The 117,321-nt window shown below is 41.4% G+C and overlaps 4 protein-coding genes across 21 annotated transcripts; all 4 read left to right on the plus strand.

Annotated features, from left to right (window-relative positions):
• The first annotated feature begins 3,047 nt into the window (after window positions 1-3,047).
• On the plus strand, window positions 3,048-34,315 carry TPST1 (tyrosylprotein sulfotransferase 1). Of its 12 annotated transcripts, none has more exons than XM_074845246.1 (9): window positions 3,048-3,185; window positions 8,068-8,165; window positions 10,827-10,943; window positions 12,242-13,185; window positions 19,052-19,250; window positions 29,346-29,396; window positions 31,195-31,270; window positions 32,293-32,340; window positions 33,792-34,315. In XM_074845246.1, exons 4-7 carry the CDS (start codon window positions 12,341-12,343, stop codon window positions 31,237-31,239), a joined length of 1,140 nt encoding a protein of 379 aa, XP_074701347.1. In that variant the 5' UTR covers window positions 3,048-3,185; window positions 8,068-8,165; window positions 10,827-10,943; window positions 12,242-12,340; the 3' UTR covers window positions 31,240-31,270; window positions 32,293-32,340; window positions 33,792-34,315. The 12 variants fall into 12 exon arrangements, with proteins under 12 accessions (XP_074701347.1, XP_074701355.1, XP_074701356.1 ...); XM_074845254.1 differs by having other exon boundaries at window positions 31,195-31,265; XM_074845255.1 differs by having other exon boundaries at window positions 31,195-31,262.
• A 560-nt stretch (window positions 34,316-34,875) lies between these two features.
• On the plus strand, window positions 34,876-46,762 carry KCTD7 (potassium channel tetramerization domain containing 7). Its single transcript, XM_074845490.1, has 6 exons — window positions 34,876-35,688; window positions 37,463-37,582; window positions 39,947-40,139; window positions 41,018-41,187; window positions 42,846-43,024; window positions 43,539-46,762. The coding sequence occupies exons 3-6, from the start codon at window positions 39,996-39,998 to the stop codon at window positions 43,913-43,915; spliced, it is 870 nt and encodes a 289-aa protein (XP_074701591.1). The 5' UTR covers window positions 34,876-35,688; window positions 37,463-37,582; window positions 39,947-39,995; the 3' UTR covers window positions 43,916-46,762.
• Window positions 46,763-51,818: 5,056 nt separating this feature from the next.
• On the plus strand, window positions 51,819-77,811 carry RABGEF1 (RAB guanine nucleotide exchange factor 1). 7 transcript variants are annotated; one of them, XM_074845482.1, is made up of 11 exons: window positions 51,819-51,946; window positions 61,918-62,103; window positions 65,407-65,573; window positions 66,572-66,691; window positions 68,822-68,842; window positions 69,727-69,896; window positions 71,473-71,554; window positions 72,369-72,501; window positions 72,903-72,994; window positions 73,364-73,620; window positions 74,635-77,811. In XM_074845482.1, the coding sequence occupies exons 2-11, from the start codon at window positions 61,925-61,927 to the stop codon at window positions 75,031-75,033; spliced, it is 1,620 nt and encodes a 539-aa protein (XP_074701583.1). In that variant the 5' UTR covers window positions 51,819-51,946; window positions 61,918-61,924; the 3' UTR covers window positions 75,034-77,811. The 7 variants fall into 7 exon arrangements, with proteins under 7 accessions (XP_074701583.1, XP_074701584.1, XP_074701585.1 ...); XM_074845483.1 differs by having other exon boundaries at window positions 69,730-69,896; XM_074845484.1 differs by lacking the exon at window positions 68,822-68,842.
• Window positions 77,812-79,150: 1,339 nt separating this feature from the next.
• TMEM248 (transmembrane protein 248) lies at window positions 79,151-96,701 on the plus strand. The gene is made up of 7 exons (XM_074845061.1): window positions 79,151-79,405; window positions 89,005-89,179; window positions 89,850-90,135; window positions 91,392-91,542; window positions 92,332-92,515; window positions 92,985-93,128; window positions 93,939-96,701. The coding sequence occupies exons 2-7, from the start codon at window positions 89,021-89,023 to the stop codon at window positions 93,957-93,959; spliced, it is 945 nt and encodes a 314-aa protein (XP_074701162.1). The 5' UTR covers window positions 79,151-79,405; window positions 89,005-89,020; the 3' UTR covers window positions 93,960-96,701.
• The last annotated feature ends 20,620 nt before the right edge of the window (window positions 96,702-117,321 follow it).

Consider the following 117,321-nt stretch of genomic DNA (forward strand, 5'->3'; position numbering starts at 1 on the left):
CGGAAATAACATGAAAAAAAAAGTTTAATACAGGCTCCTAAGTAGCACAAGCTTTCAGGACTCAGGGCTGCTCTTCCTTCCTCCTCCTCCCACCAGCAGTCCCAGATGTGCAGTGTGGCACTGCTAGAAATTAAAGCATGGGAACAACCGTAAGCCATGCCACTGCCTAGGGAAAACCGGGCACAAAGCAGACACAGTCACCAGGACCTGCTTCTATTTGTCTTGGAGCTCAGCAAACCCTGAGCTGTGGCCCTGCAGCACCAGCCCTGCTCCCCCCTGAGCAGCAGCTTTGGTCCTGGGCTCATCCGTCATCCCGTGTGTGTGGCTGAGCGCCCGGCAAGGAGACATTATTTCCGAGCTTCAAGGAGTAAAGCAGGAACAAGCCAACAAGGAACAGCCAATGCAGCTGTCAAATAATGAGCAATTAAGTGCTATCGCTTCTTGTAGTGTTTATCCACCGGCAACAGCAACTTAACGGCTGAGAGTTAAGCTCTGCCTGTACCGAGACTTTGCGTGATGCAATATTTGATGGGTTATTTGATCCGTGGCTCCCGGACAAGCACTGATTAAAGAAGGGCCCAGCGTGGGGCACCTGCTACGTACGGTAGCTCTGTCTGCTTCGCACAGCAGTGTCCTGCTTTCCCCCTTTCCCTTGAAGAACAACATTTTTTCTGCCCTGGAGGCACTGTTTGATTGCCACAGATTGGAAGCCTTTAAAAGGGACTATCTGTGTGAGTCACAGTTAAAGCTGTAAAAGAAAAACCAATAAAGCAATCTGAAAAGTGCTGTTTAATGGATTGAGGCAAACTTACTGGAAACAGGATACACACTGTTTCATCTTTAAATCATTAGTTCAAATCCAGCTGCATTTGGGAGCAAATGACATTTATTCCCTGTCAATAGCTGTCAGAGAGAAGAAATTTGAAAATAATTTTACCACCCAAAAGGAGTTTCTGGTTTCTCTACTCTCCCAGCAGCTCCCTGAGCACATTTGAAAGCCCTACAGGCGTTAGGACTCTTAAAATCTCAGTCTTTACAGGGCAGAGCTCTTCCTGACCTGAAAATACTGAGCCTGCATGTAGATACATGCTCACATGGCTGCCTTCACTTAATTTTCGTAACAATTAAAACACGCATGAGCCACACTGCATTCAGCCCTCTCGGTAGCGACGCTTCTCTGTCACCTCGGTGAAGCAGCAGGCAGAACAAGCCACTCATCTGTACTGGCTCTCCGGGCAGCGCCGGCAGCGAGCGTTGGATCATCAGTATCAGTGGAAACCACGTCCTGACAGGCTTGTAAAAGTTTTATGATAGGCGCTTTGCAAGGGCTGTGAGACACAAGGTAATGGGCTGTGATTAATTCTTTCATCCTGACGGTACCGCTGTCAGCTCAGGCACCGTCGCTCCGCATCTCGTGAGGCTGGGATGACGGCAAAGCCCAGCTGGTTATCTCCACAGCCACGCAGGATTTGTACCGTCTCTCTGGGAGTGAGTCAGACCTGATTTTAGGGCTTTCAGGATTAAAAGGGGATGTTCTTCCACACGGTGGTTTCCATCCCTTTTATACCAAGGTCTCGCTGCAGGTGCTGTCTCCCTGCCTCGGTGTCCCCAGCCAGTCAAGCCCTCACCAAGTCCAGTCGCACCCAATCAGTGGTGGCTCTCGTTAGCTGCCAGCCCCGTGCTGTGCTGCCCCGTTGCAGTGGCGGCAGAGGGGACGCTCCAGCTGCAGGAGGGTTTGGGAGGCAGAGGGCAAAGGGCACAAACATCTGTTGGGGATGAGCAGGGATGAGTGTTGATTACCACTGCTCATTGCAGAGGCAGCTTTTCCCAGACTTTATTTTGGGCTGGCATCATGTTAAATCCCTTTAGCTGATTTTTTTTTTTTTCTTCCCCATTTGGCAAGCAACACAAATCTGGGGAGTGTCCTAGGGGATTGTTCCCTTTGATATGACCCTGCAGCAGCACTGACTTTTCCACGGGGTGATGGCAGCTGGGCCAGAGCTCCTGTATTTAAAGAAGAAATATGTTTTCAGTTTGATTCAGCCTTTACATATCACTATGTTAATGTTAACAAGTCGAGATCAACCTATTTTCCTGTTTTTTAGGGATAAAAGCTGTCTTTCTGCATAGAGCACTGAGAAGGAGGGGGTTAGGATGGCCTAAGGCCAGTCTTTGTTAGACGTGAGTTAATGTATAGATGTGAGTCTCCTCATACAGCTACACTTCCAGGGGCAAAGTGCTGGTGCAAATCACCCTCGCTCCTTGCCTGGCTGCTTCACCCAGCTGTGGGTCAGAGGAGTTGTGAGATGTGCTGGCAGCCAGCTCGGGCTCGAGCCTATGCTCCAGCCTGGTGCTATTCCAGATGTTTGCACAGCTGCACACCTGGTGAGCACATGGCTTGTGCTTCCCTGCTGCCGCAAAACAGGTGTGGGACACCCGAGGACACCTGAGCTCTGAGCCAGGTGGTGCTCGCTGCTGTCCTGTGCTGTCAGTGCCTCACGTCTATTAAAATGTTTAACTGTAGCTTTTATCAATTTATCTGACAGTTGCAGCGCTTAGAACCTGGACTGTCTGTTTTGGATGGTTTCAACTGCAAGACCGACCTCGGAAACCGAAGCCAGTGGGTGACATTCGGTCAAGAGTTTTCTTGTTGAAACGCTCAGTTCCAGCCTTTACCTTTCTTTTTTCGCCATGCTGGTGTGGTTTGGTGGAGTGAGCTGTGACAAAATCCAGCTGTTCCCAGCTACCAACATCTGTCTGGCACAGCTGTCCAGCCGTTGGTGCACATGGGCTCCTCCAGATGCTCACGTGGCGCCCGCCCCAGCTGTGCGCTCCAGATGTTTCCCGCCGCGCCAGCAGGGGTTAACGCCCCCCGGACCCGCCCCCTCGGTTGTCAATCTTCAGCGCCGGCCCAACCGCGTCCCGCGACACATCGAGGCCCGCGACCAATCAGGGCGTGGTTGTGATTTCCATGGCAGCCGCAGCCGCGCGGCTGAGGGGAGGCGGCGGTGGCGGCGGCGGCGCAGCCGGTCCCGGTCCCGGTCCCGGTCCCGGTCCCGGTCCCGACGCACTGCGATGGTGCCTGAGGGCAGCCGCGGCGGAGGAGGGGCAGCGGTGCTGCTGCTGCGCGGCTCTCGCCCGGCCCTGGCAGCGGCCGCCGCGGCGCGGGGGCGGCGGCAGCGCAGGTGAGGAGCCGCTGCCCGCCGCGCACCTGAGGCGGGAGGCTGCGGCGGGGCGGAGCGGGCCCCGGGCGCGGCCGTTCCCCCCCGCTCCCGCCTCACCGTTCGCGCAGCCCCGGCGGCAGCCGCTGCGCTCCGCCCTGCCCCGCCCGGCGCCGGGGCGGCTCCGGTGCTGCCAGAGCCGTCGCCTTTGTCGGCCGGGCTGGGGGGCGGCCGCGGCCTGAGGCGGCGGCGGTTGGGAGCAGCTCACGCGCCCCTCAGGCGGCCCCCGCGCCCCTCAGGCGCCGCTGCCGGCCGGGGGGGCCGGGCCGGGCCGGGCCGTGCCGTGCCGTGCCGGTCGGGGCACTCGGCTGTGCGGGCAGCGCCGCCGGTCCCGTCGCTGCAGCCGGGAGCGCCCGAGGATGCGCGGCGGGGCCCACTCGCTGCTTCCCGCCGGTGCCGTGGCGGGGTGTGCGGCGGATCCGAGCCGGGTAAATCGGAAAGTTTCCGTACGGGCGGGCTGACTTGCTTAAAGAGCTCCCAGCGCTTCTGATGTCTTTGTTCAGCAGCCGAGATGTGTCGGGGGAGGCTGGCCGCGGGTGCTGCGCCGCGACAGGGGAGGCACCCAGAAACAGATTTACAGCGCTGCGTTTACATCTGCAAACACAACGTTTTTCGTAGTATGTGTAAGCATTCTAGCGATAGTTGTATAGCAGTGGACCTAACACGTCTCGTAGCTGGAAGTAGTTTTGCTGGTGGTATTGCTGCAAGAAGTTATTTGCATGTGTTATTGTGAACGTGTTGTGCAAATTTTTGTAGGTCTATATCTTTTTAGTGTTATTAAGCAGTTTTTAAAGTACCTTATGGTATAATGGAGTGCAGAAATCCCTCTTGGGAGGCACAGTACACATAAAAGTGCACAGAACAGTAGCTCGTTTGCTGTTAGTGTGCCACTGACTTTTTCCTTCTCTTTTTTTAAGTAGAAATGTTGAGCTTAAACCTATGCGCGTTGCCAGTAAAATTCCTTTTGCTGTACTGTTCTCCAGCAGTAACTGTAGTAGTTAACAAATGCTGTGTAGTCTTGCATAACTGGGAGCATGTTGGTAACTGTTTTTTGATCATTCAATATGCAAATCCAAATAACTTGCTCTATGTATTATATAGGTAGGTAGAGCAGAATATATACAGTCCTTTGCTTTCATTCGAAGTAGAACATTTTAATTAAATGTACTTTAAACTTATCTTAGAGGTCTTAAATGTTGAAAAACCTAAATATACTGAATTCTGAGTGCTTTGGTAACCTTATTAGCTGGTTTGGATCTGGTATGTCTTTTTCTCTTGCTTGTTAAGAAAGCTTGTAAGTGTTAGATCTAGAGGAGGGACAAATGCTTCTGAATTTCTCTTTATACACACACATACATATATGTTTGTGTGTGTATATATCTGTTTAGTAGAGGATTATGAAGAAAGTGGGGTTTTGGGAGGGGTTAACTGGTAAAAGGAAAGGGTACAGCTTGCTTCATCTTTTACCTATTGATTATATGAGGGAAGTGCATAAATACGAGCACATCTTTTTTTAATCCTTGTAATGTGATTGTACTAGAAATTGTGGAATTATTACATAATTGTATGAAGTCTTCCCCAATATGGAAACTTTGGATTCAGAAGTGGTCTATGGCTGTGAAAGTTAATTGGGCATTTACAATTTTTCAGAGCTTTAGATTAAAAAAAAAACCAAAAAAAAACCCCACAACCCAAAAAAAACTAAAAAAAAAAAAGTCTAGGTTCAAAGGAATGCAGATGTGTGAACAACATTCCCTCATAGTTCACACTGTAGGAACTATAAGGGAATGTTGTTCACACATCTGCATTTCCTTATACTAATTTTGTCCAACTTTGTCCTATCATTCTTCTTGTCAAACCACTCTGCGTGAAGACTGGCTTCGCTAGGTCTAGTTGGCTGTCTTTCATCCCACATGCTTTCTGCCAGGTGACTTACTGCTTATTTCTTTGTAGAGATGAATAAAAATTTCTCATTTTATTCTTATCTTTTTTTGCTGTATAACTAATGGGGGGAGAAAGCTAGAGAAAACAGCTGCATGGCTTGAGAGCCACGAAGACTTAAAGCTAAAGATGGACTTGGTACTGAAGGCTTCTTGATTTTTTTATTTCTAGTTTTGCTGAGTATTTTTCTTGGAGTTTGATTGCTTGTGCTGTACTTTGCCATTCCTCTCACATTCTGTTATGTGACTGGTAGTAATACATGATACCTTGTCTTTGGGGAAATCATTAAGGTGATTGTGCAGACGTTGCTTTGAAGGCATAAAAATGCTTCCTGAATACTTAAATGATTTTTGAAACATTCTTTTAAATGATCTTACGGTGGTTTGGGTAGCTTCTTGAAGTGGTATACTCTGAATATTTCAGTCTTGTTCCTTGGTGTTGTGCTATACCATTATCGTGTATCTGTCAGCTTTCCTATGCAATCTTCTTTGTGGTGAACAGAGACGAACAACCAGAAACAAACCAGTTCACTGAAGGAAAGGGTTTATGGAATTCCTTTCTTTCAGCATTCCTAAATGAAAGTTAAAGACTAACATTGTATGCAAGGTCTTCTTACTTGGACTGTTTGATGAACTTAATATAGAACTTCCTCTAAGAAATATATTGTCACCAGTTTTCTGTATGTATATTGTTTTGAAGATGATTCTTGAGAATTTTCAGTATCTGCTGCCTTTCTGGTATTTATTTTTACAGAAGAAAAGTGAAGGTGCAAGAAGAGACAAGGAAGATACTGACGTGGTTGACACTTGCTTCTTTAAGTCCTAGCAACATTTTCCTTTCTCCTTCTGCAGTCAAGAGCAGAGAGTGGCAATGGATAACAATAGTGTAGGCTTTTTTTCCCTTCAATTTAGCTACTTTGCCACTGTAAAATGAATTTCCTCTTCAGATTTATACCACAAGCTTCGTGTGTAGTAGTCAGACTGCAGTTGTGCACCTGAACACATCTCTGAACTGTGAGAATCTTTTATTTCTGGCATCTGTATTTTGGAGTCTACTGCAGAAAGCCTAAGGGGGGTGTGTGTGTGTCATGGCCCCACAGACTAAAGGATTGAGTAGACCTCCTAAGTAGGAGAAGAAAATCATAGGAATATGGTAGGAGGTCATGAGGGTAAACTAAAAATGTGAGGGGAAAGACAACTTTCCAGCAGTATGAACTCTAGCATTCTTCCCCTCACCTCTGTCCTGAGTGTGATCTTTCCTCCCAGCAAAGTTCTCCAGAAGCGCTGAGGTCGAACACTGTGATGAACACTTGGACGGATGCAGGAACAAGATGTACTCACAAAAATCTTAAGTAGTGCTACTATACTTGCTCTTCCTAGAAAGAGATTTGGTAATCAGAATCTGAGCCACCAGTTCAGGAGATGGAAGCAGAGGACAAGCTAATCACTGAAAAATGCTTTATATATATGTGGGTTGGGGTTTTTTGAGATGAATAATGCCAGTGTTGCTCTCCTGTCAGCTTAGCCTTGGTAAAAGCTGCCTGGTTGAACATGAGAAGGGAGGTGGTCATCACTCGTTCCAGGCTCCAAAGTGAAAGTCTGAGCTCTGGAGCTTATGAGGATTTCTTATTATTGGGTGGTAATGGATCATCTTTTTTCCCCTGGCAGGGAGTGCTTTAAACAACAACAAAACCCAAACTGTTCTAACATAAAATACAAATGAATGACTTGCTTCTTGACTAAGCTAAAAATCTTCAACATTTTTTGGATGAACTTGAGGAAAAAGGCCTTGACCCGCTGCATGTAGTGGGAGGGGAGGAGGGAGAGAATTAGTGTGTGCAGAAGGAAGAAACAAAGCAGTCATTTTTGCTTTGCTAACATCATCTTGTGGCTGACTCGCAGGCCTGACTTTTCTGGGAATAAAATTCAGTTACATATACTTTTGCTTAGCTGCACATTCTCGTACTGAAACTTGTAGATCCTGACTCTGTCTTTTTTTTTTTGAGTTACACTTAAATCTTTCTAGGAATTAGTTTTAGTCTGTCATTTGAAACTGTTGCTGCTAAACGCCTTCTCTACCGTTCTAGTCATCTTCAACTTCCTCAACTTATGACTGTGTTGTGTGTGTGAGGGGGTTGTGTTTGTTTTAGGTGGGGTTTTTTATTTAGTGTTTTGTTTTGAAACATTTTTGTTAGGAGTTGTCTGTGCTTTTAGGTGGAGTGGCACTCTGCACTTCTCGGGTCATAGTGGGTAAAAATGCCACAGTTTTTCAAAGCTCTAATTAAAAGATGACAAGGGATTGCTGATTACCTTGTTGTGATTTTTTAAATGCTGTCAATTCAGTTACTGTTAACAGCAGAACATTAATGACTTGTAATGATCCTTCAGGTTGACAGATGTGATCCAGAGCACTTATTCATGTAGAGGAGGGAGAAGGTGGGGTTTATTTGCAAGCTGCTAGAAGGGCAGTGACTTACATATGTCATACTTGTCCCAGAGAGCTTTATATGTAACTTTAGGCACAGAAGGGGGGTTGCTGGCTTGTAGAATAGATTAGTTTACTGAGAAGTGCTGTCTCTAACTGCTCCTTGGCTGGTTTCCTGACGTACAAAGTCCAGGTCTGGCTGCACTTTATGGCAGTTGTGTGCTCCAGGTAAAAAAAAAAAAAAAAAAAAAACGGTAGCACAGAAGGTTGTAGGAGAGCTTAATACTAGCTCTTTACGGTCTTGCAGCCTTTGGCATCTTTCAATTAGCAAAATTACTGTATCAAATAAAAGCATCTGTCATTCCTTGGTGTGGGATTTTTAGTCACATGGATGAGTTTTTGGTTTTGTAGGTGAGTGGTCAATACTTGCAGCAGTTTAGGAAACCTACTCACAGACTGCAACCCTTATTTGCATTCACAGCTGAAACTGCGCAGAGAGGGCGGCGTCATTCTGCTTTACCCAACCTGTGAATTGAGGATTTCAGCCTTCAGTCAACGGGCTTTCCTCCCATACTGCTGGTATCTGGGTTTGTTTTGGTTTGATTTTCTTAAATTGTATTCTCTTTTAATTATATTCTAATATAAACAATCAGTGCAAAACAGTTAATGCACTTGGTCTTGAGATGTTTTTCTCTAGTGATCAGCTACCTAACTTCTGCATTTGGGGGATGTTAGTGTCTTCAAAGAGTAGTTTTTAGTTTGGAAGATTAAGATTTTTGGGGAGGGCTTTTTTTTTTTTTTCCGGAAATGAGTTTTGTGGAATTTGCTCAAACTGAATAATGTTAGGGATTGTATGAAGTGTAAATATTTGCAGGTCTTATGTGCTCTGTGGCAAAATACTGTTTCTGTTGCGTTAACTCTTCTCTTGAACGAGTGCTGATTTTTAACTAAATCTTTACTGTATCTAAAGCATTTAAAGAGATTCTATGTACTACTTGCTAGTTTTAAGCTGAACAGTGTCCTCTTTCCTAATTAAAAGTTAGGTCTGCATGCTGAATCTGTTCAGGAGAGAGACTTTCTTTGGTGCTATGGAAGTATAGACTGTGTGATTTTTTTTTTTTTCTTTCTTTTTGAGCACTGTTCAGACCACCTCCACTTAAATTTCTGCAACTTTGTTTCTTTTAATGGCCAGTTATTTAAAGTGCAGTTAAAGCCAGCTCTTCAGCAAGGAGGGATATGTAAGTAGAATGAAACTTGTTACAGAGAGTGGATTGGTTATGATAGTGGTGATCTGGCAAGAGAGTGTGAGAGAGCTCTTTGGCCATTTTATGTAAAAAAAAAAAAAGTGAATTAATCCTTAAGTTATGATTCCAGTTTAATTTTGGTAACAAAGACTAAAAGCTGAACTTTGAGTGTAGTATTGTGACAACTGTTGATTGGAATAAGCTTTGTTAGTGTGAAGGGGCAAGACCTGCTCACAGCTCAGCAACTGGCTCTACTGGATGCACGGCAAGAGAAAAATACTGCCATGACAGATGCCTGCATGAGGAATTCCCTTCCTCCGTTTTCTGCCCCTGCAGTGCCAGGGAGCTAAGTGGGAATTCTGCCCTCTGCCTGTCTGCTGCTGTCTGGTTGCACAGCTTCATAAAACAGGGACTGTGAAGTGCAGGGCGCTTGGCTGCTGAGAGTTGCAGCAGAATCAGCAGGGCAGCCTGACTCCTATGGCCAACCAGTTTGGGAAGGACAGTGTCTGGTGAGGGACAGGTTCCGGAGAGTCTCGCTCAGATGGTGACTTGAAAACTTCTGAGTCAATGACTGCATTTGTGTGAAGGAAAAGGTTAAGTGGATAATGTTTTGGAGAGAGGGTAGAGAGTAGGCATAAGCATGTTCTTCATTCAGGGGTGTGTTGTGCTTTGCTGACAAAGATGGAACAGCTTTGAAGAAGCCGGTCATTTAAAATGTTGGTGGTACCTCAGTACTTGGAGCTCCTCACAATTAGAAGCATCTGTGATTCATACTGTTCAGGGAGTTATTTCAGCCCTGAAAAGCAAGCTCTTATTTAAAATTTCAATTAGAGTACTAATTTCATTTGAATTTTGAGAGACAGAGTCAGTTTTTAGCCTACCTCATATGAAAATCCAAAGCTGTTGAACTAACTACAGAATACAGGTAGAACAACTGTCTATTCCATTTGTAACAGTTAATGTAAAAGTAAAGATACAGTGTGCAGGTTGGTGTGAAAAGATCAAGTCATCCAGGCCGCAGAGCAGAAGATTTATCTAAGCCAGTGTTGGGTACAGCCCACTGGTATTCACTGTAAGACATGGCATATTATTAGTCCCCCTTGTAAGTGTCTACATTGGAATTCAACAGACAGATTTTTAAACCTTTTGTTTTTATCTGAAGGTTTTGTTCAGACTCATATGTATGTCCAGAAATCATCAATACAGTCTTTGTTTTTCTTCTCATCTGTAAAAATGAAAATAGCTTTGAAATAATGTAATTTGCAGAATCCTAAATGAAAAAAAAATAATGAAAAACCTTGGTTTTATTTTGTGTATCTTGGTTTCAGACTTAATCTCCTTTTATTACAGCTTGGAGAAATAACTTTTAGAATTAAAAAAAAGGGTTATAGAAAATAATTGGTAATAGGCGTGTTAGCTGTGCGAACCCTTAATTCTAATACGTTTCTAATTTGTTTTTAAATACTGAGTTATTGTAGAAAATAGTATCATACTTATTTGAAAAAAACTTACAGGAGAAAAGCATTGGCTTTTGATGTGGTAAAATTCACTTTATTCAAATATTAGTCATATAGAAAAATTGTTCTGTCGCATAGTAATCACGACTGCTTAAATTGTAGATTAGAAAGCAGAATGAAAGCCATGTTATTGATACCTCACAAAATCGATGAGTGGTCTGATTTGCCTCTTTTTCTTTTTTGTAATAGTTGTAAGGGTTCAAAATTAAATGATTAATTTAAATGTGATATGGTACAACCAGGAAGAAGATTATACTATGACATAAGTGAAACTTTTTTATGGTATATTTTTCTATTCTATGCTATAAATATAACCATAAACTTCATTAATATGGGCTCCCATAATGCTTTATAAAGCATAGTTGTCTTACTGTTATTGTTACTTTAGATTTGCTACATGGGTTCTTGCCATAAACCTTTTGGTGTAGTAATCATATTTTCAATTTCTTAACTCTGAAGTGTTACCTTTTATCTTGGAGGGAGAAGACTCTTGCTGTCAGACCAGCACAAATAGTTATCTAGATGAAGTAGAAGAGACTATAAGAAAGAGCAAGCTTACTAGCACTACTTAAAAGGAATCCAAACCTTATTTGAAGGTAGAATGCAGTATATACTTTATTCTGACAGTACTTTATACATGACTTAAATTTTGCAGTGCTTTAACTCTTGGTTTTTTTCCCTGGGGTGCTGATTGAGAACAGGGTCTATTTTTCTTTCTTCCTAATTTATTCAGTTTTTCAGTATTTCAGCTAACATTTCGCTGGAGTTCAAAACACTGCGTAAAATGTGGGGGGGAGGGTTAGTGGTTTTTTGTGGTTTTTTTTTAATCAATGGAATAATTAATGATTATGGTTATGTTGGGTTTGGGGTTTTTTGAGAGAAATATCTCTAAGGGCCAAATTTTAGGTAAAGAAATAAAGAAAAGTTAGGGTAAAATAATTAGTTTTCTTTTGTGTATTGTGCTTTCTATTATCTGGATACTGGGATGGATGACAATTTTTAAGTCAGCATGGCTTGATTCTTTTGTTGTTGTTGCTCTTATTTAAATCAAGACTGATCTTAGTTTTGATCTTAGTCAACTTTAATCCTGGATTGTGTTTGTACTTTTTAATGACTATACACTTCTTTAATCAAAGCTTCCCTTGAAGTAAAAATTGAAGTTTCCCTTACTTGCAAACTATTTTTCTTCATTGCTTAAAGGCCTTGATCAAAAATTGGACACCGTCAGTGTTGATATGTAACTGTGAAACATCTTTTACTATGATTTTGTATCCTGTGAAGCAAAGAAAGCATTTCAAGCCAAGCAGGAAATAATGTAGTTATGTGAAAATGTGACAATGAGCAGGATACTGCTACCATCTATTCAGCAAGCCAGAGTCATTCTAATACTGAAATTCTTCCGTGATTTCTAACATGGTTTGTGTGGGGTGTCTTGTTCATTTGTTTTATCTGGGTGACTGGCTCAGAGAGGTCATTTTTTTTGATCTTTTTTTTTTCTGTAAAACCTCAAGTAAAGAAGAGTGGTTTTGTAATTACTTTTTTAATGTGTAGTCCCCCATATAAATGATGTCTTTGCTTGACCATAAAGTTTAACAGCAGCTATCCAGAATTCTTTCAGAGTTGTTCAAATTGAATTCTTTAAAATGTACCAGCAAACTTCTATGTAAGTAGTAATTGTAGTTATGAATCTTGTTCTGTTCTGTGTTGCTTCTGTGGGTAAACAAAGAGGCTTTTTATTATGGGATGATCATGTTTAGACTTTGCATTTACTGGTCTTAATGCAACACCAGGAGATAATTGTTCTACTGAACGCTGTCAGGTATTTCTCTTGATTTATCGTAGTAGTTCTTCACAAAGTTCTAATTTTTTTTTTTTTTTTCCCCTGCCTCTCCAGACCTTAATTTATTTTGGATTAGGCTTCCCATGGCATGTGAATTAGAAGATAATTTGAAATAGAAGGCCTCTTTATTTTGAAGTGACAGTCTTTATCAAAATGGTTGGAAAACTCAAACAGAACTTGCTATTAGCATGTCTGGTGATCAGTTCAGTGACAGTGTTTTATTTGGGCCAACACGCTATGGAGTGTCACCATCGAATAGAAGAACGCAGCCAGCCTGTGAGGATGGAAAGTGTGAGAAGCACAGTAAGAACTGCTTCCAATGTAAATGCGAACAGAACCTTTGCTTACAACAAGGACATGCCTTTAATATTTATTGGAGGAGTACCTCGAAGTGGCACTACCTTAATGCGTGCCATGCTTGATGCCCATCCGGATATTCGATGTGGAGAAGAGACAAGGGTAATCCCACGAATTCTAGCAGTTAAGCAGATGTGGGCTAGATCAAGCAAAGAGAAGATCCGACTGGATGAAGCTGGAGTCACAGATGAGGTTCTGGACTCAGCCATGCAAGCGTTTTTATTGGAAATCATTGTGAAACATGGGGAGCCTGCTCCATATTTGTGTAACAAAGATCCTTTTGCTTTAAAATCCTTAACTTATCTTGCTAGAATTTTCCCCAATGCCAGATTTCTTCTAATGGTACGGGATGGTCGTGCATCTGTGCATTCCATGATATCTAGAAAAGTCACAATAGCTGGATTTGACCTGAACAGCTACAGAGACTGCTTGACCAAGTGGAATCGTGCTATAGAAACTATGTATAACCAGTGTATGGAGGTTGGTTTTGAAAGGTGTATGCTGGTACATTACGAACAACTTGTATTGCATCCTGAAAGATGGATGAGAACTCTCTTAAAGTTTCTTCGCATCCCATGGAACCAAGCAGTGCTGCACCATGAAGAAATGATTGGAAAAGCAGGGGGTGTTTCTCTTTCAAAGTGAGTATGAGCCTTCCTCCTTTACCTTGTATTGTTCTAAGAGGTAAAATGGTACATTTTTGCATATAAAAGACTACTCATAACTTGGTTTCAGTTTCTAAGTAGCTAATGATGTCTCGGGAAGCTGATTTACGATGCATATTATCTGGAAAATAAGAATAATTTTAACTAACGATTTTCAATCTCAGATTGCTCCCACTAAGCAACTGTCCCGCTAACATATGTGTATGGAGCATATGAATGAATTTTTAATGGTCAATCAAGCTTGAATTTTGTTGTCTAGTATCAGCCTTACTTACAGTATAGCTTTGCTTTTCTTTGTGCCCCAAAATAAAGCTGGTCTGTTTTATCTAGACTGGTGTTATTCATCCTAGCAAGATCACCCATTTGATTCAGGCACTTAAGTATTGTTGTCAATGCAAGAATGGCCTTGGAGTTATATTTGCCAAGAACATCCTCTTCCAGGAAACTTGAGAAGCTGTTCCAACAAAATAGAAAGCAGAATTGGCATGCTTTTCTGTTGGCATGTGCTCCTAAAAGGACAAGCATTTCGAATAAAATTAACCTTGTTGTAAGCAAATCTCTCACTATCCTGTTGTGCCATCTGTGCACCTGATTTAGCTACGTTCAGAAACCAAAATCTGCTCTGCTTAGAAAGGCTAGATAGGTATTGTGAAAAGAATAAGTTAATTCTCCAGTTAAACTACTCTGGTTTCTTTGCCACTATTTGCAGCTGAAATACAGAAGCTGGCTAGTCTTTACTTGAGGGGAAAAAGTGTGAATGTTTGAACCTCTCTTCCCATTTTTGCTATGGCAGATAACATCCAGCAGATTGTCTTGTTTAAGTTTCTAAAATATTGATTAAAAAGCCCTATTCCAGCAGCAAGGCATGCCCAGTTAAATTTCTTGGCTTCTGTTTTTTGAATATTTGTCACTGGTCAAGGGCTTCTGAGTAACACAGGGACCTTGCACAGCAAGCCCTGTGGGCTGGGTAGAGACGTGTCAAACTGTTAAATATAGAGTGATTCCATTTTTTTAAAACTACAGTTTTAAGAAATTGTGAGATTTTGTTTATTTAATGCCTAGGGAAGTGACTGGATTTTCTAGTATAGTGAAGGGGAATATGAATTAAAGCAAATCATAGAATTGTTAGTCAGTGGGTACAAAGAGAACTTAAAACTCAGATAATGGTTATATGTTTACCATCTGGAGGTTTTGCATCACCATTCCCACTGAAGAAACGCAGCTGCTACCACTGTGTTCACAGAGCCATCAAGAAGGCATCTCAACCCTTTTTTTTTTCCAGTATTATTCGTTTGCAGATTGAAGCCTTCTGATAATGTTAACCTGAAGCAGTGTACTGTTTGATGTCTCTGCAAGCTGTACCTGCATGTGGACTTGTCTTTACTTACCTGTATCATGTTACTGCTTCTCAGTGGCAGCTGGGGGGGGGGGGAGTAAACTCACTTTTACTGATCTAAATAGGTGGTTGCCAAGTTCTGTTAAGCATCCTGTAAAAATAACAATGCATAATGCCATTTCCAATAAAATACTACTACCTTACAGCTTCCAGATTAGCATTTTTAAAAATTAATGGACGTCTATATTCTAAAAGTCAGTAGCCTTATTGAATTCATACAGTTTCAAGTAATATTTCTTGCTAAATCTGGTGGAATGGGATGTGAGGAGTTGAGAATACTTGTTCATGTTTCTAAAAATTAGGAAAATGGATTGTTGAAAGTAAAATGTGGCTTCATGTTTATTTTTGATTCAGAGTTTCAAATTTAAGACAAACGAGTATGAAAGTGTTCTTGTGACCTTCAATCTGTTCACAGAATTCTTTATGCTTTTATTATCTCTCATGAGATGATACATGAAACTAATTATTTCAGAAGGCTCTGGCAATAGTGGAAAAAGAATGGGTTATTAGTGTTATATCTGTGGTGGTTTTTATCTAATCAAATGCCCTTGAAATAGGTGGTGAGATTTGTTTTTCAGTGGCAAGAGACCTTTATAAATTTATAATGATTTTGGTGACTCAGTCTTTCAAGCGCTGCAGAAAAAACAGTGAATATGAAATTCTCTTAGATGTCCATTTTGTGTATTTATATGATACTAATTGAAATTGTGCAGGGGGAGCTTGAGATTTCCCAATTTGATTTCCTTGTACCAGTTAAAACCTCCCGCTTTTGGCATCCCCAGCTCCTCACTGCCCTCTCGTGTGCAAGCGTGCCGTGGACGAGGACAGCTGCCTGTCTAGGGGGTCCTTGTCCAGAGCAGGGGGTAACTGCCCAGAAAAATTACTCTTTGAAAAGGTGCTTGTGCCCAGTGGCTTGCAGAATTCTTCAGGCAGTGAGCTGATTCCATTTTTCTTTTTATTCCAGACTCAGAAACTCTTATGCAATAGTCTGTTAATAGCAATGTTAGATACTAGACCGTCTGTGTTTAAGATCCTGACTTTGTCTGTTCTCCTGGCCGCTTGATTTGAAGAAACTGTTGGCTGCCTTACTCTCTTCTGCATTTGCTTAGTAATCCCTGCTTTTTCTGTTGTTCATGGAGCCCTGGCCTTACTGTTGTTCTGTTTTACTTGGTGTTTTTGCCTCTTATTTTGGTTTTTATCCAGCTGCAAGGAGGAACACTGCAAGGGTTTTAAGGATGTGCACCACAGCATTTGTAGTAGCGGGAAACCTTCTGTGGTTTGAAGTAATTGCCAACGTGGCTGTTCAAGGAATGTATTATGGCTGGACTACATGCTATAACTAGTATTGTTAATATATCTCTGGCATTTGCCTCCTAACTGGAAACAGCTGCAGTGACCACTGATGCAAAGAAATGTCAACCCTTTTATAGCAATTTTTATTAGGCTTATTATGAAAATAGCTGTCTAGGCAGAATTGCTTCAGAATATGCTATTTTTAATACATACGTTTCATTTGATTCTAGTACAGATGTAGAAGTATTTGGGGTTAGTCCTGTGTTCCATGCTACCAGCTGCTTTCAAAGCTGAAACTGTTCCTGTGGTTTTGTAGTGGAGCCTGGAAGCACTGACCAGGCAGCATTTGCCATATGCATACATAACCAAATTTGCCAAGACTTGGTACATTTTCATGTTTTGCTCTGGTTTTTTGGTTGTTTCTTTCCTCCTGTCCCCAGTCTGCCTTCCCCCATATTCCTCAGATGTTCTTTGATCTGAAGAATCTTTCCCGCAAACTGTATTTTACTTCCCCCCTTAACTGAAAGGACAGAAAAAGATTTAAACAGAAGACCAAATGTGGTATAGCATATTTTTGAACTGGTGCCTAGGAGCAGCTAAATGTAGTTCCCTGCTTACCTCTTGCCAACTATTAATCACCAGGAAATGTTTCATGCTGAGCTTATTGTTACCAAAGACTAAAATGACAGTGGAGCAAAACATACACATTTTAAATGTGCTTTTACTTCAGGATGAGATATCCGTATGCGTACGAATTTAGGTCCTAATTGGTGTATAGCACCCGTTGTTTTGGGGTTCCAGTAAGTAATTAGCTAAGCCTATTACCTAGTTCTCACAGTATCACCCTTATTTTAAATGGTCAAATTAATCTGCAGTTTTGGTGAAGGGATTTTGGGCTTGACTGGCTCTGAGAGGGAGAGAACTGTAAATCTTACACTTCTGAAACACCTAGTGATAAATTTTTCTTGAGGGTCCCAGGCAGCGTGGTTCTGAGGATTCCTCCTGACTGTTCTAGTGCTGTGTCCTCTGCCTTGCCACTTTGAACTTCTGAAAGTCAACTCTTTAACAGTTATTTTCTTGTTAATTTGATGTGAAGTCAGATGCTTATCTTCTAATTAGAAGGATCAAAAAGGCAATGCCCAGACTTTTTAGTTTGCTGTACAGACTTAGGATCTCAGGCCAATAGCCTTCAGGAAGGCTGAAATTTGGTTGCAACTCCCTAGTCTCAAAATCCCACTCTGAGTTCCTGCCTTCAGTTTGAGCTACTGAAAATGGTTGAAGAGAGTAAGGATGAAAAACCTGGGGGTTGTTTTACAGTTTTTTGTTTGTTAGGTGCTTACTCATCAGCTTCCGTTAATCACCTTTTGCAGCAATCTGTGAAGGCCCCGCTTGCCAAGACAATTTCCCCATGGGTGACTCTTTCTCTTTCTGGTTTGTTCTTTGTTGATTGTGTTTAAAGTACTTAAATTACTGACCTTCCAGCGTTGTATGACTAACTTCCTTCCTCTGTCCTGGAAGAATCTGAGCTATGATGAGTAAAGAAGAGTAACAAGGTAAAGCCTGGTGTTAAGATCAAATTGAGTTAATGACTGGCAGACATGTATAGTTTGTAATTTAAGGCTTTCATTGCACAGTACAGCGTGCATCTGAGTGGGGTGCCTCTTGCTGTTGATTTAATGTTTGTCTGCTGTGCAACAATTCTTCAGCCTCTTCTCGAACTCATGAATTAGGTAATTGTAATCAAACATGTTCCTCTTGTAAGTTGACTGGTGTCAGTCTTGAGAGCAATTTGACTTCAGGCTTCTGGACTCAGAAAGGGAGTACTTCTGGAAACTTCTATTTATTTTCCTCAAGATGTTTTCTCATATTCTGCCTGCTGTATTACTGAAGAATTAGCCGCTTGAGAATTAACTTGTATCTCAGTGTTCTCATTCTTTACCTTGTGTAGATGAGGTATTGGTGTTATACTTTGTACCATTACTTTCAAGTATAACGATTTCATTTTCAGGGTGGTAGAGCTTTTTGAGATCAAAATTCTTCATGATGTAACGAAGGTCTGGGAAGGATGATAGCTGCAAGTGGATGTGGCAGTTGTGTGCTTAGCATCAGACTTGAGGCAGGTATAGTCAGCCAGCAGGAACCACTGATAGAGTGACATACCTTACAGTATTACTTGCAATGCAGATGTAAATACTCCTTTAGGCAACTTGTATATACAGACCTAATTTTCATCTGTTTTAAAAGAACGATAAACCTTGACATCCAAAATGCATGTGCATTCTTTCTGAGTTCAGAAAAAAAGTTTTAAATTACTCAGAGTAAAAACTCTTGAGTTATAAATTACTGAGCCTGATCTGAGCCCTGCTGGCCTGTTTCAGAAATAAACGCAGTAAAGAAGTTGTATGCCTTCTAATCCAGAAAGAAACAAGGAATGTGGGAAAACAAAGTGATGCCAAATTTCTTCCCTTTGAAAAAAAACCTCAACAAAAACACACAACAAAGCTGGGTGCAAGAATGAGAATTACTTTAGGACTGTTGATTAAATGAGCAACAAACCAACTATTTTGTAAACACAGTACATACCACACTGCTACGATTATGCACTTGCCCTTAAGAACTGTGTAATGACCAAACAATCAGTAAAAGGAATGGTTATGAAAAATATTATTGCAGTCTATAGCTTTCTGTCATTTCCATAGGTATCTATTATTAAAAAAAAAGTTTAGTCACAGTATGGAGGGGAATAAATGGCACATGAATTTTAACTTAGAGTACAACTTCCAAGAGCATTTAAGACAATGAAACAGCAAATGTGGGAATAGGCCTGTGGGAAAACAGCTTTATATGTAGGTGTGTGCATACTTTTCACTTAACAGCTCTTTGGCTTTCACTGCTGTCTTTACATAAAGAACTTGCTTCAATACATTCTGTGTGAAAGCCTAAACCAGAAAGCATGCATGAATGTTTTGCTAGTTATTTTCATTTTAGCCTTGTGTAGTAAAACTTCACTTCCCATCGGGTCTGTAGAAACATGAAATTTTGAGAAGAAAGAGGAAGGGGAAAAAACCCCAAACGAGCTAAAGGTCTTCATGCTAGTGAAAAAGCAAGTGTTGGTTGGAATGCAAAATAAAACCTTTCTTTCTCCCTCCACAGGGTTGAAAGATCTACTGACCAAGTAATCAAGCCAGTCAATGTGGAAGCACTGTCAAAGTGGGTTGGGAAGATACCTGCTGATGTTCTGCAGGATATGCCTGTGATTGCACCCATGCTAGCAAAACTGGGCTATGATCCGTATGCCAATCCACCAAATTATGGAAAGCCAGATCAAAAAGTTGTGGAAAACACAAGGAGGGTAAGGCATTTTTGTGTGTTTAATTATTGATCAAATGGATGTGGGCTATAGAGCAGAAGTCTATGTTTTGTTTGGATTTTTTAAAGTCTGTTTCTAATACCTGTTGATACTTAGCAATAAGTTTTCCTTGCCATGGGGGGGAAGAAGGAAGAATTCTGTAGGACCTTGAGCACTGAAAGTCTGGCTCCTGCTGTTTGTCTTCAATTTGTTCATCTTCCTTTATCCCAACCCCAGACTTGAACTGTGTTCTTTAGTGTGTGTAGCTGAACCTCTAGAGAATTGCCCAGATAGTTGGGGAACTAGTTAGTGGTAGAAAAAAGCTAGCTTTCTTCCCTGGGCATCAAACTGGATTGATGAGCTCAGCTTTTTATACATGAGAGTTGGCAGAAGCTCTGTCACAAAATTATACCCCAGATACTTGGTAGAATTTGAAAAGTGACCCATGGAAAGCGGCCCAAGATGATCAATATATCAGATTTTTCCAATTCTTTGCTGTCCTTTGTAGAACAAACAAGAGATGGAAGAAGGTCTGGTGCTGATTAACCTAAATTTAGGATTTTAATCTGAATTTAATGTTTTGGAATTTGAGTAGTTAGGCTATACAGCTGTTTATCCCTGGAGGTATCCATTGAAAAGCTCATTACCATTGTTTGAAATAAGAATAATAAACCCTTTACTTCCGTTCTTTTGATAATGTATACTTTATTAAAAGAAGCTGACTTTTGCTGCTGCAACAAAGTAATCATTGCAAAAATTGAATTAATCAATTTAAAAGAACTGTCTTTCGCTAGCCTTCCGATATTAAAAAAAAAAAAAAAAAACAAAAACAAAAAACCAAACCAAAAACAAACAAAAAACCCCAACAAACTGGTTGGTATGTTGATGGGCTAGATACTAACAAAAAAATCTTTTTGTGAAGTCTCTAAACATTTTTGCATTGTTTCTTTTTAGAAGCCCTTCCTTGGAAACTGTCATTAAACAATCAATGTATTAAAGGATGGCAGATTGACTATTTTAATAGTTGTTAGCTTGGCATGGAAAAGGTAACCCACCTTTTGTGGTAGGGGTAGTGGTTAGCATTTTATAGGTTTCCTGGTAATTACTGTTTTAAAAGGTTCACAAACAAACTTCTCTGCACTCAGTTCAACCCCTTTAAAAAAAAGGTGTTTGATGCCACTTCACAGAGCCTTGAAAACAAAATCCTCATGCACCTACCCATATATACTATAAAACAGTGACTTGGATCCAAATTTGTATTGTAGAGCAATAATTTAAGGTTGGTTATCTCTTACTCATACTGTAAAAATTTATTTAAATTGTATGGTGACCTTTCTGAGGCCTCTACCAGTGTATGGCAAGCTCAGTCCCAGTTGTAAAAATTGTATGGATTTCAGTTGCTTACTATTGTGTGGCTTCTTGAAATGTATTTCATTTCAAAATGCGAGAGAGATTCAGGTAGTAAACAAAGCCACAAGCATACCTTTAAAACAATTAAAGCCTAATTTTGAAGGCTTACGTGTATTGAGGCTTTTCCACAAGATTCCTTTGAAGCATAATTAGTTTGTTTACCAACGTTAAAAACAGCTGTGAAAAACTGGAGGTTACTGTTATAATACCCAATCCAAATATTGCAAGCATACGGAATGCTTGTTAATATTTTGACTGCTTTTTTAATTTAAGTTTTACTTACAGCCCAAGATATCATTTTAATTTTGTTATTTATTATAATACCCAGTATATATTTTCCTAGTCACTTATTCTTTAACAAAATTACTTCTACATACATGGTTTGTATAGATAAAATGAGGGAGGTGTCCTGAGAGACTAAAAGCCAAAAAAAGCAAAAGAAATAAAGATGGCTAATCTTCAAAACTTACAATATTCCTTTTGAAAATGGAGAAACATGAGGCTTTCAAAATGTCGCATACCCCAAGGAGCCATTTAGAACGATGGCTCACATCAGTGTTGGAGTTTGCATTTGGACACTTGAATTCCTCCCCAGTCACTTTGCTTTGTTTCCTCCCAGCTGGTTCCCAGCAAATCCCCGCTCAGACCACTGGGTCCTCTGTCCTCTGTGACTATGGAAACATTGATGTCCTGACTTCCTCGGATTTCACTATTTAAGGATTCCCAACTCCCAGACCAGTTTGCTGCTTAGTGACCTAATTCTCAGGACAGCAGGCTTGTCACCTTCTCTAGAAGTGCCAGGTGTCCTGGCCACCGTGCATCTTGCATATAGATTGCCAAAATGCTGGCCACTGAGCTTGGCCTTAAACCAAGTAAGCTTTGAAATCACTAATATTCTCGTTGGTGATCAGCAGGAGCTGACTCACTTCTGAAGAACGTTTTGTTTTGTTTTCCCCACAGCTTTATTTTGTTTTTGTTTGGGGATGGGGACAAATATTTCAAAATACTTTAAGGTGTTTGGGGAAAGGGAGGGGAGGACACGCAGCAAGGGGTGAGAGGGGGGGAACTGTGATGTGTTGGTTTTGCCCATCAGGGATAGCATATGCTGTCCTGTGGGTTTCCCCTTCTCTTCCATAAACCTATGCTAATTTTTTTGCTGCTGCAGCTTGGAGAAGAGGGAATTTATACTAAAAAAAAAAAAAAAAAAATTTTTTTTCTAGCCTTTAAGAGCTGGCACTTGGCAAGTTAAGTGTGTTATTGCATACCCTTAGCTGGTGAATTGTAAATTATTGTAGCACTACTTGCTCTCTTTTTAAATTTTTTCACCTGGGATAGTCTTTCACAGAGTTTTGTACTGGGTATATTGTTGGAGATGAAGCTGTCCAAATAAAATCTTTCCAAAGTGACTCTTCAGTACATAATAAGTATATAAATCTTGCATGTAACAGTTTATTGTGTCACTTTGTGCTTGAAAACTGTTCTATTATATTTGTGTTCTCTTGAGAACTTTAAACTGAATACAGAACTTGAATTTTATTCATTGAAAACAGATAAAGTTTAGACTTTTAAAGACGAACTGTCTTGTGTTAGCGTAGTAACCCCTTAGAGTGACTAACTTGAAATAATGATGAATTATCTGACACTTGCTACTCCTATACTGTCATAGTTTCTTAGTCCATTTAAAATGGTGTGAGCTGGCACTTCAGGTGAAGGAAGTTGCCCTTGTCTGGCAAACAGAAAGCAATAGTAAGTGGGGAGAACTGATTTTTTTTTTTTTTGTGGGATGGGGGTTGGTTTTGAGGGGAGGAGTTTTTCAGTTTTGTGGGGGTTATATAATGCTGGCTTAAATTGACTGTGGAAGTTGCAATAACAGGGTGGAAGCCCAACACCACTGAAATTGCTGGTAGGGGAGATTCTGGCTCCACCTAAAGATGGAACAACACTGTGCCATCTAGTTCATTGCTATCAGATATGTTAAAAAACAAACAAATCGATTCTTGTTACGGAGAGTTCTTGTTTTATGTGATTAAAAACATTTTTATACTGTACATAAGGAATCATAAAGATAAGTGGAGTGAAACATTAAAATTGGTCAGGATGCAAAACACACTCAGAGCTAGAAAGCCTCTTTTGAATGCAGACAGGTCAGTATTTTAACACTAAAGTCTGTGTTGCCCCTTTGTAGAAGATAACTTTAAAAGATTCCAAACTTTAAACTGCACGATGTCTGTGTTCTAAAACATGCTTAAATGCTGCTTGTAGAACTGCTTTTATGCTACACTGCACTAACTGCACTGAGCAAATTCTATCACTTCTTGGAAAAGGCTCCAAATTAGACTTAACAGTGAAAATACTGTTCAGCAATTTCAGAGCTGCTGCCGTTAGTCCCGAAGGTAAGAACCAACAGTGTAAGGGTGCCTTAAAACAAGGGCTTATACTGGAGAAAAATGGAAAGGAGTGGCTAATGCAGTGCAAAATATTCGCTTCCCCTAAGCTTTCTAAGTGGTTAAGTCCTGTTCTTGGTTTTGGTTTGTTTTTTTTTTTTTTCCCCCTCTTTTCTCCTTTTCTGTCCCCCTGCCGGTGACTTGCATATGTACAGGTTAAATATTTTTCTTCTTCAGTCTGGAAACAAAATGATGATTCTCACCAGCTAAAGTACAGTGCTTGAATTAGAATTTCTGTGTGCTTGTAGGTCATGCAAGGAAAACAGTGTTCTCTGCTAAATTTGGATTTTTCACTTTAATGTTACCTGCCTAGGACACCAAAATGGTTGGGTTGGTTTTCCATGCTCCTGTAGCACAGCACAAAAATGATAAGATGCAACCAGTACTTTGTTACCTTAGTTCTGGTTTTGTTTTAAGAAGTAACAACGTGAAGCTAACTTCACCTCTTACATTGGTCTTCAAGTGCTATTGGCGTTACGAAGAGAGACATCTCTGACAGTATCTGCACTAGTAGAGTACCAGTCTTACACAAGTATAACAGACTTTTCTGATGTTTTCAATAACAAAGCCATTAACTTTTTGCTTATCTGTTTTATGTTAGGCCTGATAATATTATCTTTATTTTGTGGGTTAAGGAACACAGAGCAGAGAGAACAAGGTCTGAGTAGGGTTGCGTTATTCAGCAGGTCTCTGCATGTGACCTCCTCAAGAGGCAACCTTTAGTTATTCAGTGACTGCAGAATTGTGCTATCTTGTGTTTTTCTTGTAAGTCTGTTGCTGGTCTGTTAATTTTATTATAATGGTTGCAGTGGTCCCTTCCTTACAGATACATAACTATTTTGCCCTGCCTAGAGTTTTAACAAATTCTAGATCCTAAACATAAAGGAAAATAACATCCTGTAACCGAAAGGAGTTTTAGTCTGCAAATGATGCAGAAAATGTAAATAATTAAGCTGTCTGAACTGGTAGTCCAGTCACTCTATGATGAATTACAGAAGTAGAATCACTCCTTGTTACAAGAGTATCTGATATGGACATACCAATACTGCGAGTTTGCCTGAAACTCTGTCAGCAGTTTAACAGACTATACCGCGAGTGGAGGACAGCTCTAAGTGCAGGACTCTGACTTATGCCCAGTAGAAACTGGCTTATTGTTATGTTATGATTGGCTAAGTGGGTTCCTCTCACATCTGTAACATATTACATCAGATTTTCTTTGGCACGTACTTCCCGCTAAATGAATTTGTATGCTTGGAATACATATTCCAGTCATTTCTTTTAACTTCTTCATGAAGTTCTATTCCTTGCCCTGGAGAGATCGAGAGATGGAAGTGTACAGAACTCTATAGAAAAAGCTATGGTTTTCATCATGACTGTTTAAATACGTGTGGCTTCTTCTAATCACATCTGAAAGCTGTTATCTGTCTCTGTTCTATGTTCTGTTGATGGTATTTTTTGCAGTAACATCTAGAGGAAAAAACAGTTCTATTAACTCCTGTTCCACGCCTGTTTTAAATTGTGAGGAAATGTCTCCTGCTGTTAAGAGTCAAGACATCCATGACAATCATGATTTCAAGACTTTTAAAACCTCAAATACAAAGGCAGAAACAATCTATGATAAAGGGTGCAAAGTATATTTATATACTAATACATGAGAATAATTATTTGACCTGTCAAAGATGTGTAATTGTGGAGGTATAGTGTAATGACAGGCAGCTCAAGGCTGTACATCTCTATTTACGCTGGCTAACTTAAGCATAAAGGCATCTGGCTTTGTGGCCATTTTTCTGATATTTAAAACAAAAATAGGAGTTTTTATTTCATCTGTATTGTGATCACCAACAGCACAGACTTTCTCAGTGTTCTTTAAATGTTTAATTGCCCTCTTTAGTGGGTGTTTCTTTCAGTATGTGGATTCCCAACTGCATCTGTTTCTCCAGAGGTGCTGATACCCTCTTTTCTTTTTTTTCAAACCAATTATGCATATATATGATTAGTAAGGTGTACAGAGCTATTAACAAACAAAATACAAAATTAGGCATGGTTGCAAGCTGCCTTTTGGCAGACATTCATATGCCTGTCTAAAATCTTGCTCTCTGTGTTGTTCCTACTGGGTAAATATTTACATCTCAGATGTCCCCTTTCTTGACAGTTCCAACAAAGAGGTGAAGAATTGTGTAGGCCTTGTAAGCTGCCTTAAAAGTTAAGGGAAGTCTAAAAGAGCAAGATGAGGGTGCCTCCATGTACTGTGCACTAAAGGATTGTTTCTAGAAAGGGGCTCTGTTCTGTTTTTGCCAGTGTTACTTTTTTTTTTTGACAATTAAACATCGAAAGCCTTGTACTCTGCAACTTTGATGTTTTGAAAATCTACCAAGCCCAAGTACACTTAGTCGCAGGCTAACTTTTAGGCAAAAAGACCCATTATATCTGTGTACTGGAACTGACCAAATATAATGTGACTCTTCCTAAACCAGACTTGAAAATGGGTGAAAGGAGTGCTTTAATCTTCTATAAAGATGAATTATAGGTTACACTTCTGTTCTTAAGTTTCTCTTGTGTATTTATAAGGGTTTTCTCAGACAACTGGATGCGAAACTTGTTTTCTGATCTCTTTTTGAGAATAATACGCATTTAGGCTGGCTATAAAAATGTGTTGGTTTTTTTTTTTTTAAATAGAACAGCTTGAATACTGCCAACACTGAACAGAAAACTGACACAGACTTCAGATTTCTCTTCCTCCCTCCTTTGGAAATCCAGTTGGACTTGCAAAATAATTCCCTTAGAAATTATAAACACCATTTCTGCTCAATTTTACTGAATTCTTGCTTAGACTGGAAATCATTCCAATGTCCTGCTTCTGCGCCTCTGCTGCCACTCTGAATAATGTGTTTTAGACTTAGAAATTGGTCAGAAATGGATTTTGAATCTGAAACTTCTTAATTTCTTTGGCTGCAGATGGAGTAATTGTTTTTAGGGTTTCTGGATTGCCATTGATCCCTGGGTTTTGACTCAAAAGGGACCACTTACTGGTTCTGGAACTACTTTAAACCAGTTTCTGTGCAGTCTCACTCTTGACAAAACCAGCATTCTAGATAATGTCAGTTCTGAGCCAAAATTAGGCATGCTTGTCTGTTAAACCTACTCTTCTTGGGCCTGTCATTGGTTAGATTTGCCTGTGTAAATTGTAGTGTGTAAATCATGATATTTCATGTGAATATAATATCAAATGCCCCTGAAACATTTTCTTATCTTTCCAGGCTATGACATTAGTGTCATTATTTTTCTTAATATTGCTGATGGATGAGTAGCCTTGACTATCCACTGTTGGATGCTTATTAGGAGTAAATGCTGTTCCTATAAAGGGCATTACAATGATAAAGTTTTTAGAGCAGACATATATATGTAGATACAAAATATAAAAATTAGACCAAGTCATAATTTCAGGAGAAGGAGAGAAGGAGGCTTCCAGAGACAGACATGGTTTTGATCACTGTGGTGATCAGTCACAATATACCATTGTCATCATCAGTATTAACTGGTTTTAAGAATTCCCAGATAATGACTGTAGTGGTTTGCCAGAAAAGGTGAAGAAGTTTGTTTCTTCCAACATCAGCACTAGTCTAGTAAAAGATACTGTTTTTTCTTGTTCCTGTGTTGTTCTGTAGCATTTTTTGATGTGATAATATTGTTGATTTGTAACTTCCATTTCTGCTCTCTAGAACACAGCCTGCATTTTAATGGCTTGGTTACAAGCTGAAAAAATGAAATATTCTCCTTCATTTATAAATATTTATAGTATATCTAGGCTCCAGTAAGCCACACGCTGAATTTTTGACCAGTGTGGCTTTCATTAAGGTTTCCATGGGAATGACAGTACCCCCTGGCTGAATATAAATGAGAGCTGTGCCTGTCATTTTGAATCGGCCTTTCTATTTTATCTAAACCATGGAATATCGGAAGGAACAGAGTTCCGCAATGTATGTGTATAGTAATTCCTACTCTCATGTTGGGACTTAGTGAAGCCTTGTTCTTTGGATATGTTTAGCCTAGCAATAAAGAGTGATAAGAACTGCCAGCCCCTAAGTCCGTTCCATATGAGTCATATGGTGTAATGCTGCAGGCCTGTTGTGGGCTGAGGCGTCTTACGGACAGGAAATTCTGAGCTGACTCAGCTGCAGTCCAGGCCACTGCAGCATATTGACAAAATGAGTATGTCTTTATAACTCTGGTCATCTATTCATAGGAAAGCAGAGAAAATGGATATTGTTAATAAGCATCCCTTGACTTCCTGAATCTTCTTCCTCTGATGCAATTTGCAAACCAGGGAATACAACTCTTGAGTGAGGCTTTAGACTAGCCCCATTTCCATTTTATGGCTTTATAGAATTCTTCTAAATAGGTTTGTGGCTTTTGATTTTTGTATGATTACAGCTACACAAGACTACAAAGAACTCATGACATCAGGGTGTTTGGTCTTTTTGGTTCAGTATAAAGGATGGTAAAACGCTTCCAGTATACTTCTGAAAAAAAACCCCAACAAACTAATACAGAATACCTTTTTCCCCCTTTGGAATGTATTCCAGCTTAATCTCAGAAGCAAACAGCTTTTAAGAAGTATCCTCTAGAGAGAAGACAATACGTTGCCAATTTATTTCCTAACTGGTCAGATAGTGGAAACACTTGTTTGGTGTGGCTCTTGGTATGTTTGAGGATATTTATTGCTTGCTCTTTCTCCAAACAGCGTTGTTTCAGAATTAATATTATGCTCTAAAAGATTGGAAATTGTGGTAAGGACAAACTCTCATGAAGTCAAGCTGGTAATGAGGCTACAGTTGTAGAAATTCATAATCGTAAGAGCTACTGACTGTGACAGCCCTACTAGTAAGTGGAGATCTTCTGTACTTATATAGATTTAATAGCTTCATATACGTCTATTAGTATAGAATAGACTATTCCAGTTGGAAGGGACCTATAATGATAATCTACTCTGAATAGGAAAGGATTATCCCACTGATTTTTAGGTTTTTTTCATTTCTGTAGATGAAAAGCAAATTAATGACTAAATGTTATGAAAATAATAAAGGCAAACTTAAGCTTTATCCAAGTCTGTGTTCGTCCTCCAGGAACTGGGGATTTTAGACATGTGGTTACAGCCTGTGGGGGAAGGAGTTAGGTGTCTGATCTCACACAGTATGTTTGCTGAGGTCTGACACAGAGTACTTGGGGAAAATTGCTAGTAATATATCTGTATCTGTGTATCTTTAAGGATTAAAGCAAATGTATAAACTTTCTGTTACCTGAAAATTACACCAGGTAGATATGTAGAATAAGGGGACAGATATGTGTAAAATAGGGTAGAAGGACATGCTGACACTCCTTGAGTGTTGGCCATTTTAATAGCATTGAAACTTAAGTTGTTGGCATTTTCAGACTTCGGCTGTAGTCGCATTGTCTCCGTGTATTCTATCAAAACTAACAGAACTTTCCTTTGACAGCATAGTAAGATGGGATTGGGTGTCCAAGTGTGATACTTACGTTTGTGTGAATGATACATATTTTGCACATAATGAATGCTGTGACACATCAGAAAATGGTGTGTTACATGACATTTGTTGAGCTTCTTAACTGTAAAATATAAATGTTTGAGAACTGAATGTTGTTTGTTGCCTGGCTGGTATATCTGTTCTGACACAGTCCATGAGATCGTGACAGGTAGCTCTTTCGAACAGAGAATCTTTCAATTGTGAATTGTATTTAAGCTCAAAGGGAACTTAAGTTGTTGAAGGTACTAAAATGTGAAGCAACAGATTTGATATATGTAAACTTTAAAAAAGTATGTATTGTAGCAACTCGCTCCTAGTGTAATCATCTTGTTAAAAAATAGTTTTCTAAAAGTGTAATGAATGGATTACACAGGATTTAATAATTTGAGCAAATTTGAAATATGAATCACGTAGTTTTGCCATTTTCATGCAAACAAGGTCAGTGTTGAGTACAGAGCAAGCCTGGGACTGAGCATACAGCTGTAGAACTGCTTTGGACGACCAAGCTTCATGAATAAAACTTGCTTTTACAAATAGATTGTGTTCAGTTTAGGTAGATCTGTTTTAGCATTATTGGATGCTAGTAACCCAGAAGAATCCCTCTTTTTTTTTTTTTTTTCCCCCCCCTTAACAAGCTCTTTAGCATTTCACACAGTAGTGAATGCTAGCTTTGAGTAGTATATTGTTTTTTGTTTTTCCAGGTCTATAAAGGTGAATTTCAGCTTCCTGACTTTCTTAAAGAAGTGCCACAGGTACAGTATTGGATTAATTTCCTTTTTGCCATTGTAGCAGCAAGTTAGTATGCAACAAGTCTTTAAAAACCACTTCACAAATTTGATTTTCTGTTTGATCATAAGAGAACAGGTGACTAGAGATTATAAGAGAATAGCTTGTCCATGAAATTTAATCTCCAGTGCTCTTGCACTCAGCAGTCCCAAGCCTCTTCTGAGTGTATGTGTAACTCCAGTGTTAATAGTATGGTGCTTGTAAACCTGAGCTGACTGAATGTTGCTTTGAAACTCAAGGAAAGTTTGAGGCTCTTTTGTGTAGACCAAACTGCAAAGTTTGTTATTTGTAGAGAAGCTTAATCTTTTGTTGCCTTGCATGGAGAGGTTTAAAGCAACTATAGTATGGAGAGCAGAGATAAGTAATGAGAGATTTTGAAAAAGAAATACTACTGTATCAGACAAACAAAACCACTTCAGCCATGGGTAGTGATGATGTGTTGATTTAATAATCAAGTGAGCTATTGAACTTCATATTTTACTGAGAATTCATAATCTGGTACCCTTCAAGTGCCTTTAATTGTCCTCAGCTACCTAAGGGACCTAACCTTTGCAATAGTGGTTGAAAAAGCAAAATCCTTATCATGGAGCTCTCTTAAACTGCAGGAGCTGTTGATGCCTTCCCCCCCAGCTATGTGAATGTGCAGGAGACATGCTACCCACCTCATGGCCTTTCCTCACGTAGATGTGATGGAAAGGTTTGGGGCTGTAACCACCAGCCCGTTTATGGACATAGGAGTTCAGTTTGGAAGATGGCACCCTTGCTGCTGGGCAGCTCTTCTGTGTCTCCTGAAGGTAACAGAGCAGACAAGATGGACATGTTCCATGGAGCTGCCTGCTGGAGTGCTCCTTTTCAATAGCTTGAAGGGATTCTCTGTGTGCATGTTTTTTCACTTTTTTTTTCCTCTCCAACGTGTAGTGAAATGAATTCTCCCTCCCATAACCTTGCAGATTTAAACTCTGCTAATCTAGCCATGAAAAATCAGAGCAGACAATCTAGACAAGGAGCAAATAATTTAATTCACCTTTATCACAGAAATAACAAAAATATTCTTATTGCTTAAATGAAATATTTTATATGAAACAAGTAGAACAGTAGCCATTGGTTTTGTTTTCTTGGGTAAGAGCTGCTAAACTAGGCTTATAAAAAAATCCATTTTTGTAGGCTGTATAATTGATAGTAAATGTCTAAATGCCATCTAAAGTGCTCTCTACACTGTGCTTTGATAGAAAAAACAGGAAGTGTCTCATCACTGTTACTGTCTCAGGGTGTGTTCAAGTAAAGCCTAAGTAGAAAAATACTTGGTGGGGTTTTTTTTTCCAATTCCTCCTGCATGTACAGGAGTATAGTGTTGCAGAATTGGGAGAGAAAGCATTTTTAGGGGCACTTTGCCTCCAGAATTGTGTATGTCTGCTTGCATTACTTTATATTTCTACTTGATTTCCCATCCTTAATGATACATACAGTACAGAAATTTATTTAGAATGTAAGTAGCCTATAAAAAGTAAAATAATTTGCAGTGTCATTAATTTTAAAGGAAAAAAAAAAAAAAAACAAACAACCAAACATAATGGGCACAAGTTTTTTTTGACTTTGGATCCCCAGTATTAGGAAAAGACACTTTGATTATAACTTCTGTTAGATGTAGAGATTGAAGAATACACAGGAGAATGTACCACCTGCAAACAAAGCATTTTGACTTACTCCGTTCATTCAAACGAAAACTAATTGATTAAAAAAGAAAATTGGTTTCTTTTGTTCCAGCCAAAGAAGACAGTAGAAAGGAAGTCTCGTGGCAAGATAAAATGAACATGGATCAGTAAAGTCGAATAGCTGTAGTGTCTGTTTCATGTTTTCAGAATATAACTTTTTGTTGTGGACACCAAATCTTTCTGATAAATCTTTGTGTGATCTCTAACGTGGGCTTTGCTCTTTTACTGGATGTTTGCCTGCTCTCACCCTTTGAACAGTTAGTGCTCATGCTTTGCAAGTTGTGCTCAGCTAATAGAAAACCATTAAGAACTTGGCACCACGCAGCTAAATGTGCTGTTGCTCACAGCGTTGTTCACTCTCAACTGCTGGCCAAAATGTCTATGCAGCTTAACGGCAAGACAACTATTTAAATGTGTGCTGCTTAAAAGTTATTGTCAGCAAATTGTGGTGAGAAGGTGTGCTGTAGTTATTTCTAATGCTTTCAAATGCAATTATTGTGGTTATTTCAAGATTATCTACAACCCTACAGATAAAGTTGCAGCGTACATGGCTGCAAGCATAGGCTCTGTCAGAACAGGAGAGAAAATATTGATGATAAGGATTTCTGGAAAATGCAGGGAGATGAGCTATCTTTAAAACATAGCACACCGTGTATAGAAAGTGTGCTAGCAAAGTAAATGATCCTTGATCTGCCTGCAGTATCTGTTAGTTAAATTGGGCTGTTTGTATTTTCCAAATATCTTGTGATAGATCAAACGAACTTGGTCCACTGTTGGTAGTAAATGTCCTCTTTCAATCCATATGATAGGGAGATTTCAAAATGGGACTCTGCTAAATTTCAGGAGGTGGATTTATACAGTTGGCTTGGTGTGATTACAGTATTTACCAAACTCTGAGCAGATTTATCCAAAGTAAAGAAAGATAATCTAAAAAGCAGAAATAAGCTTTGTGAAATAGTAAGAGAATATGCTTAAAACATAAAAACTGACTCTGGAGTTGAAATTGATGGTGTTCTCCTTTAGTATTATACTAAAGATAAAATGAATGTAACTAGACATTGAGGTTTTGGGTATGGAGACTGGTGCTGATAATGATGTTTGTTCCTCTAATGTAAAATAGCTAATTTCATTTTAATTATTTGCTTGACAGACTGAACCTATGGAATAGAAGATACAATGGATATTTCTTGCACAGAAGGTAATAAAAGAGCATGCAGTCCTGCTCACTTGCTCTTCTTGATTTAGTTAAGGTGATTTTTTTTTTTTTAAACTTACATAATTCCATGTAAGATTCTGGGTAAGAAAAATATGAAGATATGGATCTTGATTCAGAATCTGTAAAAATCACATTGAGGTAAGTCCTAGTGGTGAGAGCTACAAAAGCATAGTTCAGGTGCTTTAAGAGTCACAGTGCAGTTCTAGATGGCTCATCACAATTTGCAGTATTTGCTATGCTATTGGATTGTCAGCACTATTTTAGAGCCTGAAATTGAAAGGAGTACATAAAACTACACCACTGCTTGTCCAGGCATTCTTTAGCAGAGATTTTTATTCATTTTAGAGTCTGTGTCTTTCGGTACTCTGGCACACTTGCACAACAGAGGTCTCCATTTTAATGAAATAGGGAAGCTTTAAAGATGGTTCTTAATTGTCTTTCATTTTGAAATCAGTTGCCCTTTCTAGATAGAGGAAACTGCTAAAGATGAGCTGATTTGTGTAATTTGCTTTTAATATGTCCCATAGCCAGTATTTTCAATAAACTGCATTTAAGTTGTTGAATTAACAATGGTAAGACTGTGCAGGGAGCTCAGTAAATTCCAGACTAGTTAATGAATGAATGGTGCAAGATTTACTATATTAATCCAGGATTTCTACTTGTCAGCTGTGTTATCAAACGTTCTAGCTTGACAACAAAAGGAGGCAAAATGCATCCAGTTTAAATATAGCCAAAAGCAACATGCCACACAAATATACCCAGCATAGGCATTTATTATGTGGCTATAGGTGCTATAGAGGCTACCTACGTAGCCCTAAATATAGCCAAAAGCATCATACCAATTAGAGATAATGGATATAAAAAATTTTCCAAAGATTAATTGCAGACCTTAATTCTGAAATCGATAGAGAAACAATAGTCTTTTCATGTAGTCATTGTTAAAATGGCTAAAACATCTACTTCATTTTGCCACTTACCTCTTGGAAATATTGTATCTTTAAATACATTTTTCAGTGTAAAGCCTGATGTTGAGTTTGAGAAACCAAATTGTTGACTTCCCAGCAGTAACTGCCACTGGTACATTGTAACAAAAGAGACACTTTCAGCATGTAAATGCAGCCCACTTCCCCGAGTATTTTGAATGTAGGTGTAAATTCAGATATATATATATGTATATGTATATATTTTTTTTTTCACATGTAAATGTGCTCCAAGAAGTAACTCTAATGATAAAGGATGGAAAAGGCAGCCACGTTCCTTACAGGAAAGTTTTTAGTGGCTGTGGTTAGTCTTGATAGTGACTTTTCACCTACTGAGATAAACAGAGATTATTTTTAATTATGCATTATTTGTAACTAGGAAGTGTTGTCAAGGATGAGGACAGAATATTGCATTGAAGACTCAAACATAACTTTATTTTTCTTTTTCTTTAGAAAAAAAAGACTGCTGCCTTTTCAGTGGAAGTGATCTTACAAGGAGTGTCCCACTGAGATCAGTGAGGTGTACTGCTCATGGCCTGCTTTTTTCAGAATTTTCTTCCCCATTTCTTTCATACTGTTTTTGTTCAAAATTTTGCTGTTGTGAGAGCATGTAAACCTGTTTAAAAAAAACACTGTTAATGTAGAACTGTATTACATTTGCACAACTATTTTTTTTAAGGTTTTAAAAAAAGCAAAGCAGTGCTTGTCTCCAAAATTGCTATTCTGTCGTAATTACAAAACTCCATGTTCAAAGATTATTTTTTTTTTTTCCCCTATAGCAGTTTGGTTTTAAATGTATGATGCTTTCAAAAGAGTGGTCTGTGCTTGTCCTAAAAGATTTTTGGTGGAACAGTTGTTTTATTCACATGTGGAAATTGTTAAATATCTTATTTAAAAAAAGTTGGTAAATTACATGTACAACTAAAATTCAATGATCTTTTGTATTTTATTTTTCAAAATAAATGCTTTAAATGTGATTATTTTTTTAATGTGTTTGCCTGCGTTAAGATTTAAATAATTCAAGATATTGATGTATTACTCGGATGGAAAATATGATCTAATGTCCTGGGTTTGGATTTCTTTTTAAGGTTTGCGATTTGAATGCATTTTGTTTTCTTTTAATAGCTGGGTGATGAGGAAGAAAGAGTACCCTACTGAGAGGTGAAAAAGAGTAATGTGAGAGTTGTTCACCTCAGGAAAAAGTATGTAATTTTTAGCCTATTGAATTTGTTCATCAAAAGCAATTGTGTTCAGACAGGTGAAACGGCTTCTGAAAACCCTGCTGTGAAATTTGTATCCTAAAGCTTTGAGCATCTGTCAGTGTGCAATGTGATTATTCAAGTAAGATTTTCTTGGGCTGGTTTTTCTGTCTCATTTTCTGCTCTAGGTATACTGAAGGTGGCCTCAGCCTCCTCCACCCCTTTTAAGCAAAGAGTTCTTTCCGAAATACTTGTTTCCACAAACTCTGCCTCTCAGGATTTGAAACGGTTTTGGTTTCCCTCTGTTTTGTTGCGACAACTCCATTTTGAGAGCATTAACGTATTTGTAAAGCCACCAGTGAACGAACGACGAAAAGTGCCTTCAGGAAATGTTAATTTTACAGTTAGGTACAGATTACCCCTTTTTTTTTTTTTTTTTTTTCTCAAAAGTAAGCCGGGAGCCCCCCCTAGTGCCAAGACAGGGCCCTGCTGCCCCTCGTTTCTCCCTGGGAAACGCTGGCAGCTCCGCCGGTGCCACCCGCGGTTTGTCACCGCGGAGCCGCGGCTGCCCGGGGCGGCGGGGACCAGTCGCGACCCCGGCGCTGCCTTTCCCGGTGGCGGGGAGCCAGGTGCCGGCACAAGCGTTTCACTCACGGAAGGATAATTAATTGATGAGTTAGGGGATGTTTTCCCTCATCGATGAGCAGAAATGAGGAGAAAAAAAAAAAAAAAACAAAACACGACGCAGCCGTGGCTGTGTGAGCGGTGCGGGGGGGTGTCTCCCGCCGCCCCCCGTGCGGGGACAGCCCCGGTCCCCGTCCCCGCCTCGGCGGCCCCGCCCGCGCGGGACCCGGATGGGCCCTACGTGACGCGGGGGCGCGGCGGCCGCTCTCGCTCCCCCCTCCGGAGCCGCCGCGGGCGGGCAGCGGGGGAGGGCGGGCGGCGCCGCTCCTCGGCGGGGCGGTGGGTGCCGGGACGGGCGCGGGAGAGGCGGCGTTGCCCACCCCCCCCCCCCCCACCTTTCCGTGACGGCCCGTCTCCCTCCTGCGGAAGACGCGGCGGCAGGTGGTGCCCCGGCGGCCCGGCAGGGGGCGTGAGCGCGGCGGCGGCCCCGTTAACCGGCCACCGGCACGGCGGGAGCCGCCCGTCAGGTGAGGGGCGGGAAAACACCCCGCGGCGCCGGGCTGAGGCGCTGCCCGGGCCCGGCCGCGGGACGGGAGGGTGCGGCCGAGCGCTGCGAGAACGGCGGTTCCCAGTGACCGCCGAGGGAGCGGGGCGCTGCCGCCAGACCGCCGGGGGCCGCGGCTGGACCCGGGCCTGGGCCGGTCACACCACGGACAGTCACCTCCCGCATCTGCAGGCGCTGTCTGGTGAACTCCGTTAACGTTTAGGCTGTTTAGAAAGACCTAGCAAGGCGGTAAGCGACAGTTAATATTTAAGTGCCGAATTAATACTTAATTCGCTGGAGCCCTGGCTTACCCACACGGTTTCTGAGCTCGCTTGGGACTGTGCTGCCCCGTCCGCGAGTGGGATGGTGCCTCCGCACCTCACGGCGGTGAAACTGGGAAGCTGCTTCAAGCTCATAAAAGCTTCTCCGTGCTGTGAAATTCTGCGTAAGGCGGTAGTTGGTGCAATCAGTGAGTACAGCCTGAGTAGCCTTTATCCACTGGTCGTTTGGCCTCCCCGCTGTCCTGTTCCTACCCAGGAAGGTCACTGGTGATGAAGTGTCCCGTCGTATCCTCCAATACCGTGTGTCTTTGCTCTCTAATGCAGAAGTTAAGTTACAGCATCCCTTCATCATACCCTGTGTTGTCTTTTGCTAAGGACTAGAGATGCTGAGCACGTCCAGGATTTTACAGTCAAATGTATAATACAGTTTACTGCAGCTCAGGGATCCCTGTCCTTTTTCAGGATGTTTCTTTGCTATTCTGACGCAGATTCATTAGAATTAACTAGATGTCGCATCTTTTCCCACTTTGTTCACACAAACCTTTGATCATCAGAGTCTCTTGAAGTATGCTGTGGAGACTGCTAAGTCAGGTCTCATTCTGCGTCCTCACAGGGACCCAGTTTCTATTGAAAAGGGGAGAACCTTCCTAACAATCTGATTGGTATCTCCTCAAAACAAGCACATTCCAACGAGTTAGCTTTGAATAGCAGTTTGTGTAGGTCTCCTATGATGGATTCATACATCAGTACATTGATGAAAAAGACTTTGACCCTGTAATCATTATGTCACTTTTTTGTAAGTATGTAACTTTGCCAACACCGCTGTAACCTCAAAAGGTATTTAAGAGAAAGTTGTTTTGAAATGATACGGAAAAGTTGGAACAGCAGACCCTTGAAAAGCTTTTTTGAATCTTAGCATCAAGTAAAACTCGATGCAGCTTTAGGGTTGCTATCATTCCCTAGGGAATGAAGTAAAACTTGCAAGTCCAGTTCATTTAGTAAAGCTTGCTTTGGTGTGTGTATGTGAGACAGCACCTGAGCTGTGGATAACAAACCTCCAGGAAGTCATCTCTGCCGTTTGAATGACAGGTAGCTTGTAAACTGGAAGGAGGTACTTCTGGTAGAGTTGGATGGTGCTGATGTATGGTTCAGTTAAACATTTGATTTAGTGATAGTTTTGTTTATTGATGATGTTTTCTCATTAATTATCTGTTGATCTGGACCTAGACGTATTGGAAAGTGAAAAGGATGCATTTTACTTAGTTTAAATAAGCAAAACAAACTCTGTAACTTTAATGAGAGATTTAAAAAAGAAATGGTTTTGTGCATAGTTAATAATAATTAGTGCGTATGCTTTGAGTGGCAAGAAGAGAATATTCAGATGGATGCATATTCCTCGTGAAATGAAGAGAACCGAAATGCAGAAGATTGTATGTCAGAAGACTGGCCAGTGATTAGCTTATGTTTTTCTTTTAGGAAGCTTTCTGTTCCAGTCAGCAAACTGCTGTCTCACTGCTCCGTGTCTGTGGATGAACAGGAAGTGAAGCAAACCTAGAGAGGAACTTCATTTACCCTTTAATGAACATCAAAAAACAGGTTAAACTTGTCAATGATCAATCTTTTCATTTTACTACCACTAATCTTATTCTTGAAATCCTGGACTAATTATGGGCTGAGATCTTGTATGCTAAACCTCACTATGTAGGAGAGTGTTTTGTGTAAATGTTCCAAGGGCAAAGAAGGTTATTACTCATGAGCGTAACATAATTAACATATGCTCTCTCATGGCTTTTTCCTAAACCTTAGTGTCATGTCGAAGGAGGATTATGAAAGAGGAAGAAGAATTCCTTTTTCTCAAACCTCTACCTCTCTTGGGCAAGAGGACCTTTTTGGTGTAGTGCCAAATGGATGAACTTACCCAAAACACATTATGTGATCCATGATTCCAATACTCTTAATGGAACTGAATTTTGTACGCTCCACTTATGTGAAATCTATGGGATGTTCTTGAAAAGTGTAGACAAAGATCAAATTTTTGGTCACTCCTGAGTTCTTTTAAATAGCCTTAAGAGAACTGGAAATACAGGAGCCAAAGCACTGGTGTCAAGTAACAGCATTATAAATAATACATTCACAGTAAATAGAGGCTCACACTCAATTTTGACTTTGCATCTTATAAATTAAGCTTCTGCAAGCTGCTTCTTGTTGATAATTTGCTTACCTCCTTAAAGGAGTCCCCACCAAAATAATCATTCATTTATGTTGTATATGTTCTTTATCTTTGAGGCATAGTTTACTTGTTTTGATAACTGATGATGTCAGAATAAATGTTTTCAGACAAATATTAAAATTGTTAATAGGGTGTGGACATTGACAAGGCCTTCCATCCTTGTTTATCTGCCTGTGTATTGTACTGTAGTGGAAAAATGATTATGAAGTTGAAGTCCATTTTTTGAACTGTAGAGAAGAGAAATTAAATACCCATCTTGAGTTGAGACAAACCTCTTAACAGGCTGCAGTTTAAAAAGAAATTTTTAAAACTTCACAGTACCTACTTATCTAGGTTTATTAGGTTGTTAAACAGGATCTAGAATTCACCTCCAAATTTTGGTGAAAGAAGGCCACGGATACTCCCACAGAACGTGGAGGTTTTGATCTGATCAGCTCTCTAAAGAGTATCTGTTTTGACGAGGAGCATCCCGGTTCTGTCTGGGCTCATTTTGAACTTGCAGCGTTTCCTTTAAGAGCTAAGATCTACAGACAGCCTGGCGATGTGCATAATGACTGTACTAGCAGAATTAGTAAGGCAGAATAATTAATCATGGCTGTTAAAATTTTATGTCATTTCTGCTTGTTGATTTTGAGTGGAAGCAACCTTTATGAAACATTTATTTAGTCAATAAGTAAATGTACCAGATGTGGTTGTGCAAATATTCCTTCTCTTTTTATATGTTATGGTGATTTGAGAGAAGGAGCTTAGAGGATTAGAGAGCTAGATAAAGCCTCCAGTAGTATAATGGCTTTGTTAGGCTGTTGTGATGCCACTGGAGACACCACAGCAATCCTGTAAACAGAGGTACTTTTTACATAATGCAGCGTAAAGAGAACAGCAGGGTTTCCAGTCTTTCCTACTCTGCTCTTTCAATTACTGTTTTTATAATGCAGCTTATTGTTAGTCCGTCCCGTCCTCTGGTTGAAGATGCACTGTGAAAGCATTGTAGTTGGTGTTGCTGTGCATTTTTTTTCTGCATAGGAAATTGTTAATTAGCAGTAAGTGCACAGTACAATACGCGGAGTTAAATACACGCGGATCAGACGCGTGCGTTTGCGTACAGTACGATGTGATGCAGCGGGCAGGAAAACATCCGTTTTCTCTGGTTAGAAAACTCAATTTTCTCATTTCACAGGAAATGCTAGACCTGAACCGAGAGCCTTTGCAGTGCCTGTCGTTGTGCAGCGCGGGGTCTGATCCGCTTTCGCGGCTGAAGGTGACGGCCGGGGAGCTGGGTGGGAGCAGGAGCCCGTTGCCCGGCGCACATGGCCAATGGCAGCGTGCATCTCGGGCCGTGCCGCTGCGGATGGCCTATTGCGATGGATGCGTGGAACGGCGGCCACCCAAATTCACCCAGCAAATGACATTTTGCTGCAAAAGCGTGACGGAGCCAATCACACCCAGCACCGCACAGCCAATGGACGCCGGTCTCTTACCCAGGCACTGGCAGGGGCTCTGTGACTGTAGGACCTTGGTACAGCTCTGCAAACTGCATTCCTGCAGAGACAGCCCTCTCCGAGTTTGTTTCCCAGCACAATAGTCGTCCTTGCTGTGATTCATTTCCCAGTAATAGCAATGCCATTGTAAATGATCGCTGTAAAGCCGCGGAGCGACGTGCCTTGCCTGCCACGTGATCTGCAGCTGGTGGGGACAGTGCCTGAGTAATTTGGGTCTTGTTTCCCATTTAGCATTGCCACGGCTGCCTACCCAGCAGACCTGCTTACGAGAGCCAGAGGGATGGTGGTAGTTACGGGGCAGAACAAAGTGAGTGGAAACCCGGATGATGCCATGTCGAGCTCAGATGCAGAGGATGATTTCCAAGAGCCAGCCACTCCTACTGCAACCCAGGCAGGACAAGCACTACCTCTGCTGCCTCAGCAGGTAAGAGCTCTCTGGGACTGTTCATCTGATAAGGTCCAGTTATTGCAGCACATACTGCTCAGGTGCCAGAGAATTCAGGATTTCTTTGTTGGAGTATTTAGGGATATCCAGTTCAGTTTCCATTAGTAGTTAAATAAAACTAATTAAATAAATAAAGAATAAAAACTAGAATAAAACCAGAATGGAATAGAAAGAATAAAAAGAATAAAAACTTGGAATAAAACTAAGTCTTTTGAATTTCACTTCATTAGCTTGACAGCATTGCTCAGAATTCCCATCAATGTTTGGGCTTGACAAACACAAGTATGTGTTTATTCTAGTACCGAGGCATCTGAAGGTGTGATATTAAGATTTTATGCCTGCTGTAAACCTAACATAAATACAGAATCACCGGTTTTTTCCAGTGTATGGTATACCATAGAATAGTAGTGTAAAGTAACCAGTAGAGTAGCAACTGAGTGCAAGTCCCAAGGTTGGCCTGAGATTTCCTACCTTTGCAGGGGGGCATGGGTGTGTGTGTAAGGGTGGGGAGGGTTTTTTGTTTTGTTTTTTCTTTTCCCCAAAAGAGCCAACAGGAGTCATTCATGCTTTTAATGAATATCTGGTATTAAGGCTGAGTGATTACTGCTGTTTCACATTTCCAACTAAAATTAAAACATTCTGATTACACCCAGAAGCCAGCCAAAGTATTCAAATTGTTAACCCCTGAACCTCACTGTTTTGTGGCGACAGGCCAGGAAGGAAACATTTGTTGAACCAAATTGTGTCACAGTGGCAAAGACTGTATGCTATGTCTTCTCGCAGTGGTAACCCTTTTGGCCTGAACATGTCTGCGAAGGACTGGAGGCTCATTTCTGATGATGTGATTGCTTTTGCAGTTTCCAGAAGTTGTTCCACTAAACGTAGGAGGCATGTATTTTACAACAAGACTGTCAACACTGAGACGTTATGAGGACACAATGTTGGCAGCTATGTTCAGTGGAAGACACTATATTCCAACAGATGCTGAAGGCAGATATTTTATTGACAGAGATGGAACCTACTTTGGGTATGTACAGTGTCCTCAGCAGAATACTTTAAAAGTTGTTACTGAAGAAAATTATTTTTAAACAAAAAGATGTTTTAATATTTTTTTCCCTCCTAGTTTATTTGTGGAGTAGGTAACTGTGACTTGCTGGCATCCACACCTTCAAACCATCTCAAGGGAAGAGTATATTGCAGTTAAAAAACTACTTGTTTTAGTCCTAAGAGCTTAAGTTTTAATTTGGGGAAAGAAAAACAAGCAATGTTTTGAATATGTGCATTGTCTTGTCTAGAGTATCTCCTTTCAAGGTATCAGGTTGTTTTGATGTTTTAAAAAAGTATGTATTTGGCATTGCTTTTCATAGGAAGCTTTTTTGTACAACACTGGTTTTTAACTGATATTACAGTATTTATGATAAAGAGGGAATGGAAGGAATGCATCTAGATTTCTTAAACAGTTGCAAGTATGATGTTTTCAGTGATTAACAGGATATAACTGGTTAAAAAAGCACAAGCCTCAAAGAATTTTTTAAAAAAATTATTTTTGCTGGTAGTGCCATATTCCTTCGCTTTCAAGATTCCTTCTTATGTGTTTAGCTCTCATTTTACTTTTAATTAAACTAACCATGACCTTACTAATACTCTGAATTGGTGTGAGATTGCTAGAAAAGGTAAGCAGTGTTCATGGGTTAATGTTCATGGGTTAAGGTCTTTGCCCAAAGCACAATTCGCAATTTAACTTGTATTTCTTGTTTCTCCTTCGTAGACATTTCCTTAATCTCTTCAACTGAGAAGGGTTGAATTATTTTCAAAGCACATTTGGATTGTACTATAATCTGGGACAGAAATAAGTTAAGCCACTATATTTATTGGGAAATAATTGTTTCTTTACAATTGGCACTTTGGAAGTGCCTGCCACCTTGTTGGGAAATCAATTTATTTGTGATGTTATCAGTCTGAATTCAAAGTATAGCTGGAACAGAGAGCCAAGTTAGCACTTGCTGTATTTGTTGACATTCTAATGAAGATTGTAGTAATGCTTGTTTTATTCGATATGGGCAATAATAGTTTTGTGGTTAATGCTTTTAAAGTGATTTCTTACCCTGTTAAAGATCTTGTAGCTTAACAGTGTTTCAGAACTACGAGGAAATGTTCTCTCTCGCTCTCCCTTATTATTATTATTACATATACTACAAGTGTATATGGCTCTGATCCCACGAAGAGAACACCTCCTATGCAAATGCACCATTCATTCAGTTAGAATACTGGTTCTGTGTGGGATAAAATGTCCATGCATATGATTCTCCAGGAAAATGGAAAAGATTATTATGTCACAGACCTAAATTTGAAATACAGTGACTACTATCTCTTTCTCATGAAATACTGTGTCCTCTTTTATTTGAAGTGGTTACTCCACCTTGAACTTTTTGTTTAAAATATGATGGTATTTTTTTGAGTGAGTTTTGACATTAACAGAGGCAAAATGGAAATGATGACTTGGAAACTTGAATGCAACACATCGTTTTAAAAACATATGTTGGAAATATTTCAGTTACTGTCTAAGTGTAAGGATTTCTGTCTCAATAGAATAAACAATGAATATCCAGTGTTTCCTCTCCTTTCCCACCTGCAACAGTTTTGGCAGAAACGTGTTACTTAATAATATTTTTGCCCTTTTTCTAGAGACATACTTAACTTTCTACGATCTGGTGACCTGCCACCCAGAGAACGAGTGAGGTCAGTTTACAAGGAAGCTCAGTATTATTCTATAGGACCATTGCTAGACAATCTAGAGGATATCCAGCCTCTTAAAGGAGAAAAAGTTAGACAAGCTTTCCTGGGCCTGATGCCATATTACAAAGGTAAATAAACAAAGTAGTATTGACTGTTTCTTCTAGTGTGATTCAAGTAGTATACACAGTGCTTTCAGGTCTGCTTTCAGCTTTCAAACTAATTGCATTGTTTTTGAGAAGTTTATTACGTACTTTTCATGCTCTTTAGATCTTTAAGGTCTCCACGTCAGGCTTGTTCCTGCTGCATCCCAGGATGTGGATTTTTATGCTGTCTTAAAAGGGAGCAAGATCTAGGCCATAACATGCAAGGCTTATTAAATGAGAAGGTTTCCCTGCCTCTGCATTTGTTCTGTTATTACCTGCAACTGAATAAACTTGGGCAAATAGTAAGGACACCAAGTTCACAAGATAACTGAGATTGATTTAATTACTATATATCTAGCTACATGCAGCTTCCTGTTGCTGCTAATGATAAGAATAACTTGTAAACACTGCAGTAATATATTTCACAGGAAATAATTGCATTTGTTTTCTTTTACTAGGTGCTTCATTGTTATTTTCAACATTTTATTTTTTTTTTTAGATCATTTGGAACGGATAATCGAAATTGCAAAGCTTAGAGCTATGCAAAGAAAAGCAAGATTTGCAAAATTGAAGGTCTGTGTCTTCAAAGAAGAGATGCCCATCACTCCCTATGAATGCCCACATTTCAATTCGTTACGTTTTGAAAGGAGTGAAAGTGAGACAAAGCTATTTGAACATCATTGCGAAGTAGATGTATCTTTTGGCCCCTGGGAGGCTGTGGCTGATGTATATGATCTCCTGCACTGTATTGTGACAGACCTGTCTGATAGAGGGATAACTGTGGATCATCAGTGTATTGGCGTGTGTGATAAACACCTGATAAATCACTATTACTGCAAACGTCCTATCTATGAATTCAAGATTACTTGGTGGTGAGTTATTTTGTCCAGAACGGTGCACGGGATAAAAGGACTTCTAGACGACAATTGCTTTTAATATTTTTGCAACGTGTCTCTGGAAATGCATTGCTGCTAACATATGTTGGAATCAGTCTGCTGAAATGTTGGCTAATGCTTAGCTGCTCAGCAAAAGGGAACCTGTTACAGAGGCTGAAAAACCTCTGAAATCTTGAAAAACCAGCCTGAAACAAGACTGTTGGCTCAGGTACCTTAACGAGGCACAAAACAGAATCACCTCATGGAAATTATGGAGAGGAGCGTCTAACATCTTTTAAAAGAAGGTGCCACCTACCATGTGGCTTTAGTATCATAGTCTGCAAAATGGATATTGCAGACATCACCTGCATTATTATAAAGCCGGGGTGCTAATAATGCTGACATAAACGTGGTTGAATTTTACCCACTTAGAAATGTTTTAGTCACTTACTGCTTTATAAATTACTTACCACTTTATAAATTTGAGTAACACCCAGCACAGATATTCTGGAAATGTAATGTTGATATAATAGATCATTTAAAAAAAAAAAAAAGGAGTATTCCCTACACATTATTAATTGTTGTCACAATTAAGCTATATATTTTTTTTTTAATTAAGAATCTGTGTTGTGAATTCTTATATTTCAATTATTTCCAGTGTTATAAAAAGGAATAGCAGATTTGGAATATATTCCTTAATGCTTTTAGGAATAATAACTGTTCATGGAAGACTTGTGCCTGTTTTTAGCCTTAGAAATTCTAAATGTTTACAGTATCTACAAAAAAAGAAGCTCTATAGAATCAGGTCATTTACAAAGGCTTTTGGTAAATGAGAAAAACCTATTATGTATGTTCCTATTAGCAGAAGCAAGAGGAATATTTAATGTGTATTATTTTATTACTGACTCTTTTTACATTCTGTGATATTAAACTTTGTTCTAGAGTTAGAGTCAAATGATGATATTAGACCAATGCTTCCTTCACCTCACCTTCTTCAGACAATTAAGTCTCAGTTTTAACATTCTTGTTGACCCTTTCTGGTGTAATATCAGGAAAAAAAATTTCAACCTTCATATTCAAATCTCTCTCCAATTATAAACCAGTATATCTGGGTAGTAAATTTCTTTCCACACTGAAAGAGGCAGCCATTGCAGAATGATATTCTTTTAAAAAGGTAACTGTTGCACTTCTAACGTTAGTAACCACAGCCTGAAGTTGAATTACTTTATGTCCAAAACTGAAAGGTAGAGCTAAACATTTGAAGATATTACTGGTTTGTGAGGTACAGACAACTCAAGTGTTTTTCTAAAAGACCCCACTTGAAGTGACCTCAAAATAAAGAGAGAGGGAAAGTAAATGTTTGCAGTTTGCATTCCGTTGGATTAGTTAATCCAAGAATATTGCTTGATTAAACTTTTGACCACAACACTTAAGAAATGTGTTAATTACAATGATAAAAATTCTCAGTTACCTGAGGTAATTTTTAGGATAATTCTAAGACTTTATGATCAAATTGTCTTGCAAAAAAAGAGGCAAATTGTTTGAATTGTCACACTTTTATGTATTTGACTTAGGAATTTTTAGTAAATTGTCTCTCTGAGGTGGGGGCATATAGCTCTAATGATCTCTTTTCAAATGTTTACTTACAGAGGATCATTGTCAAGTGCTGAGTTTCAAGTCCAGAGTTTAAATTTTGAAATGGAGGGAAGGAGGAAATTACATGTATTTGAATCTCATTTTAAGTTTGTTTAAATTGTTTTCTTAAATATTGGCCTTTGTGTTACAAGTTGTTGTAATTGTGTTTGACAACCCAAAATTAAAAGTCAAACTGAGACTAGTAAAGTTTCCCTAAAATGAGAGGAAGCTTGCATGGTTTCTTCACTACTGTGCTGTCTTCTTTTGGGTTGTTTTTTCTTTTTTCCAGGGAATCTTAAACTGCAAACCACAATTTCTAATAAAATAATACAAGATCTTAAAGCTGAGCCTTACAGAGTTTTGGCTGCTTGTACACTTCAGACATTTAAGTTCAGGATTTTTAGCATCAGTTTATTTAGAGACTACAATGAGGATTGTAGTTTTACTGGGTTATTCGGTGGTTTTTGCCACTTCCCATATATGTATTTACATGGGACATAACTCTGGTTTGAATTTCAGCACTACTTGCAGAAGTGGAACACAGTCTGATTTAACAGTATGTTTTTTGGTTTGGCTTTAAGAATTTTTCCACTGTTATTCTAGAGAAGCTATGATGGCAAAACTCCTGTTTCAATCATGTTTGCTATTTCTTCATATGCACACACTGCTATTTTATAACATCTTCCTGTTTATTGCTTAAATAAGTAAGGAACACTACCTAACCAAAATGATAAAATTAAAATCTTGATCTGTATCAGTTGCATCTTAATTGAAGCTTTCATCCTTCCAGATCCTCCAGAAGGCAGCAAACATTAAGTGCAATATTGAAAAAGAAAACATGGATTTGAGCCAACGTGCTTTCATACATCCATTCTGTATTGTGATTTGTGCAAGTTAACAATATTGTTATTGACTACACTTGTTCTAAGCAGTCGTTGTTTACAATGATTTAGATGATATTGCCTAATATGTATTCATTTTTTGACAGAAACAGAAGAGTTGTGCAGGTGGATGTCAGGGGAGTATAATCTAATAACTGGTTTATATAACATTATTGACTTATCTTTTCTTGGCGTATAGCGTAATTTTTGAAATTCTGCGTTTGCAACAAAAATGTGAGTAGCTGATTTACTAAATCCATGTTTAAGATGATTGATGTTTTTGTATATCATGAATGCTTTATAATTGTCTAATTAAACTAAATGCCTATGTAATACTGCCTTTTTTTCTTTAGGACTTTTCTTTAGATCTGGCTAGGCCAGAGGTTTGCTAGAACATATTTACCTATTTCTCTGTGCTTCTCCTACTTAGCTTCTTTGCCACTTCATCATCTACACTGCTACTTTTGCACCCCTACACTCACGAATACCCTGTGTTTGCAAGCTGACACCACAGACAAATTGGCCATGCAGTACAGGGTCTCATGTCATCAATACAATGTTGCTATGAATATCATGTTTGCAGATCATTAGAAGGACAGTGCCTGTCAGGCCATTTAGCTCATTCAATTTGAAGGAAAGACATTTTTTTGCTTCATGTTCTGAGACAGGAATCATGCCATTTTTGGTTCCAAATTGATATATGGGAACATATGTCTTAGTCAACTCTTCTCTTTTTTTGCCCCCCTGCCTAAATAAGAAGTCTCAAATATTTTCAAAGCACAGATTACATATCTGGATTGCAGGGATTACGCTGGTTTTATGAATACTGGGGGTAGTGGTGGGACAGTTGAGGGATAGTTATTTAAAAAGTAGAATTGTTAGCTATTAGGTTGCTGTGTGCCTGAACAAAAACTTAATGAGTAATCTTTTTAACATCCCCTCTATATATGCATTGTCTAGTGGTTTTTAACAGGGAGCAAAGGGAGATCTTACTATCAGGTCTCATATGAAGTGACTTGGCCAATTTCACAGCCCGTTAAATGCTTCTGCATCTGTTTTACACTTGTAAAATAGAAAGGATACCTACTTGTCTTTATAAAGCACTCAAAAATGACATGAAAAGGTATTTACGTTTATGTGCAGCATCCACTTAATGACTGTTGATTTCAAGAGTTTAAAAAAAAAATTTAAAATATCATAACTTTTCAACTTGGTGTGAGCTTCTTAACTTGAATACCACAATACTCTATGTAGTAATCTGAAATACTCATTTGTTGAACTTCCATCCTCCTTGGAGGAAAGTGAAGGTGCTAGCATCTTTGATCTGGGAAGCCTTTGAGCCATTAGCAGATTCTCTTTTGTTCTCGTGGTGCATGTTTTCTCCTGAGACTGCTGGATTTTACTTTTTTTTTTAAAGCTGATTTTAACCAAAACCTATAATGAGGGATCAGCTTCTGCACTGATGAGGGTTCTTTGGTTTGTTTTGGGGGGTTTCAAGTCTTGGTTATCTGAATAGCAAAGGCAGTAAGTTATTGCAGCAGAAAGTTCTGCATACCACCCTTTTGATGGATTTTTTTTTTTAAGTTTTAGGAAATCTGCCTCATGATGCAATATGTGCAAATACCTGAATTTGTTAATGGGAATATTTTTGAGATTTTGTTGTTGTAGTTCAGTTGTGTAATACTCTTCCCTGAAACTAGCATGAGAGTTAAGGGTTGAGTTAAACACTGGTTTTCTGATAAGCCTGCTTATGCCTCAGATGTCTCCTGCCTCCATTTTGTAAAATCACTCATCCCAGAGGTGTTCAATGTATGAAAAAGTAAAGGCTATTATAGTTACAGGAAAATCATGAATCTTCCTTGATTCTCAACAATGAGTCCATTAAGAGAATTGGTACTTGTCAGTCCAATTGCAGTCTCCATTCTCCTGCTCCGCTTAGATGCCTGTGGCTTCAGCAGTGAAACAAAGTAGTCACAGGGTTGGGTCTGGCTAGCACAAGTCCTTGAAGGCAAAAGTCAAAGACTTCTGTTACAGAGAAGTGTACTGATCTGCATTAGCACATAATCTGGCCTTTACTGGAGCGATTGTTAAAATTCCCGCAAGCCCTGAAGGATGTTGATATTTTAAGCTGTTGTAAATGATAGCTTTGTTAAACCCTAATCTGTTTTGAGCCAGATTGTTCCAATGTATGTATTGTGAAAGACAGAAAGGCTGGTCAGTCCTTTTATTTATGGTTCTGGTATATCTGTTTACCTAGTGAAATCTGAAGCCGAGTGAGGTTGCTGATCACTGCCCCTCAGAACTGAATACAGCCTGTTTCAAAAGGATCCTGTGCATTGAGTGTGTGCTGGGTTTTGCAAATATGAAAGTGGGAGGGAATTAGTTCTGCAGTGTGTTTCCCCAGGGACAATCCTCACTAGCTCTGAAGGAGGGCTTTGGTGAGATCCTGATCCACGCTCCCCACATCTGCATTTGTTAGATGATGTGTAAGAGGCATAAGGAGATGAGGTGTCTAGCCTGAAGATTCACAGTGAGATAATGACTCTGACTGGATTCCCCCTTGGTTCTCACCCCTTTCTCTAACCTTTAAGATGTACAACTCTATGTGCAGGAAATGTGTTACTTCTGTCTGCTGCACCCTCAAATTTCATAGCAAGGTGAATACTTAGACTGTTTTAAACTAAAGGGATTTTAATATTACGATATGGTGACTGATAGCTACTAAAGAATCAGTAAAAATCTTATTACTGATGAAAATAGCTGAATAAATTAATTTTAAAACCTTATTTATAGCATAATCACTTTAATTTCACTCTTCTGCTCTAATTTTTTCTAAAGACTGTTAAGAAATGTAAACTCTTCTTTTAAGGGCTTACATCTGTTTCATAGTAATACATATTCAGGCTAAGTACCTGTATTTTGGGCTTTGAGGACTTTGTGTTTTGCTTGCTATGAGCTGAAGGATAAGTGCATGATCGCTCATCTACTTGCTTTTTTTCTTAAAAAAATAATTGCTGATCTAATTAAAGGTCATGATTTTCTAGCTTGATTTGGCATTTGCAGCCCCTGGGAACCTTCCTTCCCAACTTTATTCTCACTGCTCATTCTTGTTTATAGATGACCTGGGACAGGTGACATGATGAGGAAGATGATGGAAGTACCAACAGGGAAGGTCTCATGTCAGAGCTGATTGTTTGCATTGCAGAGTATTCTTTCCATTTTATTTCAACTCTTGTGCTGTGTGAGGCAGAGGAACATTCATCACCACTTACGTGAGGTCAGGCAGAGGATCCAGGCTGGAAGCCCAGCTAACCTCTCCACTATTCATCCATTTTCTGTGTAAGTTCATTGTATTGTGATGTATCGAGTTAAGTGGGTGGGAAAATCCAGTGGCTGTGGATTGCACTGGGAAATACAGCAGTGACGGGTGAAGCGGCTGCGGGGTCACACTACCTGAATTTCAGCATCGTTGTTCAGGGATCTGAGGACCTTTATGCCACAGCATATGCACTGGATCTTTCTTTTTGGCATGGCAAAGCAGAGTAATCAAGTTTGGGATGCAACTGCCTGACAGGTAAGAGAAGACTTCAGAGCAAAGACTGTAGTAAGATGATCTCTTAACTCATCATGAATCTCTGGGACGTGATATTTCTTTCACTTTCTTCATTTAATAACTGCTTTACTCTGGACAATTTATAGACCCCCAGTGGCTTTAAGTTATGTCTGGTATTACTGAACCCTGGAGTTGTATTGATATCTGGTTATTTATAGGTAAACAGTTGTAAAAGTTTTCAGGTTGTTCACGCACAGCAGAGAGGACCCAGGGTAGTTCTGAGTTTTGGGCTATAGAAACATAATTTCATTTAACAAACAGAAAAAAACCCCTTCAGTCTTTTATTATCTTTCTGCAAATAAGCTAGGTTTCAGGGGGTAATTAGGTTCTGTTGTTGTCTTCTGTATATAGTCTTCTAACTGGAAATTTCTTTCAAGAACAGCAGTTCTTAGGCATTTTACATACACAAGCTTAGTGTAAGTTTACCTCCACTTTCACTGTGACTTTTATAAATGGATTTTGTTTTGCTGAATTATAAATTGTATGTGTCTATGCATTGTAACCCGTAATGCCTTTGAAAATCCAGCCTGGATGCTAACGATCAGGGTTTGGAATTATCTCCAAATGTGTTTTGTTTTTTTAAGTAAGTTGATGTGTGATGTTTGATACTGTGGATACTGTAGTGTATTATTTCTTACTATGTTAGACATTTCAGTTCAGGTAATATATAGCCTATGTTTTTTATTTACAGTACATGGAAGAAAATGTGGATATAAAGTTTGTGTTGTGCAATAAAAGTGTGTTACTCTGAAAATTGTTGGAATCTGGCTGATTTGGTCTGCAGCCACTGCAGTCCCCCTCCTCACATTCCCTATGATTTGAGTTTGCTTTGCACGACTGCAAACAAAAAGACACCAGTCTCCGTCCCAGGCTTAGTCTAACGACACCAGCCACTAACTGGTCCATCAGCACTTCCTTAACAGATGGCACTTGCGCAATGTCTGCAGGCTCCTCGGGGACACCGGCTGGTATCAGATCCTTTTAGTTCTACTTCCTTCCCTCTGTACCCACCCGTTCATGTGAAACAGCCCAGAGAAGGTCTGTACTGTCCCTGCTTGGGCAATGCTCAAAAAGAAAGTTCTGGATTTGCATAGCTGGCTCTGTTTAGAAGTATTTCCCCCTTGTTTCTGAACTAAAATACCATTTTCCTTGCTGTCCATTTGCGTTGCTAAAACGATCCCAGCTTTCACATCTGGATGTTTGTGCTGAGCTGTGGGAGGGAAAAAAAAAAAAAAAAAAAGACAGAAACCAGCGCGTGACAGCACTGTGTAAATGAGAAAGGGAAGGTTTAAATAGCAGTAGCTATTTCTGCTGCCGTCAGCATAAACACACTCCCAGGCGCTCATGTGGGCTGCCTGATCTGGACAGTGCCTGGGTTTGAGGTAAAAACAAAGCAGCTGGTGGGAGTTGGTGGGGTGTGTCTGAAGGGAGAGGGGGGATGCTGCTGTGTGGTGGGCTGGAAGGGGCAGAAAATGAGAATCTGGAGAGAAAGACACCCCAACAGACCGGATCTGTCCCTGTCACACACAGGGAGTGTGAAACAGCCCTGACGAGGCCGTGCCCAGCCGGACGGGTGGCAGCTCCTCAGCCCCCCGGGCAGTCACCCCTGCTCTGCCCGCGCTCGCTGTCCCCAGCCCCCGCCGTTGTGGCAGCGCGAACAGCCGCCGCAGGCCCCGAGCACCCCCGGCCCCGCCGCCGGCTCCAACCCCCGCCCCGCTTCCTTCCGGGAAAGGCCCCGCCCCGGAAGTGACGACACGCGGTTCCGCCGCCGCCGCGGAGGGGAGGCAGCGCTGGGCCGCCGTGAGGGGAGCGCCGCCGCGGGAGGAGCGCAGCGCAGCGCGGAGCAGCGCGGAGCGGAGCGGCGGGTTCCCCCCCCCCCGCCCGCCGCCGCCCGGGGCAACCGGTGAGGCGCAGCTCTGACCCGCTTCGCTTCTGGCTGAGGGGCCGCGGGCCTGGCGGGCCCCTGTCGGCGGCACTCTCGGGGGCTGCCCGGTGCCTGCGCTCTGGGCCCGGCTGCGGGAAGGGCTTCCCCCGCTGAGGGAGCCCCCGCGCCTGGCAGCTGCGCGGTGACAGTTGGTGGCAGTTGGGTGGCTGCCAGCGTCCCCCCCGCGCCCCGTCGGCTCCGCCGCCGGTCGTTATAATTCGATCTGAGTCTCGGTGATACCCGCGCCGGGGCGGGCCCCGCTGAGGGGGGGGAGGGGGGTCACAGCCGGCCCCTCGCCTCGGGGTTGCGGCTGTGCGAAGGGTTCACCGGGCTCCAGGAGGTGAACTGTAACGGGCTAAGCACACCGGGATACAGAGAAACTTAGTGAAGCAGTTTCTGCCATGTGCAGTTCTTAAAACGAAGTTGGTTTTATAATACATATTTTTGTTATTATTATTTAATTCCAGGCGTATGTATCAATAGTTGATCAGGGTGAAGGTGTCACGTAACTTTGCAAATCTGCCCCCTCAGCCAGTTTTCCTGCTAAGTTCCTTGTGGTTTGAGGGGTTTTTGACTCTTTGCTTGTAAGTGTTACTGCTGCACGGCTTCTTAGTGTAAGACTGGGGATCAAAGTCCTTCAAACTCGAGCCAAGTGAAGTTTGGAGTGTATTTGAGATGCTGAGCAGTGCATTTTGGATGCTTTTGTGGGTGTTTGTGGCTGTATAAGCACCTTGGGTAGCGTTCAGGTCGTTCCTCTGAAGTAGGGAGTGGCTGTATTTTCAGAGAGGGTGTGAGGTACTGAAAGATGAATGATGCACTCCAAGTAACAAAAAAAACTCTCCGAGGGAGTGGTTCGACACTGGTTTAAATCCTGCTGGGCTGCTCTGATCTTTGGCAGGGGGACAGGCTTGTGTGGTGGCTGGGGTGCTGGATTAATTGAGGGGGTTGTTACAGGCAAAATTCAAATGAGGTTTTCGGTTGTGAGTGGGGCCCTAATCTGGACCAGTGCTGGGAATTAGTGGCACTGCACAGTTTTGGAGAAAGGGTGGCATTATGGAGGTTATGATTTAAACCCATTATTGACACAACTTGCCATACTTTCCTTGTTTGGTCTCATAGTCCCACAACTATTTTGGAAGCAGCGCTTTGTATTGGCAGTTCCTCATGCCAGTACTCTGGCATGTGTACTGAGCAGCTCTTGGTTTTCCAGTTACCTGAGACTCTTTTGAGACTAATGACCTATCAGCATAGAAGGATGTAGTGTTTTCCAGGAACAGTACTTTACTCAGGAATTGGATGTGTTGGCCTTCTCGACGTGGTTATGTGAGTGTTTTGCAGGGGAGAGGATTAGGAAAAGAATTGTAATGCAATGGAATGCTTGGCTGACAAAAAAACCCAAACCAACACATAGTAGAAGGGAAGAATAGGATAGAAAGCCAATTATTCATAAGATCGCTTTATGCAACAAACTATGATTATAAGCTTGAAGATAGTCCATGATTCTGGTATTTAAGTTTGTTTTGCAGTCTAGAACAGTCCTTCTCAGCTCCCTCCTTCCCCTCCTGATGTTTGCTATATAATTCCCAATTATGGTGGTTTTGGGGTTTTTTCATTACTGATGATGGACTACTTGTGACCTAAAATTCATGCTTGTGAAGACCTTTTAAAATGCTGTCAGTGGCAAGTCGGGTACAAAGTGCATAAGATGTTTTGAAGTTTTTCTCTGAGGCTGTAGCAAATTCAGTTTTAATGTGTATCCAGGTGAGTGTGGTTGACAGCTTGGCAAAAAACAGAGCGTGTAGGAGCCGACTGCTGCTGTTTCTGAGGAGATTTTAGAAGTTTTAGCTAATCCTCTTCATATTGTTACTTCAATTCCCATTCAAACAGGACAAAGCACTTTTTAGATGTTTCTTGTGATTTCATTTAAAAGTGCAATTATGAGTCACATGTAGATGGTGAGACAGTCTGTTAATTCATGCAAGTGTGCTGCTTGTAGCTGAGTGGTCAGTGCTACAGGCGGTAGTTATGCGGACAAACAACTGTAGCATAAGGTCTGTCCCCCTGTTGGAGGGGGAAGATGCATTTTCAAGTTGAAATAAATTGTGAGCTCTGTGGGTAGAGTGATGAAGCCTTATGGCCATGAGGTTTCAGAGGTTTTAAGTAGTGGCTGCAATTTCCCCTGCCAAATTACAGTACCAAACAGTGCGGTTATTTTCAGGTGGCTGATCACACTGCGTGTCTGTCATCACACTTAACGACTGTTTCTTTTCTCAAGATCATCAGTGAGCTACCTGTACTGTTTATACTAGGAAACAACTTCTATAGCTGAAATTTCTTAGTTGCAAGAAAAATGCACGTTAAAACTGTGAAGACTCATACGGACTATTCTGCAAAGGTAGCTACCATGATTCTTTCCTAATTCGTAAGTTGTCTAATGGCTTTCATATTTTCTCTTCGTGAGTCTCTTAGATCATGTTGCTCCACCCTTTCCTTTAGAGGAAATTAACTCATGTTTAATTACCTTCCTGCTAATTACATGCCTGAGTGTTTAGGGTTACAAATGAATCATGATTGTTTCAACACTTACATGGCTCTTAAGAATTTTGTGGCATTTGGGTCAGTGGTTGCTCTTTGCAATACATACATGTTGTTTTAAGGATGTTTTTCCATAGGCAAAATTCATAGTTGTTAGAGACTTTCACCTGATCCTATCTGTCCACTCCCTCAGTTTTGAAGCACTTTATAATCTACCTTGTAAATTTATTTTCAGTAACTGAAGTTGTATGCATTCAGATGTCAGGAGACTTTTTTTTTTGTTGTTGTTGTTCTTGGTCAGAAGTGTAGAAGGCTGAAATAGGATTCCCAGAAGTCAAAGGCAGTTTCATACCGTTGTGTCAATCTGCTTGTTTTGTCTGTTATGTGAAGTCTTTTCCTGTTTTTAGATGTGTTTAATGAACTTTGGTACCAAGATCGAAACTTGTCTACAGAACAGTCTTACAAAGCCACTGCTTTCATTTCCAGAGTTAGCATGCAGATTTATTTAGAAACTGGTTTTCACAGCTTGTAATAATTATAAATTGGCTTGCAATTACCTTTTACTAAAGACATCTACAGATTGATTGAGACCCCTTTCTACTCAGCTTTGATATGTGAGCTGTTTCAACCAGCTCTTCCATCCTGAACAATCCAGAACTAATAAATAGTTTATGAAAAAGTCAATATCTTGTCGTTGTGGCAGTGATGCAATCTGCACTGACAATAAAGGTATCTGCCTACTCAGTCCCTGGGAAGTAAGGTAGGTACGTGTTAGAAAGGAACAAGAAAAACAAGCTGGTGGTGTCTGAATAATTGATAAATCTATACTACTTCTCAACCTTATTTCACACACAGTGCTTTTCCTGAAGCCAAAGCTGTGTCTGCAGTCTTTGGAAACCCCAGCATGTTATGAAAATTATCTTAGGCTTATCGCTGAAAAGAACAACTTATGTAAGTGTAGTTTCTTTCATGTGAGCATTAAATCAGCCCTTAGTGACAGATCTGGTTTTGATGAAAGGAGAGCTTTTTTCATATCACATAAAAGGAAGAATGCATTTGCTCTTTGTTGTGACTATGATACCTGCTTTAATAAGTTTAGTATGATTTTTTTTCCAGCTATTTCGTAATCTGGCCTGTGTGAAAATTAGAATATAGTCTTTTGCTGTTGTTGAGAGCTTTGAGTCTGATAGGAGAGGTATGATGTCCTGGAGCAATAATTGCTGCTACTTCAGTCCCCATTATGGGATACTGACAAAAATGGCCCAAAGATTTGTGTCCTAGTAACTGGAGGAGGGAGTGCCTTTTGGAAACCTAGAGCTAGTTTTCTGCTTTATGTAACTGGCCTGCATATCAAGATACCACATGTGATCATCAGGTGTTGGCAAAATTTTGAGCTCTCTTCATATCCCATCATTTTTAATTGTGAAATAGCACTGATGATGAAGGTTTTATCTTTACTCCCATGGGAATGTAATGGAAGATCATCAGAGAAAAAAAGTAGTAACATAGTATCTGGTTGCCTAATTCTGTGTCAGTGCAACCTGGTTAGTTCTGCACTCATGTTGGTGAACTTCACCAACATCATTTACATGAGCAGTCTGGATGCCAGAGGTTGGACATCCAGCCTGATGTACTCGGGGCTAGACCCATACCAGAATGTAGGCATCTGAGGTGGGATGTAAGCAAGGTCTAGCTGCCTGAGCTTTCGTGACTGTCGTAGGTTGTGTTCTGGTGTCTGTAGCTGTTTTCCAGCAGTGTGTTGGGAATTAAGATTGTAGATTGCAGTCTGCAAATGCTGTCTGAAGACTAAATGCTTTGATGGAATCCCTTTACAGATTTAGATGTATCCTTATTGCTTCCCATGAGAAACTTGGTCTCCTGAGACCTGAAACTGAAAATTCTTGAAAACTAGAATGTAGGTTTTATTAAGCATCTGCATTCAATGAATACTGTTGCACTTCAGGTCCATGGAAAACATTTCTTAAAAAAACCCCTTTCCTCTTTCCTCCACTCTCTCCCAACGCTCCCCTGGCTGACCTTGGCTGACCTTAATGCGTTGGTTCTTTTTCTTTGATAATACTTGTACCAAAATGCATGTTTCCTGTGCCTTAACCCTTTCTGTGTTTTCTTTAGTAAATCTTCAAAGACGGATTGAAGTATGTGACTCGGGGAAAGTGATGTGGCTGTTGGCCAGCAGTATTTTGCAGAAAAGTTGCTTTTTCTGGTTTTGGCTGAGATGTCTGCTTCCACGACTGTGGTAACAGAAACCCTGTACTGTATGCACATATGTTTTCAGTTGCAGCTTTGACAGAGTCACAGAGGAGCTGTTGGGCAGACAGCTGGTTTATTCTTTCTAAAAAAAAATTTATGTGAATTTCAATTTTCTGAAGTAAGAGCTATGGTTTATTGGGTATTCTTCTTGGATGACAAATGACGGGAAAAATCTAGGGGTGTGAGCAAGGGATGAGAAACCTCTGAGTTGGTATTGCACTTTTAAAAAAGTAAAACGGATGCTCAAAATACTACTGAATAAAAAGAAAAATTTTAAATGAGTCAAGGTACAACAAGAAAAATACGTTGATAGGAAGATGTATTGAGAGCTTCAGAATAAATTGCGTGAAAGCGAGTAAAAAGCTAATTTTGAATTAAATCACAGTGGGGTTTTTTTGACATGCTAGACATTGTAACAAAACTAAATTTTGTAAGATTCTTATGAAAAAGGTACAGAAGGAGATCTGATCTGTCACTAGAGACCTTTGATGTGCAACCCTTCAAATATATCTAACATATGTATTGTATGCCTCATCTACCAATGGTGCACAAGTTTTCATCTGCTCTTGATATCGCTACAGTTTGGAAAAATAAAGCTCAACACCTAGAACAGCGCGGAAAGACGTATCCATGGGCAGCTGATGCTGTGGCTCGGAGTTAGGATGCTGTCAGGCCGGGTGGGGACTGGCCTGGGAACGTGTGTGGCAGTGAGACAAGGAGCTCTTTGGTGTCCATACAGTCTAGTGCTCTGGTAGCTGTGGTACAGATACACTGGCTGCCAGCAATGGGACAGCTTTCCATGTTGTAATTGTTCAGAATAAATCCACTCTTGCAGCCCTGATGTAACAGTACATGTTAGCAGTGATCCTCTAAGGAACCACATACAGGGTGTGTTAGGTGGAGTTCAAAGATCGTGGCCATAGAAAGGGGCTGGGTGTTTTCCATTTCAGAGGAAAATGGGAGGGAAGAAGCTTTTACTTGCAAATAAGTGACAAGGGGAAAGAGATTTTTATAAAACAATAACTAAGTCTAAGAGCCTGTTCTTTTTCTAAACTTTTCTAAGGGTTGTGTCTAACATAGATACTAACCTTTGAGGTCTAGAACTGGTACAGAAATGCTTAAAAGAAGATTCTGTATCATGGTATTTGTGAGGAAATGTGTAAGGAAGTGTCATTTCTGCTTTCCCTGACAATATTCACAGCAGAACTATTTGAAGCAGTTATTGAGCCAAGCAATGTATGAGTATACTTCATATTACAGGTGTTTGCTCCTGTGAGGGGGACGTGGTGCTTCTTGAAGTTGTTGAGAAGTGTTTTAATTGGAGTACAGGAGATATAAAAAGGGTGTTTGGTGCAGTGCACCTCTCCAAATGGTACTAGTTAATTTTATTTATGATCTTCTGTTACTTTATTATCCTTCCTGATTCGAATTTTTTTTTTTTTTTTTTTTTTTAAATGTGAAAGTCTGTTACCTTCCATACTGTTGTTTTCCTGACTTCTCAGTGGTCAGGCAGTATGAAAGCTGTTCAGAGTTGCCCACCTCTCTGACTCCAGGAAAACATCAAATTTGTTCTTTGTTTTGGATTATGTGACTCGGAAGTGAGCTTTGAACAGGTCATGCATTCAGGGCGTGAATGGAAATAAGAGGTCTGACCATGCAAAATAAATGGTGTGACTGTTCAAATACACTGAGGAGTTGATCTTTGAATAAAGAATGATACACCTTTAACTGTAGTGGAAGGGAAAGAAGGAAATATAGAAAAACAAAAGCAATTTGGACACTCAAAAGTTCCAACAAAACATTTTTAGGAATGGAAGATCAAAAAGTACACAGTGATTTAGTTGCAGAAAATTGACTTGGGATGGATTTTTCATATTCAGTTTATTAAAACTTGTTGCATTGTTCTGTTCATTAAAATGTAAATGCTGACCTGCAAAAATTGGCTGTGTAACTTTTTTGTAATGGCTGTATGTGTTTAAAGGAAGCAGAAAGCCTCTGCTTTAAGTGCAGCGTGTGATTTCTTCATATTGATTCAAGGTGACCTCTTTTGTCCCTGGATCTGAAACTGATGTAACTGCAATCAAAAATACTTGAAGGGGAGGAAACAAAGAACAACTTGCTTTCTAGTGGCTTGGCTTTGCAGCTGTTTGCAAACCTCTCCTGAAAGAGTGCAAAAAAAATAAAAATCTTTCTACAGAGACCTGCTTTGCTTACTTCAGGGAAAGCTGCTGAATTTTGACACTAAACAGAACGTTATTTTTAGTTCTATTGCACACAAAGGGCTAGCAGGATGCCAAAGGTAATTGTGGCACTAGTATGTGGTTAAAGCTCTGTGGGTACAGAAAGCTCATTTTTGTGCATCCGTATGGAGATAGTGAAAGTGCACAATTGGCACAGAAACAGAGTGTGCTGTTAAAGCTTTCAGACAGCAAGATGGTGGTGGAAATAGAAGCAAAGTCATGTATTTCATTCTACTCCTTTAGTTTTCAAAAAGTCTGAGTGTCTGAAGTACGGTGCTTTTGAATAAGAACAACAGACACCTGAATTCATGAAATTGGCCTACAGACTGCAATTGCAAAACTGCTGTAACTTACTCCATTGTAGTGGGTGATAGATCAGGGATGGTATTTCCTTGGGTGATAGAGATCAGTGTAAAATTTCTCTGAAGATTTTGTTATGAAAATGTTTTTATCTGTTGTGTCTTTGTAGCTCCCTGTAGTTTACAATGAAAACATTCAAACTGATCAGCTTTACTGTTAATGGCAATATTATTGAAAATTTTATGCATGATGGTTTTTCTAGTACAGGCACCTGCAATAGAAGTCTCTAATCAAAATGCTGCTGCAGTTTCTGTTTTTAGGAAGTGGTCTTTAAACTGGATCAGGAGCAACTGAAGAGTTTCAAGCTTTCACTTCCCCGTTCTTTTCAGAATTGGTGATAAAGGGCACATACGATGCTCTGAGAATGGGCCATGTTTCCAAATACTGCCAACGTGCAATTTCCATCCTATGCTGTGCAGTTGACAAACATTTGATGTTTAATTTCTGATCTGCGAGATAGATTGTTAGTCAGCAGATCTGTGTACCATTATAGTCGACATAAAGACCTTACTTGAGGAATCAGAAAATGAACATAGTACAGAAACCAAAAGATTTTTGTGAAGGCAATGTACTTATTGTCCTCTCTTAATTTGCCCGTATGGGAATGAAGTAAAGCTCTCTTAAATATTTAAAAATCTAGTTGTTTTTTTCATTTTGCTTTGCAGAAGCATATTAATGTCTGTCAGACATTTCTGTGGGAAAGAAAAGAGTATTCAGCTGCTCTCTGTCTATATAAATGAGAAAATGTGTCTTTATAAATGATGCCATTAAGAAACCAATTCCTTAACATACAGGTCTCTACAGTGAAACTATTTTTAGATTATATTTAGAAACTCATTACTTCTTTGAAAGATAGAAAAGATGTTAGTGGAAGGAGCCTTAATACTCACATAAGTAAGATGGAATATTTAATTTGTTCCCCCCTCAGAGAAAATCATATGTGTTTCCCATTACTTTACTTAAAATAGCTGGTTTAGATTAATGGGAAATCACCAGGCTTTTAAAGTAGTTGATCTTATATAATTCAGCTTGGAAGAAAATAGCTGTTACTTCCTATAGTAGAAAACTATCTTTGATCATGACAGTTGTGCATATCACATCTATGATGACCCAAATGACCCAGAGAAGAGTTTGAGGCTTTTTCTGAGACTGTTGAGTGCAAGAGCTTCCAGGGGTGAGTAACTGTTGCTTGGGCAGACACATGAACCACCAGAGATCCAGATTCCTCAAACATATGAATTTAAGGGTCATTATGAATCTAGGGAAAAATAAGATTACTCTGACAGTTACTGACATTCTTCAATTTATGAAAATTGCTTTTCATACATTGTGTTTCTATGTGTGTTCTGTTTTCCTTGTGTGATCTTAAGTAAGTGCTGGAGGGAAGGGCAGGGTCTTCAGACTGTGAGGCAGCGTTGGTTTAAAAATCTTCTGGTTTTCCTGTTAGAGGAAGGAAGTCCTAGGGGGCACCTTTGGTTATGAATGTGAGAGCAGGGAACCAAATTGCTAAGATGCTTGCTCAGCTTACGCGAAGCACTCTGCAGAGGATCGTAGGAATAAAAAGGGGCTGGATTTGGTGACCATGATCTGCTTTCCAGTGCCTTGCTGTGGTATTTCTGGTGTCTGTGTATGTCGATATTGCAATCCAAATGTCAATATTTTAATATGCAGACCTTAAACTTGCTAATGCAGGTGATCCAGTGCTGCTTGTCTCCTAAAATGAATGCAACATTTAGAATTAGAACGAAGTAGTTGAAATGCCCTTGGGAGCAAGCTGGCATGTGGGATGGTTTCTGTCAAGTGAGAAAAGAAAGGGGAGGGCTGGATTGTTGGAAGACAGGCTTTGCACAGTGGCGGTGTAGGCATGAGAATAAATCTTTTTGTTGCAGTCACTATATATAAAGTCTAGAGAGCTGAGCTGTATACAGATGCCCAACTTAACTCTGAAGTAACTCGAGTACTTAAGCAAATGGAGATACACCTCATCCATGTTAATGTACCCTGCTGGGTTAGCTGTGATACTTCACTGTGCTGTGAAGGCATTCTTGGAGGCCAAAGATATGTTACCTAAAGTCTCACCAGTGTCATTCTTTGCAGACACAGTCTCAGCCTGAATACGCACGTATTTACATTTTATCTCTTACTCACTTTGCTTCCTTCACTGGTGATTATAACTTTTCTATATTTCTTTTTTCTTCTGTTGCTCTGTGCCTGCTAGAACAATGTGCTGGTGAGATCAGAGACTCGTTCCTTTTTCCACGTGTGTACGTAGCTGTGTGACTGGTACCACTGGCTGGCTTTCCAGGCCAGCTGTCTAGTACTGTTTGCAGGTCAAAGCTATGCAAACACATGCTAATGCTGCAGTTGGCTTTCGGGGCTGTATGGTTATATAACTGTGCCCTTCTGTGGCCTTTATTTTGTTGCTATGGAACTATTAAATAATTAAAACAGGTGACTTCTTTCTAAAAGGCAAGCCTTCAGAAGGAGTTATTTCTAGCAGGTTGTTATCATGTTTCTGTCTTTAACCCTTTTCTCTTTAAACAGGAAGAAAATGAACCTGAAATCTGAACGCAGAGGAATTCATGTTGATCAGTCAGAGCTACTGTGCAAGAAGGGATGTGGTTACTATGGCAATCCTGCTTGGCAGGGATTTTGCTCCAAGTGCTGGAGAGAAGAGTACCATAAGGCCAGGCAGAAACAGATTCAAGAGGATTGGGAGCTGGCAGAGCGGTAAAGAGCCCTCTTTATTCCTTCATCTTTTACAGTAGGGTGGCTTCACTAAATACTATTCCTGTCCCCTATTTTCTAGTCCTATTTGCTCTAGCTCAGTTTCATCATAAGTTCTCAAATTTGACCTTTTCAGCAGGAATTAAAATCTTCCTTTTGATGCAAAGATGAATATTTATGACATTCTAATTTAAGAGGCTTCAAAAGAAAGTCTGAAGTAACAAATGTAAACACCCCCCAACCTCTCAACAAATACTTTGACCTAATTTGCATACTGAAATCTGTAATTCTAACTAGCAGTTGAAAGGGTGAAAGTGACAATTTTGATTAAAATACCTCTGCCTCTGGAGACTGCAGTTATTGTCTTTAATATAGCCAGCACAATGGTTTTACATTTCAGCTACTCATTAAAAATTTGGTTTTAGTCTTGTCTGTGGTCATTCTTTTAAACTGCAACGTTAAGCCCGAAAGCATCAAAGCTCTAGATTTGATAATTTAGGTAATTTTTTAAAGCACATATTTTCTGCAAAATAGTCTAGTTTTCCTTGTGTGATAAATGCTTGACCCTGAAAATTGGTAAAAATCTATGCTTGAGTGAGAAAATAAGAGCAGCTGCAACTGCTTTTTGTCGGGTTTGGGTAGAAAGCAAAAGCATTATCCACTGCCTGAGGAACTGCAAAGCATCTTCTTTTGTACTGCAGCTGTCCTTTGTGTCACTTCCAGGTGTGAGTTACATGACATCCACTCAGAATTAACTGTTTCAGGGTTATCCTCAAGATGGAGGAGCATCTAACTATGTATTAAGAGTGCATTGACAGTTGACTTGAGCTGGCCAAGATGTTTGTTCGTATTGACACAGATTCTCTACATACGCTTACCTTGATGTATTAGTGATATATGCCAGAACTATAGGAAAAAGTACAAATGCCCAAAAGACATGTCTACACTTGAGTTTAGAACCCTTCAGTGAACTTGAGTTACCCAGTGATACATTAACCAAGGTCACTGGAGGGGAGGGGGGGGAAAGAAGAAGAAGAAAAAAAAAAAAGGCATTAAGTGCACTGTTCACGTCAGCCTGCCTGAAGAAGGTGACATCTGTGGAAGCTCTCTGAACTTGAGTTGGGCCCAAATTGATGGTTATATTTTGGAAGCCCTAAGTTTTCTGGTATCTAACTACCCTAGACCCTTATACCTTAGGCCTTGAAGTAGTTTGTTTTTAAAGTTCTCTTTACTGTCTGGCACTGTAACAGATTAATCAGAGAATCATAGAATACCAGGTGGGAAGGTACCTCAAGGATCAGCTGATCCAACCCTTCTTGGCAAAAGTACAATCTTGACAAGATGGCCCAGCACCTTGTCCAGTGGAATCATAGTATCGAGTGTCGGGGAATCCACTGCTTCCCTGGGGAGATTATTCCAGTGGCTGATTATTGTCATTGTGAAAAACTTTTGTCTTGTGTCCAATCAGAATCTCCCCAGGAGTAACTTGTACGTGTTACCCCTCATCTTTTCCATGTGACTCGTAAAAAGGGAGTCTCCATCTTCTTTGTAGCCACCCTTTAAATACTGCCACATGATGATAAGGTCTCCCCTGACCCTTCTCTTCTCAAGGCTGAACAGACCCATTTTGCTCAGCCTCTCCTCATATGGCAGGTTTTCCAGTCCCTTGATCATCTTTGTGGCCCTTCTCTGGACCCTCTCCAGCCTGTCCACATCTTTTTTTATATAGCGGGGACCAAAACCAAACACAGTATTCCAGGTGTGGGCAGACAAGAGCTGAGTAGAGTGCGATAATGACTTCTGTATCTCTGCTGGTGATGCCCTTGTTGATGCAGCCCAGTATCCTGTTGGCTTTCTTTGCCACTGCAGCTCACTGTTCACTCCTATTGAGCTTGTTGCCCCCCAGGCCCCTTTCCACAGAGCTGCTCCCCAGCCATGTAGATCCCAGGTGTGCTGCACTCCTGGATTGTTTTCTCAGGTGTAAGACCTTACACTTGTCCTTGGTGAACTTCATGAGGTTCTTGTTAGCCCACTCTTCCAGCCTCTTCCTGCAGCGTGGCTCTCCCTTCCAAAGTGTCCGCTTCCCCACTCAGTTTGGTATCGTCAGCAAACTTCATCAGGGTACACTTGATCCCATCGTCCAGATCACTTATGAAGATATTAAACAGCAAGATATTAAATGTACTAACTGCAAAGAAAGGTAGAAAGAAGTGCTTGAAACTTTTTCTATCCTCATCAGAAGGTGCCAGGTAAGCTATTGAGTACAGTACAGAGGACATGCCATTTTTTTCCTCTGCCATAAATTTGGCTTAAACAATTTATAAAAACTTAAGTGTTATTAGAGCAGGTAGTTATGCTGTCAGTCTTACAACATCTATGTACAATAAAGTGGGGCATTTAAGGAATTCTTTAATAACTGTTCAGTAGGGAGATGCTAAAGAAACAGATAAGCTGTGATTGTTGTAGTGAACAGACAGGCTTGTCAGCACAGATAAGACACCATTCCTGCCTCAAGACATTAGAAATGCAAGACCATTTGTGGTCCATCCTGAGCTGGATGGATGTTTAAAGAAAATTGCTCAACCTTTTAGCATCTTGAAGGGCAATATAATTTAACCTATTTTAATCTTTCTGCATAGCAAGAAAAGTAACAGTTGAAGGATTAGCATGTTTGCCCTCCCCTACTTTTTACATATAGATGAAAAGATGGGCTTGGTCTTTGCAAAGCACCCATCAGTGTTGCAGTGAAGTGGTTCGCCTCATTCATTCAAGCAGGCGTGTGCATTACCAAGATTTGAAAACGAATTATGACAGCAATGATCTGTTTCCCAGAATATTTCTGAGATTGTGACAGGGTATTTCACTTGCTCAGCTGCGAGCCAGTTTTTATCTTTAGTAAGATGGTAAAGGATTGCCTGTGGTAATAGGTTGTGAAACTCACAACGTGATGCAACTGAATTGATTATTGGAAGTCCTCCCACAGTCTTTCCCTTCACCTCTACCTTTGTAGAATTCAGGGCTGTGACCTGAGGGGACAGTGACCATGATTATGCTCCTGTCTCCTTCCTTTTGACCTTACTATTTAATCCTCCCTGGCCCTCTTAGGCTTTCCCTCACTTTCACCGTTGCAACATGGAAAGAGTGGATTTAATGTAGTGAAGGAAGATGTGGTAGGAAGCAAGAAATGAAGATGGGCATAGAGGACAATTAGCATGTCAAATACATGATTAATTTATTGCACAGGAATTTAGTTTATATGTGCTCGTTTTAAGCACTTAAATTAGACCTACATTTTTATAATTCCAGACTTCAGCGTGAGGAGGAAGAAGCATATGCCAGTAGTCAGAGTACCCAAGGGGCACAGTCACTGACCTTTTCAAAATTTGAAGAAAAGAAAACCAATGAGAAAACACGAAAGGTCACTACTGTGAAGAAGTTCTTCACTGCTTCTTCCAGAACAGGAGCTAAGAAGGGTAACTTTCTCCTTTGCTTTTAATGGTTCTGTACAACATGTTAAGTTGAAAAGTAATTGTGATAGATGTATTGTACTAAAAGGCAGAGTAGTGCTCTGTGACTTGAATTGTAAATTTGGAATAATGATGCTTCTGGAGAATGATTGCTATATGTGAAACCTTACTGAAAACAGAGAAAAACATGAGCTTTTGGGTGATGCCAAACAATCTGTGTTAGTTATACAGGAGCTCTTCCACTAAAGTGTAGTATAAATGTATTCCTGGTGGTGGTCTACCACTGCGCTGCTGAGTGGAAGTATCTTGTTTGTATGACAAACGCTCTTGCTAGATTCATGAGTCAACCACAGTGTGATACTGTGGTTTAGGACTTGAAGGGGAACTCTTCCTGAAGAAAGCAGGAGAAAAGGTACTGGCTGTCAGTCACTGCTAACAAACTGGTACGTCTAAGTGTGATAGAAATGCTGATACAGAATATCAGATGATGCTGTCATAATGGATCACTTCAACAGAAAAACCAGCATGTGTAAACAGGGTGCCTTTAAATGAAAATAAATGTGAAAGGAAACTTGTAGTGTTTATGTGTATGTGGGTTGTGAATATCAAGTTTGTGGTTGGCTGAATGTTTATTCTACAGCATGTGTTACAAGTAAGAATGATTAATGGCAGGGATGTCTTTGCATAGCAATAGCTTACATGGGCAAACACCAGAAAATGCTAGACTGTGGAGGAGGCATTCCAGAAGAAAAAGCAACATTAGTGTATCTTAGCCTTATAGACAATGTATTGCCTTAATAAGAAGTTCTGTGTCTGGATTTCATCTTAGAATTTGTCTTGGTGCATGGGCAGCAGCTGGCTATATGAAGCATTCAGCTATGTATTAAGAACTTTTTTTATGTGCATTCTTCTCACTTTCCATATTTTCTTTTTATATCCCATTCACCGTTTCTCCTGACATGCTCCTGCTCTCGGTGTCTTGCTTGCTTTTGCATTTATTTCAGTGGCTCAAGAGAAAATCGTTAAGCAAGGACAGCTTGGGAGGGAGCGAAATGCTGATAACATTCTCAGGGATTTGAAGGAGATTTTTACTCCCTCCTGGGAACTGGCTTCCCCTACTGAAGGTAATGCAGTACAGCTTGAGCAAGCTGTCTGCTTGATTTTAGTAAGCTTATTTCTTAGCTGGGCTTTGCAAAATACAAACTAGGGTTGTGCCAGTTATAACTTGTGCTGTTGAATATGAAGATGGCAAAAAAAGCAAGTCTAGCATCTTGAAGTGAACTTGAATTTCTAAACCAATTCTTTGCTTTTTGGTAGGGAGACTATAGGAATAAAGCTGAAGCTTCTTTGAGCTCTACCTTAGTCTGACATTTGAAGGATTATGCAGTTTCAAAAAACTAAGAATTTTGTAAGAAGTAGCTAGATCTTGTGCTGCTTCATATTTTTATAAAAAAATAATTCCAGGTTGCCATTATAAATCTGATTAGAAGTTGAAACTACTTCAGTTTAATAGTTCACACTCCAAGAACTTTTGCATTCCCAAAACATCTCCAGATGTTTGTTATATTTATCAAGAAGACAATTTCATATCAAGAGAAGATATACTGGTTTCATTTAAACCAAAAGGACACCAAAACCCTTGATGCAAACAGCTTTAGGATCTTGTCCTATGTTATTTGTTTGCAATTCTGATTGTTCTGCTGACTGAAGAAATTTGAAGATGTACCATGCTTTATTTTGCAAATTATATGAAGATGACAAATGGGTGTGTGCAGTAGAGCTAATGACAACACTATTTTTATATTCTTTACTTGGACTCAGATCCATGACCATGGCACAACCATAGTGAATCACTGGAGTGCTAATGTTCTGCTGTGACAACTAGCATTTTTTGTAGAATGCCTTGAGAAAGATTTTAACATTAATAGTGTTTATTCTTTGTAAAGGTGATCCTTTCTTAATTCTTCCCATATTCTTTTAATTTTGGCATATCTCCTCTACTAGGTTCTCTTTAACTTGTTCAAATGGAATTTCTTCCCTGTAATCAGCTTCTTTTTAGTTAGACTAAATTCTTCTAGAGTACATGACAAAACTGTGAATATTTTGTTGCTGAAAGTACATTTGTTCCTGCAGACCTTAGTAATCAGTGCATATTGTACAGGTTCATTTTCCTTAAATCAGGATTTCAACACAGAGATTAATGAAGGTGCAACATTTCTGAGTGACTACATGTAGTTCTTGGTGTGACTCATTAAAAAGATGGTTCATTCTAACATTCAGATTTTTTTTAATGCCTACATTAACAGTAATCTGACTCAATTGTCTACATCTCTCTAATAACTAAAAAAATTACCTATTTTGAATCTGTGACTAAAAAAATCATATTCATTTTCCTTAAGGTCAAATAGTGGAATAAGGTTCATGATTTTTCTCATACAGTGAGCTCAGTGTTGAAATAAGTAAATAAATCTTTGGCTGTTCTTTGAAATGAAGTCAGTAATTAACTGTGGAAAAATATCTTTTAATTTTACCCTTTCAAAAGTGGACCTGCTTTCTTTGTTTATTATTGCAAAGCTATGCTCTCTACTTAGTGATCATGTAATATGAACTGTGACAAATGTAGATCAACATATAGTGATGGTTGCTGTTCAGCTTGAATACTGTACAGGCATTCTACTTTGAATCTTAGGTATAAAGAAGATTGGAAGAAATCCCCTCTGGAAAAAGTGTTCTTGTTTAACTAAAGGAGATTGATTTGCACTTTCTATCTTAATTGCTGCAGCTGGAATTTAAATATTTGCAAAACCTTTTCCATTCTTATCGCTTAAATACCATAAATATCCTAATGGTATCAGACCAAATTATTATCCTGAGAAGGTTATGCTGAAGTGTAGTCTTGTGCTTGGGTCAGATGATCAGTGGTGTTAGTCACTGGATCATACAGCTTTGAATTCACTATAGTGCTCTATCTCTTTAAAAGCAAATAAGAAACCAAAAAACCCCCTGATAAGCTACCTCAAGTCTAAAACATACCAACTTAAATATACTGATCCCATTTATTTTCTTTATTTTGGAGTTCTGCATGTATGCTTGTTGAAACAAGGATTTTTTGTTGTGCATGTTAGTATTTTCTGATTGAAAGATATGTTTGTATCATGTTGACCATGAATGTTTTCATGTTTTCTGTCTCTTTGCTGCTTGCTTTTCATCATGTTCATTTACATCATCTCTATTCAATCCTTCATTTTGAACAGTGTTGGCTGGCAAGTTGAAAGGTGGGTGAACTAAACTTGGGTAGTGGAGGTATTGGATCACTACAATTAACTTACAACCTTGGAAAATCAGATGTGTTTATGTGGAAAACCCTGTGGTTGCAGCTATGTAAACCTGCATTCAGTGCTGTGTGCCGTCTGTGTTCCTACATCCTTCTTGAGTGCCAAGCAAATTCCTCCTTGAACAGGCGTGGTGCTTGGGCTCTTGCTGAAACACAAACGGCCAGGTTCTCATTTACACTGCGGGTGCGATTCTGTGGCATCTGCTGCCTGGCCAAAGAAGGGCATTTGCACCAACTTCATGCTTCCAGTCCTTGTCTTGTGCTGCTGCTACTGCTGCTCCTGTGACCTGGTGGGAAGCCAGCTTGGGGAGTTGATCAAGTTGAAAAATAACCCCATAAGAAACGCCGATTTTTGACTAGGACTGCCCCGAACTACAGCTCCCTGAGCTAGTTCATGAGCCAGTTGACTGAATGCTTGTGTTGGTGCAAGCAAAGGAGCAGGAAAGTGAAGGTAAGGAAGAATGGAAAAGGGGACCACTCCATTGCAGAATCCCATCTGGAAGCCTCAGTCTTACGTGGAGATACCTTACCTAGGAAAGAATATGTAGGAAACCCAAAAGTGAACCCATGTTACAGTAACTTGCTAATATGAAAAGGCCACTAGTGTAAATGGGTATGTGGCTATAAATGTTTCACTTCAGTGGAATACTCAGTTTCCTAGACTTTTGTTTAATAATATCCAGCATTTCACTCATAAAGCTTGAGAAATAAATGCTCATTCATCTGCACAGTTGAAAAGAACAACCTGAAATTTTAAGATGCATTAAACACTGAGTTCATCCATCAGTGTAAAAAAGCTAATCTGATGTGCCCAAATTTTCCCAGCAGAGATCCAAGAAGCCAAGGCTCCCAGCCCTTCTATAAACAGGCAGGCTAGCATTGAGACAGATCGAGTATCCAAGGAATTCATAGAATTTCTCAAGACATATCATAAGCCTGGACAAGACATCTATAAGCAATGTAAACTATTTTTGGACACAATGAATCATAAAAGGGTAAGTTTTGCATGCCTTCTACAGAAATAAAATGGGGATATGAGGGAGAGGTGGAGAAGATGCTGCACTTTTTCCAGCCATTTGGGTTTTACATATTGTATACAGGAGTCTTCAGCTGATACGCTTAGTCAAATGAAGATCTAGTGGCAGCCTTAAATTCTGCATGCCTTGCTTCTTGGTATGGCTTGTGACCAAAGAAACCCTCCAACCCCAGTATCTCTGGTATCTTGAGAGAACTTTCCTTTGCATCCCAAATTAGTTAGTTACAAATAAATCCCACATAAATTAGTCTGTTGAACAAACAGTTTTCTAGGTAAATATGACTTGTGGAAATTACAGTATTTTACATAATGAGCTTTTAGATATCTTAAGTCTAAAAAGTTATATAGATAATACAGTATTAACCCACATGTCTCCTTTTCTTTCTGGAAGGAGAACTTGACTGTGCTTTTTTTAATATGGAAAAAGGCTTACATCTTCATTCTCCATAAAAAAAATAATTTAACATTCTTGAAATATTAATGTGTCTGTAGTGCCACCTATGGTTGAAATGAGTCAGTATTCAGCACACCTTTTTTTAATATTTTTTTTTTCCCTTTTTCTATTTAGTATTTAGTTACTCAAATTATATCCTCAGATTGGACTGGAAATTAAAGGGAGTTCTGATGGAATCTTACCTGCCCTCAACTTTGAAAATGTCTTGAGATTTTTTTTCTTTTACAACCGATTCATTCTGAGCATAGAGTTTGTGAAAATAGTGTTGTTATTGTTTATAAACACTGAAGCTGCTCTCATTTCCTAGTTCTTTGATAATTGTGCTAGTCAGAAGGAAGTCTTTCTCAAAGCATACAGTTTGCTATTACACGTAAACCAGGTCTAACATGCAGTACTGCAATCAGAACTGAGACTTTGTCTTCAGGGTTTGTCTGTTTTTGGCCTTAGAGAATTCAGAAACTAAACTCTTAATTTTTTTAAAATGTATGGTTTTATGCTGCCATTTAATGGTGAAAAGTGACTTGATCAGTGAAGTTAATTTTAACCCTTCAAACCTCTGTTATGTTCTTCAGTAGCTCAGTTAGTTAATGTCCAGAAGACAATGTGGTTTCACAAATAACATTGTGAACATATTTCATAGTAACTTTATCATTAGAATTGCTTACTGTATAGATAGTCTTTCAAATGATGATTTATGTTCTTGTTTTTTGATATACTGTATATCATCTTTTAAAAGTTAGAGACAAAATTGGGAGCAAACCTTCTGCTTAATAGTCTATGTTATTTTGTCACTATTACTCGGGGATGTGTCTGGGGAAAATGGCATTGCACCTGTCCAATTCGGTTGCTAATACACATCTGTTCAGCACATAAATGTGAGTCTTTCACATGTTAAAGGACCAGTATGTCTTGGTTTCTCATATTTTTAAATATAATTTAGCCAACATAAACACCTCTGACGATACATTTGCATTCTTAGACTGTTATGCAGCTGGACGCTTTCCTTAAACAAATACAAAACATCAGAGGCATTGCTGCCATTTCTTCCACACATGCACACTTAATCAGTTTTCTGTTACAGGACTTAAGTATTGAGGAGCAATCTGAATGTGCCCAGGATTTCTATCAAAATGTAGCAGAGAAATTACAGACACGTTGGAAAGGTATCATGTTCCTCTTCCTCGTATCTTACTGCTGAAAAAGTAATGATTTGAGGATAAAGCCTCTTGTATTTTCAAGTAAAAATGAAGCATTCCCAACCAGCTTTCAGAAATGCTGTTAACAAATTCTAGTCCCATAGTTAGAACTATTCCCAGCAGCACCAGTTCTATAAACTTTTGCAGTCTAAATTATTTGTTTTTACAGGTTTTTCTTAAACTCTCAATGAAATGTGGTTCTATTGTTTTCATTTCTTGTTTTAAATTCAATACTACTTGTTTAAAACTGAAGTTGACTGTGTAGCCTCCACCCAATTAATAGGCTGTGAGCCTTACGTTACGCTGTAACGCACAAGAAGCCAGTGAGAGGGGAGCGTTTCTCTTGCAGGCTGCTTTTATGTGCCTGGTGTGTAAGTGGCACAGCTTAAACATACCCAGGGATTTTTTTAGACATAAACAGGAACAGAGGACTTGGAAGACCTCACTGGATTTATTCTCAAAGACTATTTTCGAGAAATATTCTTGTAAGCTGCAAGCAGCTGAACCTAATTTGTGTGTTGAATGTGCTAAATGAATGTGCTTCATTGTGAACCTATGCATGTACTTACTTTGGCATGTCACTATGGTGTTCTCACCACTATATTTTTACTTCTGCTGTAGAGTGTGAAAATACTCCAAGTATATCCATTCTTTATTAACTGAGGTTGGCTCAAGTCAGTAGTACTGATCTGGTAATAAGAGGACCAAACTGTATTAAATCTTCAAAAGAACCATGGAATACTCTATTTACTGTATTGGGGGTGGGATTTGTACCTTTCAGTGCCCCCTGAAAAAGTTGAGAAAGCAATGGATCAGATTGAAAAGTACATTATGACTCGACAGTATAAATATGTCTTTTGCCCTGAAACAACTGATGATGAGAAGAAAGATCTTGCTGTCCAAAAGAGAATCAGGTAAGTCTTTAAAAGAAAAATAGTTGAATAATTCACAGTCCTGTAAATGAGCTCTGAATCAAGCACGTTAAAAATCTGCTGTGCACACAAAAATGGCAAACTTTTTAACCAGAAAGGGTTAAAAACACCTTATTTAAGAATTAGAAGGAATGAATAGAATGAATAATGAAAGCTACTGCACTAGGAAAACTAACTGGTTTCCTTTTGTTAAATTATAGCAAAAAAAGACAATATTTTCTCTAGAAATAAATTACTTCAGTGGAATAAACTAGCTTATGAGTGGACTAGTGCCTCGTTTACACAAAGCACTCCTTGTGCCTTGAGTTCAAGAAGCAGCTGGTTTCAAACACCTGAATGTTACTGGCACAGAACAGTTTAACATTTTTTTTTTCTTGTCACAGGGCTTTGCACTGGGTAACGCCACAAATGCTGTGTGTTCCTGTCAATGAAGAAATTCCAGAAGTCTCTGATATGGTTGTAAAAGCAATTACAGGTTTGTGAATGATGAAGTTTACATTTACAGCTTTAAATTTCGTATCTCTTGCTCATAGAGATTATTTTCTGCTGTCATCAGAGGGGCGTCCAGGCTTTTAGATTTGCAGTAGTCTTTGTGGTATTGGACTAGTGTATTGTCTGTGAAGCAAGAATAATTTTTCTATCACAGAAGTGTTTAGGCTTACCTGATCTATCTGAAATACTTATATGGAACCAAGAAAAGGTTGAATAAACAGATACTTTTATGGAACAGCAAGCACAACAAATAAAAATGATGCAATATTAGTATTGTCTAGTAAGTGTCCTACTCATTCAGGTGTCTGATTAATATGGTTTTAATGATTTTGAGAACTTTTTTATCTTACAGATATTATCGAAATGGATTCAAAGCGTGTCCCTCGTGATAAATTAGCATGCATCACCAAGTGCAGCAAGCATATATTTAATGCTATTAAAATCACAAAAAATGAACCAGCTTCTGCTGATGACTTTCTTCCAACACTTATATACATTGTTTTGAAGGGAAACCCACCCCGTCTGCAGTCTAACATCCAGTATATAACACGCTTCTGTAATCCAAGCAGGTTAATGACAGGAGAAGATGGCTACTATTTTACCAATCTGGTAAGTGCAGGAACAGTGTTGATGTTTTAGACAACAGCATTGTCTTTTACTTGGATGTAGGAATTTCTAGGAAAGGCAGACAGTATAACATAGAAGGAAAATTAAAACTAATGTTCAAATACTGGTTGAGGTTATTTAGAGTACAGCAACCTCTTCTGCTTTATCTCCTCTCTCTTCCTTCTCTGCCTTCCAAACCAGACAGTGCTATGCATTCTTTATAACATCAAGCCCTTTATTTGACCAGTCTGATGCTAAGACTTGGGTACATTTTTATTCTGTAAGGAGAGAAGTACTTTCTGTTCCTAAAATCCTGAGTTTGGGCTGTGCAGGTGCTACGGATACAAAGTTCCCCATTTAAGCCCATGAGAGTTTCTTGAAGAGACTGCAGAACTAGGCCATTAATGTGTGGAGGTAAACAGGCTTTTTAAAGCTTCTGCAGGAGGCATTTATTGGTGTGCTTGTTTATGTTAGAAGAAATTATGATTAAGAACTTGGCTTCTCTGCATTTCATCGTAGAGCAATTCTCAAGGTAAAATATGTAGTTGAATGAAATACTTGGAATGTTAAAAATTCCTTTTAATAGAAGGAGAGCATCCACAAGGTAAGATGGGCATTTGACATTCCTTCCTTCAGAAAACGAATAGAGAGCATAGCAGATCTCTGATGATCAGATTATTAAATATTAATAAAGTGCTTTTGTTTAGTTATCGTGTTCTTTCTGTTCTCTCACCTTCAAAATGCAGTGACCCTGAGGTTTGTAATTATCTAGTGAGTCAGTACTATTCAGCTGAAGTGCTTGTCTTCCTGTATATGTTCTCCAGTTTTTTGTCTTCAAACTTTGGGGAAAGAGGCATATGAACTATCTGATATAGTTAGCTTCTGGAAAAGCTCTTCAGGAGCCATCTGTTGAGGCATTAACTAATCGATTACTGGTCTAACAGCAGGATAAAGAATAGAACACATACATTCCAATCTGCAGCTTGCAGTGATACTTGCTCTCTGTTTTGTTTGTAGTGCTGTGCTGTGGCCTTCATTGAAAAACTGGATGCTCAGTCTTTAAATCTAAGCCAAGAAGATTTTGATCGTTTTATGACTGGTCAGACATCCCCGAAGAAGCAAGAATCTGACAGTTTTTCACCTGATGTGTGCCTGGGTGTTAAGCAAATGTATAAAAACTTAGACCTCCTATCTCAGTTGAATGAGAGACAGGAAAGAATTGTCAATGAAGCCAAGAAGCTTGAGGAAGACCTAATAGATTGGACTGATGGAATTACAAAGGAAGTCCAAGATATTGTTGAGAAATATCCATTAGACATAAAACCAAAAAATCAAGCCTTAGCAGCTATTGACTCTGAAAACGTGGAGAATGACAAGCTGCCCCCACCACTGCAGCCTCAGGTTTATGCAGGATAATTATCAGTGTTAACTTTGAAAAGCATCATTATCCTCACCTACTACTATCTGCTACTTGGGAAGGGAAGTAAATTTAAGGCTAAAAATGAGATAAGCTTAAATCAGTACATTTTTAAAGGTACTTTTTTTTTTTTGTTAAGTGTAATGAATTGTATTTATTTTAGTCAAGTAGATTTCTATTAGGCTTTTGTGGGTTTTTGAACTGAATTTAAATTTTTCTACACAAACCGGTGTAATTTTTAAGCAACACTAGTCCATTGACATCTTTCCTGAAAGCTTCCTTCTAGGCATGCACTTACTTGTTTTTAATAATTGGTTTAACTTAAAGAATTCAAGTTCCAGCAGAAACTCGAAAGGTACCAATGTTAGTCTGAATTTATTCTGTAGCTGTAAAGATGAAATATATATTGTAAAATATGTAAAATTGTAAATAGATTTAAAATCTAATGTCTCAACTGTGCATGACATTTTGTGTATGAGTGAAAATGATATAAAAGTGTTCATTTTGGCACCTTTCAGTTAAATCACATTGCAGTATAAAGGCAAGTACACTGTTAATGTTTCAGTAAGCTAGATGGTATAACTGATGAATGGCAGTCAGAGAGGATATTGTTGTAATGATTTTAAAACTTGACATTCATCTCATAATCTGCTCTGTAAAAAAAAAAAGTACTATTTAAAATATGACACTTCTTCATGTAAACGTTCTCTCTGCTTTGTCAGTATACCTGGTAGCCTTCAGTGGTGCATGTGAGTGCTGATATTACTACTTCTGAAAAGAATGTTGAGCCAGGCTTCAGAAATAGGAAGAAATATTTGTGTTAAAAATTGCATAATGTGGAACAAAAAGGGGGAGGGGAGGACATAGTGCAAGAATTGCACCAAAAGTGGCTTTCTTTTCTGGCATTGCCTAGTAATTTCCATCAGTGGGCTAGGTCCTGATTGCTTTTTTGACAATCCTGGTAGATAAGTAAGTTCATATAATTAGGCTGCTTTTTAGAAGAAGCACGAGTCATTGCTCGGAGCAGAAGAGTGCACTTTATTTTCACAAAACGTCAGTCTTCTGGTCTTTATTTGACCCCCCCCCCTTTAGCAAAGGGACTTACCTTGCTAAAGCATTGAACATCAAGGTCTGTTAATACAGCTTTATGTCACTAAAAGTTCAGATCGGTATACTTCAAGTTAAAAATAATAGCTCAGTCTGCAAAAAGTAACCTCTTGCAATATAACTTTTCTATACCAGTGAAACATTTTGTATATAATTTTAAATATCTTTCAGTTAATCCAGTCTGCCATGACTTGTTTGTGTACCTGAGATATCTAACATAAAGCTACTTAGCTTGAACTACTTCTAAGCAATGTTAAATTCTTACCATCAAGGAGGAAAAGTACCTACCTCTTTATTATGTTCCACTGCTTTAAAAACACTGGTGTTTTAAATTTGCACTGCAATAATTTCAGACCACAACTGTGATTTCGTCCCGTTTTGTCAAATGTATTTAGCCTTATGAACTATGGGTTCCTAGTGTTTCAGAGGTAACCAGTTACCCAAAACTCCACTGCTGAGGTGAAGCAATGAACTAATTGGATGATCACATTTATTTATTACATTATTTAATGTATCATGTGTCACTGCGGCCAAATTGCTTAGGATCTGACCAGTGCTTGTAGTAAACAATACTGTAAAGTCTTTATTTTCTTTATAAACACTAGGTGCTAATTCTGATATCCAGGTACACAGGTTTTCCGGGGGGGGGGGGGGGGGAGGAAGCAAACTTTTAGCTATTGTGTAAATTACCATGTTTAAATAAAAGTGTGTACATTATGGCCTTGTTAATGAGTTCCTAAAGATCTCGTCACTGGGTTTAGTTATGCTGTTAATGATTAATGTGAATATAATTGTGACGGCTTCTGCATTCTCTTGTGTTTCAGGAGACACAGTTCTTAGCCATTCAAGTGCAAATGTAGGTTACAATGTCTTTTTTCTTTGTAGAAAGGTCATTGTAGTGATTAAGTACTTAAGAACGACTTGCTGGTGCATTTGTACTAAAGTATCTCTTATTCATATGCCATCTTGTTATCAAACCACTAAAGTGGGAGTGTTTTCAGGAAACAAAGCCTCCTTAAAGGCAGGTAAAATGGATTTCCATACCCCATCTAAAAGCAAGCAGGAGTGGTTTGCTCCTTGGGTGGTAGCAACGCTGGGAGCAGCTCTCACAGGAACTTGCGTTCTAATGTTTGAGTAACTAGACTGCTTTAAGACCTTGTCAGTATTTCATTAGGCAGATGACCTGTCTGTAGGTGAAAGAGAAATAGTTTTGTCTTGCTGAAAAGTAAGGTCGCTCAGTTGCCCTAGTAATAACTGCAGAGTATCTTTCTTTAAAAATTCAGACCGGGCAAGCTGTCACGCACAGAGCGCTGTGAGGTGCTGCTCACCAAGCCGGGGAGATACTGTGTCAGTTCTGGACACACTGAGATACTGTCTTAAAGTGAACTGGAATACAGGCTGCTGTGCTTTGGTGACAGGCACAGTATCAGAAATTATTTGTTTTTTCAACAGCCCACTACTAGTTCAGTATTACTGAAAATGAAGGCTACAGCTCGTTACTAGGAATTGGAACTTACATTGTAAACTACTTCTTTGCATGTGAACTCCCTATTTATTTTGCTGCAGTAAAGAAGGTATTTTACAGAAAGTACTAGTTAATTAAACTGTATGTCTGGTTTTATATAACTGAATTCTGAAATTAAATTGATTCTTCTGCCCAGTTATCAATACTCACACATTCTCTGGTGTATATTCTCATGTGGCTGGGTATCTCATCCTTAAGGTAGGGAGGCACAGATAGGTGCTGATATGTACAGCCAGTGCTATTTAACTGCAATTTGGAAAAAAAAGGTTAAAAACGGTTGGGGGGAGAAGCAGCGGTGTTCCATCTGATGAAGGAACTGAACCTTGGAGGCTCATATGCTATAGTGGCTGCAACACAAGACAAAAGAGTTTGATACTTCATCTGGGTATCCAGTAGGAGATTAATGTGTCCTTTTCCTTTATCTACAGCCACCCTCCTTTTGTCAGAGATGTGTGCAGAACTAGTGTATTATTCTGTTTTGAGAGGCTTGCCAAGTGTGCATTGGCAATACTACCTCCTGCCTTCCACAAGCCTCAGTCAAAAGTCATTAACCAAGGCAAGTAATCAGTACTGTCCTTCGGCATCTCTGAAGACAGGGTCATTTCTCACCTTTCTAATCTTAAGGAAAATAGGGTAGTGTTTTTTCTTTCTGAAGTACCATAACTATTGCAAATACTTAGAGATGTTTTCCTTCCAGCTTGTCAGACTGCTGCTGCTGGAGTCAGGGGTAGGTTAGGAAGGTGGAGGCCGTGGCTGTAAATTCCAGGACGTTGGAGCTGGCCTTGCTCTGAACAGCAAAGTTACGATGGAATAATGGGCTAGGCCAGCTCGGTAATGCTGGAGGCTGGGGAGTGCTGATATCTGCCACTGGGTCGTGGCCCTTCACCGGGTGCCACAGCGAAGAGCCTGGCTCTGTCCTCCTCACCCACCCTCCACCCTCTCCGTGGCGCTTCGCTGCATTCGTTCCCGTGTGTTACACCTCCCAGGTGCAAGACCTTACATTCTCCTCTTATGAACATCATCACAATTAAAATGTTAATTCTTCTGCTTTGTTCAGGATTTAATCTTGAACACTTTAAAGTAGGGGACACCTTTTTTTAAAAAAAAAAAAAGTTGTTTTGGATCATTTTTAATGGAGAAGGGGGTGGAAGGAAGAGGGGCGAGGGGGTGGCAGGAATTGGGGCTCGGACGCGTCGGCACCGCCTGTGCAAGAGAAGCGGGAGGAGGTGCCGGAGCTGCGCTGCGGCCTGAGGAGACAACGGGGAGGAGGCGGGTGGGCGGTACGAGCTGAGCCCTCAGCGCTTCGCAGACCCCGAGCTGCCGCCTACGAGCCGTTCCCCGGGGCGGCAGCGGGCGGCACCGCCCGGCACTGCCCGCTCGGCCGGGGATGGGCCCGGGGCCCGCTGGGGCCCCGCCCGCCTCCTGGCTCCGCCCGCGCGTTGCCGGCGCCGCAGCAATCTTGTCCCCCCCGCGCCACCGTCCGCGCGGCCGGCCGGGGTGAGAGGTCACGGCTGCGTCCCCGGAAGCAGCGGGAAGGCGGCGGCGGAGGAGGCGGGTGCCCGGGCAGCGGCGGCGGTGGCAGCGGCCTCCGCCCGGCCCCCTCCCCGTAGCCCCCGTCAGGGCAGGAGAGGATGGTGCAGAGCCCGCCCGTACAGCAGCTCCGCCGCCTCTGAGCCCCGCCGCTGCCTCCGGGCCCCGACCCGCCCGGCCCGGGGGCCTCTTCCCCCCCTTGGGCGCCGGTAAGATGGGGACGGGGGTGGCTCCGGCTGGTGGGGCCCGCGGGCCTCCCGTGCCGTGCGGGGCGCGGGGATCCCGGCCATCGCCAACCTGGCGGGCCCGGTGGATGTGGGGCCGCCTTCGTCCTGCTCCGCCCGGGGGGTGGGGTGGGGGGGTCCTGCCGGTGTGCGGCGGGGGCCCCTCCGGGCCTCGACGCCGAGATTCCGCTGGCGGGCCGGTGGGCAGGAGCGGGGCGTTCGGTTGCTCCGGTGAGGGTTGTGTGACGGCGGGAGCGGCCGCCGGCCCCTCGGCCCCGTGTCCGGGGACAGAGCGGGTGGGCTGGGCACATCCCTCCCCTCCGCCGCCCCCCGAGCCCAGGTAGTTTGTGTTCAGAGCTGCACGGCGGTGGGATACACGGCGGTGCTTTGGCCTGGCTGATACGCTGTAGCGTTAGTTTCACTTTATTATCTACTTTAAAAAATCTTTTTTAAAGCGTGTTAGCTTGAACTCTGCATGTGTGGCGTCGTACCAGGAAAAAACAGTGAGAAAGTGTAATTCCGGTAGCAGTAAAAATATTTCCGTTTTAAAATAGCTTTTGAATAGTGATTCTTTCATTGTTTTTTTGCTGTTCGCTACGTATCCACATTTCGTTTACTTTTTGGATTTAACTTGTCTAAAGATGTCGTGATGTTTTTAATAATAAAATTTCTGGTGCATCATGCCTAGAACATGGCTGCTAGATACCTAACGTTAAATTCGAACCGTATATCATAATCACAGGTACGGACACCCTGGGAAACGTTTCTGCCTGACAAGGGAAAGAACAGATTACAGCACAGCTTTTTTTTTATTTTCCCTTTCCCTTTGTTTGCTTTTTAAGGGCTTGTCTTCTCTGGGGAAATTTATTTGCCTGATTAGCTCTAGCGGCATAATTATACGGGTAAATTTGCTCTGTTAGACAAACCTTGAGCCTAGATAAGAATTCATTAAGGATTACTCTCACATCCTCATGGAACTTCTGGGAAGTTTTGCAATGAGCAGCGTGTCGTGGAGTGAAAGCCTGTTGTGGCTGGGCCTATCTTTTGTGGTAAATAATCATCGCAGTTTTATAAACGGTTGAGTGACAGCAAATGGATACTCATCCTTTTGCTTCTAGGTTGACATACGAAATGGTTCTAGGTTCACCTAGTGAGCTGCTGTCGCTTCATCTACCTGCTTTTCCTCTGGTCTGTGGGAATAAGCCGATGGCTGCAATCCAGTTTCTGGTCAGCAGGTGTCTGCAGGACAGGGGATAACTTTTGTAGGTAGGCTGAGCAGAGATAATACTGAATTGTGCCTGCGAGACAGAATGCTCTTTGACCCTAGATTCAGTCACATCAAAGAGGATTAAGACCTTGGTCGCTTTGTTACTTCCCGTGATTTGAGGAGTGGCTCAGGGCCGGTGGAATGCGATTCTTCTTTCCTACTTGAAGGACAAGAACTTGAGATGTCACCTGGTAATACAAAATAGACACTGTGCTCTGTCAGTGGAGAGGAGCATCTGAGGGCACGAACCAACAGACCTCCGTGTCCTCTGTGGGAGCTGCATGGATCCAGCAAGAGACAGGAGGCTGGTGCGTCCATCGCCCCTGGACAGGTGGAGAGCCACAGGAGTGGAAATTAGGAAAAAATTTTTCACAGCAAGAGTGGTCAGACAGTGGAATAGGCTGCCCAGGGAGGGGGTGGAGTCGCCATCCCTGGGTGTGTTTAAGGGTCGTTTGGATGAGCTGTTGGGGGACCTGGTGTAGGGGAGAACTTTGTAGAGTAGGGCTGAGGGTTGGACTCGATGGTCCCAAGGGGCTTTTCCCACCTGAATGATTCTGTGATTCTGTGAGTGTGGCTCCCTCCTTAAACACTGCCGATCTGTTAGCTGTGATCGTCTTCATTTTTCTTTTAATTAAATAGCACAACATTTTTTGTAGAAATTAAGCTCTTTTATCAAGTAAGCCCTAAACTAAGAATTTAATGAAACTCGTTGGTGTCAGAATTTTGTTGCTTTTCCCAAATCTCCCCTTGCCAAAAGCATGTCTGTGTTGGGAGTTTCATTTTTTTGAGCAGACGGTTCTGACCTGTGAATAAAGCTGGTTCCCAGGACCCAGAACTCCTGGGTTTTGTTTTGCAAGAAAACTTGTGTATGTCCTGGCATGTCGAGTTTTCTCAATTATCTATTTGTAAAATGGAGACTGTACTTACCTCTGAGTTTGGGGTAAGCAAATTAAAGTCCTGTTTCTTTTGACCAGTGGAGATAAAGTGTTCAGACATGGTAATATTACTGCCATATTCTTGATATTTCAGCTATTGCCTAAGTCCCTTATTTCAGTCGTTTTTTACTGCTGTTTGTAGTTTCTCCTTCACTAGTGGCTGCTGGCTGTTTTCCTGCTTCTCTTATGCAGCTGGTGTTAGCTTCTTTCCACATCCAGAACTCTTACTTTGCCATTCCCACTAAAGCTGCCATTTCCTCAACTTGTCAGTCATTTTCTGCTTGTGATTCAAGCTGTGTATCTGTCTGCATCTCTGTCTCCTTACTCTCCTGACTTAGGATAAGCACTACTTAGCAACAACTAAAACATCAGTGTGTTATCAACATTATTCTCAAAACACAGCACTGTACCACCTTCTAGGAAGAAAATTAACTCAATCCCAGCCGAAACCAGGACAAGTTCTCATCACAAGCAGCAGTTCTTGTTACAAACAGTCTGAAGAGCCTTTTCCTGGCATTTTTCTGTACTTACACTGCTGAATTCTGTACTGCGTTCCTGAATGGGTAGCCTTAATGAAGTCAATGATTAACCTCTGAAGTTGGTCACTAAACCAGTTTCTGATAATTAAACTGTTACTGAGACTTTTCATACTTTTTGAGTAAAGCCCTTCTGTGAACTGCATTTGCTTGGCTGTTGACAGTATGGTATATGCAGAATTTGATTTCTCATGGAACTTTGACAGATCCTATAGAACTGAAATACTACACCTTTGCCTTCCTCTCCCAGGTTCTCATGCTAAGCAGCAGTAACCGGAATAGCATTTTTTTTTAATACAACTTCAAAGTCCTTGAGTCTAATATGGTTTGTTTTATTGCAGTCCGTATGATTTAGATTATGATAGGTCACGCTGTAAGTCATGACATTGATTTGTAGAAGAAGTTGGAAGGTTTCAAAAATGCCCAAGCCAGAACTCTTGTGTATGAAAGTGTACTCTTTCCCATGGCACAGGCTCACTTGACAAATGGAGCTGCCTTTTTAAAGTTTGGCAGCAAAATGTCTATTTTCAACCAGAGCTTAGGTTTACTTTTATTTACAGCTGGGTATATTTTAAATTGTTTTTTCACTTTTAACAAAAGTCAGAATTTGGGGCTCATTGAACCAGTGAAAAAAGGCTTTCCTCGCATCATTTATATTTCCTGGCTTAAAACTTTTCTACCTTTTTCTGGTTCTTCATTTTTTTAAAAACTCAGCATTTGAAAAAGGTATTTGGAACTTGTTTGCATATGTCTGTTTCTGCATAAATTTTTCTTTAAGTGGTAAATTAAAATCAACTTTGCTGTCTCAGGAACATCAGCTGACGCACTGTTCAGGGACTCCTGTTAAATCCACCACAGACGTTTTTGAACTACAACACGTATTCGTTGGAAAGGGCTGTTAAGTCTCTGGAAACGTTGGGTACACAGATTGAGTAATGTTTGATCCACGTATTTTCCTTTTTGTTTTTTTTTTTTTAACTCATCTACTTTTTATTCTAAGTTTTCTGTCTTTAACAAGACTTATAGTCAGGAGCTTGGGTGTTTGAAACTCACTGTCAATTTGATCCTTACATTTTACTATAATTCTGACCAAATTACTTCCCTTCCTTGGCATTGTTTTATGGGTTGAACTGAAATGTTTGCTGTTTATGTAGCTCTTGGGGATGTTGAAATGCTTAATTATGCCTTGAAAAGTGTTTTGAGAGGTGAAAAGAAACATTTCATGCAAGCACGAAGCCTTTTGCTTTGTTCTGTTCTTGCAAGTCCGGGGGCTCTCAGGCTTTCATTAATAATCTGCTTCCTGACTGACTCGTTACCAGAATAACACGGGGGAAGAATCTCCGTTTCTCCTTTTCAACATCTTGCTCTTGTTCTGTGCTGTACAGTGTCTTCTGTCTGTGCTTTTTGCATGTGCAAAGGGTCAGGCCATCTTCCTGCCATGCTTTCTGTTTCCAGGCTCTAGGAACAAGTTTTTTTTATCAGTAAACATATTTATAGAATAAAATAGCTCAGAAAACTGTGATGAGCCACCGACTGGTTTGAGCCGATTCACTGATCTCCCACTTGGGTGCTTTCTCCTGGAGCAGTCTTGGGGGGAGTGGATGTGTGTTTGCACATCTGACTGCTGATCTTCTTGTTATATTTGGTTGCAGTGGATTGCAGGTGATGTTTTCATCAGCTTTCTTCCTCCACAAGCCTTGATTACTTCTCTTCCTCTACTTCATGAAGAAAACTGATGGCATTTACTATGAGTCTGTTTACTTCGTTTTATTTTTTTAACACTGAAGGACAGGGGAAGAGGATCAGCCAGATACAAGAAGTGCTGTGCTCTGGAGGATTCCCCTCAGAGTCAGCCCTGCCTGCCCTTCTGCTGCTGACAGAGGTTTCAGGCTGTACAACTTCATCCCGCAGGGTTTTGATATGCTTCCTAAAAAAATGAACTGAAGCAGCTGCAGATACTGTCACCTCTTTGGTTTTCCATAGATACCAGTATGGTAAAGTAAGTCTTTCTGTAAAATAAGTAGGAAACTCCACTTTTTCTCCCAACCGCATGTTTTATGATAAAAATATTATGTTGTGAAATTCTAATGAAGATTTAAGGAAAAAAACAAACTTTATTATCCTTCCCCAATTCCTGAAAGAAACTGACTATAAAAGTTCTTGATAGTTTACCTAGTAGAAATTAATAGTTCATTTCAGGACATAAAAAGGCAGCCTTCTGGTGCGTTTCAAAGCTTCTGTTTAATTTTAATTTTAATCCTGTTTTCTATCCCTTAAAAAAAGGAGAGGAGGATAATTGCTGCTGCTCTGAGAACCAACAGAGGCTTTATTTTCAGTTATAAAATCAGCTGAGGTTACTTTTGCTAGTTCTGTTCAACAGGCTGGTGATATTAGATTAGAGATACAGACATTCTTGTTAATTAGGCTTTATAAAGCTTTGACAGATCATTTTGAATATTTTGAACTTTAATAGGCAGCTTCACAGTTAACACAAGTGTAATCTATTTTGCTTTACTATTTTAGTGGTTTAAGTGTTAGACCTCAAGTTTGGTTTGAAGAAAACCAAATTAAAGATATTTTTGGCACCTGCTACTGTTTACTGTTCTTAAATGAGAGGCACTTTAGTTTGAGATCAGCACCATTTCTTTGTTTGCATATTATTTATGGATCATTTGCTAGGAAAATCACAGTTTGGTTGATTTGTGTTTATGAGTGTTTTTCTGGCATGCAACATTATTTTCATTCAAAGGGGTTAACCCTGATGTGACCCATTTCCTAACCCTCATTGTACTACTAGTAATGGGGCATCTTTGAAAACATAATTGATTTATAAATAAACTGAGCTGCACAGTTAAAATTAAACGCTATTATGTGCAATAAGATGTTCAGGCTTAGAAAACATGCGAGGTCTTAATGGAGTGCTGTTGGGATGGGTTAGTGCTGGCCTGCTGCCCTTCTCTTCCACTTACAGTTTTCTTCCTTAAGGTATTTCAGTGGTGGTTTATTATTTAAACGCCTCCAAATGTTTTTCTGCTCTCAAATGACTTATATGCACAATGAGAAGGGGAAATATTTGTAAGGAAATGACATGATTTTAAGCTTTCTGGTGAAAAGATGGTGGTTGACATTATGGCAAGATATATGTAAGAGTTGTCAGACGTTTACTCTGATCTCTTTAAAATTCATGTTTTGTTTTTTTTCCTTTTGACATTTGCGATTTTGCTTTTAATACCTGCTTTAGTACAGCATGCATTTTTTTTTTATCGTCGTTAGGAATTCAGTTCCTCTGGGAATTTAATACTTCTGCTATGACTCATTTCATTGACTTTTTGGTCTTTGCAATAAACTTGAAGATTTTCCTTATTTGTAATTTTTTTCTTGAAAAACTCATAGGTCTATTTCAGAAATTACCTTTTCTGTTCTTTTTCATATGAAAATAAGGAGGAATTTAAAATGTTCATCTTTGGTCTTGAGCTGTACTGGAGAAGGACTCCTAAACTGTAGAATAAGTGACTATTTCCTCGTTTTTTAGATGACTACCCAATTCTGTGTTTGTCTGGGACTCTGACATATTAACTGCTGTGTATTTCCATCCTTTACCATTTTTATCTTTTTAACTGTATAACAGAATTTCCGGGGTTTGTAGGGCCTGATTTAAGAGCACAGTATCTCTCCAGTGCGTGTCAGGTGTTTCCTGATGAGTACAGTCAGCTGTAACTCTGCCTGAATGTGGCATTTGGTCTTGATGTATACACCTCAATACCGAGCAATTACTTCGGAGTTGGTGGCCAATGTTCCAGGCTGGCAGTTTTCATTCTTCCCGTCGCGCTTGAGTTACTTGTTAGGCTGACTGTGGAGATTTTTATTGCACAAGTATTAAAAGGCTTAGCCGGAGTGGAGAGAGGCAGGCAGCAGTTATTAGAGCCACTTTCTAAATTATTTATTTAGCTAAAAACTGAAATCTGATCTTGCTTTCCTGACCTGCCAGGAGGTAATAGCGTTCGGTTTCTTCTTTTAACTGTGTGAAAAAGAAATAAAAGTCTAAAGTATTTTCTTTCGGTTACTCATTTACACAGAGGAAGTTGTTAGTTGCAAACTAGAGCTAGTAGAAGAATAGCCATTTGTGTTGTGTTTCTAACAGGTCCGAACAGAAAGGAGGAATTTAAGTGTGTGAACCATTAACCGAACCCCTAGAATCTAGTGGGAATATACATCTTGATTTATGTGCACTGATCTGTTTCACAAGTTCTTCCATAATTAGTGTTACTTAAGCACTTTATGTCATAAAAAAAATTGGTAGTTCTTCAGGCAGCAGTATGGAAACATTATTCTTGGTTCTGGTTTGCACTAACAGTGTCCAATTGCTATTTTCATGTCAGCTCTAGTATTGAAATCCACAGTTGTTCCCTTTTCTCTCACAAATGCTCCAAAGGCATATTACGCTTCAGATATTGCAGCTTATAGCTTTTTCTAATTGCTTTCAAAGCCGTTGAGTTATGGGAGCATATTAAGCAACCGGCACTTAAAAGCTGGTGATCCCTTACATAAAAATATTATCCCAAATATTTTTATATGTATGCTTTTCAGCACATCCAATTTTATGGCTGATTTTAGACCCTGTGGTAAACAAGCATGCTAATGGAGCTGTTGGAAGCCCCTTTAAAAAGGGATCACAGTACTCTATATGCTGTGGGTGACATTCAGCTTTGATTAAATGCTGTAATAAAGCCTACATCTGTGGTGTTGTTTTCAAAAGGAAATTCAGAAGGGAACACTGAATACAACTCTGCTTTTAGTTTATCTTTTGGTCTTTTTCCATCTCAACATGTGTCTCCAATGCTTCTAGATGGAGCGTTTGGGATTTTTTAACTAGGGTTCGTTTAAGAAATTTGCTGCCAGTGACAAAATAGGAGGCAGAACGTAGTACAGAAGTGCAGATCGTACCCAGCATGATCCTTGCCAACACCAGCTCTGCCTTTCCCCCTCACTCCTGCCTTCTGCCACCTCCACTGGCCTGTTTGGCCATAGCACAGCTGGTCTTGGACAAAGATAGAAGTTCTGGTAAGGTGCACATTTAGTGTTGCCTTTTCTTTCCTCTCTTCTCTCCATCCTTTCTCTGCACTGTGCTTTCCACTCTCAGACATTCCCCTTTATTTTTGTGAAGGGATGTTTGCAGCACCTAGTCATTCTTGTCGATAAAAAGTTGCTAGCTTTTCTGGTCTTTGCAGAGTGGATGAAAATGGGCTGAGGGTGCAAAATAGTAAACCCAGGACATGATCTTGTGCTCTGGAACGAGCACTGTTTCAGCAGATTTCACCGGGGAGAGCAAGAAGGTGTGCGGGGAGGAGACTGGCAAAGTACGCATGCACAACTCAGTGTTGTGTTATTGCCACAGGATCTCGGGTCTATTCTCAGTGAGTTGAATTTTCCCCTCTCTGGGGCAGTTTTTCAGGTTTTGTCAATATTCCTCTGTTAAGAGTAACAGAAACATTTCCCGCAGTAAAATCTCGAGTATACACAAGAAATTTGGGGTTATTGTGGGATCTGAAAAAGACTTTGAAAGCTTGTCCTTTTTCCTTCACTTGCTTTCTTTTAAATCAATAGATAGATCAAAGATCACCCTCTCCCTTGCCCTCTTTCTCAAAACTCATCCTCAGACTTGCCACTCTTCAGCCATGCTACATCTGGGTTGTAAATGAGGTGTGCTTCTAGTCAATAAGAATCACCCAGACCTGCAGGGAGCAGAGTCCCTGACTTAATTAAATGTTATCAGATCTGTATGAGTGCTCAAACATTAACCACTGCAGTGCTGAATTCTTCAGATGCTAGTCCTGAAATCTGCCTTTTCCTATGAGTTTTGGGGATAAGCAACACATTGCTAGGAACAGTTACTGCCTTTCTAGTTTAGTTGCGGTTAAAAGCCTTTTCAGCCAGGATTTTAGATAGGACAAAGATAAGAAATTTGCTTGAAGTTCATTCCTTGCAGAGCTTCTGAAGTAGGTGCTGCAAGGGCCGCTCTTTAACATGGGACTGCTTGCTTTTCGTTGTGAGTGGAGGTGGGAAAACCGATACAGTGAAATTAGTTTGGATCGATCTTCTCTGCAAATGAAAATTCAGAAGGGGAATTGGACAAAATACTGTATTTTGGACAAGAATTAATGGTTTAGTATGTTTTCTCAGCATGTATAAGGTCCTCTCGTTGTTTACAGATTAGCAAAAGTTCTCTAGATCCTGCAAGAATCAAATAAAGGAAGGAGTCTTCCAGCCTCCACCCTCATGCGGTTGTCAGGTGTTTCTGACCACAGGATTCTTGAGGCAGAAGCCTAAAGTGACGTAGGCAGCTTCTTAGATCCCATTTTGAAGGTAGAGGCATTTGGGACTAGGAATGGGGTAAAAGGGGATCTTCAAGGCTTCAGCCTCAGTTTTGAAAATATATGCAAGGATGTACAAAGTTTGATCTGTGGGCTGCACTACAACTCCATCCGCACTGTAATTTGATGAATTCAGATATTACTGGAATTAAAATGTAGCAGTGTATATTCTGCCCAAGTATGTGGGCAAAGAAAATAACTGGGTTTATGGCTTATCAATGATATTCGGCTGTGCTAGAAGTCCTCATTTCTTAAAATCTGTTCCCAGCTGGCAGTTTCAGGTGCTGAGAAGGTGATGTTGAGCATGTTTTTGATTTGTGTTTTATTTAAAGCATACTGAGTCTGTGTTCAGTGAACAGTACAGTCATAGAATTTAATCTCATTTTAGTTGTTATTCCATTTTTTTATTCTCAAACTTATGTGATCTACCAACCTGTACCCTGCCCAGTCACTCTGTTGTAATCTTTGTTTTCAGGTGAACAATCAGAATAATGTTCAACATAAACCTGTTGGAGAACCTGAAGGTTTACATCAGCAGTCGACCTCCGCTTGTGGTCTTTATGATCAGTGTAAGCGCTATGGCAATAGCTTTTCTGACACTGGGTTATTTCTTCAAAATCAAGGAGATCAAGTCGCCAGAAATGACAGAGGTAGGTACAAGTTCCTGAGCTGAACAGTGGGAATGCTAATTTGAAAAACATGCCCAAAGCTAAGGAGTTACATTTTTTTCCCCCCCAAGAACCCTGTCATGGGAGTGCGTAGTTTTACAGGAGATTGTCTTCACTTATACTTACCTCTAATTTCATAAAGAAAGGGGCTATTGGTGTGAATGTTTGAATAGTCTTGTTTTATTTTGGGGATGAGGCTGAATCATGTGACGTGGATCTTCCCTACTATGACTAGAAGCTGTTCTTTTTCTTACTCTGTTGTGTCAGCTAGCTGCTTTGTGAAACTTCTTACCTAGTGGTACTATTCTGTAATGAGGGAACCCTTGCTAGAAACTGCTCATACCCTGAGTGTGGTGAGAACAGACCAAGTTAGTATATTCCTTTTGTAGCTTAAAGGAGGATATTCTGCTGCCGCACTGAGCAGCGGTCAGACGGTGGCTGGGATTGAACATGTCTGACTTCTGTAAACAGCTTGTCCTGTTGTTGAGATAGCCATGGTGGTACTTGTGCTTGCTTTGTGAGCCATGTAATTTTTGTTAAATGGCTTGGAACCGCAGGCGTGATGGTACGTATCAAGGTCTGCACTGCTCTTTGAAGTGGCAGCCAACAGTTAACTTGCTAATCTGATTGAAATCTTCACATTTGTTTTAAGGACTGGAATACTTTCCTCCTGAGGTTTAATGATTTGGACTTCTGTATATCTGAGAATGAAACCTTAAAGCATCTCATCAATGATACCACAACTCCAGAAAGTACCGTGACCAGTGGACAGGCGAGATCTTCTACACAGTCTCCACAGACTCTTGAGGACTCAGGTCCAATAAACATCTCTGTTACAATTACATTGACGCTGGACCCACTCAGACCATTTGGTGGATATTCTCGCAATGTCACACATCTAAGTTCCACAATTTTTGGACACCAGATTGGACTCTCAGGTATGCAAGACTCTATAAATTTGAATGATAAACTATATAATCAAATAAAAATTCACCAGCTGCTTATTGGTGAGATGAGTCTTTTGCTTGGAACATATATGTGTTTCCAGATCTGCTGTGATCGTATTCCTATATAGACCCACTCACTTGTTTGCTAGAAAAACCTTTCCCTGCATTCAGAATGGAAAAGAACCTGCAGGTTTTCCAAGATGAGGCTTTGCAGTTTTAAATGATTAACCTAATGCCAATGGAAGGTAATTTTTAAGCCAACAAAATTCTGAGCAGCAAAAGCTTCTACAGTGACTATCTTCAGTTCTATCTTGATACATCTGCAAGTCCTAAACTCACGTTTTAAAGGCATTAATGTATATACATTAGAGATATCAAGTAGCATGTTGCCTAAAAAAAAAAAAGTTATCTAAAATGCATGCATGAATAAGCTTTAATATTGCAAACATTAACAAATAAGATGGTAACGATTTCTGTGGTGTGAAGAGACTGATCTGCTATGTGGCTGCCCTGCCAGTAAGTTTTGACAGGAGACTGTAGAAATTGATAGTAGGATCTCATGGAATTTTAGCTTTTAGCCTGGGTTGCATTTTATAATAATGCCTGAAGGTGTTTCGCACCTCAGAGAGCTGTGAAGAGACATTTACCATAGCTGTAAATCTGTATTACTGTATTTTATGTTATTATTTTGTTACTGCTTTAAGAGCTATCAGATGCAAAGTTCCATTTGCAGTAGCCTGGATTTAGTTTCAGTATGAATATATCCATGTGGAGTTAATGTACACTACTTAATCTGCAGTTCAATATCTGCTGGCACCTTTTTGTCTGCACAAATATCTCCAATTTGAAAAGTAAGCACCAGAAAAAGCAAATGTGGAACAAAGTCTTTGGGAGGAGAAAGGCTAAAGATCAGTGATTTTTTTCTTTCTAATAAAGTTCTCTGAACATGCATGAATTCACTTATAGTGAGTTTTTCACTTCTGAATAGAGCCTAATGACTCCGTTTCTTCTGGGGGCAGGAGAGATTAGAAAGACCAGAAGCCGGGGGTTTTGTAGTTTGGTTTGATTTGTTTCTTAACTTTCTTTTTGCTCTCTTTGTTGATAGTAAAGATCCTGGATGACTTCAAAGGTACAGATTCAGGGTGATGGTTGCTGCCTTAGTTATTTGCATGTTGTCCTTATCCTAGTGATTGTTGCTCCGATACTTTTGTGAACGCAAACCAGCTTTTCTTCTCTCTTTCTCAAAGGCAGAGAATCCCATGAGGAGATAAATATTACATTCACCCTGCCTGCTGCCTGGAACTCAGATGACTGTGTTCTTCATGGCCACTGCGAGCAGGTTGTGTTCACAACTTGCATGACTGTGACAGCAGCCAGCAATGTATTTCCTGTCACAGTGTAAGTGTATTTTAAACACTCCTTCATAGACTGGTTACTGGGTGACTAATTCCTCCGCTGGTCCTCTGAGGTTGTTACTTTCTGATGAAGGTTATTGTTGACTGTAGAAATTATGTACTCGCCTGCCTTCCCCCACAGTAAAAACCCTGTCTTGAGACTTTTGCAGTCTTTTAGCAGCCCTATATTTTTTCTGTAGATGTTTTGAACTATAGCCCCTACCTGCCTTTCAACGTGCTACCTGCGATTTAAACTTCACCAGGAACAAAGGAATCTGTGAATTTTTAAGAAAGATACTCTGTAATTTAATTCCACTACCTTGCATGAGAGCTAAGGCTTGACACTAAGGTTCTTACCCTCTTCCCTGCTGAGAGATCAGTGTAAGCTGAATGCTGTTTTGCTACCATACCCCAGCAGGTACACACTTTCATCAAAATAGCTTCCCTTTGTCTTCTGTAGACTCTGACACTATTCAGTATACCCTGGAGAACCACCAGATAGATTCACATGTCTGTGAAGCCTTATGAAAACCAGTGTTCTTCTAATTAAGCTGTGGAGTGTTGACTTACTGGAACAACATGCAGTTAAATTCTAATCTTAGTATAGGAATGATATGGGTTTTTTTATACACCCTTTCAGTTAAGCTTTGTTTTTTGTTGTTGTTTTGGAAGGTCCAAAATAAAACTGTGGTTTATGCTGTTGTTGAGGAGACTGGCCTTGACTCAGTTCTAAAAGCCTTAACAAAAATGAAGAATGGCAATTGCAGTGCTAATTATTTCTGTTTTTCTGCAGTCAGCCACCACATTGTGTTCCTGAAACCTACAGCAATGCTACACTTTGGTACAAGATCTTCACCACAGCAAGGGACTCTAATACAAAATATGCACAAGATTATAACCCTTTCTGGTGTTACAAAGGAGCAATCGGAAAAGTGTATCATGCTTTAAATCCCAAACTAACTGTTATAGTTCCAGATGTAAGTGCCATGGTGATTTTATATGTTATGTTGAATAAATGTTTAGCTCTGGTTTAATGGAATATGGTTCTGTTCACGTCCTAAAGTCACCGTATTCAGTGCTGGTTTATTGTGTAGTGCAAGGGTTGAGACAGAGTTGGGTATGCTTTACCCATGCTGGGCTTAATGGTCTTTATGTAATCTCCATGTGCCTCACAGCTTTTAATGTCTAACATTAATATTTTGAAATCATTTGACAAAAGACACTGCCAGTATATGGGAAGAGATCTCTAGTACAGATTTTTAAAATGAGGACCATTTTGGCTCTTTGTGCCACAGTTAGGAATCACTTTCATTACTATGCCAGCTGGGTAAAGGGGAGAAAGTTGATTCATTAAGTAATTTCTGTGCTGATCTGATAATTATTGCTTTAATATAAAATGCCAGCTATTGGTGCATTGTCAGTAAATGGTTTTAATTCTCTGTGCAGGATGATCGTTCTCTAATAAACCTGCATCTCATGCATACCAGTTACTTTCTTTTTGTGATGGTGATTACAATGTTCTGCTATGCAGTTATTAAAGGCAGACCAAGCAAACTGAGGCAAAGCAATACAGAATTCTGCTCTGAAAAGGTGAGTCTGTGTAATAACAAAATATTGACTCTGATAAGAAAACATAGAAAACCTCCTTTTTTACATAGTACAGACTGGTTTTTCTTATCTCTGGAGATGTAGATTTAATCCCCTTTCAAAGAGACATGGGTGTTTCATTGTGGACAGTACAGATGGGTGCTACAAAATAAATATATGTGCTTTGTAGATCCTCAGAGTTAGATTTCTCTCAGATTTCTCTCCTACAGAAGTGGATTCTTGCAGCTCAGTAGGTGCTGTAATGCAGCTGTTCTGCCATAATTCTGACGTTGCACCGTTTTGTATGAAGTATTGAATAGATGGCATTGAGTAGTTTTATTTATCTTTTATCACAACAGACTGAAAAATTTGAATAAAACATGATACATAATTCTAATGGTTGTTAATCAGAATTAAATTAAAACCATGAGAAAGCTATTGAAACAGTCATTATTCAGTGCTGCATTGGAGACCTGCACTTTGCTTGAAGGATTAAATATTAATATATTTAATTGTGAAGTAGGAAGCTAATGTTGGCACCTTTAGATCATAATGATGTTTTGTAGTGTAAGCTGGTTTGGGTTTTTTGGTTTGGTTTTTGGTTTTTTGTTGTGTTTTGTTTTTTTTTTTTTTAAATTGATAATGCTAAGTACAAAACACCTTCAGACTTTGATTTTCTTTCCAAGTTAGATTTTTTCAAGGTTCTTTGAAAAGGCAAGGACAGATAGGCCAGCTGCATGGAGATAAGTAATATCACTGTTACAGGATTAAGAATTTGGCTTTAATTAAATGTTTTCTTTTTCTTTTGTTTAGGTTGCTTTGTCAGAAGCATAATCCATCCTCTACTTTTACTGAGAATGACTGAGAACCGTAATCATTGCCTGCTGAACCCAGAATGGGTCTTAACACTCTGTGAATACATTATCTTGCAATGTTGGTTTATTCCAACCAAAGACATTTCAAGTGCCTGTAATTGATTTGTACATATTTATAAAAGTATATTCAGAATAGGTCAGATGATGCACTTGTTCCGCATTGTAGTGCGGCCGGAAACTTTCAGTCTTTACCTGTGGACATAGCCGAATGTTTGTGTAGATATGTTTAGTGATATGGCTACATATAGTCAGAGCAAGATATTTTTGTCTAGCTGCATCTGGGCAGGTTAAGATGCCTTTGCAAGTGTCTCAAACAAACCAACAGATCTTTGTTTTTTGCCCAATGATATGTACAGTGTGTTTGAAACAGTATGCACCTTTGATATAATACTGCATTTCCAAAGCCACCAATCTACTACATGAATTAAATGTGTATTTGTGTGGCCTAATACTTTCTTCCATTTGCTCCTTGCTTGCAAGAAAAGGTATCAACATTTTAGGGTTTTTTTGAAAAAAGAAATACATATTCACATTTTCATAGTGCTGTATTTAGGGCAAAGTTGTGCTTTTATTCATAGTAAAAAAATGAAGAAGTGAAGTCCCATTTTAAAATGTTTCTTACTGAAAAGTGCTAAGTTTGATTTATTTTTTTTTCCTCCTTTATTTTTTCATTTGGCTTGCTGAATGCTGAGAACCAGTCAGCATAGAGACTATCTGGAAAGCTTTCCACTTGGCCTCCCATCTGCAGCCCTCAAACCAGGATTGTGCATCTCTGCTGCAGAGCAGCTTTCTGTGCTTTTTTTTTTCTAGAGAGTGAAACTTAATAAAAAGATGTATTGTATGAACAGTCTGGGGCTCTGCACAGCCTTGGGCAAGTGCAAACAATGAAAGGAAAAGAAATCCCATAGTCTGGTATAAAGCTTCACTTTGGGACTCTCCATCCGTCTCTGAAGGGCAGCTGAAAATAACACTTTTATTAGCTTTGTCCCATTTCCATTTAATGCTGTCCACTCAGGGGAAAATGACAAGGAGAGCACTAGGGCTGTTGTGATTCAGGTCAAAGAAACCACACAGTAGAACACATACTGTTCTCTCTGTCCATTCTTAAATCAGAGGTTTTATTCTGTGTATTTATCCCTTTCCCATTCTGGCTTTTGCTGTTTCTTTCTAGCTTTTTATTGAGCAGCCTCCTTAATTTTCATGAGTCAGGGTTTTCCTGCAGACATTTCCACCACTGCTTTTAAAATCTCACTGGTTGCCTTAATTGACCTTTCATCTTGTCTTTCAGCTTTCTTGTTAGATAGTGTATAGCTGTAGGTCTGCATACATAAACATGTACTTTTTTCCCTTCTACTTTTGCTCTAAACTACACAAAAGAAGAAACTCAAGTCAAAATCTCACAGTCTCAATTATGCTGGCATAAGATTCTTAGTTTATTACCTATAGACTTAGTTTATTACCTGTGAGTAATACCTATAGGTATTAGCTAATACCATACTATTGAATGGGACCCTGCTGGTCGGTATGTGTGGGACTTCAGTAAGTTCATGAGTCTTCAGAGTGTTTGAAGCGAAATAGTCACACTTTTTTTCAGAACGTGTTTTCTTTATAGAATTTCAGTTACTTAAGTGGTATTAACTAACATGTGTTTTTCTCCAGGGATGTTAAGGTAAAGCTTTAGAGATGGCCTAGTTTGAAGTCTAGGGATAAAATGAAGCTTCCAGTTTTCTCCTGATGCTGCTATGGGCTAATACTACTTCACTGAAATGAATCGGTGAAGTCAAAACAGGTAGACAGCTTCTCATGAAAACTGTCTGAGCTGTTCCTAATTCATGCATACCCAGCCTTCTGCATTAATACTGACTTCTAGAGTTGCCTACGAGGGTGGCTTGATCTGGGGACCAAAGGCAGGAATAGGAAACAGATTGGGGTGGTGTAGCAAATTCTGGAAATACCTAGAAAACACCCAAGATAACATGACTCCTTAAAAAAAGCAAAGCCAAGTCCTTTCTGTTTCAGCAAATTAAAAATCATACTCCAAATATCCAAACTGGAATTTGGGCTGGTTTTTTTAATCTGGTTTTGCTGTTTGGTAATTAGAGGAGCCTGCTTTGCAGTTTATTACCCACTGTATTGAAGTACCCAGAAATATTAAGATTGTGACCCACAAACACAAAAGGGAAAATGTTAGAGTTGTATTTTTTGGCCTTAGTTTATCCCTTTGCACCCCTGTATTGCAGCAGAGAGGTAAGGGTGTCCGTTGAGTTGAAATGCTGTAATACTGAGGAATATTGGATTGTTCTAGGCGCAATGTACAAAAGTTAATGCAGCCAAACAGAAGAGTAAAAACTTTAATATTAAAGTTCAGATCATATTGATCTTTCCTTTTTTGTTTTCTTTTTCTTTTTAACTATGACTTGAATCAGTTTTGATTCTATTTGTACGTGTTTTCTTGTTCTTAGAAAGCTGCCATTTTCTTTTGCATTTTTCTTTGGCATTACATAGAAAATCTGAGCCTTGGTTTTCAACCCTCTGCAGGTGATTGTAGGGTTAAGATGGCTTTTTTGTTTTGTTCTTACATTTCACTTGTCTTGTTGCATGATGGTCAATAGCCAATTTGGAAATGACATTTCTCTCCTAGATTAATTTTGTGTTTGTAAGATGTGCATATTGCTTTGCAGAATAAAAACGATGAAGTTTATTCTGTTGTCTTTATTTCTACTGCCCAGTTGCTGTGGAGGCTTCATAAATCACCTATGTTATAGGGACCATCAGAGGAAATTAGTAGTGAAAGTCCTCAATAGATTGGAATTTCAGACCCTTTGTGTACCCGTGGTGCAGTGAGCACCTTAGGTAGACTTTTTTTTAATTTATGTATTATGATGTAGGGAACGTAGCTGGTGCCCAGCATGAGAAATGCAGAATTTGTGACCTAGACCTTGATGATGATCCTGCCTTCCACTGCCTCCTCGCTACAAATGCTGTGTAACTTACTCATCTGAACCAAGACTAGATGCTGAGTGTTTCAAAGTGCCTGCAGGTGGCTGTTGAAATGAAGATAATGTAACTTGTTAAATTCTAGCTCCAGTTACTGTGCAGCTGGAACAAGTTGCACCTGCATGTTTTCAGTGCTTGAGAGAGTAGGGAAAACATACTTTGTTTTGCTCTTGGACGCTTGTTAAAAGCTAAACACACTATTTGACAAGTGCAAGAAGGCCAGCCTGTCTTGCTTCTCTGAAGTACAGAGTTCAAAGCATCCAAATGGTGCCTATTCAAATCTGGTGGCAAATGGGAGCATTGTTTCATAATTTTTACTGGGGAGAGGGACTCCGCGAATTAGTAGAAAAAAGTTATTGGAGTTTTTTTACATGCCCTTGGTATGGCTCTAGGAAACCTGCCTAGTTCTGAAATGTCTGCCCTGAATGAGCGTTATTGCCCTGTGTTAGCATGGTCTCAACTTTGAGTGAGTCTGTCACTACTTTAGTTAGCAAAGCAGTCATCTTTGGCCTCCACTGAATTCTGTCCCTCAGCCAGCAAAGAGGAAGAGAAAGGCAGTTGGACATGTATTCACTTGTTTTCTGTTAAACAAACTCTCTTTCATAACTCAAGCAGCCACTATTTGGCGAGTGCACAGCTTTGTTCAATGAGGTTTATAGAAGTGCAACTTCCTTGAAGAAAACCCTATTTTCTTACTGCATAGAGTTACACTTGAGTAAACTTAAAGGAGGATCTGCCGTGAGTTCCCACTGGGGTAAAAGTACTTGGCAAATCAATGTGTGATTAGAACAAAATTCAAAGTAAAGGTGAGCAACCTGCAGCCTGGAATATTTCCCAAGCCTCTTGCATAGGGAAAGTCTTGCTGTAATTTAGTGCCATAGCCTTAAGTCAGGTTCTTTCAAGGCTCCCTCCTGGCTCTTGATAGTATGAGCAGCTTAAAACTAGGTGTTACAAGCAGGTAGTACAAGGGGGGGGGGGGGAGGGCTGTTTTTGCTGATATTTCCAGGTGCTGGAAGGTTGGAAGGGTGGGGTGAGCAGAAGGGATTCATTTGATAACACTGTAATCAGGTTGTTTGCTCATAATGATGATGTTTGTTAACAAACTAAAATAAGAGCAATGAAAAATTATGTAAAGCTTGCTCATCTGGAAAAAATGCATGCACTGTGTTTGCAATCAGATTACATCTAACGTTAGCAGGCTGCTACAGATTGGGATGAGAAGTACCATCTGCCATCAGCAATGGCATTTCTTTAATCGGGTGCTTCGTGCCAAATATTTTGGTATTACATGAAATTATTGCTGAAAATTAGGAACAGCATCTGTCTTCTTGCAGCAGTGCCTTCTTTTTGCAACCAAATTGCTTTAGCCTTCTTTTTAAAATAGAGAGTTCCAAAGAAATGTTCTCAAAAGTTCATATGAATGAGTATGCTGGCAGCTGCTGAAATTTGGATTGTAAATTCTCCTTTTCTTGTCCTTCCAGCCCTAATCAAAACTTTGCTAGTGATGAATTGTCTGGCAGAGTGAGAGAATAAATCTAGCTAAAGGTAGAAATCCATGTTTCTGTTAACCTCTTGTGACTTGTTTGTCTTCTGTTAACAGGCTAACTCAGTGACTTTCAAACCTTTGATTTCTGACCCCCACAGACTGGCTCCTGGAAGATCCCTGAGAAGCTGCACACAAAGGTTCCTTTGTGGCATCCATCCTTTCTGTTAAGCTTTTGCCAACTTTTCAGATGTAGCCTGGAGACTGACCTTGAGGTGTTTGTTGAAAACAACTCAGCTAAATAAATAGCAGCAGTGCTGAGAAGCAAGGTGCAAGTTTGCTGGATTTGGATCTTCCTTCCTTCAGCAGTGATGCTAAGCGGTGTCCCTGGCTCTCAGGAGATCTGGGTTCCTTGCTGAGTGACTGAGGCAGCTTGCTTTGTGTTTGTAGGTCTCTGCTGCTCCTTTATAAAAGGCTTTTACAGCTCTGCTAAGTGCTGTGACCTTTACTGATAGAAGTAAACTTATCCTTGGCTAGAAAATGCATCTGACTGACCATGCTGCTACAGGGAGGGGGAGGCTATGTCCTAACCTGCAAGGCTTCCTAGCAGAACCGATATTCCCTATTTACCTTCTGAAGGTGTTTCTTTACAGGATGTTGAAGAAACAGTTGGGACCTAAGCATAGATTTCCTTGTGCTATCTCTATTGTTAGCTCCTTGCAACATGATTCTTGCACCTTGATGAAATAAATAACAACACAAGATTTAATCTGTAGCTACAAAATAAAAAGGGACAATCCATAGACCAGCTTTTTCGTAGACCTTATTAATGTCTGTGAATAAGACTTTCCAGAAATTATCTGTTCTGGTAATGACCTCTATCTTCTAGCAAGAGGGTGCTCTCCAGCAGGGAGGATGGTAATATCTTCTCTATGGACTTGGTATAAATCACACCATGGAGTTGTTGTGTCTGTGGGGAATGGGTGAGAGCCCAGGAGCAACTTGGGTAAGGTAAGTAACTGAAAAGCGTGGGTAGACCCGTTATATCCTTGCACCCATTTCACCCCAGAGTCCTGTATGAACAAAACTCTCATCTTGTAGCAGGCACAAATGGGTAAGAAATGTGATTTTGTGGCCCATAGTGGAGGCTGTGCTGCATGCATCTCCTCCCAACAGCACTCACCACAGCTCAACACCTCAGGCAGGATTTTCACCCTGGAGTTTAATTGTTTCCTCTGGACTCTTACCCTCTCCTTTCTTTAGTAGCAGTGTTTGCTGAGGAGCTGGGGCCAGGTTACTGCCTGCTCTGTTGTGGAGGGTCTCAGATGGGTGTAATCACCATTTTGCAGAGCTACAAGGAAGAACCATCTTATGCATACCGCCAAGGGAGAGCTGGTCTGGCATTTATCTAGAACCAGGCAGGCTGGGAGCTCTGGCCCAACACAGCTGGAGAAGATTGTGAGATGGAGCCTGGTCGTTACCCACAGGAGTTGCCAATTACCCCTGATTGCCCCTCAGCTGGGCAGTGGCTGTGGTTGAGTTGGGGCAGTCACCACCTAGCACTCTCTGTTGTTTCCTGGCCAGCGAGGTGACTTGTCTCCACAGGGAACCCTGGAGGTATTTCAGCCAGTAAATTGCTGGTTTGGGTGCAATGGCTTAGCACAATACCGATAACTGCTTGGAAGTGAACTGGCTGCGCTGGAGTTACTGGATTCCTCCGGCACTGTGAGTCCCTGCCCGCGGGGAGGGTTGTGGTGTGGGGGGCTGTAGGGGTGTCTCCACGGGTGCCTTTGCTGTTGTAGGGCAAAACTGGGCTTCAGAGTGAGCAAAAAAGGGTTTAGGAGACTGTGGCCACTGGGCTAAGGGCTTGCTACAGGGCTTAGAGCAAAGTGGGTGGCTGAACGTGCTCCTCATCTTTGAGCCTTGCTCTCCTGAAAACCCGCTGTGTTCGCTAAGGCTTGGGGAGGGAGCAAACTGCTTGTAAATGAAGATTCCCAAGGAAATCCTTGGTGAGATCAGAGCTAACGTAGGTGACCTAGAGCCTGGAAACAAGGAGAAACCAAGAGCTGACCTGGGTCAGGAAAAGAAGTTGGAAACTCCTGCGAGCAAATAATTTGTAGCACTGAGACAAACTGAAAACTGTCCGTTGGGCGAGGAGGGGGGGGGCTGCAACCTGCGGGGGCTTTGCAGGGTGAGCTGGAGGCCGAGAGCAAGGCGGTGGCACCCGGGCAGGGCTGAGGGGCGGCTGCCGCTGGGTGGCAGCTCTCCCCGGGCACCACCACTAGATGGTGGCAAGAGCTCGGCCTTAAACTTTTTAAGGCTTTGCTGGGCAGGGAACGGGTCTGCAGCCTTTGGGGAGCAGCCTTACCCCAAAGCTGGGCAGAGCAGGCACCTGAGCGGGGCTGGGAGTGGGTGTTTGTCCTGCGAGGGTGGGGGGTGTCGGATACACGAACCCCTTTCTGCCTCAGATCCTGCGGGGAAAGGGCAGGAAGGGGAAAATCAGCTCTGGCAAAGCTACACAAGAAATCAGCAGCAGAGAGGAGGGTGTAAGGTGTCCTGAGTCCTGCTTAGGCTGGTAGGGGCTGTGTGTCTGTCTGTCCGTGGTGCCGCCCTACCCACTAGGAGCAGACTAAGCCAGAGCCCTTCGGGGACTCGGGTCAGCAGCTGGTGCTCCTGGCACTGCCTGGTGCTCCAAGGGCCCTTTCCTTGGTGAAATGCTCCATCCCGGGGACCCCACAGCCTCCTGGGGTGTCTGTGACCCCAAAGGGAGGTGGAAACATCCCTTGTTGGGGCTGCTGGGGAGTCGGGGTCTGCATCTGTTGGGTGTCGTGGCTGCGTCTCCTGAACGAGCGTAAGGAGCAGTAGCGCAAAGGTAGGCTGCTTGCCTCCTTCCTGAGAAATATTTCCTTGTCAGATGTTGTGGACCCCCTAAAATAGGAGGGGTTTCATTTATGAAGGGATGAAAAGTTGTTTGAGCAGCAGCAGTTTTCCAGCCTTTTCCCCTGATGTTCCCAGGTGTTCATTTGGACTTGGTCAGTGCCCAGGTTTTGTGCAGCGAGCTCAGGTGTAGGGGTGAAGATGGGGATTTTTCAGCGCGCTTGACTTCATCTGTAGCTTCTAGCTGAGGCTGAGCCGCTTGGTATCTCCTCTTGCACTGGACCCAGCTGAGGTGCCGACGGGGAAAGGGAGAGCTGAGATCTCCCCATGGGAGAGGTGTTCCCAGCCAGCGCACAGAGACCTGCTGGGTTTAGGGGGGCTCTGGGTGCCAGCCAGGGGCGTGCCCATGCTGCTCCCCTCCTGCAGTCCTGCTCTCCACCACATCCCCTGGCAGCACAGCAAGAGACCACAGCGTGCTGAAACACCATCTTCCTGACAAAATGCCTTGTCTCTTTGCGTCCATCTGTATTTTCAATGAACAATGCATCCAGCCTTAGCATTCACTTAGTAGGCACATAGTATCCCCCGAGTAGCTTCTCAAGCCACAGATGCACTCTTAATTGGAAAAAAATCTTTCACGCAACAGAGGCCCTGTAGCATTCCCAGGGCTGCTTTGTAGGGCTTCTAGACTGACTCAAAGCTGGTCCTACAAACTCCAGGTGAGTGTCAGAGAGAAGCAGCTCCTTGATACGTTCAGTGCAGCAGAGACAGCCCGATACTTCCGCTTGGTTCTGTTCCCACAGGTCCTTCCACATCTGCAGTTGCGTGGGAGAAGTCTGGGGAATTAGTTAATTTTTCCTGGGTCTTGCTCCCACACAGGGAAAGGGAACAGCAGAAAATTTAATGTAGGGAATAAATTTGGCTTGCAGATCTCCTCTGTTGAAGCCTAGTCTGGTCAGCAGAAGGCTTACAGAGCAAAGGGCAAAGCAATTAGACAAGCCTGTTCCTGCTATTGATTAAAGGAGGGGTTGTGGAGGATTTGCCTTTCTCCATTGTGCCAGTCATAAACCTCAGCCCACCAGGTCTGACATTGGTGCTGGCTAACAGGCACAGGGTTTGTTTTAATTCAGAACTGATATGAACAGCAATTTCAGGAGGAGAGAGGTGGTGTTTTCAGGAAATTGGCTCAAACCCTGCCTTCAGTAAGACATTAGTATCTCTTGACCAGGTCCCAGGTCCTGTGCCTGACTTTGCTCTGAAGGCAATGGGAATTAGCCACCTAATTATTTTTTGGAAGATTTGAGCTTTCCCCCATCTCCTATTTTAAATAAAGCCACAGTTCCTGTGTTTTCCAGCCGTGGTGGATGAGGGAACTCTTTTCCTTTCTCCCCTTGCTTTGGATCTTGCTTGAATGAAGATGCGTGCATGGTTCCTGCTGGCTGTCAGCAAGCGAGGAAAACTCCCAGCAACCTGCACTGCACACAGTGCTACAGGAGCACAGCTCGCTTATAATTATTTATGACACTCCATCGTGCATGAATAAAATGGTTTATAGGAATAGAGGAAGCCTTCATTACGGGAGATCTCCCAGCAGCACCTGCCCTGGACACGCCACTCGCACGAGGATGCTCTGCTGTCGCTGGAGCACCGCGATCTGCCTGGTGTCAACACAGCCCTTCTGCAGGGGTTACTGTCTCCCCAGCATTTTGTGTGCAGAAGGGACGGAGACTGACACAAAGCAGTTTTTCAGTAGAAAAGCTCTCTCCTCCAAGCTGTTGCCCGGGCATGACTGTACATGCACGCAAAACAAAGAAGTGACTGTAGCGCAGGGGGAAGCCCACAGCCTGGCACACAAGGCGGCCGTCATCTTCTCAAAGCCTGGGCACAGCTGGAGCTGGCATGGACCCTAGTGTCAATTAGAGCAGCTTGAAAGCTGCTGTATTTGAGCTGACTGGCTGGAGGAAGGAGTCCCCCAGGGTCCAGGGCTTATTGGAGCCCAGCACTGCTGGGACTTTCCTGCTATTGCTTGGCTGGGGTGGCTGAATGTGCTGGGGCAGATAATGGAGCCCTGGAAAGGTCGCCCTGACAAAGTCAGAATACTTAGAGAAACATTTCCCTGTCATTGAGAATTGGGATCTAAGCAGATCCGCTGAAAACTGGAGAGCTAAGTGTGAGCATGCACTGAATAATACAACCTCGGGTTGATGTGCCAGCATCAAGAGCTCCCCTTGAGTCATTCATGGCATCACAGCAGCAGATAGAGCTAAAATTCATAGCTGCCCAATAATGAAGTCCTGGCTACCGTTCCTGGATGGGATGGGGTGGAGAGGACGTGGTGATGCTCCCTGGGAGAGGAACACGCCATGCAGGGAGGGTGCTCGCAGTTCTGGGTGAAGGTGAGGGGCTTCTCCCATTACCTGCCATCTGCTGCTGGCATCTCTGCTAAACTCTTGCAAGCCCTAAGTCTCTTGAGGCCATCTGGTGCTGTGCTGATCTGGCTGCCATGTGAATATCTTAACCATCAGATTAGAACTGAGTGGTTGTTACCCAGGTGTGGGGAGCATTAGCCTTTGGGGGCTGACAGGGAACAGGTCTGGCAAAGGTTTGCTTACTGGCCTGAGCTGCTGCATATGAGCAGGGTTGGTGTTTAAGATCACGAGCAACAGAAGCTTGCTGAAACCAACATTTCTGACAGTGTTGAATCCTTCCATGCGTGGCTTAATAATCTACTTTGAGCAGTAGGTGCGTGACGTGCATTGACCTGCAGGCCAGGAACCTCAGTGACTTGAGAGCTGCTGCTTCCCCTGTGTGCTGGTGAGACTTGGACACACTCATGCCTCCAGGTTGTTTGCTGCCATGCTTAGGGCAAGATGGTAGCATATTTTCCACTGAGAGCATCTCTCAGAGGATCTTCAAAAGCAAAGAGCATCTCTCCTTGTCTACAGGCATGGCCTGCAGGAGCTTTTAGAACTGAGACAGCTCTGCTGTGGTGTGAAGGAGGAGGCTGGTAAATGGAGTAAGAGCTGCTATGGGTGCTCTCCATGTGAGTCCCATGGTGTGACCTCAGGAGGTCCAAAAGCTTGTGACTCTGAGGCTAGCACAAGGTGTCTGCTATTTTTGGCCAAATTTCCTAAGAGCAGCTTGCAGATGTTCACGTCGCTGGAAGCACAATGTCTCCAGGAGCTGCCATACCTGTATGGGACAGCCCAGGAGAGTCATCAGCTGGAGAGGTCTGTCTTCTGGTGCTTCTTAGTAACACTGGTAATGCTGCTGTCTCCTCCTCCCAGCCTTATTTCCTGTGACACGTGGCTTTGCCCATAAGTGTGCCATTGATTACAAAACGAGATGGTACCTTGCTGCCAAGAGATTTTGGGAAACCACCCTCCCCACTGCCCTCTCTGCAGGGAGAGGGTGCTCTGGGCATTGTTCTGCTCATTTCCCCAAAACAGGGCACTTCCAGCCACAAGCCCCTGGGGTTTCTGCTGTTGCAGAAAGCTGCCAGTAAGACTGTGACCTTTGGCATGCCTGTGAGCGAGCCTGTTCCTGGAAATGGGAAACCCTCCACTGAACTGACTGTCCGTCCATCCTGTCACCCAAGCTTCTTCAGGCTGAGCATTAGTAGGGGTTGCTTTACCTTTTGGCAAATGAAAGTGTTTGGGTTGGTTTGTTTTAACCTTCCAGGAGAAGATGCCAAGGATGTGTTAGAGGAGTTTAGTTTAATTACTTGGGCTTCCAGAGGTGCTGAAACCAGAGGGTGAATCACTAATCTGTCCCATATGGGAAGTCAGGGGGATCTGCATCATGCCAGCACGGATGTCTGTGAACGGCGGGGGAGGCATTTTTGAGGCTGATGTAAAGAGAAAGCAAAGCAATTGATTTATTTGCTACCAAAGCCACAATGAAGAAGACCCCCCTCAGTAGAACCAGAAAGATCATTTAAGCCAGAAATCTCTTTGATGTCTCTGGATTGGTTTGAGGTCTGTGTTCGGAGCTTTGTGCCTTGCTTATCAAGGGGTGTGTTAACAGCGGGGAGGGCTGCTGGTGCGTGGGGCTGTCTCCTGTGTGTGGATGGATGGAGAGGTGGGGTGGGAAGTGCTGTGTGTCAGATGGGAGTGGGCAGGTTCACTGGTTTGTTTTTGGGGTGTTTTGGGGGGCTGTCAGTGCTCATATGGAGCACCCAAGTCAGGATGCCCTGCTGTCATGTAGGACCTGACCAAGATGATTTCTAAGTTGCAGGCAGCTCCACGGTCTCCATGGATGGAATTTGCTCTGTTGGGCTCTTCCTCACCCACCACAACCATTCACTGTGACTGTGTTAAAAAAAACAGTAGCTTCTCTCACCTTGTACAGACCTTACCCGCCTTGATGCCTTAGTGCTGAGGGATTGGGGTTTGTGTGTATTTCTATTAAAATTCATGATGCACAATAAAAATTGTGGCGAGACTAACTGCTGTTCATGAAGAATTGAAGACTGCTGTGTCTGGTCGGGAAATGCTTCACAGAGCTAGGGGTGCATTGAGAGAAAGCAGGCTTGAATAAGAAACATAGCTGTACCTCTGCAGTTTATTTTTTTTAATAAAAAAATAATGAACTCACCTGTTGTGGCAAAGATATGAGCTTGGGTTAATGTGAGAGAGATCCTGATGTTGGTTTCTGGAGACCACCTCATGCTTCTGCTCCAGTCTGCCTCTTGCTTCATGTCCTCACCTGCAAAGCAGGGATAAACCTCTCTGTCCCATGGTTGAGAAGATAGAAAGAGCCCTGGATTGGGACAGGATTGATACTCCCAGCAGGGAAGAGCGTTGGTGTGAGGCTGCTGTAGTCGTAGGTGGCAGTCTAGTATCTCTGTATCAATGTTTGTTAAATAAGAGGTTGTGTTTTGGAAGGATTTTGTGGGGGTGGCAAGGTCTGTAAGCCTCCCTGGGATGGCCAGGAAGAAAGGCAGGACACGGTGCTTCCCACCACGCTCTGGGTTAACGCTGCTGGTGCTCGCTGCTCTGCACTGCGGCTCGAATTCAAAATCAGATGTTCAGAGCCCTCTCTGCAGGAATTCAAAGCACTCCTGGATTACTTCAGCGCCGAAGGTTGTAGCGAGAGGGAGAGCTGCAGCATTTAACTTTGATTTGATTTATCTTTCTTCTTGTGCCTTTTAAGACTTTCAGGCCTATAACTTTCCCTCCTACCCCCCGGGATCCACCCTGTCTCATCCATCTGCTCATCACTTATCTGCAGCTGCCAGCCAGCTGACTTTGCTCCTGTCCTCAGCAGCAGAAATGCAGCTGGTGATGTTGATAACCATCTTGATAGCAAGAGCGAGGACTAGAAGGTGCCTGAGAGTGGAGGCCTCCCTGTGCCTTCATGAGTTTTTCCTCCTATTTACAGCCACGGCATTCCCCCACAACAGCATGGGGAAACCTGGTGTGTCTGCTTATTCATGGGTTGACCCTCCAATGCCAGATGTGCCCCTGGGGTAACGTGTCCAAGCACAGGTTTCCTTCTGAAGGTGTCATATGGAAATCCAGACTCCATCCCCGGCAAACAGCCTTCAGAGTGATCCAGAGACACACGTGCTTGGCTGTCCCACAGGGGTTTGCTTATGGGTGGGCTTACTCTAGCATTTGGGATCCTATATAGCCTTACAAACCTGGGTTTAAAATGTCTGAAAATGTGAACACACATTGGAAAAATTGTTATTTCAGGGGTCTGAGCCATGGTCTCAACCAACTGAAGTTACTTTGAAGAGCTTTGGCTGCTCTTTCCTGATGGGGGTGTAGGCTATCCCAAGTCCTCTACTGATTTGCCTCCACTTACAATAGAAGGGTGAAACTGGGAACATTAAGTGCAAGATGTGAGACAGCTGGGTCTTGGGATGTCTCATCCCCTCCTCTAAAGAGCAATACTCCCCTGGCTCTCCAAGATTTAACACCCTCATGTTCTTACTGTGGAAAATAAGCTCTTTGCTTGAGAAGCAAGGGCTTTTATCTAGATTAGGGCTGAGAAGACTAAGCAGGGAAGAGGCCTTTGAATTCGGTCAGGACTGCTACCATCTGGCTTTGTTGACCCTTTGCTGAATCTTTTTGTGGCTCTGGGTTAATTTGTGCTCGTTATGCTGGAAAAAAGAAAAAAATCAAATCACTGAGTGTCTGCGCTTGTTGTCCCAGGGTGAGAGCTCTGCAACATCCCAGCTGCTCTCACCCCTCTGATGGCAGCTGGTAATAGCAGAGGCTCTGGGTTGTTGAAGAGCTGTGAAGTGATCGCTGTTATCGTTGTGCTGATGATAGAGAGCCCTAAAAATACTGCTCTGGGTACTACAGCCTGTTGGTTTTGCAGAGGAGCAGAGGAGCTCTCCGCTGGCTAGGGGTTTGGAGGATGGCCTCTTCACTGAGTCTCTGCAGAGGCATGATGAAGGTCTGATCCATCAGTGGTTGATTTCTGTGATAGTTTTTAATTTTAATTTTGCTAAGTGATGGTGACTATTGCTTCTAATTGCTCTGAGATTAAGTCCAGTGACTGCATTTAAAAATGTTTTTGTTCTAATCCTACGGCCATTTCATGTCTGCTTTTCTCTTGCATGCAGTGTCACTGAGGTGCTGAGCAATCCCATGAAAGGACCCTTACAGTAAAGGGAAAGTAGATCCACACATCTCAACGCTGTAAATTTTCCCTAGATTTTAGGTCTAAACGTTGGTTTGTGGCTCATCTGCACAGCTCATTTTTAATTTCTAAAGTATCCTAAACTTTTGATGTTCCCATCTGCGAAAGGGAGAGGATTGTCCACCTGCATCCTCTTCCTCTAGCCTCATTTTTCTTTTTTCTTAAGAAAGCTGCAGTTTCTTTCCTTCTATTTACCTTCACCAAATGGTTTGTGCTGTTATTTGCTTGTCCTACCTCCACTTGTTGTGATGAGAAAAATAATCCTGTTTGTGCTGTTGAAAAAAATTTAAATAAATAGAGAGGAGGAGATTTTGGATTTCACAGGACTGGGTATCACCTGCAGCGTGAAGGCTGTGAACTGCGGTGCCCTGGCTGTTTCCCTTCTATTCCTGCCCTTCTGCGTTCCCCCAGAAGTGCTTTGTATTTGACATCTTCCTTTTTATAAACACATTTTCCATCTGGGCTGGATTATTTAGGCATCCCGAGGAATGTTTTAAGCTGCATCTTCCCTCCCCCTCTTCCTGGGAAATAAATATTTTATGCAAAAGACTTCACCGTCCCCTTGTATAGTGCCGGTTAATTAATTGCCTCAAGCCCAGGAGCTGGAGCTGAGCGAACTCTGGCGCTGAGCATCCAGGTCTGGGCTTCTTTGCCAGGTTGGAAAAGGGAAAATCCTTGGTTCTGTTAACTCTTCTGACCCTCTGGGGGTGACCAGAGGAAGAAGAGGAATGTTTGCCAGTGAGGTTTAAATCTGAGCTGTACCCACTGCTGTGCTGATGGGGGGTCTTGGGCAACTTGGCTGGGAATTAGGGCTGCCTACCTAGGGATGTGCTCAGGGACCAGACCGAGGGAGCATCAGGATTTTAATGCCTGAATAAGTCCTTTTCATATAATCTAAAATAAATCAGGCTTGCTTTCGCAAAGCCCTCGGCCGCTCTGCTCCCCCACTGCGGTGGGAAGGGATGGGGGGCCGTGACCCTGTGAGCACTCAGGATTGCTTGGCAAATTCCCTGCTCGACACAGCTGTATCTCCTGCCACGGGAGTGCTGAGTGAGTATATCATGCTGGATCAGGTCAGCCTGACTCACGTTACAGTCTATTGCTGAAATGACCCCAAAACATTTGGTTATTTCAATGAAACGAAATTGAATCTTGCTGCTGGTGCATGATGCAACTTTTTTTTTTTTTATTGCCTGTTTCATCCCATGGACAAGGCTTCCCAGCAATGTCTGCCCCTGCCCTGCCAGGCAGGTACCTTGTTAGGTCAGCTTGGAAAGAGGCATTGTCCTGGGTTCATCCCTGGGGCCCAGCTGGGCCAGGCACCCTGCCCGAGAGAGGGTGAAGGCAGGAGGAAATGCATTATTAGAGAGAGACATGGTGTAACATTGGTGCCAGCTGCCTTGTTTCTAGTCACTTCATCACGGAAAACCGATAAGAAAATCAGTGTTTCCAAAATCAGAAAGTTTTCCTTGCACAAGTGAATGAAAACTTTGATTTATAATTGTTTTTGAAATATCAACTTTTCACTCCAGGTTGGAAAGAAACCTGTGGTTTAAGCCTCTCTGTGGCCAGGAAGTCTTGGATTTAGGTCAGTTTTACTCCACACTTGAGACATTTGAACTGCAAACACAAAAGGCTTTACATATTCCTCCTCAAAGGAAGGGTCTTTTCAGTTTTATGAATAGAGAAGGTGCCTGAGCTGGATCATAGCATCGCTTTGGACTTTGGGAAGGTCCAGATCTTGGTGCAGTCCATGCTGGGGGTCTTACTCCTGTTTGGAAAAACATGCCATGCCACTCTTTCCTCTAAATAGAATATAATTCTTTTCAGCTTTAACAACGTTAAAATGAGGAGGGTAAAACTCAATTTTGCAACTAAACTAACACTAGGATGTTGTGCTGTGCATGGTGGGGTTTGCTTCTCATAACTGAGAGTTTAAATCTAAATTTTCTGCTCTTTTGAATGCCCTGAAAACAGTTCCTTCATCCTAGATAAAGCCCGTGATGATAGCACAGCTCGCCAAGGACACATCCAGTCAACGAGCATACGCAATCCAAAAAGGAGATGAAATTATGAGGATTTATTTGTTGCCCTCCCCCTCTCATCTGCATTTATTTTCCTTTCAGGCTCTGTTGAGCAGCAGGTAACAGAGCCTAGAAATTATGATTTATTTATTATTTCAATCCTGGAGAGCTGCAAATTTCTAGCCTGCTTGAAATGCAACCCTCAGGTGTCGAGGCTGACGGCAAACCAGGCTGTAAACTTGCTTTTCCCTGACCCTTATCAGCAAACGAGGCCAACCCCTGCACCCGGCAAACCGAAAAGACTCAACAAGAGGGTTTAAGCAGCTTTGCACAAATAGGATTTGTACCAGTTTGTTTCTGATAAACAACCCCCGAGCTCAGTTCCTCCTACTCAGCCCGAATAGCTCGAGTGGATAGAGGTTATTTTGTTCCTCCTCTAAACAAAAGGCACCGTGAGCTTGGCTGGCAGTTTATTGTGCACATTTGTAATGGTAACCGGGCTGGCATTGCTCTTCCCCCACGTCTGGTGCTGAGATTTAACGGGGCTGAGGCTGCCAAAGAGCAGCAACTTGACCTTGGGCGCTGAACTCTGGGTCCTGGAGCAGCAGATGATGCAGGCAGGGAGCAGGAGGGTCAGGGTGGAGGAGCCCGGCGACACACATGGCTGGGGATGTTGGTGCTCACGATATGTGAAACCTTTCACCTTTTGAAGCCACCGATTGAAATCAGGAATGGGCTGGAAAGGCAGTGCCCATGGTGTGAAATGGGCCAGCAAGCTTGGCTGCATTGTCCCCAGAAGCCACCTCAGCCTGGTGCTCACAGCAGCACATCCATTGCTTCAGGCCAGCTCCACCAAACGGGCGTTAATGCTGAGCAGAAATTAGAGAGCAAATAATCAGAGTGTTTAATCCAGTGACACTGGCACGTGCAAAACAGACTCGATAAACTCCCGTGATGACTGATGGCCCCTCTCCCCAAGGCCAAATGCACTCAGAGTTGGGCCGTGGCAGGGACGGATGGGGTCAGCCCCTCCAAAACATTCGTCTTCACGTCACGGCTGGATGCTGGGAAACATTTGGAAACCATCAGGAGCGTGAGTCAAACTGACTCGTGGCTCTTGGCTCCGACCAGGCGCTGTGCTCGCTTCTCCCTCACCGCAGAAATGGCGCGGAGCGGCTGGCTCCCCCGGGAGAGCTGGGTGCGATCCTGGAGAAGTGCTCCCCGAGCACAGGGCTGGTCCTGGTGAGGTTTTCCCCTTCCTGGTGAGTCCCTGAGCCACCGGGCAGCAACCAGCCCTTTGGTTTAGGCTTCATGCAACAGCCCTTTGCCCCCTCCATCGCTGCACCCACCTTGGCTGGTGATGGATTAACCCCTCTAGCACTGCTGGGTGTTCACGTCCCAGTACGGATCGGGTACTGGGGCCCGGGATGGGATGCGACTCTGCAGCACAAAGCTATCAAAGAACACGCTCCCAGAGTTTTGACTCCTAAATCCACATTTGAACTGGCTGTTTCCCTAACAGCACAAAAGGATAATTCTCCATAAAAATGCTCATTGATCTTTTTTACGGCTAAAGCATCTCAAGGCAATAATTTTCTTTGCAGACCAAAGTGCAGAAAATTGTCCAAGCCTTTTTAATCCTGCTGGAGGGAAAGCAAAGGATAGTTTTAAAGATGACTCCAGAAAAATATTTGGCAGCTTTAATGTCTTGCTAAACAACTTTTGGACAGTGTGTAAACAGTCTTTTGGTTTTATAAACACGGCATCCAGATCGTTGAGTGGAAAAAAAGCTGAAGCCATCACGTGAAGGGAAGATGTATTGCTTCCGGCAGCTTAAGTATTTTTATATTTGCTCAGGGTTAAGGGTTTGAGTTTGGACATATTTTTCATGGGAAATCTGGGAGGAGAGAGAGTTGGCATTGGAGGGGGGAAAGCACCTGAATCTGGAAAAATATGAGGTTATAGAAGCGTCTCTTGATAGCAATCCCTGTGCATGTTGGATACCTAAGTGTGGAGGGAGGCAGGTCATCCCCGCTCCCCTCTGCTCTAGAGGGATCAGTTTTGATGCAGAGAGGTCCATCCTCCCAGCACCCATGGGTGTAATGCAGGCAAACACCTCAACAGGCCATCCCTTTTTATTGAGGAAATGTTTCTGGCATCTAACAAATATTCTTCTACTCTTCTGATTGGGCTAAATGATTAAATGCTCACCAGTGTGTTTTGTTTAAAAAAACAAACCAAAATCCCCAACAACTCTCTCTCCCCCCCCCCCCCCCCCCCCCCCCCCATATTCTCTGGAAGATTAATATAGCCTTTGCTGGATTTTTTTTTTTTTTTATGTTAAGAGCCCCATGCCACATGAGCAAGCACTGGAGGGGGACCTTCTCTCATGCCTCCCCAGGGTGATGGAGGAGAGGCAGTGGCTGTTGGAGGGATAATGGGGTGATGGCACATTTTGGTGGCCCCTCCAGCTTTGTGAGGGGAATGGGGCACCTGGAGGTGAAATGGTTTGGCCAAGGGTGTTGCATGAAAAATCCCGATTTCCTTCTGTCGCAGCAGAATTGCTTGGAAGGGTTCTAGGGTTTGATTTGAATGCTAATTCTTTTCTTCTAAAAAGATTGTGTAGGTACAGTTATTTTAGTGTAATGAAAGTGTTAAGGCATAGCAAATTAATAATTAAGAAGAAAGCTTTCCACATCGTGATTTGGGGATTTTGGCAGCTCTGTGCTCTTGCCTGTAGTAACTTTTTTCACCCTGATACCCAGGCTTGATGAACATGTCTCTCCTTTCCTTGTCTCTGGCCCTTCTCTAACCATCTCCCCTGGGCTATGCTGAAAACAGATGCCAGAGCTCAGGACAGCTTTCAAGCAGCAAGGAAGAGCAGGAGGAAGGTGCTTCCCTCTATACTGCGCCAATATTTCTCTGGCTACTCAGATTGTGTTCTCCCTTGCTTTGGAGGATGAAGACAGGGATATTTTTTTTAAAAGGTGAATATGGGAAGACTACATCCATTGCCTGGAGGATACAGAACTGCTTCTATATGAGATTCTTTCATTTCTCCTTAAAAACATCTCTTAGTACATGTAATTTTTCTCATCATTATATTGTCCCATTTATCCTGGAGTTTAGTTCATCTGCAATTCCATCTTGCAGCATTTCACAAGGCCCTTCAACTCTGTCTCACTGCTGTGCCTTGTTAAAGCTGAATTGAATCAAGCTTTAGGATATGGATAGCCTTTTGTTCTTTAAAAATCACATTTCTCAGTTTGGCTTTTTTCCATAGAGATTGCCTGTTGACACTACTCTCCTCTTGCTGGATTTGATGGTGCCTTACAGTAAGGCTGTTTTTTGGGGTTTGGGGCTTTTTTTTAAGTAAGAAACAAAAATCCCATTAACTCTGGGATTCCTTTAAATGCCATCTTGAAAGTAATATTTCTTATAGTCAGCTTAGCCCTTTCCACAGGGTAAGCACTAACCTGAATCTGATGCTGACATTTAAAATTAATCCTAATCATTCCATCCCTATCAAGAAAAATCAGCAAGTCCTGTGCTGCCCTCCAAAGCAAGAGAGTTTGATGTGAAGCAGAGCTTGGTCCCAGTTCAGTCTCTGCTTTGAACACCTTGAATGTTTGGGGAGAGGACAGATGTAGATGAGACAGTGGGTGCTCCAAGGGCTTGCAACTGCTGTGGCTTTGTTCAGTCCTGCCAAGATCTGGGTTGTGGAAAAGATCTGGGGGGGTGATGAAATGGCTAAATACTGAGGGTGTGCCCTGACAAGCAAAATGAACAGCTGTCCTTGAATTTGGAAGTGTTTCTTCTCTGTATCTTAGAGAAACAGTAATGGTGGGGTTTAGACTAAGAGCTGAGCTCCCAAAAAACCCCACCAAGACCTGTCGGGTGAGGAAGAACTCATGAACTCCAAGGCTGTGTGTAGTTGGGTGTCTCAGGCGGAGTATCAGAGCTCTTGAATGCAAAAGTGATGGTGAGGATGTCTTGCAAAACACCCATTTATGGAGGTCTACAAGTGTTTTGAGCAATAACCCTCTTTTGATTATTCCATGTTGGACCGTACTTGTCCAGAGTGGATTTTCCAGTTTAGAATGGGAGTCCTGGGCAAAACCTGGGATCAGAAAGGAGATTTTTGTCTTAGGCAAGCTGTGAAATTAATATTCCCCATCTAAGTCTGTGAGTACGTGGATAGAGGGGTTAGCTGCAGCACTTTAAAAAGCACAACACAAGTGGGCTGACAAGAGAGAAGTGTAATTAGATTGTGATCTTCCAGTAAAACCAGTCAGTCCTTCCTGGAAGTTAGTGTTATCTGTGACTAATCTGAAACCAAATGTATATGCATACATGCGCGCAAAATGGTTTGGTGGTGGGTACCTGGGATGTTGGGGAACTGAGGGCAAATGTCTCCGTTTTCAGGTATTTGATGTTGGATCGCCTGCACACCAGCTTATTCCATCAAGCTATTGACTCATGTGGTATGGATGTTCCCTGGCTTATGCATAATGCATTGAAAAGCTTTAGTTTCTTTTTGATGTAGAAGTGAGAACATGCTTAAATCTGAGTTTTGTGGGAGAGAAGAAACTGTTTTCTTTCACGATCTCATGATCTGAAGTTACTTCATTTTAAAGCAGTGGACTTTTCTAGCACACCCTTAATATTAAATATCATAAAGAGTATGAACGGAGTAAAAAAAAAAAAAGCAAACTCCCTTAGACAAACATCTACTAATTTGCAGTTTGCACACATCTGCACTAAGGAAAAAATGCATATTGGCTGCGGATCTACTAATGAGTTTAGCAGAACACTTCATCGGTCAGAGAGCTGCAGAGCGAGCTCCAGCCCGCAGAGAGCTGCGGGGCAGACCTGGTTCCCAGCACACAAGTGCTGAGGTCAGGTTTTTCAGCGCTGGGTGGGCTTGGTTTGTAGGCGGGTGTTTTGAGTGTGTATGGAAAATTTTGTGTGTGTATGAAAGCTAAGTGTTGCCATGAGGTTAGGTCTGTAGCTGGATGAGACCCTTTTGAGGGTGTAGAAGTGAATAATGCTCCAGGATGGAGCATTACTGAGGGATCCGCATGTCTTGTACCATCGAGTCACCAGTACTGAGCCTGGAGGTTACTCTCGTGCTGCGCTGAGTGGTCACGGTGCCTTTGCATCTGCTCATGGGGAGCGTAAATCCAACCCCTCTGACCCGGCAGCGCTTGGTGTTTGCTTTGCATTGGTGTAACAAGAGTACACACCATGCTCTTGTCGTTGTCTTTTTTTTTTTTTTTTTTTTTTTTTTTTGCTGGCTTTGTCCTGCGTGCTATAAATAGGCCTGATCAGGAGCAGTTGATGAACTCTCTGCCCTGCTGACAAAAGTGTCATATGTGCAAAGGTTGGGTTTTATTTATTTACTCGGGGCCATGGTTGCTGTGCAAAACCACCTCCTCAGCCAGGATGTGGCTCTGCCAGGCTGGGCTCCCTGAGGGCTGAGCTCCCCTCTCCTCCGGGGCAGCGGGTGGTGAAGGGAGGGGGTTTGTAGCTTTAGTCTGCATGGGAGTGTGTGGCCCGTTCCATTGGGATCCCCAGGGGATAGGTGTGGTGATCTCCTACGAACGTGAAATGGCCCACTGGATGGACCTGAAGAGGTGGAGAGATGTCCGTGCCTTCCTGGCACGGTGAGTCCTGCAGCCTGTGCTGACAAAGCTGCCCCATTTCATGGGGCTTGGCACAAACAGCCTTTTTTAAAGTGGAGCAAAATCAGTGATGGGCTGGGTTTGGCCCCTCCATGTGCCTATAGAAACAAGATGTTTAGCCTGATACCGTCTTAGAAGATCAATCCTGAAATATTGAAAGTAGTAAGTTTTCCCCAGTGGCTTCTCTCTTCAGACCAGACTGTACATCCCAATTTTGCACGGATGAACAGTTCCCACCGGTGCCTCTCGGTGTGAGCAAGGATGCTGCCGGAGCACACTGTGGGGTGGGTTTGCCCAGCCGACCCGGAGTGAGCATCCTCCTCCCTGCCCAGCTGGGACAGTCATGTCCAAATCCTTTTTCCTGCAGGACAAGCATCTGCTTGCAAACCACTACCAGAGCCAGTATGGACCAGCACAAAGACTGTAAAGGGCACAGGACCCACTCTGCCTGCTCCCGGCAGAGACGAGGCTTCATGTGACCTTTGGGCTCTTGGTTGTTGGCTGGACAAGCTGAGATAACTGGACAGGCTGCAGGTAAGTGGTCTCCTGGGCTGGTGGCATAAGAACTTGGCTCTTGGCACTTTTCCCTCCGTACTAGATGAGATGCTCCATTCATGTGATGATGTGTCTTTGGAGGAGGCCCTGTGGCCTCAAATTCTGCAGGAGTGAGGGGAGTGGGAGATCTCAGCCCTGGCAGGAGTTTCTCTTTCTGCTTCTTTTCCATTATTTAATATTTTCATTGGAGAGGTGAACTGACCCGATCTTACTGGCTTCTTGCTGTACAACAGACTTACAGATGTATGTAAAGAACAGGCTGCGAGATGAAACTCAGGGACAGGCAGAGGATCTCAGTGCTGGAAGCCCCTTGTCTGCCAGCTCCTGGCAGTGAGGTTGTGTGTATCAGCAGGACTGAGCGTGCAGTTGATGCTCAGCTGATTCAGGTGAGAAAATCACCTTGTGCAGAATGAATATGTGAGGTGGGCAGTCCCGTTCGCATGGACTTTGGGGCACAGTATCAGGCTCCAGGTCTGAAATGATGCTCTTTCAGTGGGGTTTTCAGACATGGGCCCCACTCAGCATCTTGCAAGGTCACAACAGCACTTGACTGTTTAATGTTGTTATGTGTTGTCACCCTGTTCACGAAGCATGAAGAGGGCTGATGCTTTTAAAGGGAGGAGGCTGTACCTGAAATGGAGTCGGGGAAAATGCTGCTGGGGGGTGTCAGGCATCGCTTCCTGCTGATTCCTGTTGACATTGGCAAATTGGCTGCCTCTCCCTGACTTCTCTGGGGTGATTTACTGCCGGGTGAGGCCTCTGGTTAACACAAACTCGTGGTTTCTGCAAACCATGTGGCTGTGTGTTTCCTCATGTGACTTTACTTGGTATGGCTGAACCAGTGAAATGTCATTTTTAGCTCATGACAGCAGCCATGAGCTGTCTTCTTGGGGGAAGGCACCAGTGTTTGGTCCTGTTTTGGATCCTGTGCAGCATGGCTCTGTAAACCAGAGCCAAACCCTACTGCAGTCAGTGGGGCTCTCTGCTGTTCTTGTGACCACGTATAAAAATGTGTTACATCAGTTGGCCTTTGGAATTTTAGAAACA

The sequence above is a fragment of the Strix aluco genome, chromosome 19 (assembly GCF_031877795.1).
Source record: "Strix aluco isolate bStrAlu1 chromosome 19, bStrAlu1.hap1, whole genome shotgun sequence".
In the NCBI taxonomy this organism is placed as follows: Eukaryota; Metazoa; Chordata; class Aves; order Strigiformes; family Strigidae; genus Strix; species Strix aluco.

What these genes read in the sequence shown, in the direction of transcription:
- TPST1 (XM_074845248.1), top strand. Translation starts at nt 12,341, where the DNA reads ATGGTTGGAAAACTCAAACAGAACTTGCTATTAGCATGTCTGGTGATC. An exon ending in GGGGGTGTTTCTCTTTCAAA is followed by an intron (nt 13,186 to 19,051) that starts GTGAGTATGAGC and finishes CTCCCTCCACAG; the next exon opens with GGTTGAAAGATCTACTGACC. An exon ending in TTGTGGAAAACACAAGGAGG is followed by an intron (nt 19,251 to 29,345) that starts GTAAGGCATTTT and finishes TTGTTTTTCCAG; the next exon opens with GTCTATAAAGGTGAATTTCA.
- RABGEF1 (XM_074845482.1), top strand. Translation starts at nt 61,925, where the DNA reads ATGAACCTGAAATCTGAACGCAGAGGAATTCATGTTGATCAGTCAGAG. An exon ending in GATTGGGAGCTGGCAGAGCG is followed by an intron (nt 62,104 to 65,406) that starts GTAAAGAGCCCT and finishes TTATAATTCCAG; the next exon opens with ACTTCAGCGTGAGGAGGAAG. An exon ending in ACACAATGAATCATAAAAGG is followed by an intron (nt 69,897 to 71,472) that starts GTAAGTTTTGCA and finishes TTTCTGTTACAG; the next exon opens with GACTTAAGTATTGAGGAGCA.
- KCTD7 (XM_074845490.1), top strand. Translation starts at nt 39,996, where the DNA reads ATGGTGGTAGTTACGGGGCAGAACAAAGTGAGTGGAAACCCGGATGAT. An exon ending in TACCTCTGCTGCCTCAGCAG is followed by an intron (nt 40,140 to 41,017) that starts GTAAGAGCTCTC and finishes TTGCTTTTGCAG; the next exon opens with TTTCCAGAAGTTGTTCCACT. An exon ending in AGAGATGGAACCTACTTTGG is followed by an intron (nt 41,188 to 42,845) that starts GTATGTACAGTG and finishes CCCTTTTTCTAG; the next exon opens with AGACATACTTAACTTTCTAC.
- TMEM248 (XM_074845061.1), top strand. Translation starts at nt 89,021, where the DNA reads ATGTTCAACATAAACCTGTTGGAGAACCTGAAGGTTTACATCAGCAGT. An exon ending in AATGTATTTCCTGTCACAGT is followed by an intron (nt 91,543 to 92,331) that starts GTAAGTGTATTT and finishes GTTTTTCTGCAG; the next exon opens with TCAGCCACCACATTGTGTTC. An exon ending in CAGAATTCTGCTCTGAAAAG is followed by an intron (nt 93,129 to 93,938) that starts GTGAGTCTGTGT and finishes TCTTTTGTTTAG; the next exon opens with GTTGCTTTGTCAGAAGCATA.